A 144,179-nucleotide genomic window follows, 5' to 3' on the forward strand; every position below is an offset into this window, starting at 1 on the left:
ATCGTAATGGGGCCAATATACTTAAGGATATACGAGTGTTTTTTTTTCAGGATATCTTTGTTTGTTTGTTTGTTTTGGGTTTAACGCCGTTTTTCAACAGTATTTCAGTCATGTAACGGCGGGCCACTGGCACCAGATCAGAAAGAAAATGCCTCCGTACGTATTATATCCTACCCCTAGGTATTCTATAAGAACCATGGTCGTGAACGGGAAAATATACTAACCCATTTCAATCGCGTATTTCATACCTAAAACACGCAGTTCAGTAAATGTGTACTATTGATATTAAACAAGCGATAATTTATCTTCCATCGTGCACTAGTCACATTGTCTCAATACTCCATATTGCAGAGATGCTCCATATATTTTATGCATAAGTCAACTTTACAGAAAAAACTTGCGTGAACTCCCCTAATGAACATCCGGTCTAGAGGTCACAGCAGTGTGCACATGTTAAACGAAATGTAAACAAACAAAAACAGAATGCAATATATTCACAGTTTTACGATAAGACTCGAAATGATGAATGAAATTCATCTTGTATATGATTTTGAATTTGAGATCATACATTGGTATACATCTATTCTGTTTATTTAATTCATTTTGCACATTTATGCTGCATATAAACATTTTAGCGTTCACGTGTAGTAAAATGACGACTGACATTCATTTCCACATCAGCCAATCAGAGTGTGTCTGTAATCTAGAACGGAACTTCACCAGGGAAGTTCAAGCAAGTTTTTTGTGTACCTTTTAAAAAACTGTAAACTACACGTTGTTTTTCTAAGATAAGAAGTATTGAAGAAATGTGACCGGTACACAACGGAAGATAAATTACCGCTTGTTTAATATCAATAGTACACATTTACTGAACTGCGTGTTTTAGGTATGAAATACGCGATTGAAATGGGTTAGTATATTTTCCCGTTCACGACCATGGTTCTTATAGAATACCTAGGGGTAGGGTATAACACGTACGGAGGCATTTTCTTTCTGATCTGGTGCCAGTGCGGCGGGCAGTTAACCTAACCAGTGTTCCTGGATTCTGTACCAGTACAAACCTGTTCTCCGCAAGTAACTGCCAACTTCCCCACATGAATCAGAGGTGGAGGACGAATGATTTCAGATACAATATCTTTTATCAAATCGTCACAGAGAACATACGCCCTGCCCGATGATCGAACTCACGACCCCGCGATCCGTAGACCGACGCTCTCCCTATTGAGCTTAAGCGGGCGGGTTTCAGGATATCCGCCGTTTTGAAAAAAAAGTTTCTCCGAATATTTCTTTCTGACAAAATTTATGCCAAAATTAATGCTAAATAATTAAAATATGGTTAATAGTGTACCATTGAACGAAACAGATTCTACTTGTTGGGGAAAATCGCCCATATGTTTTGCTGGCATTCAGAAATCTAGAAAGTATCAGTTAAAACAAAAGTAACTAAAAATATCAAAATTCACCAGTTTTTCAGGTTTTTGTCCAAATATATCTCTTAGATGCACGGTGACCCCAACATTTTGTTTTGTCATTTTGAAGCATTTTTGTGTGTCCTTAAAGCAGCAAAATATTTTTACAACCTTAACAGTAGATTCTTTTTTGTAGATTGAAAATCGTTTTTTTTTCCCATAGAAAAAAGTGGATGGGGTAATTATACAAACATATAAAAATGAAAGAGATTTATGAGTGACATTTATGCTTATAATATCACCTTGTATTCGACCTGAAATCCCTATAACATTAAATGGGTAATTATATCTTTTATTAAGTACCCCCATTGTTTTCAATATTACTTAGTTTCAGAAATGCTTAAACAGTGGTTGAAGAAAATGCCCTATAAAATAAAAACGAGTGCGGTAATCTGTACCTTTTCTGCCCTTATTTGTCTTAGAAACTAATGTGCTTCAAGCTCACAGACTATGCAAAAATTCTTAACGGTAGAACAAATTTGAGCCGTGCCATGAGAAAACCAACATAGTGGGTGTGCGACCAGCATGGATCCAGACCAGCCTGCGCATCCGCGCAGTCTGGTCAGGCTCCATGCTGTTCGCTTTTAAAGCCTATTGGAATTGGAGAAACTGTTAACGAACAGCATGGATCCTGACCAGACTGCGCGGATGCGCAGGCTGGTCAGGATCCATGCTGGTCGCACACCCACTATGTTGGTTTTCACATGGCACGGCTCATTTGATCCTACATCCTTAGATAAATAATAGTGTTATATACCTCGCTAAAACAGTCACAAAACTGTATATTGAGTACTCGTTATTGTGTTGAGTAAATTAATTATTAATAATAAACACTTCATTAAACAACAATGGCATGCCTTATGATTTTACGAGCACTTCTTTGTCTGTATTGGCAACAGGGCAATTTATATAGGTTTAGACTATGAGATTATTTCACTGGTAGTAGATTTAGATGGGGAAAACCCGGCTCGGAGTAACTGGTTAGGCGGTAACGAGGCTCTGCCGAGTTACCGCGTAAAGAGTACCCGAGAAACGGATATTCCCATCCGTACGCCATATTCAACCAATTCAGTAATAGTAAAAACAAAACGAATGGCTTTCTTTATAGCACCTTTTTTCTTACAGTAGCGTATTTAAACAAAGCCTGGGATATCAGAAAGACGTCATGGCGTTTCAAAGACAAATAACGATAGTTCCGATTTCGTTTTATTATTTGCAGCGTAACGGTATATATTATTTTAATAAAATAACTTTTTTGAATTCTGGTGCGCGGATCACAAATAACATGTATTCTTTCATCACTTGTACATAGTTTTATCTTATTTTAATCTCTGTTCATTGTACTATATACTGTTTATGCCACTAAGTAATCTCTGTTCATTGTACTATATACTGTTTATGCCACTAAGAATTGATTTATTCATAATACGTTATTTTGATTCATGTCTTTCACTTCACTGTCTATGTAATGACATAGAAGACGAGTATCATTTTATAATTGTGAGTCCGAAATATAAAACAATCAGAAAGCGTTCTACATGTATTGCTAGAAATTATTTTCACCATCATAGAATGCTAAAATTTATACAACTTATCTCATCAACTAACGCAAAAGTGCTAAATAAACTCGCATGTTATATACATTGTGCCTTGAAAATCACAGAAAATTTCTTAAATGATAGAATATGAAATATTTGTTAATGCTTTAAAGCTGTGTAATTCATTAATGGTTTCTCTCGTTTTGAATGTTTATTGTTTGAATGCGTAGAGATATTTATTTGCTCTATAGTTTGACCTTATATATTGCTATATTGATAATTGTATGTTTAAATAGTCTTAGAATTAACCCCTATGTAACATCATTATAGGCCTTTTAAGACCGGCCACTTTTCTGTTTCTTTTCTTTTTTTCTAAACGTCTGCTAAACGTTGTAATAATACTTGTGATATGTTTGTAAGACTTTGAATTTCATTAATTTCGATACCTTTAAGAACAGACCTGCATTGATGCGCTGTCTATTAGCTCAAGGAATTGGTTCGTGATAACCATAGAAAATTAAGAGGCAGTATGATCTAATTGTACAAGAGGAGAACGTACGACAACTGAATTTGAAGCCTGTCACGTATACATGATAGTTAGATGTCGGTAAATGATTGGAATATCGACAGATTGGTCCGGCAAACATTTGACTTTTTATATTATTGTAATGAGTGTAAAACGAATGTGCAAATGCATTCAGTCGCTAGACTCGCCACCTAATCGTTTATGTGTTAGTGTTTTCTTACAAATTAAGTAAAAGCAATGTTGTAATATTGGCAAGATTGGCTGATTATTGATTTGCTGGCTAGGTTAAGTTAAAGATATTATCATTTTAACTTTTGGAATGACCCTCCTCCTTATACCTGTAAGTACAAAGTCATATTAAAGTAGCTTTCTACTTATAAAGATAAATGTGTTGACACCTTGTGATCATGCTAAGACCACTTGAATTGTTGCTGGGTTTTACAAGTCAAATAGACAACTTTAAGTGTCAATGCATTGTCAACTATTTAAGATAAAAGAAAGGCGAAAATAATAAAACCAAACTTTCGAAATTCTACTGGTCAAGATTTCAAAACGATTATTTGTGATAGATCATGATACTTGATAAATGAATAAAAATCAGCATCTGTTAAACTTTGAAAAAAAAAGGTTCGGTTTAATTAATATAGTGGCTCGCATTTATATCTTTGTCTTAGACTGACAGATAAAGTAAACTTAACTCTAATACAAATTTAATATATACATTTGAGCCGCACCATGAGAAAACCAACATAGTGCATTTGCGACCAGCATGATTCCAGATCCGCGCAGTCTGGTCAGGATCCATGCTGGTCGCAAACGCACTATGTTGGTTTTCTCATGGTGCGGCTCAATTATACATTTGGTTATTATGTATTCGCCTATACGAGCTTGTTTGAGTCCGTTCTTTCACAGTTATTGTTGTAGGTCTTTAAAATACGTTGTTGTATATAAACTGTATGCGAAATTTATCAAATCTTGAATATTCGGCGGTGAACACATACAACAATGGTAAAAGAAGCTATGCACATTATCGTGTTCTTTTCTGAGTATTAATGTAGAGCAGACATTCTTTTATTAAAAGTCTGACGCGTGCTTGAATTGAAAAAAGAAACAACAACAAAAAAAAAAAAACAGAAAAAAAAAAAACAATCGCCATAACGTTTCAAACTATCCAATATGGCATTTTATTTTCTGACTGTATATATTCAAATAATCTGTGAATTGTCAATCGTTATTAATGTTGTCTTAATTTGCAGGATATTCACCTACAATCGAACTTCAAAGCGGCTTTAACGTCAGCAAATCTAGTTCGTTTGAACAGTGAAAATAATTTCCGGAACGCTTTAACGCTGGCATAACGAAATGTAAATTTTTTCATTCATTAGCGCGTCAATATATATGCTTGTGGTATGTAAAAAGCACTGGTGGAGCGGAGACATCAATGATAAAAGATACTCGATAACCTAAGCTCCTAATATCCTGCACGCAAAGACGAAATACACTGATTTGAATATCTGCCAATGTCACAAATTAGAATATATCAACAATATGAAATGTGATAGTTAAAAAAAAAACATTCAATGTAAATTTCTTTTTGCTTTATATTACCAAAGACGCCCAGGTATGCTAAATTTCACCCAGCTGTTAAATGCCACAATGTGAACGTGTTTAGAAATAGGCTATGTATAAAATAAAACAAGCATGAAAATAAATCAATTTTGAGGCAAATATTATTATCAGTAATAGTCGCTCACGTACTTTATAACACAAGAACTTGTAGTTATGGTAAATACGATGTATTTGTGTTAATTTGTTGACGCTGTTATTGTAGAACACATGTCTAAAAGTGATAATTTAATTATATAATCACAAGTTATATGTTATGATGCTTTGCGGTTATATCAGATTTACTGTTTCGCCATATTTGTATTTATGCTTTGTTATTCCTCATGGGTCTCTGACCTTCTGGAAGAAATGAAATAAACTTGTCAAACTTGTCATATTGTCATAATATTATATAAAATTATGCAGCCGAGTTCACTACGATGGCAATTCATACGGTTTACCATTTAGTCCAAGCGTTTGTTTAAGAGTATACTATGGCTTGAAATAAAAACTTGGTAGTAAAACACTGCCGAGTTCTGCAGAGTATTCGATGTCATGTTCAGTAGAAGCACCAAGCATTTAAAGACTTCATACAGTCGTGAATTAGAATAACATACGCCCGTGTCTCAAAATATACAAATCAATAGAATTCGCAGAAAATTATCGCTTTTGGTTTAGGATTTCCTTTCGTTTTTTTTTTCATTTATAAAGCCAATTCGTGCATACATTGTTAAATAATTTATTAGAAAAAAGAAGATATTCAGAGAACAAATGTGCATTAAAACGTGGATACAGCGGAAGTGATTTTTTATCATTCAATATAAATGCGGTATATCGTTTATGTCGTTAAAGATAAATTTAATTATGAATCATAATCAATATAATAGTTCTGCAATAGTTCTCTGTGATGCGTATAGTGTTTCATTTAACATTCTGAGCCGATGTGGTGTTTTATGTCATCTATTCAAATTCAATGAAGTGTGATTCAGCTCACCAGAACTAAGTTTAGAGTGATAGTTCAGGGTAAGCTGTCAGTACAGGGGGTGGTCCAGTGTCAAAATCTGGTATATTTGTTCAACTGTATTTAGCTGGTTAAATATAATTTAAAAGTAAATTTCGTCAAAATTATATTCAAACCAAAGTTGCCTTTGAAATAAAATCTTGAAATCTCGAGTCTGTCGCCCATCTTTCGTCATCCGTCATCCTGCGTACTGTGTCTGTGTCAACACTTTTTTTATCTTCTCATCTAAAACAAACATAACAAACTTAGTAGCATCCTTGCATGGATCTCTTTCAAAAATATTAAAATTGTTGAGCTTGCCCCTTTTTAGGGACTACCAAAGCTTAGCATAGAAAAAACATTTAACGACTTCTTTTTAAGAACCACTTATAGAGATAGGCCCTAAAATTTTCAATGATAATATTACATTAAATAAAGTCTAGAAAGTAATTTCCAAGTCCTTGAAATAACCAAAAATGATTTCACAAATGTGGAGTTTATGATAGTTTTGTTATTATCAATAACAGAAGTTTTAATTTTTAATTTAAAGTTGTGATCCACAAAGAATGACAACTCTTGCCTTAGGCTAGTACTTATAAGTAGAGATCTATTGGTTTACTTCCCTTGCAATTACACAATTGAGTGGAAAATGAAAACTGTTTTAAACACAATATCATACTTTTTTGCACAACAAAATCATTAAGGATTTATTCATTTGTGTTTGATTTACCCCTTAAGACATGGTTCCTATGATTCTGTCAACTTACATATGGTAAAAAATTAACTTTTAACAAGCCAATAATAAAACGAAGTACCAGTAGGTAAATAATAGTGCAGATAATACAGTTTTGCTTGTATCAAAATGTCACAATAGATCCACTTTTTGTAATACAGAACACCTGGTAGGATTAGTAAAGGTGCAAATATATTGATCTCTATTTCCTATGCCTACCACTTAATGGCTCTTCAACAAACTTGGTCTGTAGTATCTTTGCATAGTTCTGTCTCATTTTTGTTCTACGACTTCCACTTTGTCCGTTTTAGGGGTCGCCAGAGCTAAAACACAAAATATGACAGGCAGACAGGCTGACGGCCAGAACAAGTCCGTTTTTCCTGAACGCGCGTACAAAAAACCTGTAAATAACATCTCGTCATTAATCAGATGATGGAACCTCACCATAGCACCTTTGCATGGTCGTTTCGTAACTTTTTAAGCAATTCCCCTTGGCCTCATTTATGGGCCGCTAGAGCTAACATTACGAAAAAACAAGCTTTAAACGACTTCATCGATTTAAATAGATGATGGATTTTCTCAAACACTGGTCTGTAACTTTTTTGAATGATCATCTTTCTTTTTTCAAATAGTTCTCCTTGGCCCTTTTCAGTGGCCGCTAGAGCTGAAAATAGAAAGAAACCTTCAAACGACCTACGTGATTGACCTTCACCAAACTAAGTCTGTAACATTCTTGTATAATGTTCAGACGGTCTTGCTTGGCCCCTTTCAAGGCCTACCACAGCAAAAAAATAGCAAAACCTTCAAACGACTTCAAAATACTCAATGGATAATCGCCAAATTAGGTTTGTTGCATCCTTATATGGCCAGCTCTCTTATTTTCAAGTTGTTCAACTTAATCTCTTTTAGGGACCGACACAGCAACAAATAGAAAAAAAAAACTTTAAACGACTTGTTCTCATGTGTCGCTTGATAGATCTTCAACAAACTTGTTTCATAATATCCTTGTTTGTTCCTCTCTCGACTCTCTCAAGTTTGTTATAATGGTTACGTTTTTTTGAGTTCATCACAGCGAAAATAGATAGGTACAGCGTACTACGTTGAACTTCGTTTTACTGCGCCTGGTAACTTGCCCAGCGCATGGACGGGTCTGCGGTGAACTACATTGAATTACGCTCCAGTACGGGAAGCCGCGGATAACTACGTTCAGCTACGGCAAGGTACGTTTCAGTACGGATAACTACGATTTAGTATGTGTAACTACGGATGAATACGTTTTAACCAAATAGGACTAAAGTCACGCTCAAACGGCTACGGATCGCTCAAACTTTTGTGCATGTTCAAAAGTTGGAGAAACTTGCAAGTTTGGGATAAGCCTTGAATACGTTTTGACCAAGTGTTGGTACGGATTGATACGGATTACTACTTTGAGGTACGGTTCAGGTTAGGATCAATACGGATTACTAAGTTTCTATCCGTGACTAGACGTATCCGCGCCGTATGTGTGACTGGGGTATAATGCCTGTTCACCAAACTCAGCCAAAAGGTCAAGGTCCTCCTCAGGTGAGCGTTTTAGGTCCAGATGGGCCTCTTGTTTTCTTCCGATCAGACGAAATTTAAGACTATATCCAGTAATCGTTTGATATATTCTTGGAAGAAAATTCATATTGAATTGATTATTGAATACATTATTTGGTTGATTTAAGTAGCTCAATATTTTATAGATATAAGCCTTGGTGTACGTACATGTATATACATACGTAAAACAACATGTTAAATGTGTTCATGGTTTCAAAGAAACATCATGGACGTTTTACATAGCTACAAGAATTGGTATGTCCAAAAATTGTTATTAACGTCTACGTTGTACTGTGTGACAAAATAGATTTAGCTACTTTCAGGGGACGTTTTATACCCCCAAAGCCACGTTCCGCTACCAGTTACCCGCTTAAACAAGTTTTGCAATTGATCTTAGAGTTCAAATAAGGTAATATTATCCACCTAGAGGTTTCTGGAAAAAGTTTTTAATGATCTATGTATTTGCGCTCATTCGAGTTCATCAATACGTATTGACATCAATTACTTTATTCATTGTATTTTAATAATTCACAGAAGAATGAAAATATCACGGATGAAAACATTTTGTAATTAGCTATACTAGTCTCCAGAGCTTTGTTTAAAAACTTGAAATTAATTGATTTCGGGGAAAAAACGATCCATGGGATGACATTTATTAATTTGAAAACATTGTAATACCCACGAAATCGAAGAGCATCCAAGCGTTACTGTTTCGTTTCATTATGAGCGTTCATATTTTTTTTCAAATGGGAGCTCCGTTAGTTAAAACGAAAATGTTTACATATGCTCTTTGTCTGGAGATACCATTTAGAAATTATCGATATTTAAGAACGTAATAGATACGGAGGTACGTCCCAGCAGGACTGCGGCACGCGGCATTATTCCGGTTTTGAAAGTCTTTCAACGCAATGCAAACACTTGAAAAAGCGTCCAGCTGAGCCAGTGTAGTATAGTTTCGAATTTATTTTGTATTAATAAGGATATTAATTTATTAGAACAGATGATAACAGTCCGGAATTGTGTATTTATTCATTTCACAATAATAGATAAACTACTGGTAAATCTAAAAACGATGTGATTATTTAAAACTTATATATGACACAAACGGAATAGTGACGGAACTACATAGCAAAAATAAAAATGATATTCTGTGATGGATCTATGGATTTTATGGATGTTTACGCATTTCTGGGTAAGGATAGTAAGCTGTTATTGCGCTTTTTGTTCTTCGTAAGTTGCGAAATATTTATAAAGAAATTGAAAATGAAGTAAACCAGATACTGTTCTAAAAATGACATTTCGTAACGATATAAAATTTTATATTCTTCAATTTCTAACAAACTGGTACAGTCTTATAGGCTATATAATTTGAGAGACATGTTATGGATTTCTTTTCAAAATTTTATTTTTCGGTTTTGATAAATTAAAGAGTTTATAACTATTTTTTCTTCTCCGCTGTCATAAATCAATCAAAATTAAACATATAATTTATTTTCATGGATCCTGTTATTTTTTTTACTACGCATTAAAGAGTTTCTGGGTTTTTAACAATTAAATCTGTTTAATTTTTCTTTAACTTTTTTTACTTATTAGCAGTTAGCGCTAATTTTTTATTATATCATTAAGTCATTGTGTTTGTGATGATATTTCTTATTACATGTATCCTTATACAAATCGCCGTTCCATAGTTTGTGCTATTGACCGATTCATAGTTAGTTTCTGGATAAAAGAAATCACTTATTATATCTTGGCGGTCAATAATCAAAACTATTTGCTCTCGGTCCTTCGTACCTAGGATAGAAGCTGACCAATAAGTCATTCAGTAAGTGCACATTGTTTTACATGTCTTCTTATATCAATCCTAGGTTTGGTCTTCAGTTCACTTGCTGGTCCATATTACAATATTCACTTGTGAAAAAAAAACTTTGAAAAAAATATTTCTGATGTCGTGTAATAAATCACTTACTGAATGACCTGCCTGGCGGCCTCGGACAACTAGTTTGATTATTGACATCAGTGTTTATTGTTTGCCAGTCTCTTATAACTATATATACAACATTGCTTGATTACCAGTATATTGTTTTATAAAATTCGTATCTGTAGTTGTGGTGACCTTAGAGAGGTTAAATAAATAAATCTATTTCAAAATCTCAAACTTGACCGTTACTAGAATTGATTAACACTCCCTTTTATAAACGGATATTAATGAATTCATTTAAAACTCAAGCTCGACCACAACTAATTGATTAACACTTGCGTGTATAGACAGAAATTTATGATGTTGAACGAAATTGCTTAGAATCACTTTAAAACAAAATTACTTTAGAATTACATTTATTATGTGCTACACTCCCGTTTGGCTAAGTCGGAAAAGCACAAGCCTTAGAATATCGAGCGGTTGCAAGTTCGATCCCGGGACGCGCGACATTTTCTGCGTGCATAATTATGTCTATATCAGAATGAACAAACGTACAATTTAGGTATAAACTCACATTTTGCTGTTCTTTTTCAGTTTTGACACTACTTCAAGCAGCACCTAGCTTCTGTAGTACAACTCCACCGCCAGGTAATTATGCAATTTTACCATCCTCTCACTTCAACAGACAGTTTAATCTACCCTGTTGTTTGTTTATATATATAACATACGGGTGACCCCCTCAGAAGACTGATTGTAAATTTTTGTCTGAAGGATAGTGAAGGTACAGAAGACACATTTTTTTTTCTCCAAAAGTGGTGTAAAGCTACCTTACACGGATTTGTATTATCACGGTGTCAGTAATTTTAGTTGGGGGAGCGAGGGCTCGAACTCACGACTCCTGGTTTCGCAGTCAGATGTAGTTCACAATATAGCACTTCGTCACAAGTATGTACAATTTCTCAAAGAAATGGTAGAAACTTAAGTTTTGCTGGACAGTACAAGATCCTAGACTGGCTCCGTCATATTTCACATACATGTTTTTCAGCGGAAGCAACAGTATTGTTTCTACATTGTCATTTTTATTGCCCCATGCTTCGATCGATTTTAGAGGCTTAAAATTTACTTATAAAATGTTTGCAGTTTTTATGAAAAAAATAATTATGCAGCAAGAGAACCGGCCTAGCAAGATTCGTAAGACGCTTCCTCTGCTTCTGTACCGTGCTGAATATAAAGTGCGTTCGAGGGACCTAGATTTAAAATCACATCCGAAATACGTTTACATAGAAAGTCCAGTCCAGGTTTGAATCCACATGGTATTAAGCCTGTAAAGTAACACTGTGTCATAGAGGACTCCTCTAAACTGTTCATTCCCAGCTGAAACAAATAAACTGAAAAAGGCACCATCGATATAAAAATACACGTATAAATATGGCACGCCATAACTGCCTTCTACTTATACATTTTAAACGCTGATGTAGTCATGTCAGTTCGTAATGTGCATTTCACATTTCGCGGTGTGCATTTACAATGACTGTCGTGCAATAGATAAGTCAGTTTGTGATGTCCATTTTACATCTCGTGCAGTAGATAAGTCAGTTTGTGATGTGCGTTTCACATTTCGTTATGTGCCTTTCCCATTTCGTGTAGAAGATAAGTCAGGTGATGATGTGCATTACAAATTTCGTGAAGTGAATTTACTATGTCGTGCAATAGATAAGTCAGTTGGTGATGTGCATTTCACATTTCGTGATGTTAATTTCACATTTCGTGCAGAAGATAAGTCAGTTTGTGATGTGCATTTCACATTTCGTGATGTGCATTTCACATTTTGTGCAGTAGGCTAGTCAGTTCGTGGTGTGCATTTCACATGTCGAACAGTAGATAAGTCAGTCGGTGATGTGCATATCACATTTCGTGATGTGCATTTCACATCTCGTGCAGTAGATAAGTCAGTTCCTGATGTGTTTTTCACATATGGTGATGTGCATTTCCCATTTCGTGTAGTAAATAAGTCCTTTGGTGATGTGCATTTCACATTTCGTGATGTGCATTTCACATTTCGTGCAGTAGTTGAGTCAATTGGTGATGTGCATTTCACATTTCGTGATATGCATTTCACATCTCGTCCGGTTCAAACAATGAAACACACAAGCCCAGTCCGAGAGATGTTAGAATTACTTCCATTATGATGATTATCATTAGTACAACTTTCATACCGGCAGATTTATCCGATACAGCGGCACGAAGAGACAGACAGTATTGTCTCACACGCTTTTTACATTCAATGAATGTGTACATTGTATCCTTCGTATATTATCTCATATTGTACAATCGCTGAAGAAAGATTATCCCTGAGGGAATACTGTCTAGAAAATATTACATATATGTCTTTGGTTCTAACGGCAGGTCACACTGAAAATAATATTGGAATGAATTTTAACTGGGTGTTCTTTTGTTTTGTTCACTCTCGCATTGTTATGCATGTTTAGTATATTTTGTTCTTATAATGATGAACTGCATGTACATGTTCAAGTTATATCAATAAATTACTGTTCTGTTCTGTTCTGTCCGATAAACAAGTTGCAAAATTTAAATCACTAAAATGAAATATTGTAAATCGACATCATGAAACGGGAACTGCAAATGACTGTCTTGCGTAAGTACCGTACAATATTGAAACTGCACATCACAAACTGACGTAACTACTGCACGACATAGTAAAAGCAAATCACAAAATGCGAAATGCACCACAAACTGACTTATCTACTGCACGACTTAATAAATGCACATCACGAAATGTGAAATGTACATCACAATCTGACTTATCTACGGCACGGAATGTGAAATGCACATTACGAAATATAAAATGCACATCACGAACTGACTTATCTACTGCACGACATTGTAAATGCACATCACAAAATGTGAAATGCACATGCAGATGACGAAATGTGAAAACTAATTTATCTATTGCACGACATTGTAAACGCACATCACGAAATGCGAAACGCACATCACGAACTGACATGACTACATCACCGGTAAAAAGTAAAAGTAGAAGGCAGCTTTGGCGTGTCATATATAAACACTGGTAAATATCAATATGACTGCCCATTTAAACAACGGTAACAAAAAAAAATACAACGGTAACAAAAAATACAAATCCAAAGACTTTTGTCAATAAATTTGCCTCCGTCTGTAATTAATGGAAATGATCAAAAGATGCCAGGCATCAAACATCATTTTACATGTTACGTAACGATGTACTTCCCGAGCGATAATGAAGTGCCCTTTAATTAATGGCCAATTCAATGTAGTTACAATCACGCACTTCTCTAAAATAGCATTATCAGAATATTTAATTCATTTCTGTCATGGTGTAAACAATAAATGTTATTTCAGTCCTTGTTATTAATTCAGTTGATCAAACTTAAAAATAAAAGCTATATAACACAGACGTTTTAATGTAGTTATTTTAATAATCAAAGATTTAGCAAGAACTGTGAAAAACCTAACCGACCAAGATCAGCCTGCACATCTGCACTGTTCGCTATTCAGTCAGCAATTTTTCATTGAACACCCCTTCCAACAGTAAATAGTACTGCCATGATTGAATGATGGACCAGTCCATTTTTGAAATTTAGCGGGCTAAAGGTTAATATCAAGTTCTGGGATGGTAACTCTTTTACTTCCTCTGTAAGCTGGAAAGTTGTCATAGTCCTTAGATGGGGGGGGGGGGGGGGGGGGGGGGGTGGAATGTCTTTTAAGTTTTAACCGAACGGAATGTGTATAAGCAATGAAAATTCAAACAGGGGATAAAATTCAATTAAAGGGTTAGATATTGGGCAAAGGAAGTTCTGACTTCGCTGTAGTTGCAGGGCTCAGGAATATTTGTAGTATATAGGTCTTAAATTAACTAAGAATACAATCAGTCATGAATTTATAGTAGCACTTACCGGGTATATACTTGACAGAAAAGAAAATATCATAATATTCATATACGAAACAGTATCGCCTTAAAAGATGTATAATTTGGCACTTTTTATAGTTTTCAAGTTTTTTTTCTTAACTATAAAATAAGTTTAGGAAAATAGTGCTAATTTGGCAATAATCAAGTCTTAGTTCTTTTCATATTTTAATTTATCTAACAATTAAATGAAATGTGAAAATATGTTTTGTTCATATTTAATAAAGTACTTTAAATTTGTAATATTTCTTTTGGTCTGTTGAGACCCATAGATATGCTCATTACCTTACAAAGTTAACAGCTATTACCTGTTTGATAGACTTGGGTTTTGGGGAGTGGGTATGAGGTTGATTTAAGCCTTAAAGGTAGCGGATCCGTAATTCCGTTCCATTACATATTTTCTGTACGGCATTCTCCGGCTGTTATGAAGTTATCTCCGAAAGGTGCTGAAATAGCATAAACATTTATTAGCATAATCGCGTGGAAATTTGCTGATTATCATAACAGGTCAACGACCCTGAGTGAATGAATTCCGGTTGTCAATTATTAAATTTTTACCATAGAAACCTTCATATAGCTTATGCGAGTTTTCGAATTTTCGATTATGTTTTACTAAATACCAATAAATATACAAAAGTTGTATACATCAATTTACATATTGCTGTAATCCTTTTTTCCAGTGCCATGCACACCTACAAGTATACCAAATTCATCTTTCCTACCTAACCAAACATCTTTCAACGACGGCGAAACTGTGACGTATACATGTGAAACCGGATATGAGCTAACTTCCGGAACCCTCACTCTGACATGCAGTACTGGCGGAACATGGATTGAAACACCTCCTACTTGCACAAGTGAGTAATCATTTGAACCATGTGCACCATAACAAAGCTTTTATCATTCTTTCAACATGAACAATAAAACATAAAATACCGGCCTTCAAACAAGAAATATTTGAATAATAAACCATTTTCGAATGTTAATGAGTCAAAAGCGAATGCTTCGAAACAGTCATACGGGATCAGGATGCTGGCGACAGAGTATTACCGTTTATGTTTGATAAAACTTTATACCATATGTAGACATTTTATGATAAATTTCCTGGATATGTTACTAATAGCATAAATGCATTTAATTTCAATTTTGTTCAGTATTTGCCGTTCAGTTGTTTGAACGTTTTACAATAATTTTCAGCATAATTTCAGGGAATATTCATATGTTCCAGACTAAATGAAACACTCGTATTCTTTTATAAATTTTATTAAAATCAATACAATCTCAATACGACATTCATACAACAATATACATTTTAAAATCAATGATCATATATAGAAATCCGTTTCACTCATTTTGCTTTACTGGTGAATATGGATTAAGCAGTTTAACAAATGAAAACAGTTTTGATTGATCTGTATACAGCTGAACCTGTCTAAATGACCACCTGTATTATGCAGCCACTTTAAGCATCAGCTAACTCCCCAAGTTTACTTAATTTTCTAATTTCAACTTGTCTTAAGCAGCCAACTTCCTTAAACTGCCAGTGTCGCGCCCTTGACTTACAGTTTAATGGAGAGTTGACGTTACTACATCATTTTAAATACCAACTTTTATGTGTGTTTTATATATTTCCTACTCTTTTATATTTATATTTAACAAATAATCAAGGCCTTGGAGTGGTTTATCGTCTGATTTAAAACGGTTCAGAGTTCAGATGTGTTGGAATTGAACCACGAGGGCGTTAGCCCGACCGGTTAAATACTGAAGCATCTGAACGACGAACCGTGGAAAAATAAGACGATAAATCACAAGAAGGCCTTGATTGTTTTCATTCTGACATGCTCATTGACATATTTTAACAAATATTATGCTGGCCTTCATTTATCCGAGGAGTAATGTATCGGACGTCATGCGGCAATTTGACGTCATAATTGACGTCATAATGCTCTCTTACCGGTCCGCGCGTCAACCGTTGTTTATCGCAGATTCTAACACGATCCGCAGCAATTGCTATATAGACATATAGCGAAATCGCCTATACATGAATCTACGATAAAATATGGTTGGCATAAGAGATTCTACTTCAGTTCTATTACATACGAATTATTTCAGGGCCAAACAGTTGAAAACATAAATATAATAAAAAGTCATACTGACCTATGTGTAGGTCCGTAAAACACGTCCTGATCTCTACGAGCGAATTCAATTAGCTCAATTATGATTCAGCGGTGACGTCATAAATGTATGACATAAAGTATGACGTCAAAATGATGTGACGTCATATAAAAGTTAAGTTCGTCGCTCGTAACACAGGGTCAGCACTCCTAGTTTGATGATTCTGTTCATAATTAGTTTGCGAGCTGTTAGATTACAAATTTATAAATACTTCTCAAAATTCTGATAAAAAAGAAACAAATATCTACACGTTCCATTAGCTGTGCAACACTTTCTAACAATAGGGGGTAAATTGTAACAGCATATGACACGTATGACGCTGAAAATGTAGTACTGTAAAATGCGAATTATTTGCGTTGTTAGAATCGAAATAATAAATATGTTCCAATAATTTTATCAATTAATAAGACATAGGCAGTCGTTTGGTTGCGAATAATTAAATCACTCGTGCTACGCACTCGTGATTTAATTATTACGCATCCAAACTCCTGCCCATATTTTATTAACTGATAAAATATAGGAACAGATTTATTATTTCTTAAATATACAGAGCTTGATTTCCTTCTTTGTATAACTGGAAATCAAACCGAGTCATGTCAGAATTGTTCGTTTTCACACGCCAATGGGAGCTATATTTTTCATAGATGTGTTTCATTACCGTTTTCAGTTTCTTATATTTTACAAAATGCCGACCAAAATCCTGTCCAAGAGGGGGTCTGTCCAACCATGATCTTCAAACAGTTTATCCAAGGGATTCTTTTCAGCCAAAAATGCCTTGTCCAGGGGGTCTATCGGACTGGGATCTCTAAGACTGTTAGCAGTTTGTCAAACGGGGTCTTTTTGCGCAAACATGCCGTCTTTAATCTTGTCAGGAGGTCTGTCCGAGAGGAGGGTCTGTAAGCAGTATGTCCAAGGTGGTGTCTTCCCTCAAAAATACCTTCCATAGTCTGATCTATAAGGGGGTGTCAGGATACGAGTTATATGACCCAGGGAAGTGCCTACGCCTTTAGTATCTTGAACAATGAAATGGGTCTAATCGCTAAGGTGACTGTGTCTTAGACTAGCTGACAAACGATGTAGAATGTCCTTTGTTAAAACGTATAGCTGGTGAGACCAAATATCTCATATATAGAAGTTTCCTCTGGCTGCTTTACCTAAATAATTCGTGTACCAATGATTCGTAAATGATTTCAGTTAGGAGCTAAATAATTTCAGGGATCATGCAAAACACTAAATGTTTCAAAATAACCATCTTCAATTAATAATGATTAGCTCAAACTCCTATAGGCTGGAGACTCTATACTTGACTGTCTTTTTGTTGAAGTTCACGTCAGACAATGTCTTTGAATCAACAACATACGAGTCCCAGCGCATAGATGCTCGGCCTCTGTCCTCTTAATTGAAGTTGCAACTCTGTATGATTGCCCTGACTCCTAGATGCTCAGCGCCTATATGCTATCACATGTAGCATTCAACTACCATATAGGTATAACCCCAATGCCTTAGCTGTACTTCGCCAATAATGCTGAACCCCGTCTATAAGAACTCTCCTACTATTTCAGTAGATTACCAAAAATTCTGTCTCTGTCTCAGCTTTCCGATGCTCAGCCTATATTTGCTATCGTCTAAAGCATTCAAATACCTTTAAGGTAAAACTCGTATTCGCTGACCCTATAGCTCAAAACCTTGTTGAATTTTGCAACTCTTCTTTAGTCTATGAACTTCAAACGTCTTTTTTAAATAATTTATCCGCCCTGACAGTGTAGTTGCAATAACTTCCTTATCAACTTGATAAGGAAGTTATTGCAACTACACTGTCAGGGTACTGGGATAAATTAATAGTTGAATCCTCGATGTGTCTTCTTTAATCGCTGGATACAGAATGATCTCTCTCAGTCAGTGTTTAATTTTAATAACGGTCCATCCGCCCTTTCGGACACAATGGACCGTTATTAAACTTAAATACTGACTGGAGATAGATCATTCTGTATCCAGCGATTAAAGCTCTCTGTCATCCATCTACCTGTTTATACCTTAGCAGACGTTAGCTATTTATAGAACTGGTTTCTGATTGGTTCAAATTCAAACATAACTAGTATTTTACAACGAGTACTTTTATTATTGTATATAGCAAAATGTGTGTTGCTGGGATCCAGCTAACACTGTAATTAACCCAAATCGTCCATAAATGACCCAAATTCTATTATTAACAGCAATAATTATAGCAATGATAGCATGAAAAGAGAGTCAAGCATTATCTGTGCTTATGAGTTACGTTATCCATTTATCAAATATACAAATTATTCTGACAGGGGATCTGTTTAAGGGGTGCCTGTAAGCAGTTTGTCCAAGCTATGGTGTCTTTTTGGTAAAAAAAAAATGCCTTCTCTAATCATGTACGTGAGTACGTCCGAGAGGAGTGGGGTGGATGGTGGTTGTCCAGGGTGATTTTGTCCAAAATGCCTTCCGTAGTCTTGTCGGGGGTGGTAAATGATTCAAAGAGAGTTTCCACTAAATTGATAAGTTTTCATTCATTTGGTGGGGACAGGTACAAAAAGATAAAAATATTTGTATTCAAGTAAAGTTATACGCAGCAGCATGCACAAGTAGAAAACCAAGTACATATTATTTTTGTAAAATGTTTTGGTGATCAAACATGAAATGGTCAAGATACAGCTGTTTTAGTAAATGATTTTTTTGTGTGTCTGAATGAGATTGTTCTTATAAAACATTAAACGTATGACAGAGCACAACCTTATTATAGAATACTACACATAAAATAAATTGATTGTAATTCTGTATTGTCGTCATGGGATTAATATCAGGTGTATCAAATATTTATCCTGTAATTTTATAATAATTGCGATATCTTCCATACGTGTACATATTAGCTAGCAGCTAACGCTGTAATACTGAGTAAAATTATCAAAATTAAAAAAAAATGTCAGATTTGGTCATTATAAAAAAATGTTCTTATTATTCTAGAAAGAAATTGCTTTGATACATTATCAGAAAATATATAAAATGTAAAAAGGCAGAAGTAATTAGTTCGATATTAGACGTTCGTCTTCCGATATTTTTTATGTAACAGAAATAGTATTCGGTCGAAATATACATAGAATATAAGTTTTTTTTTTCTTAAACTTATATTCTCTAGTTGTTTTGGCATATGTTTGCGTTCAGTTATGTTGTGTTTAGTTCAGTAATTGCTGTGCGTATGTCTACATGTAACTGCGAATTCTATTGGCTGAAAATGGAGCTAGAGAAATTTTCTACTATGTTATTTGGAGATAGAGCCCATCCGCTCAGCTCAATAGGGATAGCGCAGATCTACGGATCGCTGTGACGTGAGTTCGATCTCCCGGCGGGGCTAATGTTTTCCGTGACGATTTGATAAAAGACAAGTTGTGTCTGATATCATTCGTCCTTCCCCTCTGATTCAAGCGGGGAAGTTGGTAGTTACTTGCAGAAAACACGTTTAAACTGGTACAGAATCCAGGAACACTGGTTAGGTTAAACTGCCCGACGTTACATTACTAAATACTTGAAAAAACTGCGTTAAAACCAAAACAAACCAAAACAAACAAACAAACTTGGAGATAGAGCATGTCTTTACAAAGTTTAATGATGTTAGTTTATGTGTATGATTGGTCAGAATAATTTTAAACATTACAGTGCTGTAAGTCCTGGAGATAGAGTACTTTAATCGTTACAGTTACATTCAAACAGAGGACATGGATCAAAACAGGATCTTCCTTTATGACGTCACAAATTACGTTTACTTGCTACAGAATGGAGGTAGAGCACTATCAGAATCAGGCGACGATTCGTTATCCAGGGGATGCCCGTCTAGGTGATGGGTTGGGGGAGGGGGTTCTTTTGAGATGGCTTGTCCAGAGAGGAGAGGGTTGGGGTCAGGAAAATGCCTTCCGTTTGTTGTCCAGGGGGTACTTTCTGTCAAATCATTTTTGTCCATGGGGTGTCTTTCATGCTTATGCTTGACCGAGGTTTTTTTTTTTTTTTTTTGGGGGGGGGGGGGGGATTAATATGCCTTCCACAGAGGAAGGGGTGAGGATATTTACTGGAACAGCCTTATCAAATGACTCGTTACAATTAGCCCCCTTTCCCAGCATTCAAATCATTGAACAAATATATTGCCTGCATCGAATAAATATTTCTGAACTTTGAATCAATATTTTTAATTATTGCAAATAGTCTTATTTACGAAAACTATTTATAGGATTGAATGAAAATTCGAAAAATTAAATGATTATTTCTTCACAAAAATTTTGTTTTTATGTTTAAATAAATATTTTACAACACAGAACAAAAATATTAAAAAGTAAATTATTTTGCCACATAAAACATTTATTTCTTTAATTTTACAATAAATATTTTACATGATTGAATAAAACTTTTTAAACATTGAATAAAAATATTTACACCATTAAATCGAGTGTGCTATTATGTTGCTTGGTTACATTCTATGCTTCCAAGAGATATTTTCACAAATTCTTTTATTTTGCCCCCGAAGGGAGGCATATTAGTTTTCAACTGTCCGTCCGTCCGTTCGTTCGTTCGTTAGTCACAACGTTAACTTTTTGCATGAAGGCATTTTACTCGCGAACCACTGCACCCAGGACCTTCAAACTTCACATGCTGATAGTACTTAATGAGTATACGATCTCTACTGACTTTATGGTTACCAGGTCAAAGGTCAAGGTCACAGGAGCCAATGTTAACTTTTTGCATGAAGGCACTTTACTTGCGAACAACTGCATCCAGGACCTTCAAGCTTCACATGCTGATAGTACTTATTTAGTACATGACCCTTACTGACTTGGGGTCACCAAGTCAAAGGTCAAGGTCACAGGTGCCAATGTTAACTTTTTGCATGAAGGCACTTTACTCGCGAACCACTGCACCCAGGACCTTCAAACTTCACATGTTGATAGTACTTAATGAGTACACGACCCCTACTGACTTTGGGGTCACCAGATCAAAGGTCAAGGTCATCAGGTCAAAGGTCAAGACGCTGCGGGGGCATTTGTCATCATTAGTGACAGCTCTTGTTTAATAAATTATGTTGATTTTTTCTAACCTTTACATGTGTTCGATGTAATAAGTATTGCATTTCTGAGAAGATGATATAACAATGTTTATCCCGGGAAGTATGAACATCAATCTCGACTGCAGCCTCATTGATATTCATGTATCTCGAGGTGAGCATTTTAATATCACTCTCTCATGAATACTTTTATATGATATCACTAATTGCATTCAATGATATCACAAAATAAAATGAGGATGTCTAAAAATGAATTAAAGATATCAACGGAAAATGGCATCCCATACATGATGCAAAGCTTTTGTATTGTTATATCGGACGTTTTTGTTCTACTTTTCATGTGAAGTTGTCACATGCGCATCAAGCGGGGTGTCTTATGGAGCGAAATTACCCACATCTTCTACAGTTGCTTATGGCACTTCAGTGTCATACACGTGCGACGTAGGCTATGAGATAACCGACGGCAATGCTGTAAGGACATGCCAAGCAAGCGGCGATCTTTCAGGAACACTTCCGGTCTGCTCTAGTATGTTAAAAATAGAACTTTATAGTTTTACTTCAAGCGTTTATCATAACATAATAATTATTATACACTAGTTATCATTCAGATTTTCATTTCATATGAGTGTGTTTAGAGTGTCAATATTTCATTTAAATATTATTTTCCAATATGACTTTGTTTTTCCGGAATTCCAGCTGAAAAGACAAAATAATGATGCATGATAAACACCTTTATATTGATACAGTATTTATAGAAAAATGGCAAGTTTACGTATTAATAATCAATTTTGTAAGTGTGTGCTTTTGGAAAATTCAGACGCGCAGAAATTGAACAACGAGTCCGAATGGTTATCAAATTACAGATCCTTATTCATTTGCAATTAAAATTAAGTAGGACTTGATGAATTGTATAAAGGAGCTTGTCATGTTCACTACAAAATATGTAAATTTTAAAATACAAAGCTTGTTCCAGATAGGAATATCTGAACTGTTTACTGTTTCATGCGATATTGGAAAGTCATCTTGCTGATAATACTTATTTTTCGCATATTATAACTGATGTCATGTAAAGACACTTATCTGTTACTTTCAAACATTTTATACGGAAAAGACTTTTTTTATTTTCGTCTATGTACTAGAAGAGTAGGGTAGGGAGTGGGGGGGGGGGGGGGGGGGGGGGAGACTCGCCTTTTCACACATCTGTGCCATATGCTTGCGACCTAGGGTATCAAGTTACCAGCGGGGATAATGCAAGAACTTGCCTAGCTAGCGGCCGCTTCCTATGTGCTCTAGTATGTTTATGATTGTGCTTTCTTAAGCATTGTTTTTTCTATAGTTTCGTCTGTATATATTGTATAGATATTCTTCATTTAACATTCTATTATCTTTCATTCATGACATTATGCATCAGGATTTTACAACATAGAAACATAAAATAATGTAGTATTTTCACAACACAAATGTATATTATGTTTTCCCCTTCATTTGAAGTTATCAACTGCTCATCTGCTGATGTTACATCTGGTACAAAATCGCCAGCGTCTTCGGCTGTTACTTTCAACACATCTGTGATATATGCATGCGAGTTAGGCTATGAGATCAGCAGCGGCGATGCGGTAAGAACATGCCAAGCAAGCGGCGACCTATCAGGGACACTTCCTGTCTGCTCTAGTACGTTTAGAATGTCACTTGCCTTTGATACATTAATTTATCAAAAATATATAAATATTAGTGCTTTCCTTCACGCTCGTTTCCATTTACAGTCATCTTGTTTTGGGTATCAAATGGCCAGTGCCAACGGTGAAATAACATGTTAGCTTAAGGGCAGTCTTTTAGGTACTTTCCAGAATGATTAGTTTGTTTTCAATTTCCTCAATTTTTTTTTATTTTAAGTTCTAATATTTATCACATACATCGTTCACCACTTTATGCATCAGGAGTTCACAGCATAGAAATAAGATAAAGTAGTGTAGTATTTTCACAATATATCATATTTTCATTTGAAGTTATCAACTGCTCATCTACTGATGTTGCATCTGGTACAAAATTGCCAGCGTCTTCGCATGTTACTTTCAACACTTCTGTGATGTATGTATGCGAGTTAGGCTATGAGATCACTAGCGGCGATGCGGTAAGAACATGCCAAGCTAGCGGCGATCTTTCAGGGACACTTCCTGTCTGTTCTAGTACGTTTAGTGTATCACTTGACTTAGATGCCCTTATTTAATGAGAAGATGTAACTGTTAGTGATCTTTACTTCATAGTCGTTGTTTTCATTTACAGTCCTCTAACTTTTCCGTTTTCGTTTACAGTCCTCTCATTTTTCCTACCTTCATTTACAGTCCTTTAATTGTTACATTTTGATTTACAGTCCTTTAAATTTTCGCGCTTTCATTGACAGTCATTATCATTTATTATCAAAAAAATATATTTATTCTTTCTTCTTGGGCATTTCAGATATTGCCATATTTCAGTTCATTTTAATTTCTAATATATTTGACCTTTGTCTGCTTATTTTGTAAATAGGTGCTGTTTGTTATTGAATGTGCATTCTCATTTTTATTTTCAAGTCATCACATGCGCATCTAGCGATGTTATCAATGCTGTATCATTGCCAGCGTCTTCAAACATTGACTTCAATACATCTGTGACTTACATATGTGACCTAGGATTTAATATCACCAGTGGTGACGCTGTACGATCTTGTCAAGCCAGCGGCGATCTTTCCGGGACGCTTCCTGTCTGCTCTAGTATGTCTGATATACCATTTGCATTTAAATTAACTACATGTAACATGTAGACATTTTGCTTTATATTAATTTTGTTTTAATACATTGTTTTTTTAGTTTTTTTATGCTGATTTTTTTCATAACAACCGGAGAATGCCGAAATCTAATACGGAGACTACGTAAAGGAACGGAAATTGCTGATTGTGATTACGGGTCCACCACCTTAATTTAATGTAGCTACAAGTAACATGTAGATATTTTGTTTTATATTTGTTTTTATATATTAGTTTCGTATAATGTTTTTAGATATCCATTTCTTATGTACGGAGATGCTTTTGTTACGAAATGGCTCCATATTCCCTTATAATGAGGTTGTGCTGTATAAAAGTGAAAGGAAACCCTATTTGTGTTTAAATTGATGTGCATTTTTATTTCTATTTTAAGTTATCACATGCTCTTCAAGTGCTGTTCCCTTTGCTACAAAATCCCCACCATCTTTAGAAGTTGTCTTCAACACATCATTGACGTATGCATGCGATTTAGGCTATAACATCACAAGCGGAGATGTAGAAAGGACTTGCCAAGCTAGCGGCGAACTTTCTGGGACTGTCCCTGTCTGCTCTAGTATGAGTATTATGGCACTTGCAAACCTGCGATTATCATCTCTCTTAATCTACATGTTTACTTTTTAGTTTTATTAGCTCACCAGTGCGCAACGTGCAAGTTAGATCTTGTGATCATTCGCCGTCCGTCATGCGTCTGTCCTTTGGCGTCTACATTTTCTTCGAACGACATCTCCTTTGAAACCACTAATTGGAATTAAGCCTTGATGTTCCTAGGGTAATCTTCTTTCAAAGCTGGTCATGCGGTTCAGCTTGGTTTTGCATAGGCACCGTACGTCAAAGCTAAAATAAGAAAACATAAAAACGCCTCTCAACAGATGATCAAATTCAGAAATAATTCATAGGTAACTTTCTGCCAAAGCTATTCGAATTACTTTGATATATAGGACAATATGACCGCTAGAGGGAATAATCCCTTTCCCAATATATTAACAGAAGAAACTTTAAAATCTCTTTGATAGAAAAACCTGCTAGTCGGTTTAAAAATAATTTTGGTTCACCCTTTACAAAGTTTGGTCAAATTATTCAGATTCGTCAAAGCACATTGATACCAGATCTAAAAATACAAAGGTTTTCAAACGACATCTCTTAGTAACAGCTGATTTGATTTTAGCATAATTTCAAAAAATATCAATGGACCCTTTTCAAATACTATTCATTTTACATTAGATTTGTCAAAAATATGATCAAAATACAGCAATAGCACATTTCCCAATCTACATATAGTTGGAACGTTTAGCTTGCTTTTAACATAATTTTAAGGAAATGTTTAGTGGGTGACCATTTTCCAAGGCTTTCCCATTTTTTTCTATCCGTCAAAAGCTCTAAACAACATCTCCTAAACATTTCTACTATGAAACGTTTCTTTGGTGACCATTTACCAAAAGTTTTCGTATTATTCAGATTTGTATTAGAAGGTGGAAAAATACTCAAACACCAACTTTTCTTAACCCATAGAACCGATGTTGAATAATTTCACAAAAATCTTTCTTAAGTGGTCCTCCATTCAAATTGATAAAAAATCCTTCTTGATTTGTCAAAAACAATTTTGGCTACCGGGTCGTCTTTGACTCTGTGGATAAAATCTGTAAGAAGAAACATTTGAAGCATAGAATGCAACCAAGCAAAATAAACTTAGTTCGAGTCTGATCATGAGAGGTAATGGAAAATGCAACACTCCTCACGCCCGCTAACACGGGCTTGAGCGGAATTTTATTACATAGATATTGAATGGACTTTATGATCCTAAATGACCAGAAAATATAACAACATTGAATCAAGGTAAATACTTGTCAAAAACTAGCAGAATGTTATAACTGTTTGTGCTGTGAAACTCTGGTGAGCAGTATAGGGTCACCATAACCCTCTTGTTAACTGTTTTTATGTCTACTTGTATGTTCTTATTTTTTCTCTGTATTCATTAGGAGTTTTCATACTATTTATAGTGCGAAGATCATTTTTAGCCAAAGGTTCAATGGTGAGCTTTTGTGACCGCTCAATGTCCGTCGTCCGTCCGTCAACATTTTCTAAAAATCTTCTTCTTGTAAACCACTTGGCTGAATCACACCAAACTTCACAAGAATAATCCTTGGGTGACCTTCTCTCAAAATTGTTCAAAGAATTGAATTCCATGCACAACTCTGGTTGCCATGGCAACCGAAATGAAACCTTTAAAAACCTTCTTGTTCAAAATCGCAAGGCGTAGAGCCTTGATATTTGGCATGTGACATCATCTAATGGTCCTCTTTGAAGATTGGTCAACTTGTGCCCCTTTGGTGAAAAGAGGCCCCGTTCCGGGGGTTCTAAGTTTTACATAGACTTATATAGGATTTTTTTAAAAAGTTCTTGACTGTATATGTCTAAAACCACAAGACCCAGGCCTTTGATATTTGGTATGTAGCATTGCCTTGTGGTCCTCTACCAAAATATTTCAAATTATTACCCGAAGATCTCAAGTTTTACATAGACTTATATAGGAAAAAAGCTTTAAAATGTTCTTGTCTAAAACCACAAGACCTAGGCTTTGATATTTGTTATGTTGAATTGCCTTGTGGTCCTCTACCAAAATTGTCCAAATTATTACCCTAGGGTGAAAAGAGGTCCTGCCCTGGGGATACCAAGTTTAACATAGACTTCTATAGGAAAAAAATAATATCTGAAAGTTCAAGGCCTAGGCTTTTGATATTTGGTATGTAGCATTGCCTAGTAGATCTCTTACAAGATTGTTCGAATTATGCCCCTGGAGTGAAAAGAAGGCCCGCCCTGGGGGAGTTATAAAGGAAACAATACTTAAAAAATTATCAGATCATAGTTCCTATACTGTTTAATTATAATAACCAGATGACCCCAAGTGATTAGGGGTCACCTGACTGTGACCTTGACCTAATAACCTACTTTCTTGTTTTTTTGTCGAGCACGCTTTGAGATAGAGTCCGTCTCATTGAGTTAAACATTTATGCCAAATATAAATTAGATTCCTAAATGCATGTCAAAGTTTTGGGCCGGACAATATCTGACATGACCTTTGTCCACCAACTGTGACCTAGACCTTTGACATGGGGTTTGCGCATGACACTCCGTCTCATTGAATTGGACAAACATGCCAAATATAAACAAGATTGCTCCATGCATGTCAAATTTTAGGTACTTTCCAGACTGTTTAGTTTGTTTTCAATTTCTTCATTTATTTTGTTATTTATATTTACTACAGTTGTGAATCAGGTTTCATTTCACATGAGTATTTAGGTACGAATTTAGTGTTATGTTTTCTTTGTGTATATTATGTAGTTTCCTTTATATGAAGTTATCAACTGCTCTACTAATGATATTGCTTCTGGTACAAAATTGTCTGCGTTTGACTGTTGCTTTCAGCACATCTGTGATATATGCATGCGTATCAAATTTCTAGCGGCGATGACGCAAGAACTTGCCAAGCTAGTGGATATTTCCCACTGTGCCCTCGTATGATTATGATGGTACTAGCAATTTTGTGATTTACGTTGTGCTTCGGGTTTTCACAGAATAGAAGCATAATACAATAATTTAGTATTTTCACAATACAATGTATATTATGTTTTTTTCCCTTCATTTTAAGTTATCAACTGCTCGTCTGCTGATTTTGCACTTGGAACAAAATCGCCAGCGTCTTCGGATGTTACTTTCAACACATCTGTGATATATACATGCGAGCTAGGCAATGAGATCACTAGCGGCGATGCTGTAAGAACATGCCAAGCTAGCGGCGACCTTTCAGGGACACTTCCTGTCTGCTCTAGTACGTTTAGAATGCCACTTGCCTTAGATACATTAATTTTTTAAAGATATATAAAAATTAGTGTTTTTCCTTCACGGTCGTTTTCGTTTACAATCATCTAATTTTCCATTTTCGTTTACAGTCCTTTCATTCTCCCTACTTTCATTTACAGTCCTCTTAATCTTACGTTTTCATTCACATTTATGTAAGTGTTCTCGCTTTCGATGACGGTCCATTTATTTATTTTTTGTTTTCGTTTATACACCTCGAAACTTTCTCTCGTTCTTTGACAGTATCAATTTTATTCCCTTTTTTCATTTACATTCCGTTTATTTTCCCTGTTTCATTAACAGACCTTATATTTTTCAGCTTACATTGACAGTCCTCATAGTTTCCCATTTTCATTAACAGTGCCCTTATGTTTATTCCGGTTTCATTATTTATAGTCATTATAGCTTTCCCATATTCATTTATCATTCTTATATCGGTCCTGTGTGTCCGTAGACATTTTTTGTTTAGAGATAGTTTCTAAAATTTTCAAAATTGATTTATAAGTCCCTGTGATAAGTAACAGGCTTGTAAACTGTGAATGAATAATAGCCCTGTATATATCGAGAAAAGAATTATTGAGGTATTCGCTGTACCGTTAGACACCATGCCTCAGGCATTGATCAGTATCAATAATTCATAAATCTATTAGTTTATAGTATTAGTAAGGTAACGATTCAGAAATTTCAGAAAAATGAAAATACTTTTAATACTATTATTACTTGCAGTTTTTCTTGTACATCTTGGTCAAATACTGTACTAACTACATCTGCATCGCTATAGCAGTTGTTCCTGTGATATTTAAATAAAATTTAAATAAAAAAATACATCTCGTCACCTTGGCGCAAAAAGTGAATAAGTCCTTTAAGTCAATGTAGTTAACCTCTTCTTGCGTTGAGGTGACGAACTAATGCCTGCTTGTCAATAGTTAAAACTATTTTCCCGAAGCCCGGTGAACATATATTTAATCCAAACAGACCTTTAAGTACAAACTCTGGATCTCTCGGTATTTAATAATGTCAAACGTTCATTGTGGTTTTAAATAAAGTAACATAGTATATCACAGATTGTGCTAGCATTAGGTTGACTAGTATACGTTATAATCATTGTACTAGAGTATTATCATGAGCCATCTTCATTGAAGTTATTACCTGCTCATCTACTGATGTTGCATCTGGTACAAAATCACCCGCGGCTTCGACTGTTGTCTTCAACACATCTGTCACGTATGCTTGCGACCAGGGCTATGAAATCACCGGCGGCGATGCTATAAGGACTTGTCAAGCTAGCGGCAATCTTTCAGGGGCGCTTCCTGTCTGCAGCAGTATGTTATCATGTTATTCCTTTTTCAACGAGCGTCTCTTATAATTATTTTTGTAGCAGTAATAAAGAATTTCAAGCGTGAAGATTTGTAATTTCTTCTATAGTTGTTGGTCTTTAATGCTTTAGCAATATGTAAAATATTTTAGGCGGTACATTGTACAATTACTCATGGACCAACTCTTGATTAATACTACTTCAATCTGTAAAATGTCTTCATAGATGCCACTATTTTCTCTTCCTGTTTAATCGTAAAGCGAGTAAAGTTACCTTTATTTAAAAACAAAATGCCAACAAAGGTAAGTGATCATTACAGACATGCTTGACTGCATTCTTACACATTGAACTGCGCAGATTTAGTTCAAAGTAACAGTTCTAAGAAAATGATGATTCATTTAATTAGACATCATTGTATACAAAATTATGTTTTACAGCGTACAAAATGAAAAAGTATTATTTTGTGTCAAAACGATTCATATAAAAGAACGTTTCTATCATGTTTCATAGTTTATGAACCATGTCCATGCCTGCTTTAAGGGACTGACAAAGAAAAATGTAAAATTCATGACATCTGGAAATTATTGCTATATTTCTAAAGGATGCTTTGAAACTGCTTTTGCCGGTGCTAGGGGGCATGGGCAGTGTTGTATTTTCCATTACTGCTCATGAACAGTTTCAATAAAACCGAGTCTGCAATTTCACTATTTGCCTTGTTCTTGGCGCTTCTGAGGGATCTACTTTCAAGATTGTATTTGTCACTAACAGATTATTTGGTATGGAAACACATGCGAATTAGCTGCTTTTACTGTTTCATTCGATTTGAAAAGCGTTTGTCACGGGGCATTGAAGATAAACCCTCTTTATAATAAAGCTTTATGTGAATGGCCGTGAAGTACAAATTCCTCATGGTGTATTAGTCAATATTATAGGAAAGGTGTTATTGCCAAGGCAGCTTGGGTTCCAATCCCAACTCAGACATGCTTTTGATTGGTTTAGCTTTTTTATAAATATAGTTAAGAAACAAAAATCCATGTTCGAGTATTCATATTATTACCCTTTAAACAGACAGTGACATTTTAACCAAAGAAACATTTAAACATATTTACATAGCAAAGTAGCCTACTTTACAACTTTCTATGACTTATTGTTTGTTAAATTGAAATACATACAAAAGTACACGACATGAAATGCAGAAACAAAGCGAATATTTGAGTGCCCCGTATTGATCTTGCTCTCGTCAGTTTTGCAGAACATTGCATAGAAACATAGAAACAATAAACCTCAATAGTTATAAATATATTTCGATTACATTCGAAAACATTTATTGTTTTTATCTATTTAAACAAATGGTTTTGCATCTGTGTTGAATGTTGTTTCCTTAGAAAAAAATAGATATGTTAGACATGAATAGTGCTCATTATTAGGCTATTCCTCTTTGGTATCATAGTCAAGGAACTGAAGCATAGAGAACAACTATTAGTAAGAGTGTCTTTAGTTCATATAGTCCTATAGTTCGTTGTTGCATTTAATAATTTTGCATTTGTAACTTGCTGCTAGCGTAAGCGATTTACCTGCTTTTGCAGTTAAAACATGCACAACAGAGACAGTAGCAAATGCCGCAACGTCGCCCAGTACCTCAACTATAGATTACAACATAGTGCTTACTTACACGTGCAACACCGGATATGAGCATACCGGCGGGAATCTTACACGGACATGTCAGGCGAATACCACGTTATCCGGGGATGCACCAACGTGCACAAGTATGATTACTTTGCTTAGAATAAATTATGTGGTTTTACATGTGTAATTGGTCTGTCTTGCGATAGAAAACGACGTTATAAAAGCAACAGATTGTTTTTTATTCTGGTGTTTAATGGGTATTTACTAAATTGTTTTCGTCAGAGATCCATATGAAAATATTCTTACACAAAAGTGATTGAATAGTGTCTTTAATACTGTCGGTAAAATCTATAAGTTTTAAAATTTAATCACATCCGATGGCCTTTTTTCTAGACCTTCCACTAATTGTTGAAACCGTTAGAAAGCCGTTGTTGCCATCCCAGTACAGAGACATGTGGATTCATATTTCCATATTATCTTACTTCCGCTGCTTCTCAAAGTCTCGCAGTCAGTAACATGCACTGTACCGGGTTTACTAAGACTAGTCACAAATCTAGGATCAGATTGGGTATTTTAATGCGGGTTACAAATCTAGGATCAGATTGACTATCAATACGGGTTCTAGGATCAGAAATTTCTATTGATACAGGTCACAAATCTAGGATCAGACTGGGTTTATTGATATTGGTGGCAAATCTAGGATCAGATTGGGTTCATTAATACTGGTTGCATATCTAGGATCAGACCGGGTTTTATAATGCAGGTTACAAATCTAGGATCAGACTGGGTTTATTAAAACGGGTCACAAATCTAGATCAGAATTCGTCTATTGATACAGGTCACAAATCTAGATCAGATTGGGTTTATTTACACATGTCACAAATCTAAGATCACATTTGGTTTATTAACACAAGTCACGAATCTAGGATCACATTGGTTGTATTACCAAAAATACTGCTTATCAAAAGAATTTGATACATAAAGCTAAATATGAGACCCTAGACATGGCTTCTTGTGCAAACAAGCTTTGCGTTTTAGTTTCTTTTGTATGTGTTTTTGAACGTGGATATCGTTGTATTAAAATGTAGCATATCATTAGTTGGAACTATATTAATGTTTTACTCGAATCTTATGTTCTTTGAGTGTGACCTTATCGGAAATGGCGATAAAACCCATAGGTCTTACTTACCTTGTGTTAAACGCTATTTTCTTGTAGAATGTGTCAATAAAAACACCAACTTACTTCATCATATTAAGAGCTAAAGTTTTATGATGCTTAAATCATTAAATGAAAAAGAAATAAGCAAATAAGCAGGAAAATAGACGAGTTTGCAAAATATTCGGATTTTCAATTAAAAATTTCTACTTTTTTGTCTAAACATAAATAATAAATACTTCAAAGATATGTTAACAGTGTAATTACCGAAGCGCTAGATGGATGAAAATTTACTGACTGAATAGCGAACAGTGTAGACCATGAGCAGGCTGATCTTGGTCTGCACTGGTCGCAAAGGCAAAACCACTTGCCGCCAGCAGGCTAAAGGTTAATATCTATGTAAACTAGTGCGAGTGTATACATCAGTTACCAGTACTTGTCTTGGGTTTCGGAAATATACCAAGGCTATCAAGAATATGCTTTCAGAACTATATGCTTGTTTTAATCAGTAATATAACCACCCATTATTTAAAATATTTTATACATAGATTTGTAGTAAAATGCTTGATGGAGCACACGTCGCATGCCCTAGACTACAGTTCCCTTTTTTCTAAATGACCCACACATGAGTAAGTACTTTTGAAATTAGATAAATTAAATTTATTGATTTAAAATCGATAGATTTAACACTCGAATTTCACACTTTGCTTCTGTAACTGAATAGCATTAAATGCTTTAAATGTTTACATTTAATTAGTCTGATATTTTCATTTGAAAATCGGTACATGGTGTTTTTTTAGGGTAATTATTTTAAAATTAGGATAACTTACGCTTAGATAAGCGTTTGATTATTTAGGTTTTAGGTTTAAAATTGAAGCTTATAGTTCTGTAAAGTATTAAACCATTTTGATTCGTTGCGCGGCTCTATACAAATAGTATGCATTTATAAATGTTGACTTATTATTCTCGGATGTATCTATTTCATTCTCTATTTTAGTATGTATTGAAACTAATTGCTAAAAGGTTTAAGCAGTAGCCGTCAAATTACTTCAAATCAATCGAACTTTTGAAAGTGCTTTCAATTGTCATAAATAAAATGTATACAAAGCTGTGGAGTTCCTTTGCGGAACTCGGTATCTAGAAATCGGAGGGACTGAGTGTTTTATTTCAATATAATCAAAGTTCGGCTTATACCTGATACAAGTGTTTTGCTGTAGCCCAATATATAAGTGCATGTAAACATGGCATGTTCATTTTATATGCATTTTTGACAGTTCATAACGCATTTGAACAAAGTATTTATTGATTTTGATTTGCAACATATGATCATATTAATTGTTACTTTGACACATACACTACTAAATACGTAAAAGCACAAAAAACTTCAAATCTACTATATATAAGAAGAAGTCATTTTCACGGGACTTGATGGCTGGAATTGTTGATCTAAAATGCCACTCAATGAATATGTACATAAATTTTGACATTTATTTTTAAAATGTTATTTCAATTAATATTTTTGAAATAAATTGCTACGGTAAACAATTGTTTTACTTGTCTCATCGAATTATGTTAGTTAAAGGTTCAACTGTATGTACAAACACTACCTGCAAATCTTAGCCATTCAGTAATAAGAAGAAATTATGGCCCATAAATTTTTACCATTTTGCATACCTTATACACATTGTTATCCTACTAACATGTTTCAGTGACGATAAACTATTTTTAGCTCTTGCCTATATACTCATTATTGTTAAACAAATGATATTCAAACATAGTTTAGTTAAATATTTCGCTCCCTGACAAACTTGTGCATCGGTACATTAAAAACAAGGATAAATATCCAATAGGGAAAGTGTCGTTCCAAAAACGCAGCCTGCACAAATCTTAAACCAGCACGCGGACACGCACACGACCAACACACACTTAGCAAACTCACCAGGACAAAACGATCAAATAAAGCAACACAGTGGGGCACCACCTTAAAACGGTCAACGACAAAACCACCACTAGGGAGATTAAACCACCTGTTCATGATGTACCTTACCTTAGTCTTATCCCCACCGTGTTCCAAAGTCACAGGACAATGCAAATAAAAGTTATCCCTTCCAGGTGAATCCCTAACGCATTCAATGGCAACAGCAGGCATGTTATCTAAAACACAAAAATGATCTTGTAAATTTATATAAAAAGCAATCCTAAAGAACCCAGAAGACAGAAGGCGACAGTAGACCCTCGCCCCCGCCCCCCATCCCCCACCTACATACTATAATTTATTAATCGACATTTAAAGAACATACTGTCATTTCTTAAAATTCACTTGATATCACGGAACGGAATTTTTGATTTATCAGAAGTACTATTTAGAGGGATCATCTTCATACACTTGCCAGAGATATACCAGACCATGAACTGAAACATTCACAGTGTGTTTGCTTCGGTGGAGATAACAAAATTAGGGAGACCAATAGCATTTTACACCTTTTTGGCAATCTTGAAAATGCAGTTATTAATATTCAACAGGAAAAGTCACTTTCCAAGAACGCAGTACCCGCAAATCGCTACCCTATACAAGCATACCCACAAACAAGACGGTTCGACACACTGTTTTAACAGAGTCGACCCTTAAATCTTATATTCAAGGTTGATTATTTTCCAACTACATTAACCCTTACCCTGCTAAATTTCTATACTGAACTTGTCCATCTTTCAATTTGGACAGTACCATTAACTATTAAAAGGGGTGCTTACCAAAAAGATACAGATACTGAATGAATGGCGAACAGTGCAGATCATGATCAGACTGCATTCATCATGATAAGGGTTAAGGTGACTTTCTTACATGATTGTGTGACCGATCAGTTATTTTGTAATTGTAATCGATCACAATCCTCTGTATCTTTAATAAAATAAATATAATTGACGTCAACAACCAATCAGTTTCAATACATTAAAAGTTATTGATCTATACATGCCATTGGTTTTGTATATTTATTTTGACAGCATTAATTGTAAGTTCAGTCAATAATTTTGAAATCAATAGCTATGTTAAAATGTTTTATTTGTCTATTCATTTATTTCTGTCACAGTTTTTCGAACCTCAAGGTTTATGTCCATTAATAAACTTTTAAAGTACCCTTTGAATCCCAAGCAGGAGTAATTGCGAAAATTAGATTATAAATGTTAAATGAACTTACAAATTGCCAACCACAATTAAGAACCCACTTTGTTAACATCATTCAACCGAAACAAACGAAATGCATATTAATTAATATATAATGAAGTTAATTATAAGAAGGCCGGTGAGGATATGTCTCGTTCAAAACTTAAGACATGATAACCGTTTAAGTACAGTTGGTACATTGTTCCAACTTAATGTCGAATGTAAATTGATTTATTGAAATCTATCACGACAACATAGAACTTATTATAAAAGTAGGCATTATTTCTTTTGAGGAAACAAATAGTTATTAGCTGATTAATGCCAAATCAGATATAATCAGATTTATGTGTAGTCAAAAGAAGTCCAAATATAAATATAAAATGTAGTCCTAATCTTTCTTCCTTTCCACGTACTCTTTCTCTATATGGTCATGCTTTCTTTTAGTACGTTTTCGTACGCAATCCATTTAAATCTGCGTGTTCCTATCGCATGGCGGCGTAAAAATTAGAAATTTGAAGAAGTAAAAACGAGTAAATACAGAGGGTTGTATTTAATGAAACGTACTTTTCTTAAAGTAGTGTTCTGTTTTAAAAACAGATGCGATTGTACTTTGCTGTTGTATGTATAAAATATAGTTTTTAATAAGTGTGTAGTATAGTGTTTAGATTAAATATCATTAAAGTTTTGCATTTTGCGTCATACCTCTAGACATTTGTTGTAGGCCTCCATTACCTTATATCTTTTCGAGTTTTATCTTCGTGATAAATGCCATTTTTTTTTATATAATTTTGATAGTTCATGTATTGAATTTTAATTTTGTTTTTTCTTATTTAGTTGTTACATGCGCGGAGCCTGCTAATATTACATATGGAATAAAAACTCCAATCCAACCAAGTTATGACTACAACGAACAAGTCACTTACACATGCGATACCGGCTACAAGCTGGACACTGGTGACCTTATTAGAACTTGCATGGCGGATAGAACCTGGAGCGGCGAATTACCTGCTTGTACAAGTTTGTACAATTCTAATTAGTTGTATCTGTATAAATGCATATGTCAAAGGAATCATCGTAAATTCAAAATACCGCCTCGATAGCCTAGTGTTAGAGCGTCCGCTTCGAGTGCGGGAGGTCGTGGGTTTGATCCCCGGCCGCATCACACCAAAGACGTGAATATTGTACCAGTAGCTCCCTTGCTTGGCTCTCAGCATTAAAAGGGAAACTGGCCTCTTCTCTCGTACCCTCGTGACGACGGATTGGTGTCGAGAGTGATTAATATAAGTTGTAGAACTTGCTTCACAACCGACCTAAAATAAATTAGTATAAACTATAAACTAAATTCTGAATGCCATATTGAGGCGTGTTACACCTTCCTTTACCTCTCGTGATCGTATTAAGTCAAACCAAATGTGCTTATATTTTGCTTGGTTCAATCTATACTGTTGAAAAACGGCGTTAAACCCAAAACAAACGAACAAAACAAAACCTAATAGATTGCGCCTTATCAAGGCCCTAAAATATCTCTGCGTACTTAGTTGACATTTCCTCAGAGATTCCTTTCAGACTTTAGGTCATGGATAAGTTTTGAACATTTCGTTTCCACTCGTGAAACAGAACCTGCTATTTAATGTTTCTAAACATTTATGAACATATTTTATTTGCATAAGCATTATTTTGAAAGGAACGTATATAAGAGAGCATGCTGTCACAAATATCAATACAAAAAATATAAGTTGTTTCCCATCCTTATGACATGCTACGTCTCTATTATTGTAATCCGTTAGTCGTATTAAAGTAAACTACCGGGTATTTTTGAATAATTAATATACTTGAAAGACACGGTGAACTCGGTGCTTATCTAATATTAGAGACAGCTTTGAAATCTACATGACCTATATTACCCATTTTTGTATTTGAACATATAATTAAAATGTACTTGTTGTTGGATTTTTGAAGCAACACATCTACTATGTCTTTCTGTTACAGTGTTTCTTTCTGTTGCGGGCCTACCTTGCGACGCATGGTTTTATGACAATGTTTGGGGTGCTCTGTGCTCCTTACCTTTTTATTTGATAATTTGTAAACCCGAAACAATACGAAATGGTCACTGTTTTGATAAAGTTTGTTGTTTGTTGTTTTCATTCTATTTCATTATTACTCCATATAAGGCAAATCTTATCTCTTTTTTATGGAATATGTGTCTCTGTTATTTTCCTTTTCTTTAAATCTTATACATCTCTACAGAAGTAACCATATCTAGGTAACGTAGCCTACAGTTATCATACATACAGAAATGAACTGGACTTGTAGGTATTTATCAAACAGTTTTTTACGTTTGTATGCAGCGTTGCAAATCCCTGACAGAACTTGTACGTATATGAGTTACTGACGCAAAAAAAATATATATCATTGCAAGTCTGTCATCAAATGTTCAAAAACGTCAATGTCAGTTGTTTTTTTTACAACAACAATTTTTAATGAATATTTTGTATTCAATGTGACTGCGAGCACACGGTTTTTCCATCTTCCTTTAATGGTTTCCTTCTAGCTACCACGATAAATATACTCAAACCTATGAAAACCTTTTCTTGGCCCCATGTCGCATAGGCGTATACGGATAAATCTGTTAGTTTTTGCAGTGTTAATTTTATATATCGCTCTTGGTCATGATTTTGCAACGGAATGAATCTGCCAAAGTTTGTTGTTTTACCGTTGTAATTGAAATTTACTGTTATAATATCAAATAAGTCATTAAAAAACATTTTATGAATTGCTATCCCAAGAACAAATTTACGGGTACGCACAGAGTGTATTTTGTCACATCATCCAGCGGTATTTATCTTAACTCAGTTAATCTTGTCATACAGTTTTAAGAGAATAGATTCTATATTACCCTGAGAAGTCCAGCTGGTTATTTCGTTTTTATTTATTAGGATAAATTGTCTTTTTGAATAGTTTCGTCTTCACAGTAAATCATGTTAACAATTTAAATGTCTGCAATAGTTTTTGTGTGTATCGACTTTTGCAACATGGATATCTTGCGGCATAGTCCTCAGGGGTTTTAAAACTACAAGTCCGGGGTTAATGACTGTAAGCAGATTATTTCGATTTTATAGTCAACTTTCTAAAGCCATGAGAGCATACGATGACAGCACCGCGCTGACTAAATCAAAAGTCAAGTCTCACGGGGGATTCAAACCTATTATATAGAGTTAATTAACAATATTTCGTGTCCGATATACAGCTTACATATAAATGTATCAATTTTTCATACATGTACATGTCCGCTAGTGTTGAAAAATACCAGACAATCCAGCATGCAGGATGGGCCTCGGACCTTGATAGGAATGAAATATACTTAGGAAATAAAAATATGTCTCTATATTTTATCAGGTGAATAATACATGGGCGGGACTTCGGATGCGTATTAATTGAATAACGAGTGCGTAGCACGAGTGATTTAATTACTCGCATCCAAACGACCGCCCATATAGTAATCGTCGATAAAATATAGAAACATGTCATCTCAAGAAAAACAGAACAGAAACAATAGTCTTCTCAATTTTTCTTAAGTAATTTAACAACCAATGTAACAAACCTCTTCGCTGCCCCATTTCGGAATTAACTCCCTTTATTATATTTTATAACGCTTGTGTAGAACAGAACTATTCAACAGATTTTGTTTTGAAAAATTTGAGAAAAAATATTGTTTCTGTTTGTTCACATGATTGCGACTAGAAAATACATGGAAGCAAAGCTTTGTTGACTCTTTGGAACAAGTGGGTCCTCATTAATTTAGCTTTTGTTTCATGTGCATTGATAATGAACTTGAATGTTTGTACGCAGCATTACACACAGGGCATCTTTTCCGTTTTTCTTCTTGATGTGTTGCCATATGAGACTTCAGCCCAGAGTACTTGCTTGCCTTCAGTCCACAAATGTCACATGAATATTTCTGGTCTTTTTTCTCTCATTTCTTTCGTGTTCATTTAGGCCTGATTGTTTAGAAAATTCTTTGTGGCATGTGGTACAAACAAACTGTTTGTTTTCTTCGTGAACGCTGCACCTGTAATAGAATATGTGAGACACTCAGTAAAAGAATCATAGGCGCTGAATTACCTGGATTAATTATTTCCTGATACTACTCTCTATAAAATACATAAAGAAGACTACACGAGCGCAATCATTTTCAGGAACGGAAGTAGCTGGTTCATATCTCAATGTGACAGTTGTATGTGTAACTGCGCCCACTTATTCATTTGGGCTCGGTTACGCATAAAACTGACGTTATTAGGATAGAAACCACCCATCCATTTCCTTTCCCGTAATTCATGGCGTCCGTCTAACTGTGTATATATTTTTAATATTATATATAAAACAATCTGTCCTTGGCAGTCGAGTACCTATGTTCTATACGAGAGATACTGAAAAAATGCTACAAGCCTCTAAATTTTTCAAAGTTTAACCCCTACGTACATGGATGATGGATGACTACTGTGTCTATGGAACCCATGATTACAATACGTATTACGTGACAGTTTTCGCCAGAGCCATACTTTTACGTGCAAAGAAACAGAGTTCTAACACGGCCCGCAACACTTCCTGTATAAACAAGCGCGTCCAATTGCTGTTCGTGTTTTTTTGTGTTTTTTTTTTTTTGACGTTACAATGAAATTATGCAATGCGTGAAACATAGTTCGGATACTTTAAAAGATTTTGTCGTGTTAGAGTCGAAATAATAAACACGTTTCTATATTTTATCGACGATTAATATGTGGGCGGTCGTTTGGATGCGAGTAATTAAATCACTCGTGCTACGCACTCGTTATTATTCAATTAATACGCATCCAAAGTCCCGCCAATATATTATTCACCTGATAAAATATACAGACATTTTTTTTTCCTAAGTATATTTCATTCCTATCAAGGTCCGAGGCCCATCCTGCATGCTGGATTGTGTGGTATTTTTCAACACTAGCGGGCATGTGCATGTATGAAAAATTGATACATTTATGTGTAAGCTATATATCAGACACGAAATATTGTTATTTAACTCTATATAATAGGTTTGAATCCATTCCGTGAGACTTGACATTTGATTTAGTCAGCGCGGTACTGTACATCGTATGCTCTCAGGCTTTATAAAGTTATATAAAATTCGATTTATAACTGTATAAGATATATAGCCCGGATTCGTAGTTTACAAACTGAAGGACAGTAGCAACAAAGCATACCAATAGTTGCGAATTGTACTAGTGTAAACATGCTTATTACCTGTGTCGTCGAAGACTTTGGCGAGAAGTTAATGACTTTCCACAACAATGGAACGGCAAAGTACCAGCATGCTCTTTCTCATGGGTATATAGATTTCTTTTGTACTTAAAACTTCTTCACAAGTTCCACAGAGGTTAGCTAAATCACCCGTTTCTGGATCGGCCATGCTCCTGAAAAAATGACTTGGTGGATTAGCGTAAATTTGTTTTCTTTGTGGATTAGCATATTCATAAAATACACGTTTTCCCTTTCACTGATACTCTGATTTCGTATTAAATATGTTTCATTCAGGTAAATAGAAAACATTGGAAGTTTTCTTTGCGAAAACATGACCACTGGAACAGGATTTGTATAAAATACATGTCAAAAATAACATTTTCTTGGTGGATAAGCCAATGCGATCGGGCCGAGTAGAAAAGGTTTTCCAGGGTGTTTGTATATTTAGCGACGGTCTAGAAGGAAACCATTAACATGGGAGATTGAATACTGTTTTCTCCTTCGCATGCAACATATTTCATAGAAATTGGTTGAGAAATAAAAACACTTACATTGATTTGAAGATTTGAATCGACGACTTTTGTTGATAATTTCTTCTTTGCGGAATAGCGATATGACGTACAACGATCACGTGATTCGCCACCCTGGTTATGGTAAATGCAATTTGCATTACCTTATAATAGGATTGACCCTTTACAGAACGTCTGTCAGCAGGTATACATATAGAGTGTAGCTGAGCTGAAAAAAATATAGTATCATTGCAGGTTTCCTTAGGCCATTCAATCAAAATGTTCCAAACAAACGTCATATAGTTTCTTTCATTGTTTTTGTTTTTCGTTATAGCAACAACAATGCAGCTGCTATACATGAATCGATTTTGTATTTCAGATGTGACTTGCGCAGCCCCTGCTGTCGTTGCCCATTCTTCGCTATCACCCGTCGCAGATCCTTACCTTTATGCTACCACGATAACATATACTTGCGATACTGGCTATGAAAGAACGAGTGGTGGATCGTTGGTCCGAACTTGTCAAGCAAACGGCGTATTTAACGGATCATATCCTATCTGCTCTAGTAATTTTGCGTGCTTGCTAATTATATATAGCTCTTGACTATATAGATTCTTTGCAACGGAATGCATTTCCGTGCCCGGCGAACATGATTCTGTTTTGTTTTACCTTAGTTGTAGTTGAAATTTACTTGTTATAATCATTCATAAATTTTGTCATTACAAAATACACTGTTGCTTCTAGACATAAGGTATAGGTACCGCATGGAGTGGTATGATTGTCACAACTTCCCGCAGTTATTTTATCTGTATTTCAGTTCAATACAAATTGTCACTATTCTCAGTTTCTAGAGAATAGATTATATTAGCGTGAGAGTCTCAGCTGGTCTCATATTTCTTTTTAATTATACATTAGGATAACATTTCGTCTTTTTTGAATATTTTGTTTCGTCTTCACTATTGTAAAATCCTGTAAAAAATTTTAAGAATGTCTGCATAGTTTTCTGTTGAATGTATCGACTTTAAGCATGGTATATCATAGCGGCCAAAGTCAAGGGGGTTGTCAAATGACTGTAAGCATGCAGTCAAGGGGGATGTCAAATGACTGTAAGCATGCATTATTTCTTTTGTGATTGTAGTCAAAACTTGTGCTAAAGAAGAAGTAGGAAATGGCACCGCTGACCCTGATCAGGCACTGTACAACTACAATACAAGCGTCACATACTCGTGTAACTTGGGATTCAACCACACCTCTGGAGATTTAGTTAGGACATGCAATGAAACAGCCAGCTGGACAAATGCACTACCAGTTTGTACAGGTATAATTTACACTTAATGTATCTCAGCAACCTGAACACGTTTCAAAAACAGTATCTTAATATATCTAACAAGTTGCAGATTAAAAATAAATCTCTGAGTTTTGAGATATGACAGTGATTAATCAGATATAACAGCTATTAAACACGGTTAGTTTAGTATGTATAAATGAGTTTGTTTATAGCTCGTGGACACAAGATCGAGGTTGTACCATCCGAGAAAGTCCTGTATCTTGTGCTCACCAAATGAAATACTGTTCAGTCACGTATTGAATATTTAGCATAATTTTAATACATCATCTAGTCGCTCATATACATGTTGGTAATATTTTCAGTCGTTGCATGTATACCAGAGACGATTACATATGGAAGCTATGACCCTGCAGATATAACGACCGAGTTCGGCGCTACAATAACATATTCGTGCAACCTAGGATACTATATGAGTGCAGGAGATATGAATAGAACTTGTCTTACCAATGGGGGATGGACTAACACTCTCCCAACATGTTCTCGTAAGTTTCCTTGATTTTCTTACACATCTAGAACGGAGCTACATTTACTACGTTTCTTATATTCATTGATGCACATATCTGGTAAGCATAATATTTCTAATGTAGGTCGTAAAAGACCGTACAGCAGATTACCTTGAATTGCGTATGGAAATCTTGCGTTGTGAGGCAGTGTGTGAACGTAAGATATTCAATGGGGCTTACGCACGATTCTCCTTTTTGAAAATGCATCTTTGGTAAGCCGCTAAAAGTGCAAAAAAAAGAATCCAGTTTTAGTATTTTTTAAGAAATGAAGCGCAAAGGTTATCAATTTGAATAAAATATGACATTCACTGAGAAAAATTCTAATTAACATACCGAAATACCACAGTGAGAGCCTAGCCTATGTTTGTATTTACAGTTGTACGCTGTGATATTCCCGACCCCGTTCAGCACTCATCGTATACACCATCACTTGTTGTGAAATTCGATTTCAACACGGACATAACATATAGTTGTGATCTATCATATAATCATACTGGCGGAAACCTTATACGAACTTGCAAAGAAGACTTCAGTTGGTCTGGAACAGCTCCAAACTGCACACGTAAGTTCCGTTTACTTAGTCGTATAGTTTGTGTTATAAAACATAACAAATAACGGATAATCTTTGCTTTTTGTACTTTTAGAAGAGACAATGTCAATGTTTTTGGCCAAACTGATCAAAGGCGATACATTGTAATAGTTGAATATCTTCCTTTCCTTTTGAATATGAAACTTATGAAAATCTAACTTTTTTTTGTCATTTAGTTTAACAGTGATGTTTTGAAATATCACATGCTTTGAATGTTTAAGCAAATGTTATGAAACTAAGAGCTATAAAGGCAACCGAGTTGAGAGCCAAAGTTAACAATGATTTCAATGATTCACAATATCTGCTAACATACACATACATTGTATGTTTATCACACTGAATAATTATAGATAGTACAACTGGTTACTTAGAAAACCATATGAGCCGTGCCATGGGAAAACCAACATAGTGGCTTTGCGACCAGCATGGATCCAGACCAGACTGCGCAGCCTGCGCATCCGCGCAGTCTGGTCAGGATCCATGCTGTTCGCTAACGGCTTCTCTAATTACAATAGGCTTTGAAAGCGAACAGCATGGATCCTGACCAGACTGCGCGGATGCACAGGCTGGTCTGGATCCATGCTGGTCGTAAACCCACTATGTTGGTTTTGTCATGGCGCGGCTCATATATCTGTTTAAGACTCACTGGCTAGATTTAGAGAGTCTATTATCATGATGACTTATAGGTGACATGCCGTGGCAGAGGAATGACAAATAAAATACTTTAAATTATTTTCATCATTACTTTTATATCAATATTTGATATTTATAAAATGTATTGAATCCTTAAAAATAAAGAATTATAACCAAAGCTGAATGACTTTGTTTTAGCATATTAGTTAACCGTTTCCATTTTCATAGTAGAAATGAAATAATTCAACTAAATAATTTCATAGTTGCGAACTGTATCCAAGAAGATTCCACCTACATGACCACAACGCCAAACAAAGTTCTTCACGAGTTCGATGAATACGTTGTTTACGAATGCATCGTTGGATATAACCACAGCTCTGGAGATTTGAACCGTACTTGCCAACTTGACGGGAACTGGACTGGAACTACACCGGAATGTGTTAGTAAGTAAATGAACATGAAACGTTGATTGGTAGAAAGGCTATATTAAACTTAAATGCTGGAAAAAAGACTTTAACACTTATTTACATTCAATAAATTACCATAGCAATTATTCATAATGTAGAAAACGGCGCGGAAATCTATAAATACTGAAAATAGGCTCGTAGTTCAAAACATTTAAAGCAGCATGCCTCCAGATCGTTCGACAATAAAAAATATATTTTTATTAGATATCTTGAAATAAATGCTATATTTCTTTAGAAGGCTTTTAGTCTGCCAATGTCTTGGGAAAATGTGACTTCTGATGGCATTTTTGTTAATGCTCGGATATTAGTATAAAAGTGTTCCTTAGGATCGAACATGGAACTTAAAAGCGGCTGTCGCCTTCTAGGGTTCCTCATTAGAGTATAATGGGGTCAAAGGTCAAATAAGTGCATTTACAAATTAACTATGCCGCTGTGCACTCATTTTATTTTCATTTACCATCTAATTTTGTTTTAATATTGTGTCCCAATGCCCTTTAGTATTTTGTAAAAAAAGCTGATGATTATATATATATATATATATATATATATATATATATATATATATATATATATATATATATATATATATATATATATATATATATGGAAAAAATGGCATACGATGGCAAAGTGTGTTTTACTTGACATGTTTGCTTATCTTTTTATGTGGATGAACTGGAGAAATATTTTTGGAAGGGTTATTTCAATGAAATTTCAAGGTCACAGACATGTCAAGGTCAAAACTGAACTTTTAAAGATGACTTATAAGTTATTAAAGATAGCAGCTAAATGGTGCGTATATTAAAATTATACTCAACAACTTACTCAACAACTTTTCTAATTCCATACCTGTTTTTTCCTTTTATCGCCAAATTATGACAGATTTGAATTAATGTTTTACACAATGTTAAATGATTAATCTTATTATAATATAACATAAAAACGATCATAGCCTGATGTAAATTCATTTAACTGTAAGGGTAACAATAAGGTAACCCTTAAATTAAAAGTCACATAATTAGTAAATTCTAAATCAATTCTATGTTTGTTTAATTGAACTGGTCATTAAACAATGTGTCCAATTTTCATTCAAATCTGTCAAAATTAGGCAGAGATAAAAACAAATGTCAGGTGTCGATTTAGAAAAATTGTTGAGCAAATGATTAAAAAATGACACTGCAAATGCATTTCTTGCATTTCGTGCAGCAATAAAATTTGAATTTAAGCTTTGAACTGCTATAAACTATAAAAAGAATATAAAATTTTACATATTATTCACTTTTTGAGAAATGTGTGCGAAAGAGTAAATCACTTTACTGTCATGTATACAAACAAGTATTTTAGCTCAATCAGTAGAGCGCAGATCTCGTGAGTTCGATCCTGGGAGAGGTGTATGTTCTCCATGACAGTTTGATAATAGACATGGTGTCAGGAGTAATTTCGTCCTCCACTTCTGAATCATATAGAGATATTGGCAGTTACTTGCGGGGAAAAGGCTACTACTTGTAGAGACTCCAGAACACTGATTAGGTTATTAGTAATTGACTGAAATACTGTTGAAAGTAACTTATATAATATCATATGGAATCCTTCTCCAGCCTCTAAAAAAATGATTTCAAATCTGGTGATGATTCATTATATGATACATATTTATGTTAATTTGTCCACGCGGTGGTGGTTAAATAGGACCATTTTAGAGGAATAACTGAAATATTGGTCACAATATACGTGTACAGTACATGTACGGTAATAAACTAAACAGAACAAATCTGTAGGATTTCAACTAGTTAATCTATTCACCATTCCCTTGATATGCTGTAATTTGGTTCTTTTTTTACATTTAGTCAGGCATTTATCATAATATTTTATGTATTTGCAATTAAATGGCACATTTCAAGAACTAGATTTTCTATCACCGAAGCTCCTTATGCGATATTTGCATCACTTTATTCTAAAAATTCAGCACGCTATTTCTGTTTCGATATCATCTTTGGCTTTTCTTCTACACTCTCACTTCCTGTTCAAAACAAAGTTGAAAACGAGTCAGATCGTAACAATTTACAGATCTGACACTTGGTTTCAGACAGGATGTTTTTGATAACATTGTGAAAAAAAAGCTTGTGTCTTGACACTGAAACATTAGTCATTCAGATGTTTTACAAATAAAAATGTAAAAATAAAAGTATAAAAACATCAGAAGGTTGCTTTAGATTTTTTTATAATAGTAACATTAAGGCTCATTCAGTGAAATATTAAAGTTATACATTCCGATATTTTCATGACTACTGACAGATGATTATTCAGCTAATCAAGATGATGAAATATTGTGGTTCGATAGTTACTAAGAGATATACAATGCGTACAGAATAACCTCCTACAGGATGAGAAGAGCATGAAGAAGAGATTTGAAATTCAAAACGATAGATTTATGATAAACAAATAATGCCGATTGAATATGTCAGGCTAAGACTTCTATGGCTTGTGAAGTGTTCTTGCGTTTATTCATTTTTTATATAAGGGTAAGAAGCTATTTCTATTTAATGATAGTTCATTCTAGCATTCCGCACTGAATTTAATTGGCAATATACTTATTTGTACACGTTTAAGGCTACACTAGCGTTAGCTCACATTTGTTTATTTTATAACATCAGTAGATTCCTTTCGTGATACATTGGCAAGTTTGCCGTACCCGGTTCTTTCACCAACCAATCATTCGGAAATCTAAAGGTGTTAAGGTGTTGTAACAGGAAAACAAACATGCTTTACCCCTATATTCACAGTCATAAAGATCATACTAATAACGATATACTAGCAAATTCATTGCCAATTATCAAGCCTTTTAGAAGTTATGGCATCTATAGAACCAACATAAACAAATAGAACTTTACAAAATTGTAGATATTTAAAATACATTTGTACTTGAAGAGCGGTTACCAGTTCTTATAATAGCCTAATGTTAATGTACAAAGAAGTAATTTTTACCTGATTCAAAAATATGAAGAGTACCATTTTCATGCTAATGGAATGAGGGAAAAAAATATTTGCGGTTATCTAATATTTATATTTACACTTTGATATCGCTTGATTTTTTTATACATATGTAGTATTTCTATACACCCACATATTCATGAAATTGCACATGCGTAAACCACTGGAATAGAGTTTTGATTGACAGCATAGACCATTTTAGATAATGCTTGAGAGAATTTGCACATTTCATACTATCTCACAAACAGACTTAATCAAACCGAGTTTGCTGTTTTTACGTCCTTGAGTTCTATGCTTCTGAAGGAATCTTTAGATATGTCAACAGTGAGTACAGTTAAACTTTGTTCGCTAGAGCTCGACGGGACAAGCAAAATGTGTTCGAGATATCAGTAGTACAAGCCAACGTGAAGTATACATTATATAGACCAGACGCTGAGTTCGAGCCAAAAGTAGTAATTGGATAATCCGAATTCTAGCAAACGATGTTTGACTGTTCTAGTCTTTATAAAATACGCGCCATAGATTTTTTCTACTTGTACTGTTCATACAGACAATCATACAGATAACCAACCAGCCTTTATGGAAATTGTTAGCCTAAAAGGGGAAATTTAAGAAACATGAGAAAAATAACTTTCATAAATGAACAACATATCACAGCGTTCGAAAAGTTAAGCTCATTGTATAGAAATAACTTTAGCCATTTTGAATTTTGCCAGTCTCAAATGCAATAAATCAATTTGAATTAATTTATTTTACTTCTCAGATTCATAATTATCACCAAAAAATTACAAGTTTGTATAAGAATGTTGCAAAAATGGCGAAAATCTGAAGTTTATAACAAAAAATGCATTTACTGACCTTTGACCTTGTGCTGTGACCTTACTATGACCCTTAGAAGGCGACAGCTCCACCCCCCCCCCCCCCCCCCCCGAAACGTTTCCAATTTTCATGATAAAGTTAACAATGAACATGGCTGTAGGGCATTAACAAAAAATGCCATCAAAGGCAATTTCTAGGCCTCTTTTCTGGATATATAGGCAGACTATTTAAAACTAAATTACTGACAAACTTTATGTTACGGAAACACATGAGAATCTGCTGTTTTTACTATTTTTTACGATGAAAATCGAAAAGCGTTTGTCACGCTTTTACTCTAGGTAAACTGTCTCGATTATTAATTTATATAGTTTGAATTCATTATTCACTACTTCAGCTATAGCGCTATTGGTTACGACGACGGGAAAATGTCTTTATTGCCGCGGCGGTCCGGGGTTCGATTCCCGGCGCGGTCATATTTTTTTCTTGATTTGGAACTTTTAAAATATTTTAGAAACAAAAACTCATATTCTAATGTTCATAATATGACCAAACGAAAGAAAAATTATTTTTGGTGCTGCCGCGATGCGCAAAAATGCCCTTTATAGCAGCATACACACAAGTATATCATTTATAGCCATATTTTAGAGTAGATTTAATGCAACAAATCTAACCAAGCTTTTGATACCACCTTTGTTAGGCTTCATTATTGTCTTGGGTATATTTGGGTAGATTTTCACGTTTGAGACGCAGGAAGACATGGTATCAGCTTACTTGTCTGTTATTCACTCAGAAGTAACAGAGCCAAACTTTGCTGGATTTTAACAAATTTTTGGATCATAAGAATCCAGTATATTAATATCATATTTGTTATAGACAAAAGTGGAGTCTTTCAAAGTTTGTTTCAGGCATATTTTTGTGTCCATAATTATGATGTGCTTATAAATTATGTTTGTTTTTCTTTGTTTGGGTGTATGGGTCAATGCTATTATATTAAAGTTCATGTAGAATGTCAAACATAATTGAAAACTTTAACGTTGGTAATTAATTAAACAGAGATAATTTAAGATAGTTTTAGTGGTAATCTTCATCGTTTATAGGTTTGTAAAATACCACACAGGCAAACACAGAAAAACTTATATTAGAATTCCTTGGACCCATAACCCTAACCATAGATGCTATGTAATTTGCTTCGTTTTGTTATGCATGCTTCAACATATATTAAAGCAGTACAGAAAGACACATTTTCTTGATATCATTATTATTATTACTCAGCATAGATTGAATATTAAGATTTTATATTTTGTATTATAAGTACACATTTTCGAAAGAGAAATGTTTATTTTAAAAAATACAACACTTTCATAGCGCACGCATGTGGTTTAGATTCAGTCAACTAAAATAAAAATGTATCTGTCAGTGACTATTTTATATGCATTTCAAATGTATTCAGTTGTAACCTGCGATACAACTATTCCTGCGCATGCGTCAATTATACCGGATGTGTCTGAGATTAACTACAACACCTATATCACATATGCCTGTGATCTCGGTTACAATCATACCGATGGTGATGCGACTAGGAGATGCACTGAAAATGCTACGTTCGAAGGAGTAGAGGCAAACTGTACATGTACGTCTTGGTCACTCTTTAACAGATTTTTGTTAAATTAAAAACATACAATCGCCTTAACTAGTTTTGTTACTTTGTAATATAAATTATGATAAAACTATATATAGCATTATGATAATAAATGTAAAGTTTAATATGAACGGTAAGTTTCTACTTTTACTCGTTATAATGTAAATACGAAATCATTTATAATCTAATTTGGCTGGGTTATAGTAATACATTTTGTTATATTTTTTCACAAACATGGTTGTTAGACATTTGTTTCCAATGTTTTCTTTATTTAAGTGATCACTTGCGACCCACCAGATGCTATCAGTGACGGAACATATGAGCCAGTTCTGACAAGCCATGATTACAATACAACCGCGAACTTCACGTGTAACCTCGGATATTATCTTCTAAGCGGAAACCCTATTCAAAGATGTGACGAGAATGCCAACTGGGTTAATGAAAAACCTGTCTGTGAAAGTATGAGTTATTTTACATATTGTAGATATTTCACTGGTGCGATCATAGCTGCAGTATTATATAGTAATTATGGTTAATGTGCTTAATGTATGTTAACAGTTTATAATTCCCCTATTTATAAATTACTGACATATATCATATGTTTTGGTTGAAAGTCGCGTAAATTTTACATTGCACTAGATAAAATACGTTTTTTAGCAACAATATCCCAAATGACAATGTCAAAAAGTTTCATTCTTACATTGCATTTTCTTTTCGTTTTTAAACAAGTACCGGCTTCTGTATTTTGAAATGTCCAGAACTGACGGAACTTTGTTCAAAAGTCTGTTCTATACATAAAGCATGTCGTAACAACTTGTCTAACGTCAGAACGAACTCAACAACGTTAACGTAGTTCATCCATGATCTGAGTCCGCGCTAAAATAGTTTGCACATCTGCTGTGTGTCCACGATATCTTAGATCATATACTGGCGGATAGTATGCGCTACCATAGTAAACACATTGGTTGAGTGTCCACGCTACCGTAGTTCATACACTGGTTGAGTGTTAGCGTTACCCTAGTTAATGCACTGGCTGAGTGCCCACGCGAAGGTATTTCATACACTTGCTGAGTTTACACGCTACCGTAGTTTTTACGCTGGTTGAATGTTCGCGCTACCGTAGTTCATACATTGGCTTATTGTCCCATTGCTGAACTAATGTTATTAATCTTTCCAAGTTTTTTTTTTTTTTGGAAGTCTGGAGTTGACTGCTCCATCGATTTTCTAGATTTGGCTTGTTACATTCAGCACACTATAATTATATTTTGTATAATCTGTGTCAATGTTTATTTAAGTTATGAAGTGTCCGAAGCCGACTGAAGCTTACACTACAGTGTCTCCCAACCAAGTGTTGTACAATTTCAACACCTCTGTTACATCGACATGTTTGACTGGCTACAATATGACAGACGGGGATGCAACACGGACATGTCAACACACGGGTAATTGGAGTGGTACACCTCCAAACTGCACAAGTAAGTTTTGGGTGTTTTTTTTTTATATCAAATTAGAGGTTTCCCTTATTTTACATACATGAAAATAATATTAAACATAGGTATAAACAATGTTCCTTCTGTTCTTCAAATAATATAGATGTTTCAAAATCTTCTGAAACTACCAACTTTAAATACGTTTTAAAGAGAAAGACATAATACTCAAATGAAAATGAGAATTATAGCTACAGGTACCTATAAGGAAAATGATAAAGGGGACATAATTCTAAAAGACATATAGTTTTAATGTAACATCAGTATTCATTCCCTCTATATGTCTATTATGCTTAAGTGGTAAAATAAAAGAATTATCGTCGTTTTTCGAATGTTACTGCTGTAGGTTTCGGCATTGACACAACACTGAAATACGCGCATAAATACAAAAAAAGATAAACAAGGAGAATGTCTTGGTTAAACCACCAAAATGCTAGCAGCAAATTCGCCACAAATCCGTAGTGATTCCTACTGTCTTTATTTTATTATGTATTGTTTACCCTCATTTTATTGATAATATGAAAAAAAACATATATTAACTCAATTTGTTGATTTTGTAACAGCAAATGTTTTGACCTTTATATGTTTCGGTATAATAAAATAGATATTGCATTCCTGAGAGTGTGATATGAAAAAAGTTCACCCATCGAAATAGGAATATAAACCTCGGCTGTCGCCTCGGCCGATATTCATGTTTCTCGGGGTAAAGAATTTTCATGGCATCAATAACTTTCAACACATCACTTGTTTCTTACTTAATCCTTTACGTTTTTGTCTGTATAACTATTTTGTAACAACTGAAATTTGACAAATCGTTAAATGATATAAAAGGCGGCAATATATATTCTATCTTGAACAACAACAGGTTGACCTAGCTTTTCAAAACGAACACGGGGACTTGGGATATTACCGTCTTTCATCTGTTTGGCAATCTCCGTTACACTGATATCAGTGTATTTCAGTCGTTGTTCTTTATTCATTATTTTTTTCAATCTCAGTGTTGACACTGATTTACAAATGCAAACATTTCCATTTTTACTTATTTGGAGAATCTACAAATACTTTTAAGACAGCGTCATAGTCCCAGTCCCAGAGCTCAGACACTTATATTTACTTTTGTGTCCATACTGTTTGGGATTGACAAAAGTAAATAAAAGTAACTGACCTCTGGTCAGTACAACACTACTATGTCAAAATAGTAATGACCGACCTTGACGGTTTAATGGATTATGCAAGTTATATTAAAAGGTGTTAAAATGCAATACTAAATAAAGGTTTGCAAGATTTGTACAACTGTCTACAGGGTCTATTGATGTTGTAAATTCATAAACCAACACAGTTTTGTCAAAACATGTTTTGCTTCTTCAGTTGACAATAAAATACACAATGATACATGAAATACGGAAATGACGTCCATGATAAAGGCAAACTTTGTTATTTATCCATGTTTTATATATTAAATTATTAACAAGATAATGCAACATTTTCAAAAAGTGTACAAATAGTAGTAAGTAATCTAATTGTTTATAATATTGTAACGACTCGAACAATGGGACTTACCATTTTCATGTTTTATAAATGTCATCGATCTTGGCTGTGCTTTGAACTGCTTTAGAGACATTTCCTTGCAAGCTGACAGTAACGAAACACAGAATTGTACACATATGTGTTGATCTACGTAATATGACAGACCAAACTCATATTATACACCTCCATGTTCGTTTTAATCATATCCGAACTCTGTTTACATAAATTTTACCGAGAGACATCCGTTTCGGCTGGTGCAAATTTCATCCAGAAATTGTAACATTTTCCTACATGTGAATCGCTATAGACTTTGCACAATTAACTTACAGTATTTAATTGTTTGTTTAAGACAAGTGTCATCCTTTTATTCAATCCTATTTCTGTGTAAATCACAGTATTTTCATGATACTCTCTGAATTTGTCACATTTCCTGACAGGATATGCATCCTTATTCGCATTGCATTGTTGGACTATTTACCGTTACTAAGCAACATAAATTATCGTTGTCATCTTCAAAGATGTTTAAATCACTTGAACATGTTAGAGTTAACCCAGATGTGCATATTTTGATGTTATTTTCATGTAAACATTTCATAAAATCGCCATTTTTATGATACGGCAGTATTCAGCATAGAATTTAACGTTTTAGGTCACTGTGACCGTTCGGTCACTGTGACCCGTCGGTCACTAACCATTTGGTCAATTTACCCAAAGTAACCCATTTTTACTGTTTTGGTAACCTTTTTTGGGTCACTTTCTCTGGAAAACTATAAAAGGGCCCGATTTTGGCCATCTGCAATCACTTCAGCTCAAGCTTTCAGACCTAAAACCACGTTTGGCTTGTTTCAATAGATTTTCATTAAATGAACACTATGCTGAACATAGATGTAAGAAAGTTGCTCTGCAATCAGAATTTACATTAATTAAAAGCCATTGGTCTATAAAAGCCCTTTTGATACAACATTTAGTAACATTTCTATGAGTTTTATTTGCACAGATGTATTTCATATTCGTTGCTTATTTAAAGTAAAGTAAATAAATGGATTTGTCTAAAATACTGAGAATATAAGTGACTATATTTTTATAGAAGGAATTTCTGTTGCTGAACATTGATTTTATAACCCTGTCAATATTTACAACTTATGGAACGCCAGATCAGTCATAAATAGATTAATCTAAAAGGAGATGTGTATTGAATCTTGCATTTTTGAGCCTTAAATAGTGCAGTATTGTTTTGTGAAACATTTTAAAGTTCATTGTAATTCGCTTTGCTACCTGTAAACTATGGAAAGCCGGAACAGTCATAACCTTAATTTGATAAGTTTGTAATTAAACTGACAGAATTTAACCATCAATAGATGAATACATTTATTATCAAGAAGAATTTGTGATTACATTTGTTATCAGTGAGATGCGTTTGTTTAATGTGTTGACTTCACCTGTATTATCCAGAGAATGATATATTTTCATTAATAAACTTCATTAACTGTTATCCTGAGTCTTATAGTCTGTCTGGTTTAGTTAGTTTTGCGGTACACTGAGTTAACTTGGCTATACCCTATTTGCCCTTTCGACTACTTGAGTAAAGTTTACCCAGAGTTCTACAGTACGCCTAGCCTACCCATCTCCGCAACACCCCTGAGTCGTAACAATATTATGCGCTAATTTATTAAGCAAATATGATATATGCCAGAACTCTCACATATATTATATATTTTTCCATTTTTGGTTGAATTAAAGAAAATGTCTTGCTGCTGAATATTTATGTGTATTGAAACTGTTGCTAGAAAGTACTTGCAATATATAGAACGCCACAGAGCACATAAAACATAAACCTTCTGAGGCAGCAGTTGAAGCTGCGAAAGTCTAAGAGTCTAAGAGTGTATTGTATTAGCGAGAAGAGTCATTTATCCTGTTACTTGCAGTATTTTCGACCCGATATCAGGGTGCCGTATATCTTTCTTGATATACCGTCAGTTGATCATGTGACCAGTGATATACGGTGTCAGTTGATCACGTGACCTTGTGATCGATATTGTTGTCAACATTTTTCAACGAAACCATCATCATTGTGTTGGAAATGTCCGAACTAAGAAAATGAGTGTCAAATAATGAGTTTTTATTCAAAAACGAAGAAGTTATTGCGATTTTGCCGGTAATCACGTCATTATATAAGTGACGTCATTACGAATATTACGTCATTTAAGCGGTTGTCGCACACATATTTTTGTAAAATAAATTGCCAAATATCGGAAAATGAAGTAATGACAAGATAAATAGAATAATAGGTTAGTGCCTAAGATGGAGAAAGTTTATCTGGCTCGGCTCCGGACGTTATCAGGTTCGCCTTCGGCTCACCCGATAACCTCCTCCACCTCGCCAGATAAACTTTCTCATCTACGGCACTAACCTATTATTTTCTATATCTTGCAATTATTGGTATATGTGGGTAAGATTCTGTAGTTTACAAGTAAACTGATGCGTGCATGGTATAAAAGAACTGTTGAAATAGTAAACTCATGAAAATAAGTATCATCCAAAATTTGATTTTGATATCATGCATGAAATGTTTATGGAAATATAAAATTCAGCGGTACTGGCAACTGCTGAAAATGATCGTAAGTTAAGTTTACTGCAAATGTTTTAACTTCTTAATCGTACGATTCTAGTTCTAAGGTAATAAGAATGATAGGAGAATGTCTGAAAATATCATACAATTTCATAGTTGTTGAATGTGCCGCCCCTCCACCTGTAAGTGAATCCTCGCTGAGTCCAAACAAGAATATTTATGTGTATTTGGATACTCTAACATACACATGTGACACTGGATACGAGCTTACAAGCGGAAATGACGTCAGAACTTGTACGGAAACTGAAGAATGGTCTGGATCAGCGCCAAACTGCACAAGTAAGTCAGCCATATTCCACGTATCTGCACTTTTTACAATGTCCGTGATTCATTTTATCAGTTTCTTACATGAACACGAACTGTCCTCATATTGTCTTTGTTCGACTTTAATGCACATTTGAACTGGCCTAAATAATCAAAAATTAGGTCTGTAAAATAAATTTATGTATTCATATAGTTTTATGAGCATTTACTCAAAATATCAAAGGATAAGTAAAATATTTTAGATCATTTAGTGAAACACTGTTATTCAAAAATGTATCTTATTGTAGATATTCATCAGTTCTAACGAAAAACATTGCTTTTGAACAATAATGTTGCGTACTTGGCCTGTTTTGGAATAAAGTTACTCTTCTATAAATTCATATGCTGTTTTTAATGCCACTAGTCTTCGTCGTATATGGAATATATTACAAAGACAACTGATTTACTTTTCAATTTAGTAATCCACTGTCCATTACCTGCTGATGGTGTCAGAAATACATATAGCCCGGCGTTGTTGGACTACGTTTGGAACGACACTGTTGTATACACATGTGATATAGGATACAACCATAGTTCTGGTGACCTGGTATCAAGCTGTCTTCACGACAAAACTTGGTCTGGTACAACACCAGTATGCATTGGTAAACTTGATATTACTCCCTTATTTTATATGTGTTGAACAGTTTCTCATGTTGGTCCAAAATATACAAAATAAATAAAGCGCTAAGAAGTTTTAGCTTGTGATTTTGAACATAACTCTTTAAATTTAATGATTTTTTTTACCTTTTAAAATATATGACAGTTCCTTAAATTCCACCAGTAATCTGTAGCATATAAGAGTTGCAACCTCAAGCGTGTCTGTCGGCAAAAATGACATTGATATATGTTTTAGTAAGCGTTATTTTTGGTTGAATTAAAAAAAAATGTCTTGCTGCTGTAATAATTCGAACCTTGTTTCTCATAACCCTTCAAGGTTAATTTCCTATATCATTTTAATAGTTAAGACATGTTAGATCAAACACAAGGCCTGAATATTGTGAAAAACGCCGCATTTGTGACATCGTCTCACCGTAACAGGTATGGCGGAAACAGCGGTTTAATACATTTTAGTATAAATTGTTTCTCTTTACATGTTATGGCTAGACTTAACATTCGGAATTACATATGAAATGTGTCCTTGATATGAGCCGCGCCATGAGAAAACCAACATAGTGGGTTTGCGACCAGCATGGATCCAGACCAGCCTGCGCTTCCGCAGTTTCTCCAATTCCAAAAGGCTTTGAAAGCGAACAGCATGGATCCTGACCAGACTGCGCGGATGCGCAGGCTGGTCTGGATCCTTGCTGGTCGCATACCCACTATGTTGGTTTTCTCATGGCGCGGCTCATATGCTCTTTTGTTATTTACAGTCATTACATGTGATAAGATAGACGTACCGTATATGACGTTTAACCCGCCCACTGCCGACACTCATGATTTCAATACTACGATTGAGTACGCATGCGTAGACGGATATAATCATAGTTATGGAGACTTGCTTAGAACATGTAACTACACCCGCGAGTGGACTGGAACCCTACCAAACTGCACAAGTTTGTACTTACCTCATATATACATTGTAAAGTATTATAATTCTAGGGATAACTTGAGAGAAAATGTTTCGCTGTCAGTTGTTATCAAGTTTCTATTTATAGACGATATGCACACTGTTTCAGTTATTCTCTAGTCTCTATTTACAGAAGGTTTGCACACCAGATGGAAAATTCAGCATGAAAGGATTGAGTGAGAAATCAAGTAAAATAGTATTATATCTAAGCACCATCTGTACTCGTTATTGGATATTATCAACTTTTTCTTTAAAGATATGTGTATCTGGGGTTTGTATTTTACATATTTTGTAACTTGCTTTTTATTGCCACATAAGCTACTTTAAGAGGACTTGTATATCTTAAATTTTTCATATACAGATGTACAGTTAAGATTAAGAGAAATTACGGTTGTATGCTGTTTAAATCAGCAAGTATTTAATATACACGTAGAACATCCCCAGTGTGTATATCATATATACATAGATGTAGTACATATAACATGCTTGGCCATTTAGAGCTTGATACTAAATATACAGGTAGTAGACATGTAAGTACAACTAGCAACTTCCGTCCGATAAAGCTTTCTTCGTGTGTATGTTCGACATTCTACAGCTGTTTTGGGAACCAGCTACATTAACAGCCAAAGAATGCAGAAATAGCAGACGACAATACACAATCGCACGGAATTTGAAGAGGGGTATTACAGGTCTGCTACCTTTATTTTGCATACACTAGTTTATTCAGTATACATTGCTTAAAATATATACATTCAATATATAATCTAGAGCGGTTTTATTTTTAAAACAAATAGAATGCTTTTAGACATGACAGCGTTTATAAAAAGGACAAGCATACTTGTCTTTATATTTAACTGCTGCAGGCGTGGTAAGGATGTAGTTTTACGCATTTGCAGCTATGTGCACTTAAATTAGCTGATAATACGTATATTCCGATAAATGTAATATAGTCATTTTAGTTTTATTTTCGCGCCAATGCACCAGCAAGCAAATCGAGTCATCGTCGATTAGTGTTGACGACGTGTATTCAATATTTGTCACACTAAGAATTCGATGAAGTTTGAACCATAAAATCATAGGAAGAAGGAATTGTTTGACATAAAAATTAAACAGCTTATAAAACATGTAGGCTATATTATTCTTAAAAACGATTGTCAATTGACTGAGGTATGAATAAAGTCCGGGAAAAGGACAACATAAAGGAACTAAACATCTGGGCAGTTTATCACAAACTCACCACTTATAAACTATTTCGAACTATTGCATTTCTCCTTTTTAATACATTTGCAAAATGTCCCAGTGCTGACATTTCATATTACTAGGTTAAACATCTTTTTACAGCTAAAACGGCTTTAGTAGTGTTATATAGATGTAACTAAGATGTTACAAGTATGTTACATGGACTTTACGTATGTTACATTTCAGTGACATGCCATTTTTAGTCATTCAGCAGCTCATATCAGAAGAACAACTTGTGTTCTGCTGAAACTTTATTTAAAGTACTAATACAATTTCAGTGAGCTTAGCGCAGCTGCAAAATTCACGTCTATGCAAAGTTTCGTTCTAGTCTGTGCAAATTGAACAACGACAGAACATAAATGAGATATTTCTTTAATCTAAAAGTATACGTCGTTATTTCAGACTTTAAACCGTTGATACATATGGACCCTGCATCGTTACACCCCGCAGACATACAAATACGGTCAATAAGCAACATACTGGGCAAAGCTGTGTCAAATATTAATATCATGTATGGCGCCTGTCACTAATCCCAATTCATTTGTATTTTATTTACCATTATTTATATGTATTTTCAGTCATTACTTGTGACCCCCCTGATCCCATCGCGCACACATTCTACGTGCCGAATAATCTGACCGAGCACGACTGGAATACCTCTATTAATTACTCGTGCGACCCGGGCTATCATTACGTGTCAGGTGAAAACATATCTACCTGCAATGAAAGTGGTGCATTCCCACCCTCGGATATAGACTGCTCAGGTACGTTGTCATGCATAATTATCACGCCAAAGATGGATTTATTGCTCTTAATTATGTAATCAAGTTTTATCCTGGTTATCGAAAATAAGAGAGAAATATATTGCATCAACGTTTGCTTTCAAACTGTGGCCATGTTCATGTCTGTAAGCCTAAAGTCTGCACTCACTATTTCGTAAAAATTAAAACTTATACTGGGTTTCGAACATTCAATGTCAGTTTATACCTATTTTATTTCTCCAGTTCATTAAGTATTTGTGAAAAATATATTCAGGAATTTGACAGAAAATATCTTAGCGTGCGGTTGTTTTCTGCTTAAAACGTATATTGATTTTCGTAGTCATGTAATATTACCTGCAAAATTCGCAACTTTCTCAAAAAGGAGTGTTTTCTGCAGAATTGTGATATCTTATAAATAAAGGGGATTACCTCTAAGTGTAAGTCATGTTCAAATATAAATGATGGGTAAGACTTAATATTCTGTGACCTAAATCTCATTGTAGCCATACGCTCTGTGATCAATTCTAATTCATCCGTTTAGGGATTTTCATGATAAATTAAAACAAACCAATCCAATTTTAGCGAATGAAATCGCATAAAATGTAATAAGTCATCTTTATGAAAGGTTATACATGAAGATCGGTAAAAAGTTTGATATTATCAAAGTAGTTCCGAAAACACAAGGATCGACTTCTACGTTCAATAGAAGTTTTATCTGAATTGTTCAAAAACGCTTTTATAAAGATTTTCTTACTGTGTAACTTAAGACTGTAAGTTTAATTTCTAAAACTTAACGAAATGCATTTTAGACTATCACTATGACAATTTATCTTTAAGATGCAGGTCCTCGCGCACAGATTGTCGTCTTAAGTTATATTCTACAATTGTACTCTATCTGGTTTCTGAATTATTACTATGAAGAGAACAATACATTTTAGTAAAGAGTATATCGTGCAATTGTGGTAAATTACTAAGGTTGCAGAATTTTAAAGTAAATTTCAGTTTTAGTCGATGACATCGTATAAGTCAATTAGAGTCTCACTATGTATTGTACTTGCTATTTAGTTCAATCTGGTTTGAATTTTTTATTTACAATTTATTGTATATCGGCTATATTTGCAGTTCAACATGAGATAACAATTAGTTCATCCGAGCCTGCTGTAACTTGGTTTAACACAACCACCAACGAAATAAGCACGGTATTCGATTTTGACGGAATGTGTGACGTCACCATAACATGCAATCCAGATCTGATAGATGTAAGCCACGTGAAAAGTGGAAACGAAATTATCATGACAGTAAAGCAGACGGCAAGCACGCAGTTAGATGAATATGTTTGTACCCTTTCTCCTTTTCGTGGTGAAAGGACTTTTCCTGACATCAGTAGGGACGTATTTTTTGGAGACGAAATTCTCGGTTTTCAGGTAAGTGTACAAATATAATAATCATGTTAAAGACAATGTTTATCACGCTACAATAATTACACATTTATTGAGATACTACTTAATCACTTAATGTCAAGGTGGCATGTTCTTATACTAAAAATGGTAAACTGGAAAAGCATGAGAATTAGACATTCAGCCATCTGAAAATTCTGCAAAAATGAAAAGTTTTCTTATTTAGTTCTGTGTCATCACAATTACTGTGCATAAACCTTAGCATGCAGGAACTAAAGGTTAAATATAAATATAGTATGTAAATATAAGAGATATGTTTTACAGTAGTTCCATATAACTCGTAACACGTTCGATTGATGCTCATATAGAGTTGATAATCTAAATGCTATAATGACATATAATGTCAACATACAGTATTAACTTGAATAAAGCTGTGTTTTCTTGTTTGTTTGTTGTACTGTCTTGTCTACTGACCATATTATCTTGTACAGTATTAACTTAAGCTGTTTAAAGCTGTGTTATTTTGCCCGTTTGCTATAATGTCCTGTCTACTGACCATATTATCTTGTCGGACATCCCACCCTCGGTCCCGGCGTTCCATAAAAACAAATAGTTCTTCTTTATGTACTAAATACACAAGGCTTTTATTGTTCGTCACAAACACTACCAAAATAGAATGGAAGGCGTTCCATTATCCAAAGAACCGCAATAATGTTGATCTTGAAACTGAACAATATGTATGCATGTAATAATAATTTGAGCCGTGCCATGAGAAAACCAACATAGTGGGTTTGCGACCAGCATGGATCCAGACCAGACTGCGCCGCGCAGTCTGGTCAGGATCCATGCTGGTCGCTTTTAAAGCCTATTGGAATTGGAGAAACTGTTAGCGAACCGCATGGATCCTGACCAGACTGAGCGGATGCGCAGGCTGGTCTGGATCCATGCTGGTCAGTGGTCACAAAGCCACTATGTAAGTTTTCTCATGGCGCGGTTCATATGTTGTTGTAATCATGTGCTTAAACCCTTGCTGCTATAGTAGTGTACGCTTCAGAAACCGTAACATGGCCGATTTATTGTGAGCTTGTTATTGCATAAAATGCTTTTATATATGAAGTGCTTATTTATGTAATCCAAATTCGGTACCATATTTGTGTTATCAGTATTGGTATTGTTTTATCCATCAACTGTTTACCTTGCTGTGCATTCCTAACACTGGAATTGCTCTCTAAATCGGACAGTGTGCCTGGCCTCAATATAATCCAGTGTAGGAAACAAATATAAGTATGTATGTAATAATATTTAATGTGAGTTTCGATCTACAACATTTACAGGCGTGGCTAGATCATGCTGAGACGTACTTAGAAGTTGGAGAAACTTATCATTTCGAGGCCAGTGCCACACATGGCTCAGATATCTCAATACTTTGGGCATTTGAAGATAATGTAACACAAACTTTTACATATAGTGAAGACTTCACTTACATGGATTTCAATCACACATTTAACAGGTTAACACAGAAAATTGCAAATTGATGTAAATTTAATTTCAGGATTTTAAAACTATTGTAACGTAATAATTTTCTTGATCTTTACAAGGCACTGTTTCACGTTTCGTAACATTTAAAGTATTGTTCACTACAATTTTATTAAATATAGAGGATGATATATATGCTTATCTTTCTATCAAAATATTCGTTTTTAAACATATTTTCTAAACGTTTTTAACCAGCCCTTGGACCAATGTTACTGTAAGTGCGAGCAACGCTGTCAGTAATGCATTTGCAACCGTCCCCCTGACAGTGATTTATGCTTTGAATGGGATCAGCTTCAATGTAAGTAATAACAAGCGAACGACAACCCAGACTGCCCAGTTTGAACTCGATTTTGATGCCGGAACATTGATTTCTATGGGAACAGTTAACATTACAATGACATTGCACGACGGAAACGCACCTGTAAACATTATTGTTGACACCGAGGAAACATTACCACCGTCACCGCTGTTTCAGGATGACGTCATTTATGATATCCAGGGAAATTATAACGTCACAGTTGTTATTGAAAACCCCATATCTTCCATGGTTCTGTTTAAGAACATGCAAATATGGGATAAACTGAATGGCATAGACTTGGAGTGTATGACTAACTGTCCGATAATAGTAACGAACACACAGACGAGACTGGAATTTACTGGTGTACCTCGATCAGGATTCGAATACTCTATTGATATGAAAGATTTGAATGGAACAGTATTTCAGAATTTCAATTCTTCTATCTTGTATGAATTGTACAGTTTGTCTTATTTTAACCACACTTACACCAGTCCAGAAAATTATAGTGTAGAGTGGAACGTTTCAAACGGCAGATACTCTGAAAATGGGATAAGATGGATCGTTGTGCAAAATGAACTCACTGACTTTCAGGTACCAAAACTCGAAACACTGGATTTTTATTCCCCTTTTTTACACATGATATATCTTTAAGTTCGTTTTGCATGCTTTCGTTTTTATTGATATTATAAACATAATCAATATTTTCTTTAAAGTGTGAACACAACAAACTTAGTTATGCTGATGCGGGCCCTTGTTATAAGTGTCAGCAAAGTGACACATTGGTATGGATTTTACTGGCCTCACTGCGCAAACCGATTTAACGTACATAATTGTAAAGGATATGTTAGTGTGACCCTACCAATTTTACTATTAGTAAACTCTTAAAGGTAATGGAACCGTAATAATACTCGACCACTGCCTTGTGATAATGTATTCTTGTTTGGCAGTTCGGAGTAAATATAGTTCGGCGCGCGCATGCCGGAAAATGCCGAAATCGCGGTAATTTGCTGTTTGTCAATACAGGCCCGTTATATCAAATGGTATTCTATTGAAATGACAACTTGAAATGTGTGAAACCGTAACGTGTCAAAAACAAGCTACTGGAATCATAATTGAAGGTTCCGTAATGGTCGAGTTATATCCAAGTTAATTTGACCTGGGCAAGAGTAATTCAGAATAAAGTTATCTGACCATACTATAAACTAGTGAACTTTTTTGTGCTTTGAAAGTTAAAAGATGTCACAAAAAGTACGAATATAAGTATAATAAAAAAATGAAACAAGAGATTAAAGACAGTTATTGCAATATAAACTCGCGTAATAATATAAACTGCATTTGAATAAATTTGACCCGATAAGTTTTTAGACGATCGTCTTTCATTTTCTTGCATGTGATATTTTTACCTGTAAGATTTATGAAAACTTTTAAGGGACCTTCCGAACAAATATGATATTAGGATACTTTCGTTTTGTGTTTATTTCAAAGCACACAGTTCCGAAATATTTTTTATGCTCATCTCTTTCGATATTCACTGGATTGTAAATCAGTAAAGGTAAATAAACATCCCCGGCCTTGTGCATAATTTCTGTTTGTTTGCTAAATGGGTATAATGCACCTGTCAATATTTTGCCCGCCCAGGGGGGCGGCGGGCCGACCCGGGGGAATTTGACATTTCAAAAATTTTGTTGTCTAAATCCCCACCCTAGGGACAACCTTTTTTGTCTAAATCCCACCCTAGAGTCTGGTTTGTACATCAAATGTTTGTCAAATTCCCGCCTGTCGGGAATGGTCTTCTGTCTAAAGTCCCGTGTATGCCAGCCCCCCCCCCCCCCCCCCCGCCCGGGCGGGCAAAATATTGACAGGTGCATAATACTATTAAAATTCGGCGCTGCTTTGAATAAAATGTTATATTACATTTAGGCATTGTTCTTTTTGCTTGCACAATATATTTGTATTTGCATGCACTTATTATTAAAAACTTGTTCTTGCTTGAGCAGACAACTACTTTAATACCTGTTATAATATGTCATATTAGTTCTTGCTTTACACCTATAAGCTTGTATTATCATAGGCATTTTACGAAGACGCTGAAGCGGCATTTGACATTTTAAATATTACACTAAAATGAAAAAAGTATCACCGCTTTAGCGACTGCGTACATTTGATTAAAAATGATCTTATTATAAAAGCGTATAATATACTATACCAGCTTCATAGTTTTATTACTGTATTGCATGTTTAGCTAATATAACCGATAGATTTTAACTTAGTACACGTTATTACAGCGTTTCTTGACTGCGCGTAACAATATTATCAAAACTCTTTCTTTCCTAGGAATATAACAATTTACTACTAGTTTAATATAATCGGCTTTATAAATATACAATGTATAACACATTGTTTTGAACCATTAGCACTGAAAGTATTAAATACATCTTATAAGAAACAGACTGTAATAACTAAAAATTAGACTGAAATATTTTATGTGCTTACATTGATAATAAAATACTTGTTCTTGCTTATAATGGAAAACTGGCTACTTTGTTATGTTTGTATTGCAAGTTTAGCTTATATAACCGATAGCTTTCTTAGTCTCATTTTATACTTGTTAAAATGTAGTAAATAAATAGACTCTATGTTCGTTAATCTGGTATCTTCTGCAACTACTGACTGTGTATAGTTAGAGTACTATATCTATATTTTTAAATGGAATAAAATAATAATATGACTGTTATCAATTGTAAAATTTAACATGGCTTAACCTGATTCTATACATGTACATGTACTTGGAGTGTTGAAGTTAATATTACAAAACAAATCTAAGCTCTGACTAAAGCCTGCTAATGGATCAACATACGCCTAATTAGAGAATTCTGTATAATATAATATGCAAAATAGAAAAACATATCGACTTATTGATATTGCAGGCATTTTTAGATCACACGATGATATATTTGGCTGTTGGGGACACGTATAATTTCTTTGCAAATGCAACATCGGGGACAAATATGTCTCTTGACTGGCAAATGGAGGAAAACATAACAGAAACACAGACATATTCTGGAGAATTTTCAATTGGTTATCTGGCGTATGCTTTTACTAAGTAAGTATATATATATATATATATATATTATTATTATATTTACTAAATCGACTATGGTGTAGAAATAAACTGGGAAACAACTCTGCGTATTATTTTTTATGTTATCATTCTGCTTTCATTATGCAATTAAGGGTAATGATGATGCAGTCCTTTTGTTCTACATTTCACATCGTTTGTAATGTCTTATTTACCAAACGTGATTGAGCTAGATACATAATACTGATTTAAGTCAATATGTTACCTGCATAAGAGAGATTATATGTGTAAGTATATGTGCATTTGTAAATTTCTTGAAAACAAAGTCATGTGCTCTGAAGTGAGTATGTTTGATTGAATGCACGAAGAACACACTGAAATGCAACTCTTAACCACCCAGTATGGTAAGATTGCAGCTTACTAAATTATTTTTTTCTCGGGTCTGTTCGTAAGAAGTCGTATTATGCATATATCTGGCACACTCATCTACTTGTGGACTTGATCTTTACTTTATTGCTGGTAACTATTAAACAAAAACATGTTTTACTCTAAAGAAATATGCGTCATCCGATATGATTAATGCACCCGTTATTTTGCGTGCAAATGAAAAATCATAAACCTGCTATTCAGACGAGTTTAAAAGTAACTGAAATAAGTTCATTTCGTCTGTCTAGATGATGGCCTAATTAGCCACATATACGTTTAAACTTAATATTGATATATTGAGACATATGCTGTTGTGACTAATTATATTTTCTGTCTGTAAATTATGGTATGCGAGTAAAACAGTTCTTGATTTTAAAAAGACATATTTCGTTTCGCAGGCCAAAGCATAACATCTCAGTCATCGCCAGGAATCTGGTCAGTTCCCAAACAGTCGAAGTGGCAGTTGAAGTATTCTACAAAATAAACAACTTCAAGTTCTCCGTCGAAAACACATTGGGAAACACAACTGAACCCGTTGAGTTTGATCTTTATCTAATGCCAGTAGCTAATTTACCAATGAATGACGTGAACATCTCTATCAATTTCAAGCACGGCAATTTTGTAACCGATGACATTTCAATTGATGAAGCATATGGAGTGGATAAAAGTCACCTCTACAATCATTTGTTTGATATGCAAGGTAGTTTTTCGGTAGAAGCTAGACTTACAAGCATATTAGGTTTTGCAGACTATAGCATAGACATGAGAATATGGGATACTCTCTTACCTATGGAGCTAGAATTCATTAATGGATTTGGAAAGTACATCATCACAAATACAGTTGCTGAGTTCAATTTTACAAATATTCCAAATTACGGATTCAAATACACTATCGATTATGGTGATGGGACCTCGGAATCGAATGTTGATGATAGTATTTTATATAATAAATATAATCTCCCTTTGTTTACGCACGTATACACAAGTCCCGGGGTGTACATTCTGCGCTGGACAGCGGTAAATGGGGAACCGATCTACAACCGAGCAGAACACTTTGCTATTCACGTACAGAACAAGGTACCAGATACTGGCTATACTCATGAACCTTTAGGAAAGAAATATCCTTGGTCAGTTCTACAAAATATGAGTCTGAATTTGAACATTACTTTGGACGTAGGTGTTCCCGAACCCACAAATGCTACCTGTATATTTGATCCGGACGATGGTACAGGCACCGTTGAAGATCTTACCTATGACAACTCATTTTTCCAACGTTCTCACGACTACCATACAGAGGGGTTTTTTAACGCGACGTTTAACTGTTCCAACAACGTCAGTAACCACACATACACATTTGACATAGAAGTAAGAAAATACGTGGCATCGGATCTGTCGCTTGTATTCCACAATTATGTTCCTCTGAATGTTTCTGACACCGTTGTTGTCTATTTTCATATTGACAATGGAGGTTTTGCTCTGATTCCCTACTTTGTATATTTAGACTTGGATTATGGAGACGGGAGCACCTCCAGAAGACGCCGTTCTCCGGTATTATATGACAAAACAACTTATAGTCACTTGTACTCAGAACGTGGCAATTACACTGTAACCGTATTTGTAGAGGCTCAAATCTCTAACACAACAAACACAATTGCTTACTCTTTGCGACTAGGTTTAATGTATTTTGAATACAATACTACCGTGCAATTTATTGACACAACATATGTTCGATACACAATGTATGGCGTGAAAGGAACTTCAAATTACACAATAGATTTTAACGACACTACTGCTGATGGACAGTGCAGTTCTTCTGGTTTCTCCAGCTGTGACATCCATCATTTATGTCCCGAGTATGGATACCATCTTGTGCAGGTTGTTGCAACTAATGGATCATTCATAGAGGTGGATAATATGAACATGACCTGTGATAATCCAATCGTTAATATCACCACCGATATTCCTTACACGGTTGCCATTCCAAATGGTACAATAGACGCAAAGTTAAGGATTAAAGAAGACGACTTGTACCTTCCAAAGCTCAACTGTAACTGGAATATGGGTGATCCAATAAGACGTGAAACGTACGGACCCATTTCGCAAGAGGTGACATATGCAAGTCCTTTTCTATTTAATTTTCAGTATATTGCACTAGGAAGACACACAATCACTATTGACTGTTGGAATTTGATCAATGACACAAGACTTGAAACGCAGATAACAGTTACCAACAAAGACTTTCTGTTCACCGGCGTCTTTGACAGGTTTTACTCACAGGAAGATTCACCTATGTACATTTCGTCTATGCTTGATACCGAAATATTCAGTCGTTTGGAAATCGTGGCTAGTTCAGCAGAGAAATCTCACACAAATCTTTGGAAACTCAATGTATCTGTAGGGGAAACAAAACCAAACCGGCACGGTTTACTGTTCACACGTGGTCTTGTAGAGGAAGACAAATACTACATCATCCTCCAAGTTTGTTTCAATGAAGAACCAAACAATTGCATTTTTGAACCTACTTATGCCAAATTTGTGATGCCACCACCTCACGCTGAGATAGTTGGAAGTAAACGGAGATACATCAAAAGAGGGTCTGTGACAATTGATGCTTACAGTTTGTCATTTGACCCAGTATTTCCAGACGTTTCAAATCTCACTTTCGGTTGGTCCTGCATCAGGTAACTTTTCGTACTTTTGTTCCAAAGTTCGAAAATATCAGCTATAGCGTATTTACAACTTTCCAAACAGAAATGTCGCTTCTTAACATAAATATACTTAACGAAATTTTATAACGGATATCTTTCATAATTCAGATAGTATAGTAAATTTTTCACATGTTCAGAGCATTATATCTCAAATAACATATTCAAATTCAAATGGAAATTCTATCATATTGCTGTGTCGTTTGTTTTGGAAACAGATAGATATATGAGCCATGCCATGGGAAAACCAACATAGTGGGTATGCGACCAGCATGGATCCAGACCAGCCTGCGCATCCGCGCAGTCTGGTCAGGCTCCATGCTGTTCGCTAACAGTTTCTCCAATTCCAATAGGCTTTGAAAGCGAACAGCATGGAACCTGACCAGACTGCGCGGATGCGCAGGCTGGTCTGGATCCATGCTGGTCGCATACCCACTATGTTGGTTTTCTCATGGCACGGCTCATATGTAATTAACAAATGAAAAAAAAATCGTTAAAATGTAGGAAAAACATGAAAACATGATGCAAATATACTCGTTTATCTTGCCAAATCTTATGTAAAAAAAAGATTTCTCTTGAAATTTGATAGTCCGATTTTACTGAAATTTTGTTATGTGTGAGGACATATGAGTAATCCCATACACGTGTGCTTTTAGTATGAAAGATATTATAAAACATATCGATAGGACGTTGTAAGTTAAGATTTGCTTCCAGTTCAGGAAGTAATATCATAAATTGCAATCATTTTTTTTTTGTTACAAATGCTTGATGTGTAAGAAATTACAAAATCTCACTAAATTAAAACGACCGTTGTAAATCTGAAAGATTCATCTACATTTTTACTAGTCAGAAAACTAATTGTGTTACTTTCCTAACTGGATGCAAATTACACTAGTAATGATTTTCTTGTTCGGGAAGTTGGGAAAACCCATAGGCTGTTTTTTTTCCATATGAGACAGTTCACGGACTGATGGTAGCAAAATTAGCGTCGTGTTAATAAATGTGTAATAAATGTACGTGGAAAGTATATGAGCCGCACCATGAGAAAACCAATATAGTCAAGTGCGACCAGCACGTATTAAGACCAGCCTGCGCATCCGCGCAGTCTGGTCAGGATCTATGCTGTTCGCTTTCAAAGCCTATTGCAATTAGAGGAACCGTTAGCGAACAGCATGTATCCTGACCAGCCTGCGCGGTTTTCTCATGGTGCGGCTCATATTTTGGTTTTAGTGAGCATACTGATAAGAATGAAATAGTTTAAGTAATTCAATATGATCCTGAATTTTGTAGGTCATGTCTAACATTTCTTATATACATGCACGTTTAGGAATAATAATAAATAATGAATAGTTTTAGTAATTTAACATATTTATGAAAAAGTTTAATTGTGTATTTATGTAAATCATCTATCTTTGTTACTATTTTGAGAGAATCAACTAAACATATACGATTTGAATTTCAATAAGAATATAATTACATATTGCTGTAATTTACATTGATGCGTCAGAATTTAGTTTAGGATTCATTGGATACTTGACGTGTTGAAATTTGAACGTAACCAAGTCATAGAAAGAAAGAGTTGTTTTTAAAATTACATGAAATTTGAACAGCTTATAAAATAAGTACACTATTCTAAAAACCAAGTGTCTATTTACTGGATGCTTGAATTCCCGAAATGGGACCCCAGATTTCCAATTTCAATAGTCGAATATCAATCGAATCCTTAATATCTTTCCAGTTAGGATACAATGGAAGTACATTTTGAAATTAACTGAACTTTACATCTTTCCTATTTCGATGCTACGGAATGTATTTTAGAATACATTGTAATTTTCATCTTCTATTTACGACTTAATAGAGCTTTATTTGTAATGCACATATTCAGGTTTTGGTATAATAAAATTTATTTTATAATTAACTGCAATTTACATATTTCCAGTTATGACGCAGCAGACTTCGATGAAGCAGCTGACAAGTTTGCATCAAATGCAAACGGAAGTTCATGTTCATACACTGAATATTCTGCTGGTGTTTTGACGCTAGATACAAGTGCTAACCCTACAAAATCACACTATGTTGTTACAGTTACGGTTGACAATAACAGAGGAATGGGTGCTACATTCACTCAGATTTTAGCCGTTGAAAACTATGAACCTCTAACCATCAAGTGAGTTGAAATTATGTTGATATTTCCGAAATGAATAAATAATGATAATTCGAGAAACTGTTGATGCCCTTTGTGTTTTTAACGTTTTTAGTAAATAATTGGAAAATTAGAGTGAACTATATTTCACAGCTTTAAAGTGAATAATATCAATTATAGGTTCAATTGTAAAAACTGTGTATTATTGAAATGGAATAAACAGAGTACAACACTTGTACATTGTACACTAAAATAAATATGAAATGATAAAGAATCTGATCATATATGCATAGTAATAGTTCAGCGAAGCAGAAAGATGACATCTAAAATCGTTTATTTTTAGTGTTACATTTTTTTCTGATCCGTTGTGATCTCGCGGAGTCCGGTCATTGTTATGTATAATAGAATTTCAATTTTGCAGGTTCTAGTTTTGCACATTTCCTTTCCTCCCCTGGACAGGCTTAGTCAAACCGAGCCTTGCATTAGTTTGCTTGGTGCGCCCTGTGATTCAAAACGTTTATTACCTATCACAGTAGCACTGTTTAAGTGTAGTGTAATGTCTTGTTCTTTAGCATCACAAAGTCCATCTAATGTTATGTATGATAGAGTTCCGTTTTAGACGGTGCTAGGGAGCTTAAAACGTGTTGCATATTTCATTACCTCTCAAGAACTAACCAATTCACACTAATTCCGGTATAGATTGTTCGATGGTGTCCTTGGCTTCCAAAGGAGCTTATTATAGATTTTATCATTTCTCCAACTTCATTTCAGATGTAAGATAAATTGCCTAGCGAAAGTGGCGAGAAGCTCTAAACTTCAGTTGATACCAAACCTTTCCAATAACTGCCCAGCGACCTTTACATGGACTTTAAAGAAGTATTCAGGATCAGTGTATGAGGATGTAAACCTTGCAAGTGTCGCATCTGACGCCGGTAAGTCATGCCGTCATGTATGATATGGAAGAAAACAACATGATTATGTATGGTCATAGATATTTGGAAGTAATCAATTTGAAATAAAAATACTTGTAAGACATGTTCGTTTATTTGATGATTGGAAATGATTCTGTTGTAAAGGACCGACTTTATCAAGAAAACAAGCCAAAAAATCTCTGTTTGGTATGTGTTAGATCCATTTCTATCGAAATTTTGAATAGATGAAATGAAATATTTCAGAACAAATTGAAAGAGGATTTTTCTTAATCGATGTATAAAAAAATCAGTTTCGAAACTGCACATTTACGACCCAAAAGTTGTCAGTTTCTTTATGCAGATTTTACAAGTCATTATTTGCAACTTAATACATTTCAAGTGAAACACCGTCAGGCTGACATAATTCTGTTAAGATCGCATGCTTGTATGTTTTAAGTCAAAGACATTATGTTTTTTGGTTGCTAGGGATCAAATCACGGTCATTGACAATTGAAAATAACACGTTAGAATATGGCACATGGTACCTCGTATCGCTGAGAGTTATCCTCAATGGTGTGACGTACGGCCCAGCATATTATGAGTTTTTGACAAACAGACCGCCACAGGGAGGGTTTTGTCAAGTTGTACCTTTCAATGAAACAACACTTATACCTATGGAAGACAAGGAGCTTGAAAATACGACAACATCGTCAAGTATTTTTTTGCAAATGTTTAGATCTATTCCTTATTTCATAATTACTGATACATAATATCCGTGATGTAATAGTTTGATTAGAACTACAGCTTCAACAGAGATCTAACCAGACAAGTTGGAAATCATACAAAGTTTGGAGGAGAGCACGAGAGAGATATTTTCTCAAACTTTAGGAGTACTGGGACCTCCCGTATATTTTAATCACTCGTATCACCGTTCATTATTTTGCTGCATGCCATTTGTCACTGTAAGACGTACACATGGTTAATTACATGTACTTTTATTTTGTCTTTGAAGCTGCGAAATGTAAAGAAAAATGTAAAATTAATCTTTGTTTGATGGGCAAAATTATTTTTAAAATTACTAAAAATTGTCTATGACTTTTCATTTACATACTGTATGCGTGAAAATATCTACACTTAGGTAGCTATATACAATGCGTTCTGTACGTGTAAGCATTTAATAATTTTTAACATATAACCTGTTGGCAACGTATGTTTCTAGGTGAATACAATCTGATAGCTGGAATAGACGTCTTCAACTTAACTTGTCAACGATGGAAAGACGAGGGATTCACAGACAACACATTCTCGAGCGAGGAGCCGTTATTCTATCTTTACTTTCTCTCATATAGTGGTGTAGACGATAACGATAACAAACGACAGTTATTATATTTTGACCGTAAGTTTTTTCATCAATTCAGCTAAGTTAATTTTTATTTTAAAAAGAGTCTGAACGTGGTTTTCCCTGTTGGATATTTATCCTTGTTTTTTTGCGGCTAGTTGGTGTCATGTGATGTAAATTTTTTACACTTTTAATTGTTCTAAATAAAGATACAGTATACAGCCTATCCCCATGCCATGAATTCCCAGTCCAGTATTACCACTTTATATTTTTGCAGTAGCGGACTGTGGCATGTCTATATCTGCATGCAGTTCTCGTGTGGCTATCGGTGTGTAACATTATCGTGTGCGCATTAACCGTTAATTATAGGCTATAGCATTTATTTTTATCCATTGGTATTCAAGAAATTAGAAGTTTTAAAGACCCACCAATACCTAGTGGTATACTTTTTCCTCTCACATGAACTTGGTGCAAATAATTGTGCATACTACTACATAAATTGAATAATATATTTAGACATTAAGTACATTGTCTTAGCCCTATATCTGTTACTGTCAAATTGTAGATAGATACTTGTTATTTCTCTTTTCTTCATATAAAAAATGTATAATTACCATCATGGAAATACAAAAGATTACAGTTATTTTGTGATGTGTCTTTAAGGTAACTTTACAATAGCCACTACTGACCTTGACATTTTATAGGAAAAAATACATGTATATATAATTCTCAAAATTTACTAAGCATTCAGAATTGAAACTCAAATAAGAGCTGGCACTATTTGTGACAAACGCCCCCGAAGTGTGCACAAAAATGCTACAGTTGTCTGCGCAAAATATGCCAGAAAAATTTAGGTATGACTCATTTTGCGGCCAGATTAAACAAGTTCTCCGAAGGTAACCTTGACCTTGAAGCTAGGGTCTGGGTTTTGAGCATGACACACCAGCTCATCATAGGGAAGAATCGTGACAAGTAATTTCTGATGAATTGCAGAGTTACAGACTGCACCTCTTGATGAAATGCAAAGTTACGAACCGGACACGAAACAGACCCTATTAAGGGGACGCATACTTTGAAATTAGAAAAAAGTGGGTGGGGTATAATAAAATTTACCTGCAAAAAAGTTCAAGGTTTTGGTAAATGAAATGAATACTGTTTCAACTGTTATAAGTACACAAAGGAATTCTCACTAAAATAAAAATGAAAAAAACTGAAACAAGAAAGTTATTGTTGAATTAAATAAGACTTCTTGTGTACATTCAAAGTCAACAATTAAGACTTTTTGGTGCGAAAATAATAGTGCTTCGCTTTGTCCAAACATTTATCAATGTCCTGCAGATTCTAATTTAAAGAAAGAATGTGAAATAAGTTCACTGTCTTGCTTTTCATTTTGCATATGTGAGCTAAAACACATTATTTAGTTTGTTTACAAAGTAGTGCATAAGAAAAGATACGGTGGTCAAGGAATGCCACATTCCAAAACTAAAAGAGTATATTCCCCTTAATACATTAAACATTTATCGTTACAGAAGTCTAGTGGCTTACAATAAAGGCCTAGAAATGTTGCCATTATTAATTTTTAACTTGGTATTCATGAACTGCAATGCACTTAAATATCAAAACACATTTAACAAACTTTTGAAAATGTATCTTCTTAAAAATCCCTAAAATAAGGTATGAAATTTGGTTGAGAGGTCCAATCAATGTGTATATGTGCAAAAGCAACATTCTAATCTTGTTCACAAAAGTTACTAATACGCAGCAGGAATGTCAATGATCAAAAGTGGATGAATATACAGTTATTCTCACTTTAATGTCATTTATAATTTGTCCTTGAATTCTCCACCATACTTTTCATAACTCTGTTTGCACGAGTTGCACGAGAATGCTGTCATTCGCGTAAAAAAACGGGGTCAATTAAATTGTAAATGCAATATCACCTAAACGTAATTAATGGATTATGCAGTTCAGGACAAACTTTATCTCATAACGTAACGAACATGCAAAATGTTGTAACAACAGCTTTACTTACACTGATTTAAGTAGCAGTCGGTTTATAAGTGACGTTATTGATTCATTTTGTGTTTTGTTATTGTTGTCAAAAAGTATAACGGAAGTGCCTCACAACTGAAGCGGAAACCAGTTTGATGCGCAAAGTAGTCCACTGTTAGTAATATTTTTTGACAAATGTCCACAGAAATTAATAATTTTCTAATATTAAAGACGAATATCTGAATAGGATTCATTATTTGATAAGAAATTATAATCATCGACATGTTTCTTTTAAAAAATCGTACACGTGCTGACACCTAAGTTGTCTCCCGTTGTTTATTAGAGTTACCTTTCGTCCGGCGCAGTACATTTGCAGTGAATCGCCGAGAAGTCGTGGGAAAATTAAAAACCATGTAAACAAACTAAAATTAACCACCTTTTCAAGATGAATTTCAAGTGATCGACATTATGCATTTAACCAGCCTGACCTGTGTAGCATCTTAGATATCTGTTCTAAGGTATTCATTGTGTAGAATGTCACGTTATGCCCTTGCAATGCTAATCCCACTCTGATTTTTTTGTTTACATTTTTTATCAATGAGAAATATGGCGTCCATCCCGAGATGAACTGACGTGGCGTTAAATTTTTACATGTTTAAGCAAACCTGGTGTGTTAGAAAGAAAATCTCATCCCTTCAACATTATTTTGAACACTGTTATTGTAAAAACCAGTTTTTTCCTTATACAAAAGCGTAATATTTTGTGTTGAATATACTTTCACAAAGACCTCTGTTTTCCTATTACATTCATAGTACCACATCCTTATCCACAAAATACTGAATATTACAGGTGTCCATCAGTATTATATCAGTTTAGGAATATGTTTTTTTATTTTCCCACCATCGATTTCTTGAATATGCACCCATTCCGCATTGCTGTATGAACTGTGAATGTAGCGATATGCGTCCCCTTAACGTTTGACTTCTAAGTGTGAAATTGACCTTGTAGCTAGGGGTCTGAGTATTACATACGAAACGTCGTCTCATTAAGGTTAATGTTTATGCCAAACTATTTCAAAATTCCTTCACGGATGGCAGAGTTACAGCCCGGACAAGAATTTACAAAAGTACGGTCGGACGGACGGACAAGGCGATTTTCATATGCCCACCTTCGAGGCATAAAAATCAAAGAACATACTGTAGTGTGAATAAGAAGTTATTTGCTGAAACATCGTTAAAAGATGGCAGCACTGATGACAAGGCTAATAGTGAATACTGCAGACTCGATTTGATTGAGACCGCATTAGCTGTTGTGTGTTTATTTTGTACACTAGTCAGCAGTGTACATGTATCTAGATAATTTGCAAACATGCTTTGCACGGAATGTCACGGATCAGAGGGATAGACTGGCTATATTTATCACTACAACCCGGCAAACTGTATGAAATCTAAGTGGTAGTATATTTATGGCATGCAATTCTAACGATTTTTGTAGTAATGCAACACCCTCCCCACCAGCATTGGCAAAGTAGAGAGGCCGTCGTCGGATCTGGTCTATACAGATTTTATCAAGAACGTTAAGAACGTAAAAATGACATGCCAACAAACTAATAGTTGAAGTATTGAACTTTAAATTCATTTCTTTAAGTTTACTTCTTTACCTTAATTCATCCATAAAAATATAAACTCATCAGCTGTCTGGCAAATATTTCCTACCGAAAAAAAGCTTGTTTTGTCATACATCCAGTTTGAATAATGTTTGTTTTTCTGATTTCTTCAAAAGCGGGTGCAACATCAAATTTGGTATCTTTCCAAGTTGGAAATGCTAATAATGATTTCAAGGCAACAGTAGTTCTACGAATAACAGATGTGTTTGGTGATTATACAGATGTGAGATACAACGTCAAGGTAAGTATCTAAATGAAAACCATCTCTTTATTAAAAGCAGCCATAGCTCACAAAGTGGGTCTGAATCCAGTAGACAAAGTGTCTCTAAAATATTCACGTTTAGTATAATATTAACAGATGAAACACAGTTAGAAGTAATCTTGTGGATAATTTGTTTCTTTACCTTCCAGTCTAAACCACCCCTTACGACGGCAGATCTTGCCGGTCTCAGTAATGATGCAATGTTAAAAAAGACGTCAGATTATATTGATCAGTTCGACGAAGGTCTTATTAAAGCCAATAGGACGTATGACTACAGAACTATCTCCAGAAAGGTTATGGACATTTCGTCTGTATATAATGAGCTGGTAAGCTGAAAACTTCAGTATATCTAATAGTTATACATGACTTCATTACCAATATGAAAATTCTATATGTCATTTTTGTCATTCGTAGACAACATCTAGCAAGTAGGTTTGAGGCAATTTTTAGTTCTACCAATGTGATATTGTCTGGATTGCACCCAAGAGGCCGACCTTCACTATTTAATTTAAAACGTCGCATGACCTTTACTGTCAGTGTGAATTTAAAATCGGTAAATGCAAACATAAATTTCATAACAACAGTTGATTCTAGTTTTTTCATTGATTAAAAACTGGTAATATGGCGACCACTGATCACCTTTATTTCTGTGTATGCTCAGTATAGTCTCACGGTGGATTAGGCCAAATATTAGTGATCGATAAAAGAAAGCAATTATTTGGTTTGTTGGTGACCCTCCTCAGAAATATGTGAGGCCAGTATATGGGAACTAGGCTAACAGCCTAAAACCTCACAACCTCTGTCCCCACTGATCATACAGGCCTCATATATTTCCTTGGAAGTCACTGACAATCCCAGATAAAATTGACGTATGTGGGATAGGTTAACATTCTTCACAGTAATATGAATCTATGGTTATTTGTTCTTCATTATACAAGGATAAAGTGGGAGTTATTATTCTTCATTTTTCCCCAGAAATTTTTAATTATTTCAATATTACAAAGAAAACTTTACTTAAGGACAAAATTGCACACATATTTACACAAGCATGTTCTATCTATGCTAGCTTAGATACTCTAAAACTATGAAACTCAATATTCTTCGAATAGCCTAACATCTATAAGTCAGGATGCCATCCATCTACGTAGGAAGCTTCATAAAAATAATTTATACTTTATCAAGTTATCGTAGAATCCCAATTCTGTCTGACGGAATGATCTGACAGACGATCAGAAGGCGAAACACCAGCAGCTGACAAATACACATGACATTGTGGATATATATTCATCTGTTCACTAGTTGATATTCTTCCGCGAATCTTGTAGATATTCATTTGTTATTTACGAAGCAAAGCGTCGCGAGATTGTTGTTGCAGTCGTAAAGTCTAAAGATATAACATAAACTCGGATACTTTCAGGCAAGTTAAGCTTAGAAATTAACAAGCGGCGTTATAATAAGTATATGAGCCGTGCCATGAGAAAACCAACATAGTGGGTGTGCGACCAGCATGGATCCAGACCAGCCTCCGCGCAGTCTGGTCAGGCTCCATGCTGTTCGCTTTTAAAGCCTACTGTAATAAGAGAAACCGTTAGCGAACAGCATGGATCCTGACCAGACTGCGCGGATGCGCAGGCTGGTCTGGATCCATGCTGGTCGCAAACCCACTATGTTGGTTTTCCCATGGCACGGCTCATATATTTTAGCTCAAGTGATAAAGCATAAAATTTGTTTCATATTTCTTTTTTTCAGATATAACGTTCAATGTTTAAGAAAAAATATTCAAAGAATTGCCATGCCTTTTTAAGCATATCTTTTTATTCGTTTTGAATTCAAATATTTACAATCAGATTTATATTATCTCAAAATTAGTGTTTCTGAAAAGCAAACCTTTGTACATTTGCTACTAGTTTTCTGACTGAGATCATATGCCATAAAGTTTCAACTTTTTTATGCATATCAAATAATTTTAGACATTTAACTTCGTCATGCTAGGCCTTTTTAACTAGCTAAGAATATGTCATAATATTTTACACATTTATTTATCATGTATGATTTAATAAGTATGCGTCGAATCGATTTTTCTTAGTGAAATGCAGAGCGGGGGAAAAGTCTTAAGCAAGTTTTTATATCGGGAATAATGTAATAAAAGGTAATATTTTCTTGACCAGGTGACTGGGACAAAACTAGACTCAGTAACTATTGATTTCATTCATGCTGTATATTTCTTTTTAATGATTTTAGACGACCGCCTGTAAACAACGGACGTATTATGTTATGGCACGTGCGTCTGTCCGTCTGTCCGCCATGTTTAAGTCCGGAGCGGAACTCTATAACCATTTAAAGTATTGACTTAAAATTCGGCATACATGTGGGGGGTGATAAGACAATATGCAAAATGCATAAACCAGTTGAGTAGGTCAAAGGGCACATATGGAATTCAAAGATCAAATTTGTCCCTCATGACTCGTGCCCGGAGCATAACATTATAACTACTTAAGGTATTGCTTTCAAACTTGGCATATGGGTAGTTTGCGATTAGACAATGTGCAGATTTAATGAACCAGGTCAGTAGGCTAAAGGACAAGGTCACAAATGGAGCTTGAAGGTCTAATTTGTCTTTCATATTCCGTGTTTAAGGAACTTACTTCAAACTTGACATGTAGGTATGTGAAGAGCGCATTAACTTGGTTATTAAGTCAAAGGTCAAGGTCACAAATTGACCGCATGCTCTTGGTTGTAAGGTAAAAGGTCATGGTCCCGAATTGAGTTCATAGGTCAGTTTTATCCGATTTGAGGATTGCAACAATTCACATTACACTCTCTTTCCCTGGCTACGAACATACACATTAAAATTCATCCCAACCATCCTAAAAGAAAAAAGTAACTTTAAGTTTCTTGTACCTAAGTCATCAGACACTGCTTCCGCACAAAAAAACCTTAACCCACAACTAAGAAAAAAGGTTTTACTTCCCCTTCTATTATCTAGATATCTTCGGGCGTATATAGATCCGCTTTGCGGAGCATTGTTATGAATGGTTCTACATTATTATATACATTGTTTTCAAGTTACTATACCATGTCGTTTGCTTTATCACATAGTAACAGTCACCGATAGTTAACTTCTTCTGTCTCTGTAACACGTGCGGACACATAATTTTGCAATGGCTTAATAATTAAGTGCAGCGCGATGCAATCGAAATATGGTTATTTCCGTCATAAGCTACTTAGATTTCTACAGGCGATACAGTGCCCTTATTCTATCATAAACTGCTTGGATTTTCCCTGGCAATATAGTGTAGTATTGCAACGTATACTTTAAAGTGTTACGGTCATTATTTGAAATTAAGTCCTTTATAGTATTTGCCCACTTTAAACCCTAACCAAAAGAACTTTTTAATTTTTACATCCTCCTCATCTGATCTAGAACTTTTACTCTCGTATAAAGACCCGTTTCGCGGAGCTCTTGTTGTGTATGGTTCTACATTATCATATAAATTGTTTTCAAGGTACTATACCATGCCGTGTGCTTTATGACACCGATGATTAACTGCTTCTGTCTCTGTAACACATGCTTTCGTATATGTACGGACATCTCATTTTGCAATAGCTTAACAGTGCAGCGCAATGCTTGCAAAGAATAGTCTTTTCCTTCACATGTTGCATGGATTTCCCCAGGCGATGCAGTGCCCTCATTCTATTATATACTGCATGGATTTTCCCTGGGAATGCAGTGCATATGTTGCAACGTATGCTTTAGTAACGGTCATAAGTTGAAATTATGTTCTTCGTACTTGTTGAAATTTCATACTTATATAGAGAAAAAAAAGTTTTCTGTCTTTCTAAACTTAAGCTTATACGGCAAGTTGAAGAAAGCATATGCAGCTGCAATTGATTTTACTGTGTAGTCAATTTTGATACATAATCTGGCTATCCATCGTTTATGCATACGTGTTTAATATCTAAAATTTGGACGGTGGAGGATTTTAAAAGTATTTAGGATGAAATCTAGAGCTGTTTATTTGGCATTGCTTTAAATGTTTAGTATATCTCATTCACCTTTGCTTGTGCGATTTTCGCTAGGCTCTCAAACGTAAGTCAAATTGTTGCGCTTTGTTCAATTTTGACATAGAGAATACACGAATATAGGCTTAAGAAGCGTGATGCAAAACATGTTTTGGTAAATTTAGTTTTACAACAGATACGCCTGGCTGAATTTGTTAGACTAGAACTAGACAAGCTGGGGCCGTCTTTCCAAGTGCAGTTGACTGCTCAAACTTGAGAGTTGTAAACATACAATACTCTGCAAGCTATGACTTTATTGAATAAACGTAAAAATGACACAGTGAAGAATTCATGGTTGATATCGGGCAGATAAATGCATAGCTTTGGATAAGTCCTTTTATCAGCGCAAAGTTTTTTAGTTGCCTTTCAGCAAATGGATCATACAATAGACTTTTAACTACTTACGTACTGTTCTCACAACGTAATTATTTTTCTTCCTTGCCATACCATACAATTGTTGCATTCCAGTTGAAATATATATATATATATATATATATATATATGAAGTGCAGGTGAAAAATAATCTACCTAGTATGTTACATGCAAAGCAGGATAACACAGTCATACACTGAACAGTAGCTCAAAATGTTTTCCTTGTACCATACTTTAACGCATAAACATTGGCAGTAGATACTTATTTTTCTTTCCATAAGTAGCTTTATTAACATATAATTGTGAAATTTGTCCGTTTTTTAAAAATGACCCTTTCATTATATTTTCATATTTGAAGTTCCATGCAGTTAACTACACATATATCTAAAATATAAATAAAGTGCCTACTTGGAGTTTTTATTTGAAAACAAATGTCTACCTTTTATTATTTAAACATACATTCCTTTTTACAAGTATGTTTGTATCAGTATTACACATATTATATCGAATGCAGGTAAAAAAGTATTTCATTTTCGCTTCCTTGCTATATATGTATTTCAACATTTCAATATAATCAGTTGAAGAAATAACATTGTCAGTAAGATGTATTTGCCATTTCAAATCTAAATAATTTTATATTCTGCTATACACGAGGTCTTCGTGTATAGCAATATTTTATTGTTTAGAATTATAATATGTAAGCATTTAATTGGTGCACTGTATTTTGTCATTTAATTTATCATAATCTTAGAAAAAGTTATCATAGTGTTGCTGTTAGCTAAAAGAAACCTTAAAAGTTTTACTTTTTTTATAAATAAAATTCATTTACCTGATTTATGTATATCTAAGATTTGACAAGTTTGTAGTAATGATGTTGCAAGATATTTTTTTCTATTACAGTTGTAGATTTTTATTCCTTAAAAGTGCATGTAAGTTGAGAATGTCCTTGTCGATGACACATATTCATTGGATTAATATGATTTGATTGTTCTTCACAGGCCCTGAATACATCCTCTGGCATTATATTGTCACCAGAAGATCTTTTGTCTCTTGGGTACGTTAGAACTGAAGACGAAACATTACTCGGTTGGCAAGATTACTGGAAAATCATTGTAGAAGTGGTCGATACAAAGACAACGGATTATCTCATACAGGTAAAAGACTATAAAAAAGATTAAATATTAATAGCTATGCTCAAAAAACGCAACCACATTAAAGAGCAAGAAGTGTAGATGCGAACATAAAAGACATGATTTCAAAATTCGTAGACAATGTAAAAGAAATAAATAGCCTTAGATAACAAGGACAAAGTGAACACTGCGGGACAACGAGTTAGAATAGGTTGTAGTAGAAACACCACTTAAAAAATTGAACTAGTTAAACACACAAAACCTAACTCTCAGTCCTCGATATACATAGAGTGAATAAACAGCAAATTCAGTCATCAAAGAAAAATCTCATGTAAAACAAAGAAAACTTAACAGTAAAATAGGCATGTACTCTATGATTTTGCAGTAACGGCTCGGCGAGTAAAGACAAAAAAATTATGTTAATTCATAGATCAAAGAAAATCTTTTGTTCATTGAGCAATTATAAAATATAAGTACATTTGTTGTATTTGTAGGTTTGAAGACAGTTTAAAAAATCAAGCGGGAGGAAATGACTGGCGTAAAATGTTATTTATTTTATCACAATTACGCGCCCTAATTATTGTATTAATATTAAATTCTCTAGGTTGGCGAGAAACATGCATACATGCTGCATGCTTGCGTCTTCACATGGCCGCCGACAAAAAGAATGACACTGGTTGCTATAGAAACTATAAGTCTAGCTCTAAATGAATCTACAGCAGTAACTGACTATTCAAACGTCACAGCTGCGGTAAGTATTCCCGAGAATTACTATTTAGCTTTTGACATTATCATGTGTTATAAGGTCGGAAAAGTTGTAGTCAGATCAGGACAAAAAAAAATTGCTTTCAATACTTGTGCTAAAACAAGAACAAATTTAAAAGTATTTGATAATCAGTTAAAGGGCTGTATATACAAAAACACTCACCCAATATCATAATACACGACAGGCTTCTACAAAATTGTTGATTTCACATTTATATTGGGTCTCTACTGACAATGTGCGATTTTGTAAATAGTTAAATGACATTTCATTTTCAGATACTGAATGCAGAAGTTTCAAACATTTTGGCTAGAAATTTAGCTCACATTTCAGACGACCGCGTTTTTCCGCACACTGAACAACTGTTAGCTGCTGCTCTTGGTATGTTGTAACTGAAATACAATAAATTGCATAAGTTGGCACTTTAGCTACATGTAATCTGGCGTATATTTCATTGTTTCTAAGCATGTGTTATGCCGGAAATTACCAATGCCTTCTCACGGTGACGGAATTAGGAAAAATGACGGTCGCAATGTACTCAATGCAGACATTCTGTGCATTCTCCAAAAGCAATCCATATATTGTGGAGATGTGTTGCTTATTATTTGTGTGAGCATCTTCAAAGTCCAGGCTAAGACAAAATATTTTACTTTACTGTTTGATTTATATTTGTTTGCTTCTTCATCTCGTTTAATATGTTGTCATAACCCTGGGTAGGTGGAGCCCGGATTTCATACGCAAGGTCAGGGCCATTAGAGGGTCGAATTGGTTTCATAGTGCACTTCCTTGTATGTGCCATATATTTTAACACACTTCAGCTGCAGCAGGCACTACGACGACGATTCTACATGGAAACATGATTAGTTTTACGTGGTCGTCAGAGTACTAACATTATTATTTTAATCTTGTTTCGTGGTATTTTCTTCTTCATAGATACGCAAAAGAAGACATTTTAAATTACAAAATGTATCTTACATAATATATGTGTATAGGTGTTTGTTCGCATAATATTCGTCTACCTTGATTTGTCTAGGTGTGCTTGACGTAATTCGGAATCAGTTGGCAATTTTACAAACGGTTTTAACACCAAATCTTCCACAAGATCCAACCGTAGATGAAATGAGAAAATACCTTGAATACATCAGCGTGTTTAAGACAACAGAAGAGGTTCTAAATGCACCATTAAGTCTTCAAGAACAGACGTTTCTTGCACAGAAGCAGTTACAGAAATATTATCTTCAGAAATACATCAAGTCAGAAGCAGTACGTATTCACTGAGTTACCATTCTTTTCTGAGTAACCATTCTTTTGAGTGATTGTTATAGCTTCAAAAACGTCATCTGTACATGTACAAAAATGTATACCAAAACGGAGGCACACAATTTGTCACGTCCGTCGTGTAACGACGATATTTTTTATTTCACTAAGACTAAAGAACACACTTTTATCATTTCAATACTGTTTTATTCGCTTTGTATCAAGAAATACGAAATTGTTCTTTTGAAGAATAATAGTTGCTTATAAAGTCCGCAACATCGCCTCTGAAGAAATTGCACATACTTCTCGGCACTAAGCTTATAATCTACAATAAAAAATGGATGCATAACATCAAGTCGTAAACTTCTTCTGTCATAGTATAACATTGATTAAATCTTCTAACGATATATTGCTGCACACTATATTTCTAACGATTTAATGTTGCACAGTATAATACTTAGTACCAACTAAGTTCCAAATATCTTAACACTTGAGTTTACATATAACAGGAATACACACAATAATACCCCAGTCACACATACGGCGCGGATAGCTACGCCTGGCCACGGATAGAAACGTAGTAATCCGTATCGATCCGTATCAATCCGTACCTGAGCCGTACCGTAAAGTAGTAACCCGTATCAATCCGTACCAATTCGTAGCTAGACGTAGCTATCCGCGCCGTATGTGTGACTGTGGTATAACAAAAAGATGTAGGTATGCTTAAGAATAATACAGGATCGTCCGAACCGTTTAGCAAGGAAATTATAATAAGGTCTGTTATTCAATGAAGTTAATTTTTCAAGATTTCAATATTGATAATTTGCCATGTCTTCAATAAAGACCGCTTCTCCCACATCAGTTTCAAAAACAAATTATATATCAATAAAAAAAGATCTAGTCAAATTCTCCAGAACTAACTTAGCTGGCGCTGTACATTAAGCACTGTAATCGAGTTTTCTTAAGTAAACGCAGTGAGCGGCGACTTTCTAAAAATAGTCACGCAATTGATGTACGTAAATAATGGGTCCTTTAAAAACAAATAAAGAAAAAAGGTCACGACAACCAAGAAATGGTAACCTCGTAAAAATTATATCTTAAATCTGTTTTATTTAGACTATTTTGACAAGAAATAAATAAGTTACTTCAATCTGGAAAAGAGGACCTCCATGGCCAAGTGGTTAAGGCCGCTGACTTCAAATAACTTGCCCTTCACTAGTAAGTCCGTATGACCTATGGTTGTGTCAGTGTGACGTTAAATTCAACGAAAAAATGAATGAAATTGGCCAAAAGCTGTGATCATTCCATAAGCAACTGTTAAAGATTATGATCTGCAGTGCTTTGGTCAGTGAAGTAGTGTGTTAATTTGGAAATTAGTGTATTAATTTGGACAAGAGCTCGTCGAACACGAAATGGCCCCCTTGATGCATTCAGTAATTGCTCAAGGAACAGAATTATATGCTCACTTTAAACAAAAGTTCTACCGTTCTGGTTCAATCTGACCTTGACCTTTAACCTATTAACCTAACAAAACATCACAGAGTGATCTTGGCGCCCACCACTGAGCCATTTTTGAATGTTCCAAATTTCAAGACTAGCTCAAGGTCAAAATCAAGGTCAAATTTCACATCTGTACAAAACATGTGCATGTGGTCCAAATTTGAAAGCTGTGGCTTGAGAAATGTGAAAGTAGGTCACTAGATCAATTTCAAGGTCAAAGTTCATTTCGGTAGACAGAACTATGCACGTGCTTCAAATTTGGAGGCTGTAGCGTGAGAAGTGTGAAAGTAGGTAATAGGTAAAATTCAATGTCAAATTTCAATTCAGAACACAAAAATATGCATGCGGTCAAAATTTGAAGCTGTAGCTTCAGAAATGTAAAAGTAGGTCACTAGGTCAATCTCAAGATCAAAGTTCATTTTGGTAAACAAAACTATGCATGGGGTTCAGATTTGAAGGCTGTAGCTGGATAAATGTGAAAGTAGGTCACTAGGTCAAAATCAAGGTCAAATTTTATTTTGGTACACAAAACTATGCATATGGTCCAAATTTGAAGCCTGTACCTTCAGAAATGTGAAAGTAGGTTACTAGGTCAATCTCAAGATAAAAGTTCATTTCGGTACACAAAACTATGCTTGTGGTTCAAATTTGAAGTCTGTAACTTCAGAATGAAAGTAGGTCACTAGGTCAATAACAAGGTCAAAGTTTGTTTCGGTACACAAACCTATGCATGTGGTCCAAATTTGAAGGCTGTAGCTACAGAAATGTAAAAATAGGTCACTAGGTCAATATCAAGGTCAACTCATGTCAAGCTTCATCTTGCCACTCAAGACTATACATGTGGTCCAAATTTGAATGATGTAGGTTATGGACATGAAGACACTAAGTTTTTTGCCTATACAAGTCTTTATGAACCATGTGACTCCCGGGGCGGGGCCATATTTGACCCTAGAGGGATAATTTGAACAAACTTGGTAGCGAACCACTAGATGATGCTACACATTACAAATATCAAAGCCATAGTCTTTGATGTTTGGTCAAGAAGATTTTCAAAGTTTTTCCCTATATAAGTCTATATAAACCATGTGACCCCCAGGGCGGAGCCATATTTGACCCTAGGCGAATAATTTGAACAATCTTAGTAGAGGACCACTAGATGATGTCATATACAAAATATCAAAGCCCTAGGCCCTGTAGTTTTGGACAAGAGGTTTTTCAAAGTTTTTTTCGAATATAATTCTATATAAACCATGTGACCCCCGGGGTGGGGCCATATTTGACCCCAGGGAAATAATCTGAACAATCTTGGTAGAGGACCACTAGATTTTGCTACATACCAAATATCAAAGCCCTAGGCCCTGTGGTTTTGGATAAAAAGATCAGAAACCGTTTAACTGTTCCTGGCCAGTGTGACCTTGACCTTTGACCTAGTGACCTCAAAATCAATAGAGGTCATCTGCTGGACATAACCAACCTCATTATCAATTTTCCTGATACTAGGCCCAACCGTTCTTGAGTTATTGCCCGGAAACTATTTTCCTGTTCCTGGTCACTGTGACCTTGACCTTTGACATACTGACCTCAAAATCAATAGGGGTCATCTGCTGGTCATGACCAACCTCCCTATAAACTTTCATGACCCTAGGCCTAAGCGTTCTTGAGATATCATCCGGAAACCATTTAACTGTTCAGGGTCAATGTGACCTTGCCCTTTAACATACTGACCTCAAAATCAATAGGGGGCATTTGCTGTTCATGACCAACCTCCCTATCAACTTTTATGATCCTAAGCCCAAGTGTTATTGAGTTATCATCCGGAAACCGTCTAACTATTCAGGATCACTGTGACCTTGACCTTTGACATACAGACCTCAAAATTAATAGGGATCATCTGCTGGTGATGGCCAACCTCCTTATCAACTTTTATGATCTTAGGCCCAAGCGTTCTTGAGTTATCATCCGCAAACGGATTGGTCTACATTCCGAACGACCTACCGACCGACAACAACAGACCGACCGACCGACCGACATCTGCAAAACAATATACCCCTCCTTCTTCGAAGGGGGGCATAAAAATGGGGATGTTGTAATAACTTTACTTTTGTCCAATTTCAAAATATATTCATTGAGAAAAACTTTCTTAATTCTTTTCTGAATAAGACGCACAATTACGCCTTTGCACTTGTTCTGTTCCATGATTAGGTTTACCTCGCTCTGGAGGATAATTCAGATACTTGCTCATGCCTGAAATAATGTCCGGATCGGGCACCTGGATCCTTTCCTAACCATCAGATGCTTGACCTAAATTGTGCCGGTGTGACTGAAATCCCAAGACAAGATCAAGTTTGTGGTCTTATTTTACCGATAGTACATTCGATCCAGATGGAAGTAATGCAGAATTTAACTAACACGCCTAAGAATGAATGTCTTTTAATGATTATTGTATAAATTTATACTTCAGTCGAAGAGGGCTCTACCAGACTTGACATACGCATTACGAAATCTAACATATGTTTTGGGGAAAATGTTAGTGCTCGGACAGGAAGAAATAAAACTTGAGAATGACTTTGTCTACATTTCCGTGGAGATCAAACCAGCATATTCTTTAGTTGGACAGAACATCGAACGCCCTCGTGTTGCCTTAGAACTAAATGAATTAGTTGAAGATAACCCTGAGGCTTGTAATTCAAGCGAAATAACGCTAAGGGTTAGTTTTATTATACATAAGTAATGCAAATACATGTTTTAAAACGAGCAGCGGACAACAGGATTGTAAACTAGAATATAGTAGACGAACACTCAAATTTGCGACCAGTAAGAATCTTTGTAATTGCTCCAATATTCCGACATTTTACTAGAATATAATTTTAAAGAAAGAAATCAAGAAAAGGTTATTGCACAGGCGTGTAACCAACCAGAAGGATACAATCTGCAATAATCAATGAAATAACATCAAAGCTTGAACAATTTCATTTTATTATTTCAGACAGTAGTGTTCAAAGAAAATCCCTATTTCTGGGGCCAGTTTGCTGATCGAATAACTTCATATGTACCGGTGTTTGAAATTGATGGGGCTAGACTTACAAGTGAGAAAATCACCTATAGGTTGGAAAACGAGATAGAGGCAAGCTGTATGTAAGTTTTTCAACTTTGGTATTTGTTTGATTTAATTTCATACCAACAAGTAAGGTCATATAGTCATTATCTATCTGACTGGACGAGGATCACTGCTATGCCTGTAAGTAAAGAATCTGACTTTAAGAGGAGTGGCGGTTTAGTGATTAAGGTGTCGGCCGCCCAACCCGGAGGACGTGGGTTAGAACCCGACTGGGATCACGACCATACCTTCTCATATGACTGTATCAGTACTGGATTTTCCTGGAAGCGGATTCGAAAGTTATTCAAAGAAGCTATAAGCTTTCATCAAAGTCGAACTGAAATAAATTGGTGTAATTAAATTGACTTTTCGAAAAACAGATAAAATGTCTTTGTTAACCGAAAAAGATCATCCTTAAATATTTTACAGATATGTTAAGAAACAATTTTTAGAGACCGTACCATAGCTCTTCGCATTCTTCAATTTTTCAAAAAAAAGTGGTTTTTACAAGAGCACCGGTTACGATTGAAAATGTAAACAACCGACTCTATAAATTATTTGAATGAATGAATGAATGATCGTCGATCTTAGTCATAAAACTGATTGACAGTGAATGCAAATGACTCCATGTGTTGCAGAAAGGTATTTAATTTGTAACTGTAATTTCCTATCAATTGATATCCTGTCAAAATTGGTAAAATAATTGCTTATCTTAGAACAAAGCCCACTGTCTTTGCCGTTCGCCAGCTGCTAAAAAGGCAAATATATATGATTCACTGTAAGTTATATTTCACTGGTACTACCAGTTAGTAACTTCATACTCTAAAAAACACGTCAGAGAAATTTGGGCAGTTTTGACCGATTTAAACGTTTGCAGCATTAGATTATATTTTTTCTTTACACGAAAATTGCCGTTAGGTAACGAAGCAAATACGCCGTTAATCCGGAGTCGGCCGATTATTTGTTATTGTCAAAAAACTGTTCCAGTTCACGTAGTGTAATCGGTGCACTTAAACTGCCTGGCTATAGCTACTGCTGTTATAGAGAAGTGGTAGAGTGTCTGCCTTAGGTGTGAGAGGTCCTGGGTTCGAGTCCCAGTTAGAGCTTAACAATTTTAATTCTGCTACAGCATCTTTTGCTGTTAAAGGACTGTTCCAGTTGTTCTATATTTTAGGCACACAGTATCACGGATCATTATTTAGAAATCCAGATCACAGTTGAATGTTAAATCAAATGTACCCAAGTAGAAAATATTTGCTATATTATGTCCCTTTGATGTTTCTGCTCTCCAGGTCCAAGAAGAGTTACATTTCCTTGATCACAAAATTTTCTTTTACATGAAAATATTAAATGCTCATAACTCTACGCTTCTGGTTAAAATATTGTTAATATATCTATTTTTGAGAAATATATGTACATGTGTCTTCATTTCAAACCCTTTTCACTTCATACCTATGTTTTGAAAAACTTAGGTACTATCTCTACAATTTTACAATGTGTTGAGACTGTCTGACATGAAAAATGAAACACTATGAAAGTTCTATTACTTGTGTATATCAATACTGTTCGAGAACCATGCTTCAATGTAAGAATTTTCGTGATACGGTCTGTCGTGTTCATTACCTAAGGTGCTATCAACTGCATTTTTGACAATAACATGACTATAGGTAATGCATACTATGAAATTCAGTGTGAACGTATATATCTATTTCTGCTCAGCGAATACGTTTATATTAAAGACCAGTATGACACTCACTAACATAATGTTCTATATTTCAGAGACCAGGATCCAACATACGAAGAAGATGATCCAGACAAGATGATTTACATTCTGTTTGATAGGCAACATGCAGAAGATGATTTTCTCATATTTGTTAGACCTAATACAAGTGACCTGGTCAGAAATGTTAAAACCCTGTGATGTTATATTTTCTGTCCAGTACATTCAATTTCACCATAACATAATTTCGCTTATGCGTACGCCAGTGCTAGGGGACGTGAGGGGTGTTGAAAATTTAAGAGCATTTCAACCTCTGATGAGCAGAGTCTGCTGTTTATTGCTTGGTTCCTATAAATTATATCAAATATCATAACTACGTTTTTTAAGGGCCGTGTTGCGGCTGTTAAAAGTTTCCCAATATTTAGATTCAGTGTTGTTGTTGTTGTACCCCCGAACAACGAAGTTGTAAAGGGGGTATACTGGTTTGAGGTTGTCTGTCGGTCCGTCCGTCTGTCCGTAGACACAATCTTGTGCGCACCAACTCTCCTCATCCCTTTGACACAATTTACAAGTGATCAGTAGCAACAGTAGTTTTGCATGGTGCATGTTAGGTTCTTTCAGAAAAAAATGCAGATCACGGGACTTTGGTTTTTGTTACTTTACTATATAAATACAGTCTGCATATGTAATCGTGTGCGCACCAAATCTCCTGAACCCTTGCGCACACTTCAATGAAACTTCACACAAGTGATCAGTACCACCCTAGTTGGGCATGGTGAATGTTACGCTCTTTTAGAAAAATATTCTGCAAAGTTATGGGACTTTGTTTTTTGTTACTATGCTATATACATAGTCTGCATATGCAATCTTGTGCGCGCCTAATCTCCCGAATCATTGCACACAATTTAATGAAACTTCACACAATGGATCAGTACCAACCTTACTTATGCATAGTGCATGTTAGGTTTTTTTGAAAAATATTCTGCAGAGTTATGGAACTTTGGTTTTGTTAGTATACTATATACATAGAGTCTGCATATTCAATCTTGTGCGCGTCTAATCTCCTAAAACCTTGCACACAGTTTAATGAATCTTCACATTAGTGATCAGTACCAACCCCAGTTGTGCATTTGTGCATGCGTGCAGGAGTACATTCATCTTCTTCAGTGATGGCTCTAGTTTTTTTCTGGTCCTTTGAGATCATGCAGTACATTTAATTTTACAGTAATAGAATTCCGCTGCTGCCAGCGCTAAAAGGCCTGAGGGTGTTGCACATTTCAATACCTCTCATTAACAGAGTGAACAAACTGAGTCTTCTGTTTGTTTTGCTTGTTTGTGTTCTATGCTTTCAAAGGATCTTCCAATACAATTCAATACTTTGATGTATGAAACAATGATGTTGCATTGTCTTTACAATTACCTATTTTAAATTAATATTTCAATCACTTGGTTTTATCAGAGTTCGTGAACAATTTAAATGACATGAACTGTGCGGTTGACGGGTGATTTTTCGTATTTAATTAACGTTTATTTGATGATATAATCTATTAATGTTTTATTTCATGTACAAAAAGATCATTAATACTAACTAACTTTTGACTCTTTTCTTATATCAAGATTTACGAGCTGTATTTCAACAAGGACGAAAAGCCAAAGATTTCCGAAGATAAATATCAGTATTCAACAGAGATGATAAAGAATGACGATACATGGACCTTGGAAGATGGTTACAAATTACGTATAAGGTCAAGTGAATACTCGGAGACAGGAAAAATCTGGATTGCATTAAGACCATTGCTTGGTACGTACTTGCAACGTCAGTGCTGTTTCATACACCACATGTATGTAAAGGGATATAAATACGAAGCGTTTCGTCAGTGATCGCTAAATGTTGGATGTATTTTGAGATTAGTTGGATGATATTCAGTATATGAATTTGGACATGGTATCCCTGTCTTTTAAACATTGTAACAGGACTCAGGAGAAATTATTTTGTATGGTTTTCTGTGTTTTGACATGGTGTAGCCCATGCATGTTTTATTATTAGTTGTGAACCTTTATTGTATTTCGTGTCTGTTTGTTTTGACTGATTATGCTTTGATAACCAGCAAACTAGGTTTTCTCATTATGAAAGGGTCAACTTTATGAGGCAGTTGTAATGTAATATATATTTTGTAGAAAATTCTGGGGATTTGTCCCTGCTGACAAGAAAGTTCTGCGCCAATGTGACAAGTGTTAATTGTTTGGCATGGAGACAAAAAAGTGGATCAGAGGATTACTTCTGGGACAAGGACGTGTGCGAGGTAACGAAACTACCGGACTATTTCGAGCCATGGCTTATTAATTAATGTAAAGGCTGTGAATTTTGTCAGATCCATATCGCAAAAAGATTTTCATCTGTGAACTGTAATTATAATTATTGCTACTGTTAATTGGCCACAAATAATTTATCACCCAACCGCACACGCCGAAAGGCGAAGAGATGATATGATACGTCCGTGCCTGCGCACTTCCCTTCCGTTACAATTTTACACCGGAGCATAGTTCTAAAACTACTGAAGGGATTTTGTTAAAACCTAATGTATTGACAGAAGTGTGTTATGCAAAACCTATTGCTTTATCTTGCTTTCATTTTGATCAATATCAGATTCTATGAATTCTTCGTACCCGTTTTCATGGAACAAATTAAAACATTTGAATGGATATTGTTAAAACTTCACGCAATGACTGAGACCATTGACAAAAATTGCAGTGTACGAGAACGAAACTTAATTCTACCTTGCTTACCTTGTGAATTATCTCCCTTTGTGTTTGATACTAACACGTTTCTCCGGAGCATATCTACACAACTGTAAATAGGATTTAATCTAAAGTTCACACAATGACAGAGGCCATTAATTTTAAGAGCAGTGTAAAAATCATTTGTTTGTTTGAGAATATTGAGGGAAAACCAGTGTAAAATGATTTTTCTGCCTGATGCTTACATTTTGAATTACTTCGATTTATTAAATTAAGTCAATATATTCTTGTACTTAGTAGAACTCTATATTATGAAAGGGATTCTGTTATATTTCCAGCAACGACAGATGTCATTTAGGGGGAATACAGTGTATATAAGCCATAACTCTACCCTGCTTACATTTTTATGTAAATTTTATCAAATTTACTTGTACAAGACATAACGCATTTAACTTCTGAATGGATTTTATTGAGACTGCATATAGAAATAGAAGATTCTGTGTGAAAGTGTACTGTATAAGAACTTACATCTACGATGCTTACTCCATTATCTCAAAGGAATCCATTACTACAATACCACTGCAAGAGATAGACGAGAATCATACATGTTTTTTTTTACTACACAAAATATCTCCATTCAGTAAAGTTTCTTTAACCACTTAAACTTAACAGCATGCTGAAGAACATGTAAGGAATTGCAGAGTGTATGCTATGCCTATTGCATAAAAACTGGACATAGTATTCCTAGTTTGCACAGTTTAACCCCCCCCCCCCTCTCCCCAGCTAATGTAGGAACAAAAAATTATAAACTCAGCATATTCCGCGTCTTCGTCACCATTTACATGAAATATTTGCCTAGTCGGAGGAATGACATTGGCTTTTATTGTTTGAGTTATTATTCAGATAGACAGGTCATATCATGCGGTTTTTGCTAACTTTTTACATTGGGATATAGGATATAGGCATTGCGGAAAGAAATTGGAATCATCCCAGTACTAGTACACTAAAGTTAATTTGGAGCATTGCATTTTTCCTTAATTATGTGTGTATCATGAATACAATATAGAATAAATGACTGCTATTGAAAATGCCTAATTTTGAGAATAGTTTACCTCAGATAGATAGATTGCCAAATACGTCGTTAAGTTTTCGTATTATAAAAGCAACCAAATAAAACTTTGAAATGAACTGTCGGTTTGTGTTTTAGGTGTCGCTTTCCAGTACCCGCTCAGTGACTTACTGCACGTGTCAGAATACAAATGATACTATGACAGTTGGCACTACTTTTTATGTACCATACAACAAGGTTGACTTTAAAACTCTCGATTCTCTAAGCGATGCTATAGGGCGTTCACCAGTTATCGGTATGATGATAGCAACAGTGTGTGTTTATATAGTTCTTGTGATATGGGCATGGAGGGAGGATTTAAAGGATCAGTATAAGGTATTTTTCCATGTGTTTGGCGGACAGGGTTGTAAAAGCTGGAATTTGTAACTGGTTTTGTCTTCGTGTAAATGATAATTTAGAATCGTTTTGAACTGTGTGTATTCCAAGTCACATCTATTTGAATGCGTAAGCAATAAACAAAACTGATCTAGTAGAAACCATTTAGAGTTTAATTAAATAAGTGGTCTAATGGTACAGGCAGTCATAAAAGTTTGTTTGTTATTTTACCTCATTTACGTTTGTTGATACTGTTTAACATTTTCAACAGTCATGGCAGTATCAAATCAGGCTGAACAGTTTGTGCAATTAAGCCGTTGGTAAAAGGCTTGAAGCGTTACCATTACCTCTCGAAAGCAAACTCAATGAAACCGAGTCTATTCTGTTATTTTGCTGAGTTGAGTTATTTGCTTCCTGAGGATTGTCTTATCGAATTAATCATTTAAATCAAGTTATTACTAAAACGAAAAAAAAATTATGATCTTTTTCATGCAATGTTTGTTGACTCATTTTACTAATTCGCATAATTATTATATCTATAATTTTATTTTTGTAATTTTTAGTGGTCCTATTCTTTGATGATTGACAATGATATTGCTGATAGCTATTTCTATATTGTCCGTGTATTCACGGGTCTACGAACTGGGGCAGGAACAGGGTCAAAAATTGGTTTTGTCCTCGTTGGAGAAGACGGTGATACAAATATAAGGATTATGGACGATGACAGTCATATTGTAAGCTCATTTCTATTATTTTCCATTGCAATGAATGTTATTACACTATGTCGTTTAAATAAACTTAAATTATACTTTATTATTTTAGTATTTTTATTATGTAATGCCATTGTGTTTAAAAACGTGTCTTTAACATAATAATATACCACTACGCACTGAGTAGTTATATTATTTAGAACTCTGAAATCTGCTGAGTCTACTGAAACCGACTTCAATTTTACACGAGTGTAGACATTCAAGAGTAGATTGTTCTCATCGTTCCCCACAGTTACGTCTTTAAGGCTGTATATTTCCCAAGGTTAACAAGATCCTAGTTAAGTTTTACATTATGTCACCAGCTGTTATTGCTTTCATGCATTTATGGGTCCATTTATTAATTGTAAAACTATTTTAGTCCATACTAATAATTATGGTCTTTAAAAATTGGTTTACCTAGGGCTTTGAGCGTGGAAGTATACGTACTTTTGTGATGAGTACCCGGAAATACCTAGGTGAGCTGATATGTTTACGAATATGGCACGACGATTCTGGCGGAAATGACTCCTCGTGGTACCTTAACAAAGTCAATGTTACAGACCTAAAAAATGGAATGAGGTCAGTGGAGCAAATAACTTATTTCAAGCGAATGTGTTCACTTACGAAATCGGTGTACATACAACACAGATGTTCAGTGTATGAAAAGTAAATTGTAATGTAGAACATCTTGTAGAAGTAAACACACACTACGAAATATAGATCTACCTTAACTTTGATAACACAGATATATCTGGCCTGAGTCAACATTAGTAAAATTTGTGGTACTAACTTAGTATTCATTTATAGCTACTAGTTCACAGTTGGATAGAACAATTATATCCAAAGAAACTAATATCAAGTGTATCTGAAATTGTGAAGTAGCAAAAGAAATGGACCCAGTAGTAAATGAAATAAAACTGTACATGTTTGTAAACTGTTGATATTTTTATGCCCCCGAAGGGAGGCATATAGTTTTTGAACCGTCTGTCGGTCTGTCGGTCTGTCAGTCTGTCCGCAATTTTCGTGTCCGGTCCATATCTTTGTCATCGATGGATGGATTTTCAAATAACTTGGCATGAATGTGTACCACAGTAAGACGACGTGTCGCGCGCAAGACCCAGGTCCGTAGCTCAAAGGTCAAGGTCACACTTAGACATTAAAGGATAGTGCATTGATGGGCGTGTCCGGTCCATGTCTTTGTCATCGATGGATGGATTTTGAAATAACTTGGCACGAATGTGTACCACAGTAAGACGACGTGTCGCGTGCAAGACACAGGTCCGTAGCTCAAAGGTCAAGGTCACACTTAGACGTTAAAAGATAGTGCATTGATGGGCCTGTCCGGTCCATATCTTTGTCATCCATGGATGGATTTTCAAATAACTTGGCATGAATGTGTACCACAGTAAGACGACGTGTCGCACGCAAGACCCAGGTCCGTAGCTCAAAGGTCAAGGTCACACTTAAACGTTAAAGGTCATTTTTCATGATAGTGCATTGATGGGCGTGTCCGGTCCATATCTTTGTCATTCATGCATGGATTTTAAAATAACTACGCATGAATGTGTGACACAGTAGGACGACGTGTCGTGCGCAAGACCCAGCTTTGTAGGTCAAAGGTCCGAAACTCTAACATCGGCCATAACTATTCATTCAAAGTGCCATCGGGGGCATGTGTCATCCTATGGAGACAGCTCTTGTTTTCATTGTACTAACAGCATTTAAGACCGTATACTTCTTCCGAAAGATTTATTTTGTATCTTTCGGAGGTAAATATCAAACTTTTATGTCAATAAGTTTATACCAATGACAATTTACACATTTCTGTATTTTCAACATTTGTAACTATATGTCTAGAAGCATGATTTTATTGTATTTACCAAATTTACAAAATACTACATTGATCAGAATGATTAAATATACAACACTGTTTTTGTAGATACACATTTGTTTGTAACCAGTGGTTCGACTACGACAGCGGTGATACCCGTGTTGACCGTGTGCTCAATGCACAACGCTATGAAGAAGTCCGTTCTTATCAGGACATGATCGCATACACCATTGCAGAGCATCATCATTGGCTGTCTGTAGCCTTGCGTCCGATAAGGAGTAACTTTACAAGAGTTCAACGCCTCTCCTGCCTTCTCGGTCTTGTCTATCTAACAATGATTATTTGCACGATGATTGTGGAGATCCCAGATGAAAATACCCTCATAAATCAAGCAGTTATCGGTCCATTCAGATTCTCGATTGAAAACTTCAAAGCGGCATTGATATCAGTGACTGTATCTTCCGTTATCATTATCATCGTATCGATCTTTTTTAGAAATGCTGAAGCCGCTGAAAATAGCCAAAACATTGATTCGGCTATATGCAAAGCGTATCGAAAAGTTAATGAAAAATTGAAATTAGACAGTTCGGTACTTGCAAAAAGATATTGGCCTCCGGCAGAGGAAGCCTTAGAGCATGACTATTTTTTCCTGCCCCATTTCTGTGTCTACATCGGTTGGACTATCCTTGCAATGGCAGTTTTTCTTGCAACATTTCTCTTAGTGTCGTTCAGTGCTGATTGGGAACTTATAAAGTCAGAAGAATGGATGACTGCAGTGTTCGTTTCCTTTCTAACATCAGTTCTTCTGATTGAAGGTGTAAAGGTATGTAGGAGTATATATCTTTACAGAATATAACCAGTTTCGGGGACTATAGGAATGCGCTTTTCCGTCCGTCCGTCATTCTGTCAGTCCGTCATTCCGTCCGTCCGCGATTTACTGTCCGGTCCATAACTCTGTCATCCATGAAGGGATTTTAATATTTCTTGGCACAAATGTTCCCCATGATGAGACGACATGTCATGCACAAAACCCGGACCTCTAGCTTAAAGGTGAAGGTCACAATTGGAGGTCAAAGTTCAACAGGGCTTTCTTCCTGTCCGGTCCATAACTCTGCCATCCATGAAGGGATTTTCATATTACTTTGCAGAAATATACCTAATAATAAGAAAATGTGTCATGAACAACTTTCAGACCCCTAGCTCAAAGTTCAAGGCCACACTTGGCAGTCAAATGTTAACGTGGCATGAACAGGGTCTGTTTCATGTCCGGTCCATAACTCTGTCATTCATTAAGGGATTTTAATATCACTTGGCACAATTGTTCCCTATGATGAGACGACGTGTCATGCGCAAATCTCGGACCACTGGCTTAAAGGTCAAGGTCACAATTGGAGGACAAACGTCAATACGTTTTTTTCCTGTCCGGTCCAGAACTCTGTCATCAATCAAGGGATCTTAATATTACTTGGCATAAATGTTCCACAGGATGAGACAATGTGTCATGCGCAACACCCAGAACCCTAGCCTAAAGGTCAAGGTCAAACTTTAAGATCAAAGGTCAACGGGACTTTTTTTCTTGTCCTGTCTATAACTTTGTCATTCAAAACAGGATTTTAATATTACTTGACACAAATATTCCCAATGATGAGACAATGTGTCATGCTCAAAGCCCGGGCCCTTAGCTGCAAGGTCAAGGTCACACTTGGAAGTCAAAGGCCAAAAGGGCTTTTTTCCTGTCCCGTCTGTAACTCAAGAATCCTTAAAGGGATTTTAATATTACTTGGCACAAATGTTTACCACCATGAGACGGAGTGTCATGCGCAAGAACCTGGTCCTTAGGTCTAAGGTCAAGGTCACACAGAGAGGCCAAAGGTCAGATACAAGAATGACTTTGTCCGGAACATTTCTTCTTCATGCATGGAGGGATTTTGATGTTACTTGGCATAAATGTTCACTACCATGAGACGGATTGTTATGCGCAAGTATCAGGTCTCTAGGTCTAAGGCCAAGGTCACACTTAGAGGTCAAAGGTCAAATTCAAGAATGACTTTGTCCGGAGCATTTGTTCTTCATGCATGGAGGGATTTTGATGTAACTTGGCACAAATGTTCACCACCATTAGGCACCTTTGTTTTTAGAATTATGTCCCTTTGTTTTTACTATAAATAGATTATATTGTAACTCATTTATTACTAGCCGTAAGGAAAAATCGAGACCAGTTTTCTGTGGTACAACATGCATGTTACATCCAACTTTTAGGTGTATTTTGACCTAACTCTACCTGGTTAAGATTTTCTTGTGGATTGTATTATATAGAATTTGTTTTTAGGATTAATTTCTCTTTGTTGATACTACAAATAACTTATATATATATACCTTTTTTGATAATCGGCCTAAAATGCCATATGAAATCAACTGTAGGTTTTTATTTATACAACTTTTAATCCAAGTGTTTTGGTATAACATATTGTATATATAGTACAATATTGTTTATACACCATTGACAGATACCAGTTCATTATGTTATACTGCAGTAGAGAAAATTAGGTGCCTTCCAGTTTCATCTTATTCCCCATTCAATAGATTTTGATATTTTCAAGCAGCTGGTTACCATCTTGGTCAAATGCATTTATGTTTTGTCTGCAAGTATTTAGATTTGTTTGTATCTAAATTGTTTAAAAAACATGTATTATAAATATGTCTATACTTCTGTGGATTACACATCGCAATCAGGAATTACAGGAGATTTTGTGTTTTTCTGTTTTAGTTACACTTTAATATTGCTGATTTACACAATTAAATACTTGCACAATAATTATTATTTAATGCGTGTATTGGGCTGTGGAAAATATTTTCAGAAAAATACCTAAATAAGTAAAGGTATGTCGTAACCAGAAACATTAGAAAAGGAATGTAAATTTCATTAGAGAATACGGAATTTAATAATATATATATGACGGTTAGGATATTTGGTCATTTGATTTCCATTTCATCATCATGTATTTTGGTATATGGGTAATGGTAGTTTACATCTTTTTGACATATGTAGATATATCTATGAACTGGTATAATCATACTTAAGGAAGCGGAACGAACTGATAATTTCCTTTCTCTTTCAAAATCTGTATTTTATGATGTAGATATATATATGCATGTATGTGTATCTATCTGACTGTTCAGTAAGGACTACCAATTCAAGGTTTTATATTTGCGATCATTACATAAACCACTGAAATTCTATCACATTGATTGAAATAAGTTGCTAAAACACACATTCTGATCAGAAATCATGAATATACGCTCGGTCACAGATATTGATAAAGCATGTGAAGCCAGAATAATCTTTCACGTGGAAAACTAACTTGTTTGTTCTTGCTCTGTAATGTTATTGTACGCTGAGATCTAACAACGAAAATTAATCTGCAAAAAAAACAATTAATTGTTAACAATTTTAATGAATGAAGTGAACTTCCGTTCTTTTCCAGATAATGATAATAATATTAATCTACTCGCTGATGTGTCAAAGGGCTTACGAACCGCTGGAACCTTATGTAGACATCGACAGGCTAGAAGAAATAACTAAATATAATTCTGCTACACTTACCATTGGACCACGTACGTTTCATTATGTGTTTCACTGTGTTTCACATTTAGTGGGAGCCTTATATAGTTAATCAGTACCAAGCCATGATGTACATATTTTCGGTATGTTCTGCTTCGGTGATTTTCAGTGGAGTTATGGCCCTTGATTATTTTACATTGTCTGTGCAACTGCTGCAATACATATGGTGATTTTGGCAAGCCTAATTGCGCATATTTTCGGCATGTTCGGGTCATTGATTTTCTACGGAGTTATGGCTTTTGATATGAGTTTACACGTCACCAAACATCACGAGTGAGCTGTTTGAAGCGTAGTTGTGCATATCAGCAGCATTTTCAGGTTAAATGATAGTCAAACTTACTCAGTGACCAGTGCAAAGCCTAGTTTTGTGTATCGCTGGAATGTTATGGTTCTACTGGAGCTACGGCCCTTAATTTATGGCATTTTAAAATGGCTGTGTATTTAGTGGTGGGAGACATACGCTTTTTCCTGATAAACAATCCCTACTTTTGTTCTAAAATGAAGTGCACAATCATTTGATAGATGCTAGAACTTTGTAATACTTTTGTAATATGTTGTAGCAGAAGAAAGAAACAATGTTGTCGGAATATATCTGACCATTTTTAAAGTTCCTTCAGGGTAATCAATATTCAAAGCTTTTCCAAATGTATGAAAAGGCCATTATCGAAAATAAGATGTAATAAGATATAGATATATTTCATATTTTTAGCAAAATATGTGGCAGCCATATTGTCAACAAATGCATTATGCAAATTAAATACAAAATGTACGTCTTATATTTTACTCCTACTTGCATATGATTTAACAATATTTACAGATGACTGTACAAAAATATTATTTCAATATATCTTCATATCAGGCGTTCTTTAACTACAGAATTCAACAGTGTACTGTATAAACCTGCGAATCCAAGTAAAGCGACATTGGAAAAGAACAAAGTAAAACGCATACGCAATCATCAACTGTTGAAGATCGTCTCTCAACTGGTTGTGTATAGTGCGCTCTTATACATGGTGTACACAATCAGCTACGAAAGTAGAGATCCACGATCTTTCTATTTAAAAAATCACGTTGAACAACTATTTCAATTTACGTCAGAGGTAGGTCTTTTTGCAGCTTTTAAAACGTTTAATCATATATTTATGGCAATGTATTTGCTTGTTTTGATAACATCATGCCTTTTCAGTTTTTTTTGTAAGTATTGGTAATACTTTTGATTATTATCTGACGCTAGTAGACGATGTCAGGTGTTCAGAAATTTATGAAATTCAATTACAGATATGTTAACGTCTATATTTCGAAAAGCGAAAATTACATAATACACCAAAGATGTAATTTTGTTTAGTCTTTGTGTCAGTTAGAAGTTAAGACGAAATAGGGTCGTTTATATGAAAACGTATTCCAGTCGCACATATTATATATTGGTTATATATTGCAAATACTAAATATAGAGCTCTAACAGTATTCTACATAGTTATTACATTGATAATAGTTTGCCGCCTTACCCTATGATAACTGGAAATGGATTATTATAAGTTGATTTTTGTAAATTTTATTTCGAGCTCCACTAGTTTTATGGTATATTACAACATTTTATAAGTTAAAGATATAATATTCTTTCGACAGATCCTATCTAGTCTTTGAATAAATAAATGCCACACCAAACTTCAATACATACCCAGAAGGAAATATATTCTGCAATGATATTTCTGTCTGTCTTCCCCTAGAAGAGAAAACATTACGTTCTTGTTGTCTTGTGGGCAAAATGGAAATTTTTAAACGAAAACTACGTAAAAGAATGATCATCGCTGTTTGCAATATTATCTTATAATTTTCTGGCAGACATGCTTTATTATTATACCTCACATAAATGTCCAGTGCAAATTTCCCATTAGTTTAACTTGAATAATATATCATATTCCCCAGTGATTTTATATCACATGCGCAAAATCGTTATTTTCAATTTCTGCGCAGGTGATTTGATCCATAATTTCATATCACATGCGCAACAGCGTTATTTTGTTTTTCTGCGCATGTGATATTATTGTTTCATATCACCCGTTGAGAGATTGATACTTTCGCAATGATTATTTTTTCTTTTTTATGCTACGTGCAAAATATTTCGAAAACAATTTTTCATCAAATATTGAATCGAAACTACAACAATAAGTTTGGAAATGATCTAACTAAGAAAATGAGTGCTCGCCCTTACATGTTTCATTTAGAAAAAGAAAGTTATCGCCGTTTTTCGAGTGCTACTGATTGACGCAGTGTTGAAATATTAGAATAAATATAGGGGTCAGCGATATGTAAACGTCTCGACTAAATCTATCAAAAAAGTCTTATTACAACAAAGTCGCCACAAATTTTGAGTGTTCACAAGTAAACACTCGTTAATTCTGTCTTCATTATTTGGTTAGTAATTACTTTTTAATGTTAAATAAATTATTATGTTGATTTTCCAGCTAATGCTTTGACCCTTATAAGCTTTCGGTATAATAAAATAAATATTGCATTCCTGAGAGGATGATATGAAAAATGTTCACCCCTCGAAATATGAATATAGACCTCGGCTGGCGCCTCGGTCAGTATTCATATATCTCGCGGTGAACATTTTTCATATCACCCTCTCAGGAATGCAATATTTATATATTGTCATGTTCAACGTCTTTGCCTATTTCTTCTTTAGAGGCAGGTAATTAAACAGCTGACAATATTGACACAGTTATTGTGAAAGATGATATATTAAATCAATGCATTAATTTTGAAGTTAGAATTGATGACATTCAATTTTATGTACATTTCACTTGAATGGATCCGAAAAATTAAACAAAACGCGGCACATCAACGTTTAGTATTACCAAAAGAATATTTTTCTTCTTTTGATATCGTGTCTAGCAGGGACATTGCTCTAAAGTAGAAAACACTGGTGTTAATCTGCTGAAGCCTATCAAAAATTCCTGAAATGTTGTCATTTTTTACTATTAAGAACAAAATTGCATGCTTAGTTTGTCCTCTGAGACATAATTCGATAATTGAAAAGTAAAGGTATATTGATGATATTTTTAATATGAACAACCTTTTCAGACATAGTTGGACACATTTATGAAAACAATGTATTGTAAAACAAGCTGATGCCTCATATTCAGAAGCGTCTAACTTTTAACATTGTTAATTGGGTAATTGAGAAACAAACATACATTGTTAAACAGATGATTTCAAAGTTCTCAGTTGCCTTCACAAAAGTTACTGACTGTTCAAAAATGGTGATTTCTCTTCTTCCTTCTGTTGACTTATCATTTTCATTTCATACCCATCCTTTCAGGCTTTTTACCAATCGGTATTTTTTTTTATCTTTTATATAATTAAGATGTATTTGTTGATTGGTATTTGGAGCAATCCGTCTCTGTATCTTTGCACTACAGTTTCAATTTTTTTAGTTGACTTACCTTGCGATATGCGGTTCTTGCAGTGTTTACTATGTTTATTACTTCCAGGGAATCTACAAATAGCTTTCTTTTAATGATATTGCATGGGTCATGTAATGAGTAAAATAATTGGCAATTTGAAACACAATGGTTTCGCTTTTTGCAAAACGTTACTGCTACAGAAACAAACGTGCATTTTTCTTTAAGGTTTAACAATGTGTTCAGCACAATTATTTGATTCAAGTGAGGTCAATATGAGGATTTGTCGACTTGCAAAAAGTGATATTGTCTAAGGGTGTAGCCATAGTTTGATGATGAATAAATCCTCATATCAGCCAAACATAGGAGGCAACAGTTGTTTCACTATTAAATACCGGAACTCGTCGTAGCCTCTTTTCGAAAATAGTTAATAAATCTAAACATAAGCACATTATTTATGACGGCATTTTATTATGACGTTACTGTCGTTCCCTTGCTTGTTCGCTCATCACAAGTCAATATGTTGTTTTTCTTTTCTTTTTTGGGGTGTGTGACCTCGAGTTTGTATCATTTTGACTGTGTATATACCCCTAACAAATTGTAAATAAAGATTTAATAAACATACATATTATAACATGACACATTTCAAATCTGATGTTTTAAGGTAAGGGATCTGGAATCGTATACAAACTGGCTCAAAGGGACATTTATCAACACCTACTTTTCCAAGACATTTTTCGGGGCAAACTACGAGGGAAACGAAAATAAAATCTATATGGAAGATCTTAGTAATGTTCGTGTTGGACCTGCCAGATTGCGTCAGTTACGGATTAGACAAGGTATGAAGTCATTGGGCTATATTTCCCATACAAGTCTGCTCAATAGCTCGTTTCCACATCAGTTAAATGGCATCATTTGCTTCCAATGATATTTCTTGTGTAACAATTTAGTACAAGCTGGTGAAATTTGTCATTGATTGAATAAACTTCTTCCAAAGTTGTTCAAACGTTGCCAATAGAATGCATTAAGGGATCACTCAACTTTAAAATAATCGCAAAAAAAACAACAACAGCATTTTGTCCTAAACAATTAAATTAATAATAAATTATTTTACGAACAAACGTAAGATTTTGATGAAGCTATTTGAATTTAACAAAATCAGAATCGCTTTAGGACGTCAATGAATATATTGGGATTTGTATAAATCTCCATGACAAATACCGCTTGCCAGAGTTCAATCTAAATATGTTCATTAAGTCTTTCTAAACCAATATTATTCAAACTCAGATTTATTAAGACCATAGCTGCATAAGAATCGAATCACTTGCCCCTTGACCCTGTCGGTTCGAAATCTCGATTGGGATGTAGAACCATTTCATGGCTTTCGAAAGGTCGGTTGTTTTACCAGAGTACCCGCCCTTGACGGAATGCCGGAGTGTGTTCCTCCTCTATTCGCATTCTGATCGGAAAGTGTATCGATGTGATGTTAAAACCAGCGGCTAGAATCATAAAGATCATAGCTTCCAGAGAACGTGGCCACTTTTCTCTGTAGTGTGTGTATATGTTAAAAGTTTTCAGACAGTCTTTTAGTTAGAACCTGCCTGTCCGATTTTATTGTTTTCAGAAAACGCTCCTACTACCTAAAACTTTTTGTGAAACTTGGGTGAAACGTGGTATTTTTTTTTTCATGGTTCATTTTATGTAATTAAAATTTAAAATTTTGAAAAAAAAAATCATGTAACTTGCTATAAACAAAACAACAAAGGATATTCACGACAAATATTATAAATGTACCTAAATCCACTATTTTTTTTTTGATTAACTGGATTACACGATACAGACTGGTAAATGTATCTCAGCAGATCAGTTTTACTGACCGATGTCTTCTAGACCTTCAACATAATAATGCGAAATATACAAATGCAAATGGTTCTAATTCAATTTCGATGTGCCTGTGTTTGTGTTTTATTTGTCCTCCTTTTCACATTTATGTGCACGGCGGTATTTTATCGTTACCTTGATGTGCAATTTTCGGTATATACAAAACTGATAGCTCTTTACAAAAACCGCAGATGCTATTTTAATCAAGATTTATAATAGATAAACTTAGTAGGAAAACTACGTATTCTAAACATTCGAACTGCCTTACCTTTTGGAACCATTTCAAAAGGACTGCACCGATGATATAATTATAATATAAACACTATTTTATAAAGTCATTTATCTTATCCATTACAGAGGACTGCATTGGTCCACTAGGTGTAAACTTGACATGTCATAACAAATATGAAGATGAAAAGAAAGAAATGCAGAACTTTTGCCTAGGATGGAAGAACCAGCCTTGTCCGGTTGCAGAGAAATCAACATACTTCTCTTCAGCTGCATGGGAATTTACATCTGCAGATGAAGTTTGGGGTTTTCCGACAGTAGCCCAGTATTGCACTTACGGAGGTGGTGGCTATTTTATGAAACTGGATGTAAACAGAGATGTTTGTGAAATAATTTTTGACGAATTGGTGCAGTTTACATGGTTCGATGTTCAAACTAGAGCAGTTATTCTAGAATTTACATTGTATAATGCTAATACAAATTTATTTGTCTACTCGAAATTTGCCGCTGAATTTCCAGAATTTGGAGGTTTCCTGCCTTACCTAGACATCCAAGTATTTCGACTATTTCTTAACACGGGGTCTAAGGGCGATTTCCTCTTGTTCCTTCAATTTTTCTTTCTGCTTTTCGTAATAGCGGCAACATTCGCATTAGCTTACCAAATGTTCACGGACGTGAAAGCATTTTTCAAGTCGGTTTGGAACATGTTGGATATTGTAGCCTTGATAATGAGTTACACAACAATTTCAATTTTCATTTACAAAATATTTATTATACGGAAAACGATCGAAGTATTTGAGAATGACAAAAATGAATATGTTGGATTCGAAAACCTTGCTTTCTATGACTTTATAACGAATACAGCTTATGGTGTTTTAGTGTTCTTGTTGTCTGTAAGAGTTTCGCGCATCCTCGGATACAGTGGGAAAATCAACGAAATGGCGGCAGTTATATCGCATGCAGCAAGCGATCTTTATGGATTCTTACTTATCTTTGCTATTACTTACTTTTCTTATGTTATCTGTGGAACTCTTCTGTTTGGAAAAGAGCAGGAAAAATATAAAGATGTATTTCAAACATACGGTACCTTAACTGAGGCAATAATTGGAAAGAACAGAGTGTCTAATATTCTCACCGCCAAACCAGGATTCGCTGAATTTTACTATTTTACATTTGTGCTGTTTGTGCTCATGACCTTAGCGACCATGGCGGCAGCCATTTTGAACTTCAGCATTTCAATGGTCAGGAAGGAACACCAGAAACTAGCGCCCACAAATATTATAGAGGTTGTCTTTGACAGAATTGGTAAATTACTGAATAAGTTCGGACCATCTAAGTATGAAAAAACAGGTAAGAATTGAAGAGTTAGGTTATACAAGTCATGTCTTCTCATTTCCACTTATTAGAAAATGTCATACCTTCAGGCGTTATATCGTATTATTTCCAACACTTATTATTAAAACCTTTATCTTGGCACTGATTGTTTTTGTATTGTCGCAAACTATTATATCATTTCTTATTTATTATGTCTCCTTCATAAAATGGGGGAGACATATTGGTTTTGCCTTCGCCGTCCGTCTATCTGTCCGTCCGCGTCCGTCCTTCCCGCATTAAGCTTGTCCGGCTTTCACAGATCAAACTACTGGCCGAATTTTGACGAAACTTCTCAGCAGTGATCAGTACCAACCCTAGTTGTGCATATCGCTGGCACATTCCGCTTCGCTGCACAAATTGGCCACCAGAGCCAAAAATAGAAAAATCTTGTTCAACTTTCACAGGTCAAACTGCTCACTGAATTTCAACGAAACTTCACAGGAGTGATCAGTACCAACCCCAGTTGTGCATATCGCTGGCACGTTCTGCTTCGCTGCACAAAATGGCCACCAGAGCTACAAATGGTAAAAATCTTGTCCGGCTTTCACAGGTCAAACTGCTAGTGGATTTTTATGAAACTTCTCAGGAGTGATCAGTACCAACCTTAGTTGTGGCACGTCAAACTGCTCACTGAATTTCAACGAAACTTCACAGGAGTGATCAGTACCAACCCTAGTTGTGCATATCGCTGGCACGTTCTGCTTCACTGCACAAAATGGCCACCAGAGCTAAAAAATAGAAAAAGCTTGTCCGGCTTTCACAGGTTAAACTACTTGACAGATTTCGACGAAACTTTACAGGAGTGATCAGTACCAAGCCTAGTTGTGCATATCGCCGACACGTTCCGCTTCGCTGCACAAAATGGCCGACAGAGCTAAAGGTATACATGGGGAAGACAGATGTTTTTGTGCCAAAACACCATCTAGTTTATTAGCTCACCTGTCACGAAGTGACAAGGTGAGCTATTGTGACCGCTTGATGTCCGTCGTGCGTCGTGCGTAGTGCGTCGTCAGTCGTGCGTCGTGCGTCGTCCGTCAACAATTTAAAAAAAACTTCTTCTTGAAAACCACTCGGCAGAATTACACCAAACTTCACAGGAATGATCCTTTGATGGCCCCCTTTCAAAATTGTTCAAAGAAGTGAATTCCTTGCAGAACTTTGGTTGCCATGGCAACCGAAATGAAAAACTTTAAAAATCTTCTTCTCAAAAACCAGAAGCCCTTGAGCTTAGATATTTGGTGTGAAGCATTGCCTAGTGGACCTCTACCAAGTTTTTTCAAATCATGACCCCGGGGTCAAAATTGATTTTACATAGGAAAATCTTAAAAAATCTTCTCAAAAACCAGAAGCCCTAGAGCTTAGATATTTGACATGTAGCATTGACTAGTGGACCTCTACTAAAGTTGTTCAAATCATGACCCCGGGGTCAAAATTGACCCCGCCCCAGGGGTCATTTGATTTTACATAGATTTCTAAAGGAAAATCTTCAAATTTTAAAAAAAATAAACCAGAAGGCCTAGAGCTTAGATATTTGACATGTAGCATTGCCTAGAGGACATCTACAATTTTTTTTCAAATCATGACCCCGGGTCAAAATTGACCCTGCCCCAGGGGTCACTTGATTTTACATAGGAAAATCTTCAAAAAATTCTAAAATTAACCAGAAGGTCTAGATCTTAGATATTTGACATGTAGCATTGCCTTGTAGACTTCTACAAAATTTGTTCAAATCATGATCTCCGGGGTCAAGTTGACCCCGCCCCATTGGGTTACTTCATTGTACATAAAAAAATCTTCAAAATGTTCTAAAAATAAACCAGAAGGCCTAGAGCTTAGATATTTGACATGTAGCATTGCCTAGTGGACCTCTACAAAATTTGTTCAAACTTGACCCCCCAGGATCAAATTGACCCAGCCGCAGGGGTTACTTGATTGTACATAGGGAAATCTTCATAAATTTGCTAAAAATAAACCAGAAGGCCTAGATCTTAGATATTTGATATGTAACATTGCCTAATAGACTTCTACAAACTTTGTTCAAATCATGACCCCCGGGGTAAAATTGGCCCCGCCCCAGGGGTTACTAGATTGTACATCGGAAAATCTTCCAAAAAAATTCTAAAAATCATCAGTTTGACATTTGAAACATGTAGCTCATATTACTCAGGTGAGCGATCCAGGGTCATCATGACCCTCTTGTATTTATTTTTTATTTGTTACATATTTCATTTTAAGAATTACATTTAGTTAGCTTGGTGCTAGATGTGGATCATTGCGATTGAATTCTTTGTTAAACACACTTTTTATTTAGCTTGGCGGTACCGCTTTACTAGTACGAGTTCATCCTCTCATACAGGGAGGATTTGTATTACAGTAACTTTAATTTGATGAAATAAACAATACTGAAAATGTTTAACCGTTCCATTTTTAAAGCCTTAGATTATATTTGTATAATTTGTTTTCATTCCTAGATAAGGAGAGACGGAGGAGGGATTCTGATACAGAACTTAATGACATACTAACTGACCTTCGTGTCTTCATCCATGGATTTAGATCAAAGAAGTCGAAGGTAAGGTGACATTTTTGTTGTTATTTCTTATTTTTGTAAAACGTTATACAGCTTATAGGGAGTTTTTCTTAATCAGGTGGGAAATAAGAAACTGCCGCTTAGCAAAAGCTTTTATTCCTCATCCAGAGTATTTAAATAATATTGCCTCTGCACAACAAGAGAGTATTGTATTTATATGGCCTTGCAAACGCAATTTAATCAAGAACATTTCTGCTTATACAACTTTCTTTGAACATCATAATGCTTTGTATAAAGGCACTGACCTCCAGGTATTGGCTAAAAATGATATATATATATTTTTAAAATTGACATTTGGTCATATTATTAACATCAGAATATGAGGTCAAGGTCACAATGACCCGAAACAGTTAACGGTTTCTTGATGATAACTTAAGAACGCCTGGGCCAAGGATCATAAATTTTGGTACACACGTGTAACATCATAAAATACAGGTCGAGTTCGACTTTGAGGTCAGTAGGTCAAGGGTCAGGGTCACAATGACCCGGAACATTTAAACGGTTTCCTGATGATAATTCGAGAACGCTTGGGCCTAGGATCTTGAACGTCGATAGGAAGGTTGGTCATGACCAGCAAATGACGCCTCATGATTTTGAGATAAGTAGGTCAAAGGTCATGGTCACAGTGACCCGTAACAGTTAACCGGACAATAACTTGAGAACACTTTGGCATAGGATCACGAAACTTAATAGGGAGGTTGATCATGTCCAGCAGATGACCCCTATTGATTTTTAAGGCTCGACTTTGATATTAGCTTACTTCTGTGACAAGGCCGTATTGTGGGGGTATAATTCCTCACTCCTGTGACAGCTCTAGTTAAGTTTAAGCTTTCTTAAGAAATAGATCGTTAATTTCCTGATACCTAAAATTTTCTCTCTTTTGTTTGTTGTCGAACAATCTGGAGGCCAGTGCCTTTTCAATCAAATGCTACATTGTAGAAACTCACTAGAAAGTGCAAACCTACTTAACCTTAAGAGATTAGTCTTGTAACAATAAATATTTTGTTGTTCTTTAGTTCTGTCTTTCATTTACGCCAAATATTATATAAAAAAAATAGCGATTATTCAGATGTTAAACTTTGTTTAATGCAGTATGAAAACGAAAACATGTTACATTTTTCTTTTTCAGTCAAGCGACAAATACAGATTAACTGGTGATCACGAAGAAGATTCAAAGTAGATATGTCTGTGTGCCTTCTAAGATGGTGTTATGCCGGTTGTTTTTCTATTACCGTTAACTTTACCTGAATAGAGCTAAAATTTGAAAATGACCATCACGAACCCGGCCCACTGTACAGATTTGACCTGTACCCTCATTTTTGAAAGGAAACATTTTCCTATTTATCTATTAAATGTTAATTGTTGAGATCACACTTTGCCGTTCCCGATACTAACTTTGTTATTTCAAAGCTGTTGAAACGTTATCTATGTATGTTACCTTAGATAGTAGATAGAACAGTCATGTGGGAAAAAGTTCGCAAATTGTTTCCTTGAATTTCTAAATATTTGTTATATAGTTCTATGCATAGGAAGGCAGCATCGACAGTTTTCTTTCCATCAGCTATTTATCAACGTATTTCGTATAGTTGAAGTTTGTTGTTTTAAAATTGGGCCAGGGGTGGGATCACTTTTTCCATATTTACATAATGAAATCTTTACAAATTCTGGTTTGCCCTATTTTGACATAATTTTATATAAATATAAAAAGGATCAATGGGTGACGTTACTACATATGTTAATGTCATTCAGGTTTGTTACAAAATTGGTACTCGGATATCTTATAGTCGTTTTCCTATACATGTATATAGTTGAAAAATTAAATATCTTTTCAGAGTCTGCTAGCCAGGTTTTAAAGGGATTTTGGGGGGATGAACCTAAGGTTCCTAATCTTCGTAAATCCATGGTCAGCAGAACTAAATATCCGCGACATAGTATTATCGTAAATCATTGATTCGACTTAAAAAAATAAAAATACAGGACTTTTTTTGTTTGCCCTTCAACTGTGTTTCTTGTTTGTCAAAAGCATGGCCGGTAAACGGTGTTATAAATTTCCCCTATACACATACAGTGGGAAATTCAAAACTGGTCTCGTCGGAAAGTTTTGTTCCAAATTCCAAATTATGTCAAAGGAATATCTTTTAGGCCCTATAAATCAAGATGGTTCAGCTAGGCCCGGTTCGTCAAACACATGACCGCATCCCCTTTATGTATATTATGGGGACATAAAAGGGGTCTTCTTGTCAAAAACTGTGGACACGATATTGAAATAACTTCACACACATTACCTTGGGTGATCCTCTACCAAAATAGCTCATATTAATACGTAGGAAAAGTAATAATGGGAACTTACTGTCCAATTTAAAAAATAAATCACACAAAGTTTCTCATTTGATTATTCCGATTCGTTAAAAACATTGCCACGAGGGCTAAACATAAAAATGTCTCTAAACAACATTTTATCATTTAACCGATTTTGAATAAACTTTTACGGAAATATCACTATCTAGCAAAAAAAATCATATGATTCTTATTTGCAATAAATATGATTCCCAAAACTACAAATAGAAAAAAATGCCATCTATCCAATTTCGAATAAATTTCACAGAAATTTCTTCAGTAACCCTCTACTTAAATTTCAGATCAATCTAGCTTGTAAAATAAATGCATTGATGTTGTGTGAGTGTCTGCTTTTCCCTGTTTGGCTCTAGCTCAATTTGTTGTACATTTTTATAGCTTAGCAAAATGCATGTATATATATATATATATATATATATATATGTCTGCTCTGATGATTATGATATGAAACCGTTAGGTAGACAGAAATACAGATAGAGGAAACCCATTGGATGTTTTTCTTTTATATATATATATATATATATATATATATATGCTATTTGTTTAAATGTATGATCCATTCTTTATTGGGAATACCTGTGATTAGTAATATACGGTGATAAAAATTGTGATATTGTGCATGAAGTTTTATGATTACTTTAAAAATTGTATATACATTAATAATCGTTATCTTTTGAAGATTCACTAGTGATACGACAACAAATTTAAAATACCCGGTATACATGTTGAGTTTTTGTTTACAAAATACTCTGTTACTGTTTGCTCCGTTGAATATTTTTTGTTTGTTATTGATTTGATATCCGTTGTAATGTCATACTATAGTAATTTACTTATATATTTTTATTGATGAATAAATGTTATCCTCAGTTTGAAAACACTGGATATTTATCATCAGTCTCATTTATATCAAATTTCGATGCTGATATGCATGGGGCTTTGTTAAATTCATATAGAAAAAATAAAATTTAGTGATTTTTTAAATGTTTGTCTTCGTTTTCATAAACTTTCAAATTATCCAAAGTGTTCCAAACATTAATTTCGTTACGGAATACGTTGACAAGCTTACAAGTATATTGTCCCACTTTGCACTTCATTTATTTGTGCTGTTGTATTAAACACTCATTTGTCAGCAAATATCAAAACTGTGGTGTTAAACACTTTCAAAGCCTATGTCAACGGGTAATCATTTTACATAGATCAGTTAAGGTACATAATGACACATTCCAGAAATTATTGCTACTCCTTCTTTCAAGATTAACCTCAGTTGCGTTTTGCGATGTTACTTTCAATAATAAAGGATTTGTTGTAAATAGATTTGTGTTAGCTGCCCATGCAACATGGAGATGTGTTGCGAGGGATACACCCAAAACTGAGGATAAAAAATTAATCGCAATTCGGAGCAATATACGTCCGAAGGTATGACCTTTGACCCCCAAGTGTGACCTTTACCTTGAAGCGAGTCATCCGAAACATGCACTCAGCACGTCGTCTTGATGTGGTAAATAGTTGTGTCATTTGAAATCCTTCAAAGGGTTCAGGAGTTAAAGAGCGGACACAAAATTGCTAACGGACGGACGGATAGACAGACATACGACGAACACCGGCGTCATAACATAATACGTTCCTTCGGGCGTATAATAAACATGTTCATAAGGGGCATTTAAACCACAAATTCGCGAAGACAAGTACGGGTCAAGTATCTTGTAAGAGACAGTTTTGACAGACATGTCAACACTACGGAACATCTTCCAAACTGAGTATGAACACATGTGTACTGGGATTTGCTTGCATTTCTAGAAAAATGCAAAAGATCTTTTTAAAATGTTTCAAAATGTAAAACTTAGGTCTAAAATGAAATAAAAACAGAACTGACTTACAAAAACGTATAAAACGTTAAACTTTGTACAAATTGGGTTTTTTCTTTCCGCCACTGTCTGAAGCCCGTAGGTGCTGCTTTACTTCGTATTCAGTACTTCAAAACCTATATATATATACGTAATCGTAGGGACTTTTATTATCGGAGGGGCAGCTTTTGAAGAAACTTCTAAAAATATCTATATTTGTTTCGTATTAATGAGACCATACTGTTAACAACTGGATTCAAAATTTACCATTGTATCACTACAAGGCTTCAACACCCAGATAGAGGTAAAGCCAGTCTGACTAAAGTACATCTCCAATTAACGCTACGCACATTGGATCTGAAGTCGTGCTATTGACAGCCTCGTTCTGACGACCCTTCCGCTAGCCAATCAGAGCCTTACTTACAATATTTTGTATGTGAAAGTAGAAGTTTAAAAATCTATATATAGCCTGGGTTTTTCATGTTTATTATGACGGCCACATCATGATTGCGCCGTCGTGTTTTGAGAAGTAGCATATGTCACGGTACGGACTTGGTCACGCAAGGGGAGAATATGTGTCAGGCAGCCAGTTAGCTCAGTCGGTAGAGCACTCGCCCTATAAGTGAGAGGTCCCGGGTTCAAACCCCGGACTAAATGCACATTTTTCTCACCCTGTGACATTCTACGCTATTTTGATGGTTCAGCCAAATGCTAGTTGAAACGAGTCTGTGACTGGTTCAAATAAAAATAGATTTGCGAAAATAAAAATAGCAATATCGGAAATCAAAAATATACAAAAGACGAATGTGAATGGGTCATTCTCAGATCTTCGTTTAGAAGATCAAGTACTTTAGTCAGATTGAGGTAAAGCTAGACTAAAATACAACTTATAAATAGTAACATCCTCTAGAAATCAGCTTTTTGCGTTTCAAAAATCAAAGTTTTCAGTTTCTTTTTTTCTGAGATTCATAGCTTTAGAAATGAATTCGCCGTCATTATATGACTGCTCTAGTAATGATATTCTCAGTGTTGTTACATTTTCTGGTCCTTTGAGATCATGGAGTTAATTCAATTATATAGATAATAAAGTTCTGCTTAAGCCGATGCTAGAGGATGTGAAGGGTGTCGTACATTTCATTTTATCTCGTGAACAGATTCAGTTAATTAGAGTCTGCTTTTATTTTACTTGGTTACGTTCAGTGCTTCCAAAGGATCTTTTTATAGATTTTTTTAACTATCACAACAGCAGTCTTTAATTGCTGTGTGACGACCTGTACTTGGCCTCAGTACTGTTTTATATCAATGTTTATGAATAATAAGAGTTCCGCTTAAGCCCGTGCTCGGGGCCTGAAGAGTTTACCATATTTCGTCACCTGTCTTGAACAGGTTTAGTCAAACTGAATCAGCTATTATTGTTGTTTGGTTACGTTCTATGCATCCAAAGGATCTTTTATATTTTATTAATGTGCACACATTTAACATATACAGACACGTTGATAAATACTCCGTAATATCCGACCCGCCAAGAAGGTTCGCAAACAATGTTCGTGCAAACCTTCATATGCCGACTCTTTATACTTATACGCAGCCCGAGTGATCTGGACGACGAACAATGATAATGATTTAATTCAAAATCAAATCTATAAATGAGATACATGTATATTATTTCGTTTGTTACACTTTATTAAGTCTTTAACGATATTTACAAAATATTTCCTGTTCTGCATTGTTTTCTTTTCCAGCACGCCGCTGTGGCATTTGTCGCTATGAAATATTAATTGTGACGTAAAAACCTACAACATTTTCAGGCGACCTTTGATTTTCCACATTTTCTTTTGCATAATAGAACATAATTTTTAGTCTGTTTTGTTTAGAAGGAAAACAAATCGGGTATTGTTTGAATACATGTCAATTTCATGAAATTGCTTCAACATATTTTATGATGACTGTTTCACTGGAACTATTTTCATATAAAATAAAAAAGTGAAAAACCACAAGTCGTCCAAAGGTCGTTAAAGTGAAATGTGTTTCTTGACCACTTGAAGACTAAATCTGCATCTGCAGAGTTGAATAATAATTCTTCAGGAGGTCAACTTTTCAGATTGATTAAACTCTGATTTTTCAAAGCTTCAGAATATACCTAGAAAATTCAGCAAATAATAAAGATAGGGTCGTGTGCTTAATTTTTTGCTAGACTGATTTGAAAAAATTAGACCTCACGCAATTTTTCGTAATGGAAGTCTATGGGAAAATCATAACTTTCATAACATTTTCGCGAATAGAATTTTTTCTACAACGGAGAATTGAATGAAACTTCCCACAGTTGTAAATAAACATATGGCCTATAATATGGTGAAATAAAATGTATATGTCCGTGTGCTTAATTTTGAGATATTTAACCATGATAAAAGTGAACCGCACTTTTCACGCTAATTTTAAGACATTATGTTGAATTTTTAACGTGTCAGATGTTTTAATATCATATTTGAACTTTAGAAAGACAGTAACAGTGCCATTGTAATAAATTTACTCATAGGTTGCTATTAATTCGTAAAATGATTTTCGTTTCCGTACGCCGAATCCAGGCTTTATTCCACGATAAATGACGTTACGCCATCACATCTGGTTTATCAAACGTGCAGAACTACCTTAAGTTGGAATACGTCTAATTTGAAGTTATTGGGTTTCGTTTCGAAATTTTGATTAATGTAAAATTCAGCATATTCCTCATAGACTGCGTATTTTACTTTTTTGATATTTCTGTATTTTTTTTTCTCTGCAAACCTTCATAAACGACCATTGACGTCCATTTTTTGATAAACCGCGATTTCACATCCATCAGACAATTTTTGTAAATCATTCTGTTCATTCTACAAAAATCGATTTGCTGGTTACTCATCATATTTTCTTTTAAAAATGTCTTTGAAATGGTGTATAATTTATGGAGATCATTTTAACGTAAAAGTCGATATTTACGTTAATGTGACGTCAGAGCGACAAATATGACGTTGAGTTTCGAAGAAAAATTTTGCTTTAATTAATAATTGCTATCATGTAAAACCCAAACGATAGAATTTGAGAAAAAACTAACAGGATGATGAAAACTTTATTTTTTGTCGATTTATGGAATAAAATTATGGGGTCACCGAATTCATTTTCGCGTAAAATTACATTACCCTACCCCTACCCCCAAATCACAACATAGATTAGTTAACGTGTTTTTCTAATATATCTCTTTTCAAATCTTAGTATTTTACACTCTGCTCTCATTCATCAGAGGCTCACTACAGACGTGAAACGAATCTTGGTACGTGAGAAAGAGGGTTTTCTTTTCAAAAGAGGTCTTTATAACTATAAAACTGGCGACCGGTGCATAAATGGTTTCAATGCAGAATTTTTTACATACGCCAATGCGACAACTTTGCGTAAAATACTGATCATGTTATTTTTAAAAATCGCTTTAAATATATTTCTTTATAATAATGATTATTTTTTCACCTTTTTATTTATTCAAAATACCAATAAACAAGTTTTTCGTTGTAATACACTGCTAAAATGAAAAATTTATGCATATGCAATTGTATATATGGTTCGGAGTTTTCACACTTGAAATTATTGTAAAATATCATAGTTCAATATTATACAAGTTCAAATCTTTTAAAGTTTGTTACATCAGATTTATGACCATTGACTTAGCCGCCCTGCCACGGGAGTAAAGGTTGTTTGAATCTTGTTTTTCTTTTTATTATCCCTAACACTCCCTAAGCACGCACGCATGCACATTCCATAAGATGACCATAAGATTAGTTGCCACGGGCTTGCCCGGTAAATTACCTGCTCTGCGCAAATGTTCATATATATTGACGGCAGAATTCGGTTTTAAAGGTCAGAGTTTATTTTTCATTCTTTTGATACTTCTATAATTTCCGTAATCATGATGTAAGAAATACTATTCCTAGGTTGCGTATACGCGTTAGCGTATCCTTATAAACTTCCGATGAATGTTGAAATTGTTAAATTCTGAATTTTGACACCTAAGAAACCTTTCACATATACACGTGCCCGTACAAATCCTAATATTTCGTAATTACGAAAGCAGGGGTTGCAAGTTTGAGCCTTCAGTCCTCCGTACAAAGTTACGATTCTTGAGTTGCACATATAGATAATGGCAACATAGAATTACACATTTTTACAATCAACCGCTGTTGAATTACAGAGAGTCTCAGTCACAACCGCTATTTTCTTTCTTTCTTTTACCCCACCCGCTGAGCTCAATAGAAGGAGTGCAGATCTATGAATCGTAAGTTCGATCCCCGGGTAGGGCATGACGACTTGATAAGAGCCACGTGTCCGAAATCATTCGTCCTCCAACTCTGATTTATGTGGTGAAGTTGGAAGTTACTTGTTGAGAATATAGAATCAAGGAATACTGGCTAGGTTAACTTCCCGCCGTAACAGAAAACAGCGCTAAACCCAAAACAAACATTCTTTTATTTCGTTGAATATTTAACAGTTTTAGAAGAATGTTTACTCACATTTGTAGTGTTTGATAGGTTTCTACTGTTAGGAAAAAGAATTACATATGGAATATGTTTCTATTACCTGTCTATGAATACAATGATAACCTTCTTTACACACATATCTGAAGAGCTAAAACCTCTTTGCAAAGGATGGTGTTTCTGTTCTAGCCAAGTTACTAAATAAATTAACCTTTTCAGAGCAACAGCCTCCGTATAACAAATATACTCTGTTTCCCCGCGGGTATTCACAGAGGATGCACTTTATTCGAAATCGGGGTCTCCGACTACTCTCCAAACAATCGTAATATTTCCCAAACGTAAAATTTGTAGTACAGTTAAATAAATTAATAAAGTTCGTTCAAACATGACGATATAAATTACCTTAGGGCTTTTTTAAAATTTCCGAAGTTGTATTCTATTTGTTTGCCTCTATGCTATTACATGCATAAAATTTCATTTCTTTATGTATCCAGTTTTACGCTCAGATAATACATCACGGAAATAGCGGCCTGTGATGGAATTCTGTACAGGTAATTGTTAAAATTAAAAGGTTGAGATAATTCAAATAAAAGATTTTAATTATATTCTGTCGTTTTCTTGTTCATTTTTGTAAATGTGCATCGATACAGGACTGTTCATGTATTACCATTAACTTGCGAAATAAATCATTTCAATCTTAATGTTGAAAGAAATCATTGCACAGTTGTAAAGAACTCAAAATGTGTCTGTCTATATCACAAGACATAAGAAAATCCATTGAATTACACATTTATTTTATCTAGGATAGGGTAGAGTAATGTAATTCAGGGCAACGGTAATGCGGTATCGTTTTGTCGCATTGTCTTAAATTGATTATAATCTAAACATTAAAATCCGAGTTCTACACTGAAATGATTTCGCCAAAGGCAGCAGAGTTTTAAATAGTATTTTGATTTAATTTAACTAAGAAAAATAAAATAGTAGATTTATGGAAGAAAAAGAGGAGATACTGGAAAAAATACTCAATTGCGCTATCTTGTGATTTGGGGGTAGGGGTAGCGTAATGTAATTTTACGCGAAAATGAATTCGGTGACCCCATAATTTTATTCCTTCAATCGATAGAAAATAAAATTTTCATCATCATGTTAGTTTTTTCTCAAATTCTATCGTTTGGATTTTACATGAGACAAGATTAAAACAAAATTTTTATTCGAAACTTAACGTCATATTTGTCGCTCTGACGTCACTATAACGTAAATATAGACTTTTACGTGAAAATGATCTCCATAAATTATACAACATTTTAAAGACATTTTTAACTGAAAATATAATAAGTAGCAAGCAAATCGATTTTTGTAGAATGAACAGAACGATTTACTATGGAAGCGTCCTGGTGCCAGCAGAGAGATTTAAATTTGTCTTACGTACGACTTGCTATCTCCTACGTAGGACTTAGTATCTCCTACATAGGACATAGTATCTCCTACGTAGGACTTAGTATCTCCTACGTAGGACATAGTATCTCCTACGTAGGACTTAGTATCTCCTACGTACTACTTAATATCTCCTACGTAGGACATAATATCTCATACGTAGGACATAGTATCTCCTACGTAGGACATATTAAGTACTACGTAGGAGTTAGTATCTCCTACGTAGGACTTAGTAACTCCTACGTAGGACTTAGTATCTCCTACGTAGGAGTTAGTATCTCCTACGTAGGACTTAGTAACTCGTACGTATGTCACTGACTAAAAGACCCTCAAGCATGCGCAGTGGAACAATATACTCGTGTGTACTATTATTTTGTAAGGAAACGTGTGTAATTTAAAACTACACGACATGGATGACTTTATAAAAACATATTTTGCATCTGGTATGAAATACCGTGAAATATTACTTTGTCTTGAAAAAATAAATGGGTTTAAAGTTTCTTTACGAAGCCTTAAATGGATATTGTCACGTATGAAATTATTTAGACGCATAAACAAAAGTGATGAACTTAGTGTTGCTCTCTATGTCATGGAAAATGTAATGACATCCAGCAAACAACTTTGATACAAGATGATGCATCAGAAACTCCTTCAAGAGGGATATATTGTTACACAGGAAACAGTTCGCCTGATGATGCATATTTGTGACAAAGAAGGTATTGAAGAGAGAAGGAGAACTCGTCGTCAACGTCGGATGTACTTGAATCATGGACCTAATTATTTATGGCATATCGACGGGTATGATAAATTGAAACCGTACGGGCTGTGTATCAACGGAGCTATCGATGGATTTTCTCGTTTCATAATATGGCTTGAGGTGCACAAAACAAACAGCGATCCTAAGATAATTGCTGGTTATTTTATGAATGCTGTGAAACGTTTGCAAGGCTGTCCAACGCGTGCTAAATAATTAAACATCTCCCTTGTTTCAATGTCTAACACAAACTTCCTAAGTATGGATTAAAGACACATTTGACCAAGTTCTGAATTTGACAGATGAAGTAGTCAATAAATTTGTTTTAATAGATATTTTTGAACATTTTATTTATTTTTTTTTTTTTTTTGGTGGGGGGACTCTGTAGTTTGGGTATAGTCACACTGCGATACCCCCAAGGTGCACTTCTAGGCATTGCTCCAAGCATGGGCAGACGTCAGGTTACAACCGCCGGCTTTCCATAAGCCAACCGGGCGGTTTATGAGCATAAAGAATTGAAACATGTCATGTGAGGTTTCGAACCTTTACCATTCGGCTATGGAGGCCTCTCTTGAAATTATGTAGAGAGTTCAAAAGTATGATTAAAGTATATCATGAAAGTTACTAAATATAATGACCGCCAGTTATTGTTTTGGCCGATTGTGTGATTTGATTAATAAACTTTATCTTAATAAAGGCACTGACCTACAAATTTTGGTTAAAAAAAATGGTCATTCTTTAAAATTGAAGTTCGGTCATGCTATAGACATTAAAATTCGAGTTTTTGTTTCTAAACTATCCTTAATCTACTCAATCAAGAAAAAAAGATGCCACAGCCGGGAATCGAACCAGGGCCGCCACGGCAATGAAAATTTTCCTGCTTTCTTTAACAATACTGTGAAATCATTTATATTCGTGGGGGACCGAATTTCGTGGATTTCATGGTTGAGTCAATCCACGAAATTTTATCCCAACGAACAAGTATTATTCCCATAAATATTATGTTCAAAAGTTGAAATCCACGAATTCATATCCCCACAAATTGCCGTTTAGACCAAAAACACGTAATTTTATGCCCGTGAAATTAAATGATACTACAGTATACACCATGGAGGAATATGTATACAATGACTCTTGAATGTAGATATTTAATAATTAGGCAGTTTACCTCAGTAAAACGTTACAAACGCTTTTCAATTTCCAGTGTAAAAGTTAGTTAAGACAACTAGTTCTCATGTGTTTCGATAACATATAATCTGTCAGTAATTAATTCAAAGCTTTCTTAAGCGGTATTAGCATTAATTTCTTGATACTGGTACCTAAAATTTCACTTTTTTTCTGTTGTCGTATGATCTCAAGGACAGTGCCTTTAATAATCAATATCTATTAGTAGTTATCATCATTTCAGCTGCGCCATGAGAAAACCAACATAGTGGCTTTGCGACCAGCATGGATCCAAACCAGCCTGCGCATCCGCACAGTCTGGTCAGGATCCATGCTGTTCGCTTTCAAAGCCTATTGCAATTAGAGAGACCATTAGTGAACAACAGCATGGATCCTGACCAGACTGTGCGGATGCACAAGCTGGTCTGGATCCATGCTGGTCGCACAGCCACTATGTTGGTTTTCTCATGGCACGGCTCATTTCCATTTCTACATTCAGGTCAAGCATTAACTAGTTACAGGAAATTACTGTAACTGCATCTAAAGCATGATTTAACATGATAATAAACTATTGATACTTTTTCGTTTCAAACACTCATTTCTACTTTATTTGCATATTAAAGATGATACATTTATGAAGTTTATTAAAGTATAAAGTTCATTAACACCTCTCCCATTCATCTGGTAATAAAAGGTACTCACTGGCAAGCACTTCGTTATGCAGACTGTGAAGGTCATAAAGGATATTCTACGATCCAGGGCACTGGAGTCGATCAAGGGTTATGTTACATCATGAACACATTTGCAATGGTCTCTAATGAGATGGTGATTATTATAGCTGGGATGAAAACTGCCTAGCTCAGATCGCATTTGTCCAGTCGTTAGAGTCAGAGGTAAGACCGCAAGAGGTATTGATTTTTTTTTCAGAATGTGGTATCAGAGAGGATTGATTTTATGGCCAAGTGCTTTACATTTAATGACTCTAACGACTGATGCGAATCTATAGTGTTCCGAAAAACTAATGTCAAATCAACTTGTGGTCCGACGGTTTTGCTTTCTATGGCGTGCTAATGCCGATTTAGCTTTAAGACAATTCGATTTAGTATGACCCAGGGTCGGACATATTCCAATTAGCATGACCCTGGTTGAAAATTAGCTTAAAGCTATTTCATTTAGTACGACCCAGGGTCGGACATATCATATTTAGTATGACCCTGGTTTGGAATTAGCTTAAAGCTATTTCATATTTAGTACGACCCAGGGTCAGACATATCGGAATATGTCCGACCCAGGGTCATACTAATTGTAAATATGTCCGACCCATCTCTTAACCACTGTTTCTAACCAATAACAAAGAACGAATTTATATAGACCAGATTGCATGACACGATTATCAATGTTCTATAAGATTTAGTTAGTTTCAACTAGTCAATTATTCTTTCATCTAGTCACTCTGATCCAACAGAATTATAAAGGTAAATTCGCATGAAATTAGCTCTTATATTTAAAAAAAAATAATAGCCTCTACTGTGAAGAGCGATAAAGGGGAATAATCATGTTTACCAAGTTACTCGTCCTTAATTTATTCTCTCTAGGCATACACTTAACAAAATAAAGGATATCCAGATTTAATGACTGAAACTTACAAATTCGCCGTGATAGTCAGACATATTCCAATTAGCTTTAAGACACTAATTGTAACTATGTCCGACCCAGGGTCGTACTAAAGATGGCTGCCGTAATTGAGGGTCATACTATTCCGGAATTAGCTTAAAGCTAATTGGAATATGTCCGACCCAGAGTCATACTAATTGGAATATGTCCGATCAAGGGTCGTACTAATTCGAATTGTCTTAAAGCTAAATAGATTTATCTTAAAACAGGGTCGTACTAATTCGATATAAATAGTTTAGAAAATAAATAAAATATTGCAATAAATGCCATTTATCAGCACGCAATTAAAAGTCAACCAGCAATGTTCAATTAACACATGTACCGGGTAGGACCACAGAACACCGCAGCGCCCCAAAATAGGAACCCTTACGTTACTTGAGTTACTAAGTCCTACGTAGGAGATACTAACTCCTACGTAGGAGATACTAAGGCCTACGTAAGAGATATTAACTCCTATGTAGTACTTAATATCTCCTACGTAGGAGATACTATGTCCTACGAAGGAGATACTAACTCCTACGTAGGAGATACTATGTCCTACGTAGGAGATACTAAGTCCTACGTAGGAGATACTAACTCCTACGTAGGAGATATTAAGTCCTACGTAGGAGATACTATGTCCTACGTAGGGGAGACTAACTCCTACGTAGGAGATACTATGTCCTACGTAGGAGATATTAAGTACTACGTAGGAGATACTATGTCCTACGTAGGAGATACTAAGTCCTACGTAGGAGATACTAACTCCTACGTAGTACTTAATATGTCCTACGTAGGAGATACTATGTCCTACGTAGGAGATATTAAGTACTACGTAGGAGATACTATGTCCTACGTAGGAGATACTATGTCCTACGTAGGAGATATGTATGTATATGTATGAGATAGTAAGTCGTACGTAAGACAAATTTAAATCTCTCTGCTGGCACCAGGACGCTTCCATAATTTACAAAAATCGTCTGATGGATGTGAAATCGCGGTTCATCAAAAATTGACTTTAATGGTCGTTTTTGAAAGTTTGCAGAGAAAAAAGTTACAGAAATATCAAAAAAGTAAAATACGCAGTCTATGAGGAATATGCTGAATTTTATATTAATCAAAATTTCGAACCGAAACCCAATAACTTCAAATTAGGCGCATTCCACCTTAAGATCGGATTTGAGCCTTGCTCTTGACCTTTATGAAATAGTTCTTGAATAGTTCTACAAATACATGTAACTTTTATTTAGATATCTTATTATAATAAGTACTTTTGTCGTAATATTTGATTGAAAATGACCGAATTTTTTAAAAATACTATATTAACAACATTTGATCTAAATTACCTCGTCATGAGACAATTCCGCGATATTTGCGCGGTCGTTGCTCGCTGTCGTGTTTCGCGTTGAATGTCGTGTGTCGTGGTTATTCAATTTAATGTAATGAAGAAAAATCATAATTATCAAACATGTTATCGTTTGAGTTGTCGTGCGGGATTTATATTTTATATTACTCAATGACATTTTGTAAATGTTTATGATAATCATTGAAAAGTTTCCTTCTTCTATTTTTTTATGGAAAATCTGGCAGTTTACAGCTATTTGATAATAGAAAGGAACAAGTCTAGTTAAAATTGGTAATCAGTCAAAGTTTCACTAACATGCCTTTGTTATACTGCTCGAAATTTATAAATGTCTATGTCTGGTAGTACCGTTATATATCCAAGAGCATGCAAAAAATATGAATACATGTATCTTTATATAAGTCGAGGAAAATACTTCACATGTATTTTTTTTCGAAATATTTGGCCGTCTTTTTATTGCGGAATTTAAATTTCAAAACAATAGGATATCTAAATGTATTTATTTTCTGTTATATTAAAACACGAATTCTGTAACATCATAAGCTAACATAATGTTTTTTCATATGTTTTTTACTGAGATGTTTTATTGTTTACAGAAATGATAATTTTTATATGAATCTACTAAGTAACAGAATTTATAAATGCAGACGGTTATGTTGCTTCCTACATGATAATACGCGAGCTTTACTGCTATATATTGCACAAAGCAATAATACGATCAATCCAAAATCTATGAAAGTGAATTATTTATTATCGGCTTAGCTACTGTAAGGGAAGCAATCCAGTGGGGGTGGGAGGGCGGGGGGGGGGGGGGGGGGGGGCGGGGGGGGGGAATTGCTTAAGACAGTCGATAATCAATGGAGAGAATACTCGATATTTCTCGCCATGGTCAGATTTTTTAGTTTGATATGCAACAAAAAAAGTTAGATAAACACACACAGTAGTGAAAATCTTTAACACACCTTATCGTTTGACCTTAAACTCCAAACCGGGTGTACACAAATTATATCGTATAAATTGATCCAATAATGATTATTCTGTAGTGTAGACTATCGCACAAAAACTGATTTAGAATCGACATAAAATATCTACAAACTTTTTCCTTCCAAATATCAATCTTATGGTAGCTTTACAATTTGTATTCATGTGATTTGCTAAATATGAACACATGAAAGAACTTAAATAGTAAAACTGGAATCGCCCTAGTTATATCTATGATGTTAAAGAATGGGTCAACAGTAAAAAGTGATTATTCACAAATCTTACTTTGAAAAATGAAGCAAAAGCTAACATTTAAACTAAACCTTAGAGAAATATTTAGATATTTTACGGAAAAAATCAGTATTAGCAACCTTGTAATATGTTTGTTACATAGTGCAACATTTTAAAGTATTTATATGAGGATGAACACAACTAAGATCGTTTCTTCACTCTAGATTTGTCCATAAGTTTGCCTCTTCTTTCTTCTATATATTACAAATACAACTGCTGTAATGATTCCAACTACAGCGACAACAATAAGTAGCACTCCCCCTGCAAGATAAGAGAAAACAGTTTCAACTTGACATTATCCAGACAGTTAACATTTAACAGTTAACGAAATGTTGTGTTCCCCCAGCAATACAATAGAAAACAGTTAACTCAGTTACAGTACAAGATGACCGATAGTCTTCATTGTTAGCCAGATAGGCTTGGCTTCGTCTAGTCAATTTGAAAATACGTATAACTTGTATCAGCATATATTTTACCACCTTGTTCATTTGTTATCCAAATAGTTTTATGTCTCTGTTTTCCCCGTGGTACGAGTATTAAATATCATTGACAGATAAACATAAAACTAATGTCGTAAGTTATTTGCAGTATGAATAAAGAAACACATGCTCTCTGCTAGCCATGCGCTATTTTTCTGAATAACGTCCGTCGCTAGCCATATATTTATCACATATTTGGCCTAAACCTTACATGTGTAATTATGAAAACTGTTGACTTAAAGCTTCATCTTTAAGTTAGCTTTCAATATAATTATCCATGTATAGGTAAAACATCGCTAAGTTTATAATTAAATACATTTATTCAGGTTTGCAAGCTCAGACTAATTCGTATACATTTGTAACGACTACCTTAATGTAGTAATCCATACTTTTATTATTAATGATTTAAATGTTTCATTCCTTACTTAAAGTTAATATTTAATCCATAGTATTTAGGTATTTCCAATTAAAAACTGCTTCATTCTCCACTTAAAGTTAATAATGTTTTCTATCGAGTGGATAAAATTCATAGAAATGTATACACACACATTTCATTCAATTTATCTGTCTTAACTTGGCGATTCCATAATATTTACAAAATAAAAATACCATATCTGTATATATTTTCTTACTTATGTGTTTAGTTCACTGACTTATACGAATTTCATTTACAATTTTGTTTGTATATAACGATGTACCAATATGTGTACAAGTTATCATAATAAAATTTTGTCTTGTCTTGTCTTGTCTTGTATCAATCAATTCGGTATCAAACCACAGTATAGTACTGTACCGGACTGGACTGGGCTGTTATTATTTTAAGCCCAATTCGTGAAATTGATATATTTGTAAACGGCAAATATATTATAGAATTGTGTCATGTGGTAGCTTCCATATTCCAAGGTCTTACACACTATATTGTATTTATTAAAGTTTTTATTTACTTATTTCTTATTTACTTGTATTGTTTGAATAGTAAATTGCTAGTAATTATATTACCAGGACCTCATCGGAAATACGATTTCATACTTTCATTGGCAATCAAAGGTATTTATTGCACACTATACAGGCATACACAAATACATATAATATATAATGTATGTATTATTTTTAAACATAATACTGTTAATACACATAAACTTGGTTTTTAAATATGACACTGGCTATCAGAGCATAAAATGTAAACAACAGTTCCGCAAAGCGGGGCAATATACGTATTCTAGATTGGATTTTTTTTTTGGCGGGTTGGGGTTGGGGTTGGGGTTAGGTGATGTTTTGCCGCGGCAGTAATGGAATACTAAGGCACAAGAAACTAAGTGTTTTTATTTCGGTTGGTGTGAGAATGGGGGCAATGGGGTTAATTTGTGTATGTATGTGGTCGGTGTCGTGGAAGGGTGGTGGAGGGGTTAATGAGGATTGTTGCACTCCTTAAACTCAAATTGTGCTCAGAGAAAATATCTGACACTTGAACACAATTTTGGACTGTGACCTTTGTATACCATACAATTTCATGCGATGAAGTACTAAGGCACAAGAATAAGAAAGTGATTTTTTTGGTGGTGGTGGGCGGGGAGGGGGCGGGGGCACATCTCAAATCATCTCATCACCACCCACCTATATTCCAAATTTAAAATCAACACATTGAAGAGTTGTGCCCCGGACACAAAATACAAATGATAGGCTTGATTTCACTTTGTGACCTTTTACCTACATAAGCTTTGCACATGTTCTCATCGCCACCTACCTAAATGCTAAAATTAAAAGGTTATAACGTTATGCCCCAGACAAGAAATAAGAGAGCCAAATGACCTTTAAGTTCCATTTGTGACCTTGATATTTTATGTACCGATCTGGTTTGAGCGCTCTGCACAATGTCTCATCACCACATACCATACTATATGCCATGCTTAAAGTCAATACATGGAATCGTTATTGAGAAGTGTCCCGGACACGAAATATGACGGACTGACGAAACAAATGAACTTATGCACGTGCAAAAACATAATACGTCCTTTTTCCGTAACAGGCGTACAAAGGATTTGGCATTTTGATGACTTCGGTACCTTTTTCCGGACGGTAGCGACTTTATATCTAGAACTCAACATATTTTACACTTTTAAATACTTACACCAAGGGAACCCAGATACGGTAGAAGTTCCGGAAACACAAGTTATACTAAATCCTGTGGTATCACTTCTACAACAACAATTCTTCGGCTCTCCTTGTTTCTGACTGCAGCAGTATTCTTCATCTATGTACAAATGTTTAAAAAACTAGCATTAAAACTGAGCAAGTGATCACGACCATCAATATTACGTTGAATAGAACGTAGTGTTATAAAACATTTATTGTCCATGAAAATAGAAAAGACTCGTTCACGTTTCGTGAGAAAAACTCATACCTATTTTTTTTTTAACTTTTTACTTTCTAAAACTTGAATTTTGGTATAACGTTATCAAAATATGAACTTTGAAAACGTACATGTCTATCTGTGAAATACACAATGTTTCAAAAGGGAGGATCTTTAAAATATCATCTGCACATGTTCGTACTATCAGTTTTCAATTAGTTTCCACATTTATCTGATAATGTTGTATACATTTTATATCAGACAATCACAGTTTTACTTACTTCTTATGCCGTAAAGAAGTTAAATCAGTAAATTAAAAGCCTTTTGTTTTAAATAGTCTTGTTATCAACAACAGATTAACTATATGTTAAAATGAGGTTAACTATATGTTACAGTGAGGTTAACTATAATTATGTTAAAGTGCACGTGTCATATTGATATTCATAGTTATATGTGCTGTTAAGTTATTTGTAACAGTATTGTCGTGTTTTAAGCAGTAAACCTTGAAGTACTCAAAGGGCAGTAGTAGGAAATTTGCAGATTTTAAATGTTTAAGATTAGTCATGTGTAAAAATTAATTGTTATCTACTTCAAATAATCTTACCCGAACATGGAGTTTGGCCGCAGGTCAGACAGCACTGTTATAAGTATAAAGACAAAGGTATATATGTGTTACTGGCAAATAATCATGTGGGGAAAATGTTGTGATACAAAATTAAACTGATTACAACAAAAAGAAACTATTTAAAAGTATTATCAACGACAAGTGTTACCCAAGTAGTCGCACATTCGTAAAACCGAAATGTCATTTAAATTGAATATAATTATGCATCGCTTAAGAGGCATATTACTAATGAACTTACTGCGGTGTTAAAGAGAACAATAATCCAGCACACATGTATCAATGCTCTCTGTAACAATATGTCCATTTTGATGTATAGCTATATTTGAAATGATACGGAAACACTCAAGATTCGTGATTATCATAATTAGATTAAATGAGAATCGAGTTCAATAAGATGGTGGTGTCGCTATATTAATAATGTTCTATGTACCACAGTCATATGAGAAAAGGAAATTGCAACTACATGTATATACTGACGTCAGATTAATAATACGGGCTTGTCTAGAGTATATTTAGGTCAGAGTGTTTTTACTATTTCTTTGATTACGAGACCGCTGTTTCTATTTTCCAGATAATGGAAATAAAGATAAGATTCAAAGCATGTATTTTTTCTCTTAAAATGACATAAGAAATAAAATGCGCCGTTAGAAATAAAATGTAATTCTGGTGATCTTCGACTCGGAAACAGTAGACTGCTTCTATCGTTGTTTAAGGACTGTTCACACCAAACAGGAAGTGACTACTCAGTGTTATTTAGTGTGAAGTAGCCCAAAATATGGTTCCAAGTTGTTGATAAAATATAGTGTTATGAGGCAAGTTTTATTTTTTGTTTGGTGTGGAGTGCACATATAAAGCCATTTTTAAAAACTTCTTTACTGATTACAGTTTATCTGATAAATAATAAAGACCACTCCTTGACAAAGTGGTATCCTCCTGGTATTAACCACACTCATTTTAGTCCAAGCTTTTCTTTCATCTGTATTTGGGAGTGTATTGTTTTCTAAAATATCGAATTTAATAGATTTATTTGTAATTCGTTTAACACGAAATCCTTTTTTGGAAATATATTTGGGTCACAACCATTTGTTATAGTTACATAGGCACATGTACAAAATTATTCGAAAACGCCTTAAAAATAAGGTTTAAACGCAATTTTATGTACAAAACAAATACTAGTAACATCAGTAAATCACGTATCAATACTATACTAGCTAAGGGTAATACGGCAAAGAGTAAAACAAGTTAATAAACGATAAACTAGGTTATCTGTTCAAACGATAGGAGGCAGGAATTTAAACAAATTAAGTTATGTTAATGTCACCAATTTACAAATATTTGAAACTTCCTATCCGTTGCACTTCCTCCAACAGATTATTATAGGATTGGCAACAGTTCGGTTTCCGTTGATGATAAGGCCTAAAAAATGTTTGTTTTCAGTAACATACTCCCCCACTACACACACAAAAATGGGTAGGTAGGTAGGAATTTGTTTACAATAAAGAAAGAGCAATTTCTCTTGAAAAGTATAAAAATAGCGAAAATAGCGAAAAAGCCATAAAAACATTTAGGGTCGCGGCAAATAGGGATACAGGAAACAAACTATTTTTAGGCTTAAGTATTTACTGAATTTTTTACAATAAAGATAAGGTTTATTTAACAATTTATTATATTATAATCGTGAATGAAACTTGAATATTTCAATAAATGATAATACTGTTGACACAGATAACTTACTGTAAAGATATAAAATATGCAAATATGTCAAACACTTTAAAAACTTAGATACGTTACAAACGTGAAAAGTCAAATTATCAACACAAACGTTAAACACAAAACGTGGATTTATGTCAGGAAAAAATCCCTTTTGATAAATCTGGAAAATGTATGGTTTGTAAACCGTTCGTCGCAAATGTTTTTTTAAGCAAACCATCCACTGTGCACAGCCAAGAATTCATTATTGGGACACAACAGTCCATGTACAGAGCATTGGTGAGTTTTTATTGAGCCCTTACTAAATCACAAGTTCTGCTTCCACAGCATCTGCTTATGAATTTGATAGTATTTTTAACAGCAGTTTTCGTTACAACTTCCAGTATTCAGAGCATGGCCATGTAGCGTGCTTTTAATTCAAGGAGCCAAGACCGTTTATTCAGAGGCTTGAAGACATACTGGAAATTAAAAGCAGTGCTTAATGGTTAAAATCATTAAGAATATTATTTTTATTGCTTAACTTAACAGTGTTGCCACACACATTTTGTACTCTATAAGGAAGCCTTCATATACCAATAAAATACTAAACCATTTGAAGGGATACTCATGTATTTTATCAAGAAGTAGATTCATAATTGTTTTAATTTATTCTCCTTGCTGAATTAAAGCAATCAGAAAGAACGCGTTTTCAAATTAAATATTGTAATGGAAGTCGTGATATGACTATGTGTGCAGTCAGGAAAACATATGACAATTCGTCCAGTCAAGAAATAGACAACCAAACTCTAATGCTCTCACTTTTGCAGTATTAGAAGTGAGCAACATCAGAGGTGAAAAGTAGAATGTGACATTTTATAGCAATTTTCATGTCTTATTTTCAATTTGCATACATAGGTCAGGCCTCAACAAATTAAAAAGTTGTTCATCGGATTTGCCGCTCGTATATTTTCAGAAACACAAAAATAAATTTTTTTTTTGTTTTTGGCTTGCTCTCGCCCCATTGAAAAAAATCGATCCCAAATTTTTTGTTGCGCTACTTTTTACGGACGTAAAAGTGTATAAATGCTTATAATTGCAGTCCCAGATTGTTCTCAAATTGATTTTAATCAAAATAATAAATACATACTACGCCACATCGTCTATAATAAATCATAACACTTGTATTTAGTAGCATTAAAGTTATTTCCCCTTTATGCAGTTACGCCATTTTCTTCAAATGTTTACCAAATTATATTCTCCAAAAATCGATTTATTTCATTGAAAACTGGATGAAGGAAAACATACTAATTTCTTTGATAACATCAATCTACATTATTTTGGTAAGGGTAAATATTTATTGATGCATATCACTTATCTGTTTTCTGTTTTTTCATGTCCAAATGATCAGCATTTGCATACGAAAGTTGGTGGGGTAAGGAATTTACATTACGAGTTGTTTTCAGAACAGTTTTGATTTTCAAATTTTCAGTCATTTAGTAGACTAATGTTAATGCACGTTAATCTCCATTTCAGACTTTAATTGAGACTTTGTTTCAACAAATTTAATATGTTATGAAAGTTTAAAGTTAGAAAAAGAGCTGTACATAGGACATCATGCTCGACTTTTCTGAATCAGAGCTTTCCCAGTAAAAGGGGCATAATAGTCAGAAGCTATTAAAGTACAGAGCTATTGGTCATTATATAAAACTTAATTAAAAATATTCTATGTTAAAAAGGGCATAACTCTGTCTAGATTCAGAATTAAGAGTATTGTTTCTCCTGGTGTAGACTTTGACAGTAAATAACTGTTCTAAGTTTCAAATCAGAAGCTTTAATAGATCTAGTAACACTCACATAGATATTTGATGTATCAAAAACTTTGTAAAGTTAGCTAAGAATGCTACATTTTCATAGCAGTAAATATTCAAAACAAAGAAAAATACAAACGGGGAGGCCCCACGCACCAAAAACGCAGCCTCCCAAAACGAACCCCCAGGGCGCAAACGCGGCACCACCACACACACTCAAACTTACACCCCCGGACCCAAAAAGAACAACACACACCACAAACATCAAAGCCAACACGTAAGGACAAGACAACAATAAGCAACACACACCCCCACACAAACAACACACAAAGGGCAAAACACAAAAGAAAAAACAAAGAACCGTGGGCACCGCCTTGGGAAAGGTCAGGGCAAAAACACCACGGGGAGCAAAAACCGGTTTATGGGCCACCCAACCTCACTCTACCCCCACCCGTTCCAAAGACATGGGGCAGTAAAAATAAAATAAACTCTTCCCGGTGAATCTCTAACACACGTAATGGAAACAAAAAGGGAGGCTGTAAAACCAAAATGCTCTGATAAATATATAAAAAGCAAACCTTTAAAAACCAAAAAAAAGATGTACTCAAAGCCTTTTCAGAAGACAGACAAAAAGAAAACACCCCCCAAGGAAACAGGGCCCGAAGACAAATAACAAAACAGTTATCCTGTAGGATTAAAAAAATACTCACATAGAGTCCCCCCCTCCCCTTTTCCCTCGACGCAACAAAAAGGGGAACGTATTTCCCCCCTGTTGAATAAAATCTGGGAAGTAGATCCCTCGGAAGCACAGAGAACAAGGCAAACAGTGAAAATTGCAGACTCGGTTTGATTGAGTCTGTTCATGAGCAGTAATGGAAAATGCAACACTGCCAGCCCCTTGCACCGCTTAACAGTATTCAATCGGGCCTCCGTGCCGGTGTTAAAGTCCGACTCAAATCACTTGCCCTCGATGGGGTCGGCCCCTCGGGGCTTGAAGTCTCATGGGAACCTCCAGCTGGCTTACGGAAGGTCGTGTTCTACTCAGGTCCCGCTCGTGATGAATATGCACGAGGGCACTGGGTCTCCTCCACCATTAAGCTGAAATCGCCAATGACCTATCATGGTGGGTGCGACTTAATCCAACAAAAAAAAAGTATTCATCTTCGAATCTAATGAGTGAAATCAATAATCCCAAAGACCAGAAATAAACACTAACTGCGGTATGTCTCAAAACATTGGATCGTAAACCTCTTTTAATAAAACGTTTGATAATCTTTTCAAATACATTTGGAACATTACCATACCCAAGATCTTCGAATTTTGTAAACCACACCCCCATAAAAAACGGGTTTAGAAATACCTTCTCGCAGAAGTGTCTTAAATTACTATTGAATTTTAAAACTAAATCAAATAAGATAATAAAATTTAGTAAAATATTTACGCAATTTTGTAATAACGGTAGCCTTGCTGAAGAAGTTTACTTGTAATATATTGATTACGTTCATTGAATGCTTGACATGACTACACGCTCTGGCAAACCAAATTAAATGAGAAATATATACCCCATAAGATTAGCCTGAGGTACATCCCCATCCAATGGGAAAATTTACAATACTAAAATTAAAATCATCCCTCTTGTCATAAATTTTGGTATTTATAATATTGTCATAAATAAGAGTTCAAGTCACATATGTAGTGATAAGTTGGGTAAGGTTATGCATTGTTGTTTTTTACATATTTTCTAACAGCATTTTCAAAAGCACGCATTATTTGATTACATGTACTGTATGACAAATTTTAAATTACCTTTTTTTTTCCCCGAGTTCGCTTTTTTGTGTGTCTGCATGTCAGATTTTCTCAACCCCTGGGGACTTCCTTTTAATTTAAAGGGCATACATTCTTTTTTAAGGTTTTTTATTAGTCAGTCGAGAGACAAATGAAGACAAATATATTTCTTCGCTTTTTCGCTCGCTCCTGTTTTTTCTAAAAAACTAAAAAAAAATATTTAAATTATTTTTTCGCTCGCCGCCTCAAATTTTTCAGAAAAAAAATCCGATGAACAACTTATCAATTTGGTGTGGCCTCAGGTTGGAAAAAGCATGAGAATTGCGAACACATATCGTCAAAATGAGAAATCATATATATATTCTCACATTTTGGCATTTTACATATATATTAGGCATAAGAGTAAAATGTGAGAAATGTCGTTTTTACAATGATGTCAAAGATTTAAGTGTTTCATTTTTACCCGTGTATCCCTTTAAAATGCATAAAAAGATGACTTTGATTTAACTAAATAATTCTCATCGAGTCTCTGTACTATTTGCAATATTCAGGTCATAAAACGCCAGAGAAAATGTTTACCTGTTTCTTACATTCATACATTTTTAGAAGAAAAAAACCAGATTGAATCTGAAACGAAAGCCATACTTCACCTGTAGATCGAAAACTTGGCCGGAGCATTATCAATCACTTGTCAAATATTCATTTAAAGTATACAATGATTCCTTTGGCGTCTCGCATTGAAGCGAATCTAAAATCGCAATTTTATGTTTCCTGCGATAGTGCCTGTTGGCACAAAAGAAAAAAAATACAAGAATATTGACAAAAGCATTTCACACCATTCAAAACAGCAAATATTTAACGTTGGGCGAAAATTACGAAATTCTGTCAAGTGCATGAGTGATTGATGCATATTTGATTTTCGTCACTACAAAAGATTTGTGCGATAGGCAAATTATTCGTCCTATTTCGTAATATACATTTGGTGTATATCTCATATATCACAGCCATTTTAACACCATAAATTCTACATTACTCTTTCAATATCTGTATAAAATAAACACAAACAACACTTTTTTACCAAAGTAGTGTTTAATGCGCTTTGTTAAAATCCGCCATCTCGACTTAGTATTATAATGTAATGAGGTCATATTTATGTTTAATACTCAAATATCAACTAAAAAGATTAAACCTTTTGTCTGATAAGGCAAGATGGAAGAAAGAGAAATTAAAAATAATCTAACATACATTCAATTAAAACTGTCATATGTATCTGGTTCCAGCCTATGGGAAGTTTTATTTCAATCTTGTCAAATAAATATTATTGGCAAGTCGGGGCCTCCGTGGCCGAGTGGTTAGAGTCGTTGACTTCAAACATTTGCCCCTCTTTCGATGTGGTTGAACCTCATTTGGGCGTAAACTCTTCACGGGAACCCAAATCCAGCGGGCTTAAGGAAGTGGTGGTTCTAACCCAGTGCCCCTCGAGATAATAGGCACGAGGGCACCTGGGGTCTCTCCACCTTAAAGCTGGAATTTCGCCATATGACCTAAAATTGTGTCGGTGCGACGTTAAACCCAACAAAATAAATAAATAAATATTGGCAAGTCAGAATATTTTCATCTTGATCGGCAACCAGGTAAGGAAAACAGTTCCTATACTAAAAATGTGCCAAATAAAATTGCTTGATATGATTACTAGAATGGAGAAAACCCTATACTACTCCCTTCATGTCATTGACATTGCGTTGCACAGTGTGCAAATTTAGACAAATCAAATTCATATATTTGCATGATATCTGACATGAAAGCAGAAACGATAAGCACTGAACGTTAATCAGGTTTGTATTTTTTTAACAAGAATGTAATATGTATTTTCGGGAATGACCATATATCTTGTGCATTTTGGGATAGACGTAGAGTCTGGCAATTACAAGTGTATAACAAGGGTCAGTTGTCCATGATTGCTAAACTCTCTAAGGGAAACATGCTAATATGTGAGACATAACTGGCATTTTCAATTCCATTTTTGGTCTTGTAATACGAGTATCAATGATATTTGACCAAACATCGTATGCACACGCTAATATGCACATGCAAATTCATTTATCGACAATGATACCCAAAATTTATCTAAAATGTTTATGGATTACCACTTGGTTTATCTGATTACATTTCTATTTTTAAACTGAGAATAAGTAGTTAGGCTGAAAAGGATACCACATAACACCGTCTGAATAATACGCAAATCTACTGTCAAACCGTTCTGTCTTGAGTACTACGAAATTATTCTCTCCAGCATTGATTTTTCCGTAAAACTATATATCATATTGATTTAATAGCTCAAACGAATATATTACTCTGCATTAATTGCTATGGTTGTCAAATATTTGTGCCTAATTTGCATAAAATAAACTAACTAACAAAGTGTATTCAACAATCGTAAGGATATACTCACTTTTGAATTAAAGTGGCATTATGCGCATCTAATAGTGCATATAGTGTGTTTTGGGTGAGTGTTCTATAAAAGCAGTTTCCGGTTGCTGTGCATTTAGATGTGTTAAATTAACGATAATGCCGCATTAGTTTTTGAAGTTGGTGCTTTAAAAATAAAGAAATCGGACGAATAAAATAATAGATATTTTTTCAATCTTCTGCGCAATGATCTCCCTTACCTGAAAATGGAAATTTCTGAAGTATAAGGGAAGCAACTCCTGCTTGCATTTTGACGTTTTTTAACAAGACTGCCCCAGTCAAATAAAAACAATCTTATTTGGAAACTTATTATTTTGTACTGGTAACAGGGAAAGATTGGTATGTTGGGTTATACGCTATAATTTCATCCATCCTTTTTACATGCACATCTATTTAAGCTTGATTTTACTTGAAAAATGCACATAATTCCACTTTAAAGTATGTCATCCTGTAATTACACACAACATTATTTCGCAGAATAAAACCAATATTTGCATATATATATATAATTAAGAAGGCTGCAAGATAACATTCTTAGGGAAAAAAATTTAAACATGTATCTGTGCTATGATCTTACTTATAACACAGTTCCGTTTTCATCGACTGTCTTCAAAAGCTGCAGAGTACTTACAGCTACATTAATTTTTTATCATGTCAACCTTAAAGGCAGCTTGTCTTAAGTCTGGTTTTAGTATAGTTAAGGCAACAACAGTTATATTGCGTCTGCCTTTACCCAACAAGTGTCAACACTACATCCGTACTTGTAGTCCAAAAGTTTTCAATAGGTTAAATGGAATATATGTCTTTATTACATATCTTTATTACTTTCTGGCAGATTATTAAAAACACATAGTGACACAAACATAATAATTGATTGAAAAAGAAAATCAGTACTTAGAGGATTCTGCCAAATGAAAACATATTCAATGTATCATTGTAGTTTAACAGCCTATTGCAGTTAATACTGTAAAAATTCCCTCGTACAAGAAAATATTCATCATTAACAAAGAGAAATATTTATGGTTCTTACACAGTGCTTTTTGGTTAATAACCTCATTGTGCGAATATTATCAGCTTAATTTCATTTATGTTCTTTCAAACAAGCCAAAATGAAATATGATATAGGGACATGCGTAAATGTAGAGTTATGACTCTTAGACTAGATCTTCTGTTATTTTGTGACATTTGTCAACCGATACACTTTTCTTTAATGTTCCCTATCTTTGCATGAATAAAGTACCATCTGTACGTTTAGATTTATAGCCCGGTTAGCTAAATTTGAAAAAGAGAGATAATTCAAAATCTAAGCAAGATAGATTTATAATGGGCGGCACATGCAATTTTTCAAAAGTCACTCGTTACTAGTAAAGGTGTAACACAACCTCTGAATATCTCGACGGAAAAGGGCCCCAAGTAAAATGAAACCTAGTTATGGCATTGAGAGTCATCCGGTAGGCAATTACAAAGGCATAGGGAGATGCAATCATTTCAATATATGGTGCAAATGGATTAATAGAAGTCCAAAGACCTACATTTTCAGAATACATCTTATTTGCATTTGCATGTGTAGATCGCATTGTAAGCCCAAACTATGCATATAAATGAAGGACTTGATGTCTTCAAAACATTTTAAGTTTTATTTTGTTTAAGCATGCAGAATTAAATATTTTGGATACCCGAACAGAAATGTTCCTTAACTTAAACAAGGACGACAAAATGTCATGATGCACAGAAGTTTCCTTATATTGAAAGTTTTAAGAGAAACCGCACTGATATGATATTCCAACGCAATAATCAGAAATACATCAAGCCCATATGCGTTTCTTCCAACTCATTTCACAGATATTTTATTCACTGAATCGTTACCTAAGTCAGTTTTATAATGTATGTATTATATCCATATTACGAAAAACGGCGTTAAATAACATCAACGAGTTATAAGAATAGTAATCCGCAAACCGAAATACAGACTGGGCTGATTTTAAGTGATGCATAATGGAATGAGACGGCGACGTTAAATATGTTTCAATGAAGTAGCAGTTCGGATACATGTAGGCATGAATGGATAAATTTAGTCTAACAATCAATTTAGTACCAGTGTATGTATCATGTGTAAGCCTTTTATGAACGTATAAGCACCGTTCTTCCATGAGGTGATGACATACAAGAATCAAAAATCAGTACAACAACTTAAGAGAGGTTATGACTCAAATATTTGGTGTTCATCACGTTTACCGTTCGACACATCGCCTACCTCTTTCATTGTGTCTGACAGGAAAAGAAGTGTCTCTATGAAAGGCACTGCGTGGAGCCTACCAATACCGAGCTGCTTTGTCAATAAACTATAGAATAAAACATTGTATACTTACCTGATATTTGCCTTCGGGCCTGTTCCGTTGGGCACGTTTTTGATGCTCTGTCTTTTGCATGCATTGAGTACATACGTATAGGATTCTTTGCGCGTGTGTCATTCATATCATTCCTTCTGTTACATTTAAACGTGAAGGGATTCACCTGGAAGATATTTTTATTTACACTTGGAGCTTGGTGGGGATTAAAAGGTAGGTCTGGTGCACCAATAACCGTTTTAGAATCAATTATATAATATTTTCGTCAGGCTGCATAAGCTTGAACATTGGTAGCCGCACGTACTAGTTATGTTCTTGTTCCACGAACATTTTTTAATTTAATTTAATCAATTGATTAATTTTGAGATTTTTGTATATATAAGGCGAAATTAGGGGTTCAACATGACGGCATTTGGAAGAACCAGCTCTACACACTAAGTTATTATCCCCCGCCGATGAAATCGGGAGGTGGGTATTGAAATGGCGTTGGTCCGTCCCGTCATCCGTCCGTCCCGTCCGTCCGTCGCAGGGGCCTTTCTCATAACTACTTGGTAAAAATTTCATAAACTAAATAACATGAACCAAGATACTGTGGCTGATGCCCGTCAAGTTTTTTTTTGATAGGGCAATTTCCGTCAGAGTTATTTCCCTTGATTAATGAAAAATGTCCGTCTGCAGCCATTTCTCAGTAACTCGCAGTAGAATTTCATCAAACTGAACAGACAGAACCAAGATAAATGCGACATGCCCTTCAAGGTTTTTTTCGATTTTGGGCAATTTTCCATATAGTTTATTGCCTTTTAATTGTTTAAAAATCCACAGATCTTACATAACAAACCAAACAATGGGAAGAATTTCATTAAACTTCTTCATTCTTTTCCATGAACATTTATTATAAACATGTGATGTTGTGTACCTACACCTGGTCACCACCTAAACCCTTTGGTCCACCCCCCCCCCCCCCCCCCCCCACACCATTTTTTTTATTTATTTTTTTTTTCATTTTTCATTTTCTATCAATATTTTATAATCAAATGTAAACTGTTGTAACCTCACTCCCCCCCCCCCCCCCCCCCCAGCCCCAAACCCAAACAAACCATATCATTTCTTTAATTTGATTTTGACTAATGAAAATTTTTTGCTTCTGGTAACTTCTTAACTTTTTGCTGGATATATTTTTTTGCCGTTCCTCAACTCTGACCCTTTCGGCGGGGGATTCCAATTCATCGAATTTGCTTGTTTAATTAAAGATCAGGAATTACATAGGGAAGTCGAATTCATGCATGAGAATCATGTTTGTTATCTGGATCCATTCCTGCCAATATCAGCTGGTAAGGTCCTGTGTCAATCATGGTGCGTGTCCAGTGCAAACCCCCTTTTTACTACGCAAATCTAAAATAATTACGTAGGTACAAGTAATAATAGATTGATGTTGTGTCAGTTATAGTTTGGTCATTATGTTCGAAAACATATTAAACATTTTAACTAAATTGGCGTCAGTATATTAAATCAACCTTGAAATTATTTTTTTTCAGGAAAGAAGTAGCACCCACACACCAACGGAGTCCGAAATCCTGATTCGCTCATGCGTGGTAGCCCTTCCCATCACCTCTCCTTACTTTGTATATCCTCCTTGGCGTACATTTCACCTGTACAATTTTAGGAATCATTACTAATTTATCAGTGGTCTAGGTAATGAAAAGTATTCTCGAAGTGCTCTTTTTCTGTTGTCATAATTTATGTCGTTTTTAATGTGTTATAGATTATTTCTGAAATCAGCTTTATTGAAATGATGTATGTACATGTCCTAATAAATGGTATTTTGGATAAATTATGCCAGTGGCATACATGTAGTTGTAGATATGTTTGAAATTTAATGTATTTTCTTGAGAAATAATATATCCCAGCAGTGTATTTGAAGTGAAATAAAATCATTGTTTGGGGTTCAGATGAGAAGGTAATATATCACGAGGGTGAAGCAGAAAATCAGTGTTGGGGGTTTATTATTTGAATTGTTACACGACATCAAGAATAACTGTCTACATCCCTGAATGACTTCCACCAAGTATTAGCCTGTTTTGTCGGATTAATTTTCAGTGCGCCGCTATTATATCGTTTGACGCTATGACATAATAACCGTGGCGTATCAACAGTTATTTTGTTGCATAACAACGTTACAGTTTTGGCCTAAACAGGTCGTTTTAGAATAATATACTGTTTATACATACCTAAAAAGTCTTATGCTTTTAGATAGTAAGGGACATAGCTAGAACAAAGCAAATGCCCAGGCCGGATGTACTAGGGTGAAGGGGGCATTTAATTTTCATTTGTTATCAAAATGATGATAACTGTTCAAAATCAAAATATATCAGGAAATCTAAACCACTTTTTAAGTCGGTTATTAGAAGTTAAGGATTTGCAGTTTTTCTGCTTTTTGGCGAAACGTCTAATGCTGCCGATACATATTCAATTTTTGATGACGTATTTGTGACGAAGTTATAGAAAGTATTCCGATTGCAAAGATACATAATAAGGGTATATTTAAAGTTGATATATAGCATTCAAACAATGTCTGATCGACCTTTTGTCCGACTTTAACCAGAGTTACTCTAGTTGCTCAGTTGTCAAGTGTACATGTCATTGTGCTTACGCGCACGCTTAAAAGCTTTTTTTTTTTTTTTGGAAAATTAACAATCTGAGAAGTTGGAGACTGGCCACTCCTGTATGTCATGTTGAATCATATATCGAAAGTTTTATATTACATTTTTACCAAACTAGTATATCGAAAACTAATAACACAATGAAATGATTATTCATAGTAAGAAATACAGGAGAGACGAGCTTCATTTGCACATGCGTTTGTTGTTAGGGTGATTCTTTTGCCTTATACTCAAGCTATGCTGTTAAACAAATTTCGAAAAATATGATACATAAAACTTAATATAGCCTTAAAGGAACGTTTATGAGAAATACAGGGGCTTCCATAAAGTGAATTAT

General features: G+C 34.9%; 2 protein-coding genes and 1 non-coding gene across 6 annotated transcripts; 2 read left to right on the plus strand and 1 right to left on the minus strand.

Annotated features, from left to right (window-relative positions):
• The first annotated feature begins 9,267 nt into the window (after positions 1-9,267).
• On the plus strand, positions 9,268-114,627 carry LOC123564401 (uncharacterized). 4 transcript variants are annotated; one of them, XM_053537039.1, is made up of 44 exons: positions 9,268-9,641; positions 10,962-11,015; positions 15,015-15,191; positions 42,414-42,593; positions 42,926-43,105; positions 43,503-43,688; positions 44,612-44,791; positions 50,073-50,252; positions 50,538-50,720; positions 51,557-51,736; positions 56,001-56,183; positions 56,627-56,809; positions 57,578-57,760; positions 59,592-59,777; positions 60,897-61,198; positions 62,506-62,681; positions 62,903-63,596; positions 65,933-66,108; positions 66,909-69,191; positions 71,155-71,382; positions 72,130-72,290; positions 72,756-72,983; positions 73,489-73,665; positions 77,383-77,507; positions 77,678-77,854; positions 82,961-83,116; positions 83,697-83,843; positions 84,134-84,236; positions 84,889-85,118; positions 89,074-89,319; positions 89,599-89,747; positions 91,489-91,606; positions 93,047-93,230; positions 93,608-93,732; positions 95,376-95,612; positions 96,176-96,346; positions 96,783-96,940; positions 98,301-99,015; positions 101,678-101,807; positions 102,691-102,914; positions 105,886-106,060; positions 107,460-108,680; positions 111,176-111,273; positions 112,421-114,627. In XM_053537039.1, exons 1-44 carry the CDS (start codon positions 9,590-9,592, stop codon positions 112,469-112,471), a joined length of 11,652 nt encoding a protein of 3,883 aa, XP_053393014.1. In that variant the 5' UTR covers positions 9,268-9,589; the 3' UTR covers positions 112,472-114,627. The 4 variants fall into 4 exon arrangements, with proteins under 4 accessions (XP_053393014.1, XP_053393015.1, XP_053393016.1 ...); XM_053537040.1 differs by lacking the exons at positions 62,506-62,681; positions 62,903-63,596 and having other exon boundaries at positions 9,273-9,641; XM_053537041.1 differs by lacking the exons at positions 50,073-50,252; positions 50,538-50,720; positions 51,557-51,736; ... (1 more) ...; positions 56,627-56,809; positions 57,578-57,760 and having other exon boundaries at positions 9,274-9,641.
• A 1,448-nt stretch (positions 114,628-116,075) lies between these two features.
• On the plus strand, positions 116,076-116,147 carry Trnai-uau (transfer RNA isoleucine (anticodon UAU)). The gene has a single exon. It is a non-coding gene; the product is annotated as a tRNA-Ile (tRNA).
• A 10,696-nt stretch (positions 116,148-126,843) lies between these two features.
• Positions 126,844-131,532, minus strand: LOC123562854 (uncharacterized). The gene is made up of 4 exons (XM_045355450.2): positions 131,322-131,532; positions 131,063-131,096; positions 130,237-130,359; positions 126,844-127,890 (listed from the first exon to the last, which is right to left on the minus strand). Exons 1-4 carry the CDS (start codon positions 131,385-131,387, stop codon positions 127,790-127,792), a joined length of 324 nt encoding a protein of 107 aa, XP_045211385.2. The 5' UTR covers positions 131,388-131,532; the 3' UTR covers positions 126,844-127,789.
• Positions 131,533-144,179: the final 12,647 nt, after the last annotated feature.

This window comes from Mercenaria mercenaria, chromosome 2, assembly GCF_021730395.1.
Source record: "Mercenaria mercenaria strain notata chromosome 2, MADL_Memer_1, whole genome shotgun sequence".
In the NCBI taxonomy this organism is placed as follows: Eukaryota; Metazoa; Mollusca; class Bivalvia; order Venerida; family Veneridae; genus Mercenaria; species Mercenaria mercenaria.

Coding starts and splice junctions, on each gene's coding strand:
- LOC123564401 (XM_053537039.1), top strand. CDS start 9,590: ATGATATTCTGTGATGGATCTATGGATTTTATGGATGTTTACGCATTT. Junction 11,016..15,014: donor TAGTACAACTCCACCGCCAG/GTAATTATGCAA, acceptor CCTTTTTTCCAG/TGCCATGCACACCTACAAGT. Junction 43,106..43,502: donor CACTCTCCCAACATGTTCTC/GTAAGTTTCCTT, acceptor TTGTATTTACAG/TTGTACGCTGTGATATTCCC.
- LOC123562854 (XM_045355450.2), bottom strand. CDS start 131,387: ATGGACATATTGTTACAGAGAGCATTGATACATGTGTGCTGGATTATT. Junction 131,097..131,321: donor TTGTTCTCTTTAACACCGCA/GTAAGTTCATTA, acceptor TACTTATAACAG/TGCTGTCTGACCTGCGGCCA. Junction 127,891..130,236: donor CGTATCTGGGTTCCCTTGGT/GTAAGTATTTAA, acceptor CTTATCTTGCAG/GGGGAGTGCTACTTATTGTT.